This window comes from Pseudorasbora parva, chromosome 18 (genome assembly GCF_024679245.1).
Source record: "Pseudorasbora parva isolate DD20220531a chromosome 18, ASM2467924v1, whole genome shotgun sequence".
Taxonomy (NCBI): domain Eukaryota; kingdom Metazoa; phylum Chordata; class Actinopteri; order Cypriniformes; family Gobionidae; genus Pseudorasbora; species Pseudorasbora parva.
In genome coordinates, this window is record NC_090189.1 from 43,537,955 (window position 1) to 43,650,375 (window position 112,421).

The following is a 112,421-nucleotide window of genomic DNA, read 5'->3' on the forward strand; positions in this document are numbered from 1 at the left end:
AAGCATTTGCAACTTGTTGAAAGAAATGAGAAACTGCTTTTTTAATGTGCAAAAGTGACACAATGATGTGAGAATTGAACAGGTAGTTTTGAGAATTTCAATTCTGATCTGAGAAATGTACCAAAGCGACTGAGAAAAACTGTAATAAATACTGCATTTGGATCTCCTACCTTCTGTCTCAGAGCGGTTCTTTACAATTAGAGACTTTTTTTCTCTTGTGAAGTTGTTGTTTGTTATCTTTAGCAAGTTACTGTGAATAATATTCAAAGAGTCTAGACTGAATTTTACACCAAATGTAAGTGTGTATAATGCTAAACTAGCAATGAGAGTTAAAGTAGAACGGAGGACCCTTCCCTTCTACCCCCCCCCCTTCTACTTCAACTCTCATTGCTAGTTTAGCATTATACACACTTGAAATTTGGTGTAAAATTAAGTCTAGACTCTTTGAATGTTATTTGTATTAATATAAATGGTTTCTGAGTAACTGTAAACGTTTGTCAAAAGTAAATTATTGAATACTTTTTTGTTGTTGAGTGTTTTATTTATCATGGAGTTAATCAGACTTTTACATAATGCTCAAAGTTGCATGTGGGCCACATAAGGGCCATTAGATTTGAACAAAACTCAGCCATACTAAAATTCCATATAAGACCCACATAAGGGCCACATAAAACTGTATTGTTTGGCTCACGGTTGGTGGAGTTATGGCACTGCTTTGGCTGAGCTGTGGTAAAGAAGAAGGGGGCCAGATCTGGGCCGGCAAACACAATCTAATCTGGGCCACATCTAAGCTGTTTATCTGAGAAGGGTATTCCTGCACAACCGGAGGCTGCAGTTTCAGGACCCCAGTTCTAAGACCCCAGTTCTAGGACCCTCGTTTTTTGTGACAGCACCACCTACCGAATTGAATCACCAAAACACTAATTTAAGATGGACGATGGACACTGATCAGACTGTAAGTACCGATATTCAATCTAGTTTTATTTTATAACGTTTAAACGAAAAACAAAATGTACTAAAGTGAGCTGCTAACTATGAATTAAGAATAAATTCACACAAATTAAGAATTTGTGTGCTAGTTTTATTAGTTACTATGATGTTCTTGATCGTGGCGTGGCCATGATTTATTAAATCCTTTTTGATTTTTAATGACTATAATACATCTAGCCAGCACATTATTAAACTTAAAAAGATGACAAATGTTGGTGTAAGGGTGTGTGATTTACCTGTAGCTTACTGTATTAGTGGGGAAACTTCCTGAATAATCATTGTTTTACCATAGTTAAGAATAAAATATTCTTACATAACTGCTCTGACTGCCTGGTTGCACTACAATATCAGCCTGTCTAAATGATGCATAATGTTTGACAAGTTCAGCCATTTATACTTTGGCTACGTTCTTATAGTCTGTACTTTTGCTGCGAAGGATTAAAAAGATTAAAATGAATCCTTTAATTAAAAAAAATAAAAATAATTCTGTATGAATCTTGCACAATTTTTTTTTATTATTATCCTTGGAGCTGGACTGAAAAGACTGGGCATAATATTGCAGTGATTAATAAATGCATATTTAGCAACTTCAAACAAATATTATTATATTCCATTCTGCTTATCATGTAGATATCATAATGTAACCGAGATGGCAATGGCTTTTGACATGTAGCCTATGTTACCTTTTTTTTTTTGCTTTTAGGGATTGCCACGCCATCACTGTGGAAATGACTGCAGGATTGTCATGTTAATTTTAGAGTCTCAGTGTTTTTTTTATATATATTTTTTTTATATAAGTATATGCTTATATAGTATCTGTCAATGTCACACATCTTTCAGATGGACATGGCTTTCATTAGAAAGTGGTGGTGTCTTCTTTTGATGGAGCGCTTCCAAATAGAAGGGTATTATAACAATATATATTTGTATTTTCAACACTTGCTGGTTTTTATAAATTGTGCAGTATTTTATTGAATGTATGTTATCATCTACAGTTCATTTTGTGTCATGGCTCATTTATCAAAACTACCATGTTCACCAGATTAGTATAATGACTTTCAGTCGTCATCCATTTAGCTAAGTAAGAAATGTTTACAATAGTTGCCTCATGCTGTATGCAGCTTCAACTGTATAGTACCATGGTCTCAATTGGTGGGTATTGCTCTTATATACTTACAAATTTGGAGTTTGGAATGAGACATGAGTAACATTAATATTCTGTTTGGCTTTCTCTCTCTACAACTCCAACAGTGCACAAGTGTTAAATCATATATATATATATATATATACAGCCATTCCGTCTGTGAGGCAACTGATGAAAAAGGGGTCTTTTTGGTGCTGTTGTTATTGCAAAAATGACATAAATATATATTCTTCAAACATTCTTGAGTCTTGTCTTGCCTCTCTACAATCTTTAAAATATCTGACTGTAATTTAGTGACTGCATATACTGATTCCATCTTTATTTTACCTGATAATGAACTAATTAGTTAAAGTTAAGGAGGTTAATCAATATACAGTATAATTCAAGAAACTAAGATTTTTAAGGTACTCAACTTTTTTTTTAAAGATTGATATACATTTTAAAATTATAATTTGTGTAAATTAATGTGTTTAAATTTAAAATTGTGACTCAAAGCAGGTATTACACACTTTGTAATTAGCCTCTGATGCATTTTGAATAAAATAAAAATCACATAAAATATACTCCTGAGATTAAATATCTTTATACTATGTAGGCTACTAACTAAACCACATGGGTCATAGAACTGAGGTCCTGAAACTGCAGCACACCGCTATATCATCCAGTTCTGTTGGTGGCGCGGTCACAAAAAACGAGGGTCCTAGAATTGCGGTCCTGAAACTGGGGTCCTGAAACTGCAGCCTCCGGTTGTGCAGGAATATACTACTGGTTTATCTGGGCCAGTAGTGATGGGACATCTGAAGCGAGGCTCCGAAGTTTGTGTCGAGCAAAAAGGGGCGTTCCAGATGAAGCCCCGATTCGAGGCTTGTATCGTTTCCGTGAAAATCACGTGACGATGACAAACGAGGCCGCGTTTTCTGCTGAATACGTCATTGCTTCATTCTGAGTATCGCTTCCGGATAAAAGTGGTTCGAAACCTCGCGCCTCTTGTGGGGTTTGCAGTAGGCATTTGCATTGGTGTTGAGGTGTTGGTTGTATGTAGTAGCGATATCATTATATATCATAGCTGTATTATATATTACATTATACTTAGTTTAGTAGATTATTAGAGTAAATTATACATAGTAGATTATTAGAGTAAATTAGCCTATATCTAGTTGTAATACCTACACTACGTAATTATAATATATATTGTGTGTGTGTGAGAGCAGACTATATATATATGTATGTGAAAGGAGATTGTATGTGTGTGAGAGTACCAGAATTAATTATGGCTTGTACGGTCCCTCATATATATTAGTAGTAGTGTTATTATTATATATATATATATATATTATTGCTATTATTATTATTATTATTAATATTATAAGACTAGACTGTATTGGGGAAAGCTTGTTCCATCCCTGTTCCACAATTCCAGTCCCATAAGCACTGCACTCACAATAATTTCTTTACAATCATTCTGGGCATTCACTCATCACTAACCCAAAGAACTACTGAATAGTTGAACACAAAGCTGTGTGTTTGTGTGAGTTGTGTGTGCATAGGTTAATACAGGCAGAGTAAAATACTTTATTAATACACAGGCAATAGAAAAAGGGTGTGCCCACACTATGATAATTTGGTTGCTCAGGATGACTAGATTTGTGTGCGATGCATTGCTTTGCACAGCAGGTGTCACTAGGGAGCACACTGTTTCATGAGGCTTTAGGTAAAACCTTTTGGTGAAGCAATGGGCTGGAAAGCCTCAGTGGTTCAGGAAGCCTCATTTGGCCATCACTACGGGCCAGATCTGGGCCAAAGGAAATTTGCTGACTGGGTAAGCAATGACGCACATCCGAGTGAACGACACAGAGGGAAGTGCACGAGTGAAGGGCATAATAAAAATGAACTGGAACCCAGCACAGGTGTTCGTAATCTGTACTTTATCTGTGTTTTAGAAAACCCTTTTTAAAATCACTCTTAACTATTCTAGATTAATGCTTACTCTTGTCTTCCTTTAAACCCTGTCCGCAAACTGCCCCTACAGGTCCAGAGGAGAATCAAAGGTAATCAATTAAACTAAAAGGGGAGGAGCCACCTTCACTCAATGCTGTACAAAATGGCCAAGCCAAGCACTGGTGTGTGTTGTGGCATTTGTGTCAAAGTTTGCTATGATGGAGTTTCTGAAAGGTGTCTTAGTGGTGGTTGTGATTGTTGCATTTGATCTGCCTAATGCATGGGGAAGTTTGAGATACAGTCAAAGTCCAAGAAGCATGGGGCCAAAATCAGATCCAGCTTCCAGAAGTCCTGCCCTTTCTCCTCCAGGGCTCCAGAACACTTTGCAAGTGTCTTCTCAGTTTCAGAGTCCTTTGGGTTCTTCCTCCAGAGGCCTTGCACAGGAGCCTTTTGGCCTTCAGGAGAAGCAGCTGTTGCAGGGTCCAGTGAAGCCTTTGGATTGGAAGTATCCCATTGTTCCCGAGGTGCAGAGCGAGTTGGCGGTGAACTTCCAGTTGAGGCAACCCGTGACTCCCAGCAGCGTAGCGGTTCAATGCGGAGAGAACTGGGTTCTTGTAGAGGTTCAGCAGGACTTGTTTAGCAATGGTCATTTGATCCAGCCAACTGGCCTGTCTTTAGGCGGCTGTCCTGTTGTTGGTCAGGACTCTCAGTCTAAGGTGCTCATCTTTGAGTATGAGTTACAGGACTGCAACAGCGTGCAGATGGTAAGTACTCCTGAATCTGTTTATTCTAGTTGAGGATATCCAAAGTCCTCAAGGAGTGTCAGTTCACATGGCTGTTGTATTTGCAATGCCAGGGCAGCTGGTATAAATCCTTCTTAAAGGGGTGGTTCACCCAATCATCTTAGTGAGGAACAGTTGTTTTAACTACTTCAATCTCTTCCAGATGAATGAGGATGAGCTTGTCTACACCTTCTCTCTTACCTACACCCCTGAGGCTCTTGCAGGTACTCCGATTACCCGGGTCGAGGGTGCAGTTGTTGGTGTTCAATGCCACTATCAAAGGTAAGTGGTCTGTGACTTTCACTTCCTCTCGCGCAACGGGGAGCCCATTTAATGGGTCCTTTAATGAACCACAGGCTTCAGAATGTAAGCAGTGATGCCTTGAGGCCAACATGGGTCCCTTATGCCTCAACGGAGGTTGGTGAAGAAGCCTTGGTGTTCTCCCTGAAGCTTATGATGGGTTGGTACAGGTTTTTGATAAAAACAAATCCTTATTCTTGTTGTTTTTCTAAAGTGTTCCCCCTTTTTTCTGTAGATGATTGGTCCAGTCAGAGACCTTCATCCATCTATTTCCTGGGTGGCATTATTAACATTGAGGCATCTGTGAAGCAGTACAATCATGTGCCTCTGCGTGTGTTTGTGGACAGCTGTGTGGCCACTCAAGGGCCTGATGTGAACTCCCTTCCGAGATATTCCTTCATTGAGAATCATGGGTAAGGTCATGGCCCTTGATGCTATAGGACCGTTTTGGTTGCTTTTTAACCAGTCATGGCTAGGGTCTAGTTGCTCACTTTCTCTATAGTTGAGTTGCTCTTTGTCTTCAGGTGCTTTGTGGATGCCAAGGCTACAGCTTCCAGCTCCCGCTTCATGCCTCGGTCCCAGGTTGACAAGGTCCAGATCCAGCTGGAGGCGTTCGTGTTCCAGGAGAGCTCCAGTCCTTCTGTATGTACTACGCATATCATGAGTTAATTCGACTTCTCTTCCCATCTTCTTTGGTTTTCTGACGTGTCTGTCATCCCTTGCAGATCTACATAACATGTGTTGTGAAGGCAACTATTGCTTCTGCACCCAGTGACGCTCAGCACAAATCCTGTTCATTCGCCAATGGGTACGTTGCACTTTATCTTATTTTAAAGCTGACTTTGCTCATGTTGAAGGTGGTGTCTTTGTCTTGGTTCAGGTGGTTTGCTGCTGATGGAAATGACCAAGTTTGTGGTTGCTGTGACTCAACATGTGGTCCTGATGGTGGAATTGCTGCTTCTCCCTATGGAGGTTAGTAACTTTTGCTCTTAAGGTTGCGTTTGACGTTTTAACTGCTCTAACCTGGCTCTCCTCTCTCTAGGTGTTCAGTGGGAAGGCAAGGCTACACTTGGTCCTGTGGTGGTTCAAGGCCAAAAGAAAGTTCCTCAATAAAGCTGACATCAATTCTTGCTTGTATCTGACTTGTTATATTTCTTTGTTCTCCCTATCATATTTGTGCCCTCGAAAGGCTTGCTCAACTTCATGCAGCAACGCACAGACTGGTCAGTGGCTTACTTTAGCAGTGCATTCTGGGTAGAAATTGTCTGACGTGAGATCATGCCAATTCCAAAGTGCTGTAAGTGGCTCGAGCAGCTGACTGGTGCTTTCTGCGCAGCTTCTCCAGAGCGGCTGCTTGACACTGTTTCATGATTGGCTGACTTTACGGCATGACAAGCACTCATTTGGTCCCTTTAGTTCCACTACTGTTCACAAATCTCTTACTCTAAACTATTATCATTTAGTTGCAACATTATATTGTCCTTTATCAACTGAATACTCATTAGACTTTACTTCAGTGATGTTGAGCTTCATAGACCCTTTTCTCATTTCTGGGTTTCTCAGAGTGGAAGTCATCGTAGTTGAGTTAACTTTTATAGTGGTGACTGGAGGAGTACATTAAATATTGTCACCATTTGCTCAAATGGCAAAATAGAAATGCAGTAACAGTTTCACAACTTTCAAAGAGAGAGGGAAAATAGTGAGCTTGATAACTGCAGTGAAAAGAGCTGTTTTTTTACCATCAAGCCCATAGATGTTGTCTTTGAAACACCCTCACAGCAGTATTACAAATATGCAGCATTAAGCAGTACATCAAGTATTACATAACTATTAGGGGTGGGCATCACAGGAGAACTCATGATATGATACTATCATGATATTTTACCAACGATAACGATTAGTTTTTCATTTATTAACAGTTCATCTATTTTTTTTTTTTTTAAATAGCGACGGTCTAGTGAAGACCTTCAAGTGTCTGTATTCATGATATGATAGTTTTCTCCAATGAAACGGTAAAATCTAATTAAGTGACTATGATAGAGTGGGACACTCTGAAGGGGATAATACTGGTCTGGCAGTCTCCTTTGACAGGGCTCCGGTCAGAGAGAAGGGCACGGAGAAGTTATTTCAGCAAACTTTAATATTGTAGTTTGGGTACAATCATTGGTGTACAAATAGGTATATAGGTGGGGGTTCGATTAGGTTACGCACACGCGAGCCACCATCCCACAGAATGCCGGTGTCTGCAATGATGATGTGATGCGCTCGGAAAGGATATGACATCATTACAGTTTCAAAATAAAATGTCAGGAATAAAAGACTTCCTGACAGTGACAGTTTATGCATTCGTGTCCCCATATAGTGAGACGGCAGATTAAGCTTTTAAGGCTAATAAGACTGCGAGCGAGCACTGCATGAAAAGTGGGATTTTCGTCCCCGTAAACGGCCGGAAATCCCCCTGATTTTCGACAATTAACGTCAGTTTACAGCCTGTGAACGTCGCGTTCGTATGTGCCACATATTGACGGAAACGAACCATGACGTATGTGGAGCTTGCGGAGGCATGCTGGTGCCGGCGCTAATGGCTCTAATTAGCATATGAATAGCAGCTCTGGGCGGCGCCTTGCCGGAATGGCTTGAATTTCCTCACTCAGTATTGGTTGAAACTACTACATTGAAACAAGAAATATCACTCGTGATTGGTTGGCAGATCTGTTACTATTGGTCAACCTGGGTAATAAATTAATAAATTTAAACCCCCAAATTATAATAATTTTACACACATATATATAAAATTATGATTTGCATATTATTTTTTAATTGTATATATTCATATTCATGTGATATGCTATTATGTTTTATATCCATGTCATTGTTATTCTATGGACTACGCTATTATAACCATCAAGGACATTCATTTATTGAGGAAAGGAAAATATGCCAGGGATGTGCAGTTTATTCAAAGAAAGAGCTTTATTAGAACAAACACAAACACACAACCAAATGCAAAACGTTTGAAATCTGCCCACACAACAATAGGAAGCTCACGAGAAGCCCAAAATCCTACAGCACCATGAAGTCTCTGTTTTCCGCTTCAGAGCTGTAGGTAACTAGCGCCATTCTGTCTGTTTTAAGTCCATTTTTCAGACGTCTGTCGTGCGTTGCCCTGTTCTTTGGAATCGCCTCTAATCTTGATTGCAGCGTGGCACAGAGCTCGGCGAGCTCCTGGCTGGTCAAACAGTCCATCCAGACACCGCGCGAACGATGCCGTCTTCCTCATCAGACATCAGGTCTATAAAGCGCACTTCCAAAGGCCCACCTCATCCTCAGCTAACACACACTTTCTTGCTTGTAGCAGCTGTAAACAACCAATAAAGACAATCAGTATTGCGCGATGTACTGCGTAAAATGCACCTGAAAAATAGTCACACTGACCAAAAACGGATCTAATCTAATAAATCTTACCCTCTTTCTTCTCAATCGACTCCGAGCTGAACTCTTCACAGCTTCTGCATGCGATGCAAGAACTGGATGTTTGTACCTCCTGCGTACTGTCTCTATGTCTTACATGCAGCTGGAAAACAATTAAATGAGTGTTATGACGAAGTTGTGAAGACGGCGTACTGCTTCCTGTAAAATGACCAGAAAAAGAAAACACTTTTATAAAGCAACTTACATTTGTTCTTTTACAAGGCTAATTTCAGCTTGTGCTACTTAAAAAGCTTTGCTTTAGGTTACTTTAGCTTAGATAACAGTCTTACCGCAATCTTAGGACTGGTCTTCTCTTAGGCACTCGTCTTCTCTTCTTAAAGTTAGTATCTTCCACACAGTTTTTCGACTCCAAAGCAAGCAACCTATCATCTATGGACAGCAACCTGAAGATTACTAAAGTTAACAGCTCGTTAAAATCGGCAGCAAACTGAGCAAGCTGACGAGATAGCCCAATGATTGCATTCAGCTGTTACTTCCCGCCGGTGTTACGGATCAACTGGGGATCATGTTATCTGGGGACGGGCGCGTGCACGCAGCTAGTTTTACCTGGATTTACAGCAGATGTTAGACGAGGACAGATTCGTCACAGCGGATTTTCCACTGAACAGATTTAAAACGCTTTCCACATTATTGGTAAATGTTTGCATAATATCAGGCTCTGTGTTTTCCTCTGTCGCTGCTTTGCTGTATGTTTCAAACCCAGTTTAAGGGAATTTTTAATGTGGTTTCATTTCACACAGACCACGCCCACATTTTGTTACATTCTTTTCGATGAAAGTCGTATCCAATGACAATTACATTCAATAAATTACATTGTGTCGTATTAGTATCGGAATTTTTATTTTATTTTTAATAACTATTGTTTTTGTAATTTGCTTAGGGTATTTTTTAAATGATATATATATATATATATCCTAACTAAAATAACTCATAGCCTGTCATATTACCTTTCTCATATTAGCCTATTATATTCTATTATAATCTATTATATTGCCCACCCCTTGCCCACCTGCACATCCCAGCTGATATACAAGATTTGGGGGGTCATTCTGCATTTGAAAGTTTGAAAGGGTTTTAAATCTTCTAAATAAAGTAAAAGGATTCAAAATCAAGTAATTTATATATGCCAAAGTCAACTTTAAACATATACAATGTAATTTCCAAACAGCAAAATTGTGGCCAGTGAAAATGCTGAGTAACTTTGGAAAACCACTAGCCACGGTGGCCAGTGAGCAAACAAGTTAATGTCAACCCCTGTATATATATGTGTGTGTGTATATATATATATGTGTGTGTATATATATATGTGTGTGTGTGTGTGTGTGTGTGTGTGTGTGTGTGTGTGTGTGTGTGTGTGTATATATATATATATATATATATATATATATATGTAGTGCCGTTAAAATTAATTTGCGTTAACACATTAATTTTGACAGGCAATGATATATGATATATAAAGTTTGCTGATGTATGACGCCGCTTATTAGCAGGAGACCGCAATGATTGGTAAAAGTTGCAGTGATTGGTCAAAATTGCGAGCCACACTGAATTCACGGGGACTGATTGCAAATGACACACAATAAATAATCTAGAATACTTTCATCAAATATATAAATCCAAGCTTAAGTTTAAGATTTTACAATTAGGCTATACTGAGCCTGATCTATCTAAGAGATTTTCTTAGAAGGAAGTTAATACCTTTTAGAAAAATGTCACATGGGTTAAAACTCCTGCTACCCTGATTTGCATTTGTATAGCTCACAGCATTTTCATTTACATGTTAAAGCCTCCCCTGGAGTTAAGGGAAGGGGGGTCTTGGGGGGGACAACTGCCAAGCAAGGCCCACGTCAATTTCTGACAATTCACGGCAGTTTTCGGTGTCGCCTGCAAACTGCCGTGTACAGTCGTAAACCTGATCTTCCACGACAATCTACAGTGCCGCTTACTGACGAAAATCCCACTTTTCATGCAGTGGAGTGTCACGTGCTTGTGCTTGCGCGTGTGTGTGTGTGCTCGCGTGCATCAGCGCAATAGATAATAACAGATCAGTGCCCGTCGTTCAGAGACGCAGAACATGCAAGAGTTCAGTAATTATTAAATAGTATTTTGCAGTTTAATATTCACAGACACTAGTCGTCCCCTTGGAATTATAATGGTCTATCTGACATTTTTGTCGAAATTGAGTTATTCACATATTCTTATTCTGTGACAACTTATTTACATTATGTAATGTTTTTTTTTAAGTTGTGTACATTTTGGGACTTGTTATCGGAAAAAGAAAAAGGTTCTATAAAGGTTCTACAAAGTTGAACTCTGACTTGGCTCTATAAGGTTCTATCTGCGTGAGCCAATCAGCACTTCGAATGCACAGAAGAGGACCAATCAGGATCAACTTTATATATTGTGTCGCCGGCTTTTTCCTTGGCAGGAAAGACCGCAGACACACATTGGCTGCGTCGGAACACCTATAGACAGCTGACTTGTTGCCTCGATGCCTTATCAGACAATGGCTTGTAAGGCAGCGTTTTGTGCATGAAGGCACCTCACAAAACTGATTTCAGACAGACTTCTAAGGCAGTGTAATAGTTCAATGATCTACAGCAAAATAGAGCGAGCTTTGGTGAGAACTAAACAAATATTTAATTACTACATTAGTAATTTCTCACTAGAAAGGACATCAGAAGTGGAAAATATTGGTAAAATCGTACATTTACACACAAACTGACCAGAAAACGCAACTTTCAGACGCCATCTTTTTTCCCAGCACAACTGTCACAGAATACAAAGCACAGGATTGTGGGATATCAAAGGCAGCGACGGATACATGTATGCTGCCTTCAAAACTCGATCAGATGAAAGTCTTTCAGGAGACAGGAAGTGAAGCTAACATTAGATTCGGACGTGGCTTAATGCCTTCCTGCCTTGAAATGTGTCCTCCGAAGGCAGCATTTTCCAGGTTTCGGACGCAGCCAATATCTGTGAAGATTATGGCATGCAACGCAAATTTTTGGAGAAACCTCAGGATCGACCAATTTTATTTTCATTTTTTAAAGTCTTAAAATGTCTCAGTTTTTACACTATTAAGACTTAAAGGTCAAATAGTCAAGAGTTTAAATGATAGGATTTAATTACAACAATAAATGTTAGCATGTTATTTCAGCTGTAATGATGTCTAGAGAGAAAGCCATTTTACCTAGCCCACTGTAGGTGGAATAAAATCCTGCTCAGATGTATTACAGTTGTCTAAACAAAAGAAAGATTGACAATTTCTGCAATAATATCTGGACTATGCGCTGGACAAAATATTTTGACCTACCTTGCTTAATTTGAAATGTCCTAAATACATGGAAGTGCTAAAAATATGAAATAAATGTCATAGAAAGGATAAAACTGTACTTTCTAACATGTTGAGACATTGTTACAACATTAATTTTATATTTAATGTTAATTAAATCATGTTTTGGCAGATAGAACCTTATAATTCTTAGCGAAAAATGTGTTTTTAGAATTAGAAGGTTCTATCTGCATTTGACCCATTCCAAAAATCCCCATTTACAATTTTGAGAGGATTTTGATATTGTATATTTAGAATACATTTAGGGTCCCTCTTATTATCATGTTTGAAAGAAACTTGTTCCCCATATATATTTTCCTATATGTAATGCAAAAACTTTGAAGCTCAATATCTCAAAACTACTCAGAATGCAGATAGAACCTTATAATTCCAAGGGGACGAAGTGTATATTCGGCTACAGTCTGGAGCCCTGCGCTTAGATAAACACGGAAGCGACTGAACGCAGCTGTGGGTAGGCCTATGTAGCCTATACAAAACATATACTGATACTTGGTGCTAGAGTATCAATAACGTCTCGTCGGTATATCGATTTTTTTTGTCCCACCCCTAATAACTATGATCTCTTTGAAACATCTGTGTATTTGACAAATATTGCATTTATTTCACTCCATCTTTGATAAACTATTCAAACAGCACAAGCATCCCTATAGGAAGCAGAAAGTGTCGGACTTCATGTTTCGTTTTTTAGCTCCTTGCCGGAAAATTCATGTCGGGTGGCCATGATTATTTTCCTGTTTTGGATAAGTTAAAATCTGTCATGGATGTTTGCAGCTCAATCTGACAACGGATAGACCGGATAATAGCAGTAATTTTAATGTGAGCTTATACAGGCACATCTGCTTCATAATACGACATAAAAAGCTATCTTTGTGGCCAAATGTGTTACTCTGGCCTTGTGGTGGCTTGGACTGCCAATGGGAATAAGATATTCATATTTAGACGTTGGTCAGATGTCCAGATATCGGATATGTATCTGATTTAAAAACACATCTGGGAGTGGCTCAGAATGGATGCAAAAAAATATATATATTTTTGTGTTTATATGCATGCAACAAATTTTGTAAAAAAAAATCAGATTTTTTTGTGCCAGTGTAAACGCAGACATACAAAACGCAGAGCTGTGGGTGCCAGAGATGGATAAACTCTACAGGTCCAGAGGAGAATCAAAGGTAATCAATTAAACTAAAAGGGGAGGAGCCACCTTCACTCAATGCTGTACAAAATGGCCAAGCCAAGCACTGGTGTGTGTTGTGGCATTTGTGTCAAAGTTTGCTATGATGGAGTTTCTGAAAGGTGTCTTAGTGGTGGTTGTGATTGTTGCATTTGATCTGCCTAATGCATGGGGAAGTTTGAGATACAGTCAAAGTCCAAGAAGCATGGCGCCAAAATCAGATCCAGCTTCCAGAAGTCCTGCCCTTTCTCCTCCAGGGCTCCGGAACACTTTGCAAGTGTCTTCTCAGTTTCAGAGTCCTTTGGGTTCTTCCTCCAGAGGCCTTGCACAGGAGCCTTTTGGCCTTCAGGAGAAGCAGCTGTTGCAGGGTCCAGTGAAGCCTTTGGATTGGAAGTATCCTATTGTTCCTGAGGTGCAGAGCGAGTTGGCGGTGAACTTCCAGTTGAGGCAACCCATGACTCCCAGCAGCGTAGCGGTTCAATGTGGAGAGAACCGGGTTCTTGTAGAGGTCCAGCAGGACTTGTTTAGCAATGGTCATTTGATCCAGCCAACTGGCCTGTCTTTAGGCGGCTGTCCTGTTGTTGGTCAGGACTCTCAGTCTAAGGTGCTCATCTTTGAGTATGAGTTACAGGACTGCAACAGCGTGCAGATGGTAAGTACTCCTGAATCTGTTTATTCTAGTTGAGGATATCCAAAGTCCTCAAGGAGTGTCAGTTCACATGGCTGTTGTATTTGCAATGCCAGGGCAGCTGGTATAAACCTTTCTTAAAGGGGTGGTTCACCCAATCATCTTAGTGAGGAACAGTTGTTTTAACTACTTCAATCTCTTCCAGATGAATGAGGATGAGCTTGTCTACACCTTCTCTCTTACCTACACCCCTGAGGCTCTTGCAGGTACTCCGATTACCCGGGTCGAGGGTGCAGTTGTTGGTGTTCAATGCCACTATCAAAGGTAAGTGGTCTGTGACTTTCACTTCCTCTCTCGCAACGGGGAGCCCATTTAATGGGTCCTTTAATGAACCACAGGCTTCAGAATGTAAGCAGTGATGCCTTGAGGCCAACATGGGTCCCTTATGCCTCAACGGAGGTTGGTGAAGAAGCCTTGGTGTTCTCCCTGAAGCTTATGATGGGTTGGTACAGGTTTTTGATAAAAATAAATCCTTATTCTTGTTTTTTTTCTAAAGTGTTCCCTCTTTCTCTGTAGATGATTGGTCCAGTCAGAGACCTTCATCCATCTATTTCCTGGGTGGCATTATTAACATTGAGGCATCTGTGAAGCAGTACAATCATGTGCCTCTGCGTGTGTTTGTGGACAGCTGTGTGGCCACTCAAGGGCCTGATGTGAACTCCCTTCCGAGATATTCCTTCATTGAGAATCATGGGTAAGGTCATGGCCCTTGATGCTATAGGACCGTTTTGGTTGCTTTTTAACCAGTCATGGCTAGGGTCTAGTTGCTCACTTTCTCTATAGTTGAGTTGCTCTTTGTCTTCAGGTGCTTTGTGGATGCCAAGGCTACAGCTTCCAGCTCCCGCTTCATGCCTCGGTCCCAGGTTGACAAGGTCCAGATCCAGCTGGAGGCGTTCGTGTTCCAGGAGAGCTCCAGTCCTTCTGTATGTACTACGCATATCATGAGTTAATTCGACTTCTCTTCCCATCTTCTTTGGTTTTCTGACGTGTCTGTCATCCCTTGCAGATCTACATAACATGTGTTGTGAAGGCAACTATTGCTTCTGCACCCAGTGACGCTCAGCACAAATCCTGTTCATTCGCCAATGGGTACGTTGCACTTTATATTATTTTAAAGCTGACTTTGCTCATGTTGAAGGTTGTGTCTTTGTCTTGGTTCAGGTGGTTTGCTGCTGATGGAAATGACCAAGTTTGTGGTTGCTGTGACTCAACATGTGGTCCTGATGGTGGAATTGCTGCTTCTCCCTATGGAGGTTAGTAACTTTTGCTCTTAAGGTTGCGTTTGATGTTTTAACTGCTCTAACCTGGCTCTCCTCTCTCTAGGTGTTCAGTGGGAAGGCAAGGCTACACTTGGTCCTGTGGTGGTTCAAGGGCAAAAGAAAGTTCCTCAATAAAGCTGACATCAATTCTTGCTTGTATCTGACTTGTTATATTTCTTTGTTCTCCCTATCATATTTGTGCCCTCGAAAGGCTTGCTCAACTTCATGCAGCAACGCACAGACTGGTCAGTGGCTTACTTTAGCAGTGCATTCTGGGTAGAAATTGTCTGACGTGAGATCATGCCAATTCCAAAGTGCTGTAAGTGGCTCGAGCAGCTGACTGGTGCTTTCTGCGCAGCTTCTCCAGAGCGGCTGCTTGACACTGTTTCATGATTGGCTGGCTTGATGGCATGGCAAGCACTCATTTGGTCCCTTTAGTTCCCCTACTGTTCACAAATCTCTTACTCTAAACTATTATCATTTAGTTGCAACATTATATTGTCCTTTATCAACTGAATACTCATTTGACTTGACTTCAGTGATGTTGAGCTTCATAGACCATTTTCACATTTCTGGCTTTCTCAGTGGAAGTCATCGTAGTTGAGTTAACTTTTATAGTGGTGACTGGAGTACATTAAATATTTTGTCACCATTTGCTCAAATGGCAAAATAGAAATGCAGTAACAGTTTCACAACTTTCAAAAAGAGGGGGAAAATAGTGAGCTTAATAACTGAAGTGAAAAGAGCTGTTTTTTTTTACCATCAATCCCATAGATGTTGTCTTTGAAACACCCTCACAGCAGTATTACAAATATGCAGCATTAAGCAGTACGTCAAGTATAACATAACTATTGGGGGTGGGGATCACTCATGATATGATACTATCATGATATTTTACCAACGATAACGATTAGTTTTTCATTTATTAACAGTTCATCTATTTTTTTTTAAATCGCAACAATGCACAATAAGTATTATACAGCTACCAAACAGCCATATGCTTGAAAAATGCTTATTTCTAGAGAGAACAGATTTGTGACTAAATGATTTATAGTAAAAAAGGAAAAATCTCTACTATTACTACTACTATGAATGATCATATCAGCAACATCTCCAATTTATATTACTAGTGGTAGTAATTTAATACTAGTAGTAATTAGGGATGTCACAAAATTCCAGTAGTCGGTACCAATACCATACTTTTAAGAAAAAGTTATTTATAATTGCATTCAATGAGTTTATTCTTTATGATAAGTTATTTACAAGTAAAAGTGACAATCTAGGCATGATTATTATTAGTAGTACATATTACATAGACATGGCTAAATCTACTGTACAACAGTAGCCCAATATAGTAATATAGTAGCCTCCGGTCAGAGAGAAGGGCACGGAGAAGTTATTTCAGCAAACTTTAATATTGTAGTTTGGGTACAATCATTGGTGTACAAATAGGTATATAGGTGGGGTGTGTGTGGTTTTCGATTAGGTTACGCACACGCAAGCCACCATCCCACAGAATGCGGAGTCGGAAATGATGTGATGCGCTCGGAAAGGATATGACATCATTACAGTTTCAAAATAAAATGTCAGGAATAAAAGACTTCCTGACATAGCGCCCCCAAATTTAGCGATAAATTTGAATCCCAAAGGAAAGTCTACTTAGTTGGTGTCATCTTCATCCTCCCAGGCTGGCAGCCGCACAAGGCGCACGACTGGCCGTAGGTAGGTCTGTCCCTTGATCTTAACTTCAGCTGCCCTGACTCGTCCATCCGAACCGGAACAGGTCTTCACCACTCTCCCGATGGGCCACTGAGCTCTGGGTAGCTGTGAATCAACCACCATCACCACCTGGCCAGCAGCCAGATTGTCTGTGTCCTTGTGCCACTTCGACCGCTTCTGAAGGTCTGGGAGATGACGACGGATAAAGTTGGACCAGAAATGGTCCGCCAGGATCTGGCTGTGGCGCCATCTTCTTCTGCTGAGAAGGTCACTAGATGCATAGACAGCCTGTGGGAGTGATGCGTCACAGCGTCCCATCAACAGTAGATTTGGTGTGACGGGATCCGGATCTGCAGCATCGGAGGAGAGGTACCCAAGCGGTTTAGCATTGAGTATTCCTTCCACTTCAATCAGCACAGTTTGCAGCACAGGTTCAGCAATGGTGTGGTCCTGAAGGATAACTTGGAGAGCTGACTTAATCGACTTGATCTCTCGTTCCCATGTTCCCCCAAAGTGTGGAGAGCCAGGGGGGTTGAAACGGAACTCGATTTGCTGTCTGGCCAGCTGTTCTTGAAGAGGAACTTCTAAAGCGGCAAAACTGGCTTGCAGCTCCGCAGCTCCACCTTGGAAATTGGTTCCTCTGTCAGCCAGGATCTCAAATGGCTTTCCGCGGTGGGCGATGAGGCGGCGGAGAGACATCAGGAAAGCATCAGTGTCTATGCTCTCCAGTAGGCCAAGATGCACACAGCTCGTCATCATGCACTTGAAAATCAGACCCCACCGCTTTTCTGTGCACCACCTTGACATTGTAGGGACCAAATAGATTCGGTTGTACTCACATTCACTGAGGGGCTTGGAGGAACGGGAACTCTCAATTCCTTCTTCCTTCAGGAAAGACGGGATAAGAGCCGCTTGCGTCAATTCCATCTCTTTCTCTTTCTGTCGCCGTCGCAACATCTGATGCCTGGTGATAGCCTCTTTACTCTTGTATGCCATCTCTGCTTTCTTCTCCAGTCGACGTCTCTGACGTTCTTGTTCTCTGAGAAGTTCCTTCTTCTCATAAAGGGCATCTCTGGCTTCTTTGTCTAGAAGAGTACACTGCTCGTCCACTAGCGTCTGCTCCATGATCTGCCACTGCACTTCTGCTAATTCCATCCGCTTGACCTGTTCCTCCAACATGGCACTTTGTAGCTCGGATAGCCCGTCTGCAATGGACCTCTAGGTTGTTGAGGCAGCACTGGCTCGAGATCTCGGTCTGCTACGATGAGAAGATATCCAGGATCGACATGACTCTGCTCTCACAGATGGCAGTGAAAATGGATCAGGGATTGGGATGTCTTGAGCTGGGGCTGCTGCTCCGAGTTCCTCAGCTTCGGTGGAAGGGAGTACTGTGACTCTCAGTGTGTACCCAACTTCAAAGTTTGCAAGGGACGCTGGTTACTGTATCTTGCGCTGGGGTCGAGAACCCACTGCTGGATCTGCAGATGGTTGTCCTGGCTCCATATTGTCTCCAGAAAGCTGTCAGATCCGGCTCGAAGGACCATATGATAGAGTGGGACACTCTGAAGGGGATAATACTGGTCTGGCAGTTTCCTTTGACAGGGCTCAGGGCTCCGGTCAGAGAGAAGGGCACGGAGAAGTTATTCCAGCAAACTTTAATATTGTAGTTTGGGTACAATCATTGGTGTACAAATAGGTATATAGGTGGGGGGTTCGATTAGGTTACGCCCACGCGAGCCACCATCCCACAGAATGCGGAGTCGGCAATGATGATGTGATGCCCTCGGAAAGGATATGACATCGTTACAGTTTCAAAATAAAATGTCAGGAATAAAAGACTTCCTGACAGTGACAGTTTATGCATTCGTGTCCTCATATAGTGAGACGGCAGATTAAGCTTTTAAGGCTAATAAGACTGCGAGCAAGTGTCACGTGCTTGTGCTTGCGCTTGTGCTTGTGCTTGTGCTTGTGCTTGCGCTTGCGCTTGCGCTTGTGTGTGTGTGTGTGTGTGTGTGTGTGTGTGTGTGTGTGTGTGTGTGTGTGTGTGTGTGCGCGCTCTCGTGCATCAGCGCAATAGATAATAACAGATCAGTGCCCGTCGTTCAGAGACGCAGAACATGCAAGAGTTCAGTAATTATTAATGTCAATGTCAATTTTATTTATATAGCACTACTAAACACAACACTAGTTGACCAGTTTGCTTTACATCAATACAAAAGACAAAGTAAAACACAATATAAAAACAATACATTTCATCCTCAGCCATATGCCAAATCACAAAGATAGGTTTTTAGCCGAGATTTAAAAACAGCCAAGGAAGGGGCTAATCTAATATTTAAAGGTAACGCATTCCATAGTCTAGGCGCAGCTGATGAAAACGCCCGGTCCCCGGTACTTTTCAACTTTGTTTTTGGTACACAAAAGTACCTCTGATTCGACGACCGGAGAGACTTAACTGGACGATGTTCTGTCAGTAAATCCGAAAGGTAAGGAGGGGTCAAACCATGTAAGGATTTTAAAACCAGAAGAAGAATTTTAAAATCAACACGATATTGTACCGGTAGCCAGTGCAAATTACGTAGTACTGGAGTAATATGTTCCCGCTTTCTAGTGCCTGTTAGAAGCCTGGCCGCCGCATTTTGAATTACCTGTAACTGATAAAGCTGATTGGCTAATCCCGACATACAGTGAGTTACAGTAGTCCAGCCTCGTTGTTAAAAAAGCAAGAGGAGCCCGACGGCTTTAATTGCCCCACTATTTCTTGCAGATGGGAGAGAGAAATGGGTACGAATTGCTTAAGCTCTGCCAAATACACCATGGGAATAGTAGGATCAAAAGAAGGGTAAGGTATCGCCAATCTAATGTCACTGATCTTATTCACAAAAAACATTAAGAAAATCATCACACAGAGTACATGATGCAGCAGGATATTCATAAACAGGTGGGTTAATAACAGAATTAAAAACAGTACAAAGAGTTCTTGGTCTGTGATAGTTTTTAGTAATGAGTTTTGTGAAATAATCAGATCTTGCTGCTCTCAAGGCCTTTTGATATTTTAACAATGAATCACTTAGTATTTCAAAAGAAACATGAAGCTTATCCTTTTTCCATCTACGCTCTGCTTTTCTGCAGGATTGCCTCAAAGTGCGGATGTTATCATCAACCCATGGATCAAAACCTGGCTTAGGTTTTAAAATCTTTACGGGAGCTACTACATTTAAAACATTCACACATGTAGAATTAAACTCATACAAAAGATCTTCTGCACTTAATTCATGGTTTGTATCCATAACATGCATTTCATCACAAAAAGCTGATGAAAAAATTGTCGTAGTATCAGAACTTATTAATCAAGATTTACGGACTAGCTTTTTGGATTTCAAAGAGTTTGATGATGTAGGAATTGAGAATATAATACATTTATGATCGGAAAACCCATTATCTACTATCTCCAGATCAAACAAAGAAATACCATAAGATAGTACAAGATCAAGAGTATGTCCACCCCAATGGGTAGGAACATTTACATGCTGATCCAAATCAAAGGCATTTATCAAAGTAATAAACTCTTTACCTAAATAATCTGTTGCGCAACACACATGCACATTAAAATCTCCTAAAATTAACACTTTATCATACCTTGGTACTAATTCACCCAAAAAATCTGCAAACTCAATTAAAAAGTCTGTGTTGTGTTTTGGAGGACGATATATCAAAGCAATGGGCTATTTAGTTCAAATACAAAGCGTTGCAGCTCAAAACTTCTGTAGTCATTTTTTCCTATTTGGTGATAAGAATATTTGTCTTTAAACATAGAGAGTAATCCGCCACCTCTGCCAGTTAAGCGGGGCGAGTTTAAAAACAGTTTGAAGGCAAAAGTTCCAACAAAGGACTTAAATCACCAACGGTAAGCCAGGTTTCCGTTATAAATAAGCAGTCCAATTCGCGCGAGGTAAAAAAGGCGTTTATAATAAAAGTCTTATTTACCACCGATCTCGAATTAAGTAGACCCAGCCTGAACAGACGCGGACTGTCCGTCACTGTCAACTCCTCCGACCGCTGCATCCGAGGGAAAGTGCGCAGATGACCGGAACACACTCCTCGACGGCGGTAGATATGGGGAAAGCCACACACACCAGAGGTCACCGTAGCTGGTACCAGGGAAGCACTCTGCTCATTTAGCCGATCCAGGGGACGCCAGCGAACGAAATAATCACTGGCCTGACACCTGCCACGTACTATTAAATAGTATTTTGCAGTTTAATATTCACAGACACTAGTGTATATTCGGCTACAGTCTGGAGCCCTGCGCTTAGATAAACACGGAAGCGACTGAACGCAGCTGTGGGTAGGCCTATGTAGCCTATACAAAAAATATATTGATACTTGGTGCTAGAGTATCGATAACGTCTCGTGGGCATATCGATTTTTTTTGTCCCACCCCTAATAACTATGATGTCTTTGAAACATCTGTGTATTTGACAAACATTGCATTTATTTCACTCCATCTTTGATAAACTATTCAAACAGCACAAGCATCCCTATAGGAAGCAGAAAGTGTCGGACTTCATGTTTCGTTTTTTAGCTCCTTGCCGGAAAATTCATGTCGGGTGGCCATGATTATTTTCCTGTTTGGATAAGTTCAAATCTGTCATGGATGTTTGCAGCTCAATCTGACAACGGATAGACCGGATAATAGCAGTAATTTTAATGTGAGCTTATACAGGCACATCTGCTTCATAATACGACATAAAAAGCTATCTTTGTGGCCAAATGTGTTACTCTGGCCTTGTGGTGGCTTGGACTGCCAATGGGAATAAGATATTCATATGTAGACGTTGGTCAGATGTCCAGATATCGGATATGTATCTGATTTAAAAACACATCTGGGAGTGGCTCAGAATGGATGCAAAAAAATATATATATTTTTGTGTTTATATGCATGCAACAAATTTTGATACAAAACGCAGAGCTGTGGGTGCCAGAGATGGATAAACTCTACAGGTCCAGAGGAGAATCAAAGGTAATCAATTAAACTAAAAGGGGAGGAGCCACCTTCACTCAATGCTGTACAAAATGGCCAAGCCAAGCACTGGTGTGTGTTGTGGCATTTGTGTCAAAGTTTGCTATGATGGAGTTTCTGAAAGGTGTCTTAGTGGTGGTTGTGATTGTTGCATTTGATCTGCCTAATGCATGGGGAAGTTTGAGATACAGTCAAAGTCCAAGAAGCATGGGGCCAAAATCAGATCCAGCTTCCAGAAGTCCTGCCCTTTCTCCTCCAGGGCTCCAGAACACTTTGCAAGTGTCTTCTCAGTTTCAGAGTCCTTTGGGTTCTTCCTCCAGAGGCCTTGCACAGGAGCCTTTTGGCCTTCAGGAGAAGCAGCTGTTGCAGGGTCCAGTGAAGCCTTTGGATTGGAAGTATCCCATTGTTCCCGAGGTGCAGAGCGAGTTGGCGGTGAACTTCCAGTTGAGGCAACCCGTGACTCCCAGCAGCGTAGCGGTTCAATGTGGAGAGAACCGGGTTCTTGTAGAGGTCCAGCAGGACTTGTTTAGCAATGGTCATTTGATCCAGCCAACTGGCCTGTCTTTAGGCGGCTGTCCTGTTGTTGGTCAGGACTCTCAGTCTAAGGTGCTCATCTTTGAGTATGAGTTACAGGACTGCAACAGTGTGCAGATGGTAAGTACTCCTGAATCTGTTTATTCTAGTTGAGGATATCCAAAGTCCTCAAGGAGTGTCAGTTCACATGGCTGTTGTATTTGCAATGCCTGGGCAGCTGGTATAAACCTTTCTTAAAGGGGTGGTTCACCCAATCATCTTAGTGGGGAACAGTTGTTTTAACTACTTCAATCTCTTCCAGATGAATGAGGATGAGCTTGTCTACACCTTCTCTCTTACCTACACTCCTGAGGCTCTTGCAGGTACTCCGATTACCCGGGTCGAGGGTGCAGTTGTTGGTGTTCAATGCCACTATCAAAGGTAAGTGGTCTGTGACTTTCACTTCCTCTCGTGCAACGGGGAGCCCATTTAATGGGTCCTTTAATGAACCACAGGCTTCAGAATGTAAGCAGTGATGCCTTGAGGCCAACATGGGTCCCTTATGCCTCAACGGAGGTTGGTGAAGAAGCCTTGGTGTTCTCCCTGAAGCTTATGATGGGTTGGTACAGGTTTTTGATAAAAACAAATCCTTATTCTTGTTCTTTTTCTAAAATGTTCCCTCTTTCTCTGTAGATGATTGGTCCAGTCAGAGACCTTCATCCATCTATTTCCTGGGTGGCATTATTAACATTGAGGCATCTGTGAAGCAGTACAATCATGTGCCTCTGCGTGTGTTTGTGGACAGCTGTGTGGCCACTCAAGGGCCTGATGTGAACTCCCTTCCGAGATATTCCTTCATTGAGAATCATGGGTAAGGTCATGGCACTTGATGCTATAGGACCGTTTTGGTTGCTTTTTAACCAGTCATGGCTAGGGTCTAGTTGCTCACTTTCTCTATAGTTGAGTTGCTCTTTGTCTTCAGGTGCTTTGTGGATGCCAAGGCTACAGCTTCCAGCTCCCGCTTCATGCCTCGGTCCCAGGTTGACAAGGTCCAGATCCAGCTGGAGGCGATCGTGTTCCAGGAGAGCTCCAGTCCTTCTGTATGTACTACGCATATCATGAGTTAATTTGACTTCTCTTCCCATCTTCTTTGGTTTTCTGACGTGTCTGTCATCGCTTGCAGATCTACATAACATGTGTTGTGAAGGCAACTATTGCTTCTGCACCCAGTGACGCTCAGCACAAATCCTGTTCATTCGCCAATGGGTACGTTGCACTTTATCTTATTTTAAAGCTGACTTTGCTCATGTTGAAGGTGGTGTCTTTGTCTTGGTTCAGGTGGTTTGCTGCTGATGGAAATGACCAAGTTTGTGGTTGCTGTGACTCAACATGTGGTCCTGATGGTGGAATTGCTGCTTCTCCCTATGGAGGTTAGTAACTTTTGCTCTTAAGGTTGCGTTTGACGTTTTAACTGCTCTAACCTGGCTCTCCTCTCTCTAGGTGTTCAGTGGGAAGGCAAGGCTACACTTGGTCCTGTGGTGGTTCAAGGGCAAAAGAAAGTTCCTCAATAAAGCTGACATCAATTCTTGCTTGTTTCTGACTTGTTATATTTCTTTGTTCTCCCTATCATATTTCTTTGCTCTCAAAAGGCTTTTTGATCAGTAGCTTACTTTAGCAGTGCATTCTGGGTAGAAATTGTCTGACGTGAGATTATGCCAATTCCAAAGTGCTGTAAGTGGCTCGAGCAGCTGACTGGTGCTTTCTGCGCAACTTCTCCAGAGCGGCTGCTTGACACTATTTCATGATTGGCTTGCTTGATGGCATGGCAAGCACTCATTTGGTCCCTTTAGTTCCCCTACTGTTCACAAATCTCTTACTCTAAACTATTATCATTTAGTTGCAACATTATATTGTCCTTTATCAACTGAATACTCATTTGACTTGACTTCAGTGATGTTGAGCTTCATAGACCCTTTTCACATTTCTGGCTTTCTCAGTGGAAGTCATCGTAGTTGAGTTAACTTTTATAGTGGTGACTGGAGTACATTAAATATTTTGTCACCATTTGCTCAAATGGCAAAAATAGAAATGCAGTAACAGTTTCACAACTTTCAAAGAGGGGGAAAATAGTGAGCTTAATAACTGAAGTGAAAAGAGCTGTTTTTTTTTTACCATCAATCCCATAGATGTTGTCTTTGAAACACCGTCACAGCAGTATTACAAATTTGCAGCATTAAGCAGTACGTCAAGTATAACATAACTATTGGGGGTGGGGATCACTCATGATATGATACTATCATGATATTTTACCAACGATAACGATTAGTTTTTCATTTATTAACAGTTCATCTATTTTTAAATCGCAACAATGCACAATAAGTATTATACAGCTACCAAACAGCCATATGCTTGAAAAATGCTTATTTCTAGAGAGAACAGATTTGTGACTAAATGATTTATAGTAAAAAAAGGAAAAATCTCTACTATTACTACTACTATGAATGATCATATCAGCAACATCTCCAATTTATATTACTAGTGGTAGTAATTTAATACTAGGAGTAATTAGGGATGTCACAAAATTCCAGTAGTTGGTACCAATACCATACTTTTAAAAAAAAAGTTATTTATAATTGCATTCAATGAGTTTATTCTTTATGATAAGTTATTTACAAGTAAAAGTGACAATCTAGGCATGATTATTATTAGTAGTACATATTACATAGACATGGCTAAATCTACTGTACAACAGTAGCCCAATATAGTAATATAGTAGCCTCCGGTCAGAGAGAAGGGCACGGAGAAGTTATTTCAGCAAACTTTAATATTGTAGTTTGGGTACAATCATTGGTGTACAAATAGGTATATAGGTGGGGTGTGTGTGTGTGTGTGGTTTTCGATTAGGTTACGCACACGCGAGCCACCATCCCACAGAATGCGGAGTCGGAAATGATGTGATGCGCTCGGAAAGGATATGACATCATTACAGTTTCAAAATAAAATGTCAGGAATAAAAGACTTCCTGACATAGCGCCCCCAAATTTAGCGATAAATTTGAATCCCAAAGGAAAGTCTACTTAGTTGGTGTCATCTTCATCCTCCCAGGCTGGCAGCCGCACAAGGCGCACGACTGGCCGTAGGTAGGTCTGTCCCTTGATCTTAATTCAGCTGCCCTGACTCGTCCATCCGAACCGGAACAGGTCTTCACCACTCTCCCGATGGGCCACTGAGCTCTGGGTAGCTGTGAATCAACCACCATCACCACCTGGCCAGCAGCCAGATTGTCTGTGTCCTTGTGCCACTTCGACTGCTTCTGAAGGTCCGGGAGATGACGACGGATAAAGTTGGACCAGAAATGGTCCGCCAGGATCTGGCTGTGGCGCCATCTTCTTCTGCTGAGAAGGTCACTAGATGCATAGACAGCCTGTGGGAGTGATGCGTCACAGCGTCTCATCAACAGTAGATTTGGTGTGACGGGATCCGGATCTGCAGCATCGGAGGAGAGGTACCCAAGTGGTTTAGCATTGAGTATTCCTTCCACTTCAATCAGCACAGTTTGCAGCACAGGTTCAGCGATGGTGTGGTCCTGAAGAATAACTTGGAGAGCTGACTTAATCAACTTGATCTCTCGTTCCCATGTTCCCCCAAAGTGTGGAGAGCCAGGGGGGTTGAAACGGAACTCGATTTGCTGTCTGGCCAGCTGTTCTTGAAGAGGAACTTCTAAAGCGGCAAAACTGGCTTGCAGCTCCGCAGCTCCACCTTGGGAGTTGGTTCCTCTGTCAGCCAGGATCTCAAATGGCTTTCCGCGGTGGGCGATGAGGCGGCGGAGAGACATCAGGAAAGCATCAGTGTCTATGCTCTCCAGTAGGCCAAGATGCACACAGCTCGTCGTCATGCACTTGAAAATCAGACCCCACCGCTTTTCTGTGCACCACCTTGACATTGTAGGGACCAAATAGATTCGGTTGTACTCACATTCACTGAGGGGCTTGGAGGAACGGGAACTCTCAATTCCTTCTTCCTTCAGGAAAGACGTGATAAGAGCCGCTTGCGTCAATTCCATCTCTTTCTCTTTCTGTCGCCGTCGCAACATCTGATGCCTGTTGATAGCCTCTCTACTCTTATGTGCCATCTCTGCTTTCTCCTCCAGTCGACGTCTCTGACGTTCTTGTTCTTTGAGAAGTTCCTTCTTCTCATAAAGGGCATCTCTGGCTTCTTTGTCTAGAAGAGTACACTGCTCGTCCACTAGCGTCTGCTCCATGATCTGCCACTGCACTTCTGCTAATTCCACCCACTTGACCTGTTCCTCCAACATGGCACTTTGTAGCTCGGATAACCCGTCTGCAATGGACCTCTAGGTTGATGAGGCAGCACTGGCTCGAGATCTCGGTCTGCTACGATGAGAAGATATCCAGGATCGACATGACTCTGCTCTCACAGATGGCAGTGAAAATGGATCAGGGATTGGGATGTCTTGAGCTGGGGCTGCTGCTCCGAGTTCCTCAGCTTCGGTGGAAGGGAGTACTGTGACTCTCAGTGTGTACCCAACTTCAAAGTTTGCAAGGGACGCTGGTTACTGTATCTTGCGCTGGGGTCGAGAACGCACTGCTGGATCTGCAGATGGTTGTCCTGGCTCCATATTGTCTCCAGAAAGCTGTCAGATCCGGCTCGAAGGACCATATGATAGAGTGGGACACTCTGAAGGGGATAATACTGGTCTGGCAGTTTCCTTTGACAGGGCTCAGGGCTCCGGTCAGAGAGAAGGGCACGGAGAAGTTATTCCAGCAAACTTTAATATCGTAGTTTGGGTACAATCATTGGTGTACAAATAGGTATATAGGTGGGGGTTCGATTAGGTTACGCACACGCGAGCCACCATCCCACAGAATGCGGAGTCGGCAATGATGATGTGATGCGCTCAGAAAGGATATGACATCATTACAATTTCAAAATAAAATGTCAGGAATAAAAGACTTCCTGACAGTGACAGTTTATGCATTCGTGTCCTCATATAGTGAGACGGCAGATTAAGCTTTTAAGGCTAATAAGACTGCGAGCGAGTGTCACGTGCTTGTGCTTGTGCTTGTGCTTGCGCTTGCGCTTGTGTGTGTGTGTGTGTGTGTGTGTGTGTGTGTGTGTGTGTGTGTGTGTGTGCGCGCTCTCGTGCATCAGCGCAATAGATAATAACAGATCAGTGCCCGTCGTTCAGAGACGCAGAACATGCAAGAGTTCAGTAATTATTAATGTCAATGTCAATTTTATTTATATAGCACTACTAAACACAACACTAGTTGACCAGTGTGCTTTACATCAATACAAAAGACAAAGTAAAACACAATATAAAAACAATACATTTCATCCTCAGCCATATGCCAAATCACAAAGATAGGTTTTTAGCCGAGATTTAAAAACAGCCAAGGAAGGGGCTAATCTAATATTTAAAGGTAACGCATTCCATAGTCTAGGCGCAGCTGATGAAAACGCCCGGTCCCCGGTACTTTTCAACTTTGTTTTTGGTATACATAAGTACCTCTGATTCGACGACTGGAGAGACTTAACTGGACGATGTTCTGTCAGTAAATCCGAAAGGTAAGGAGGGGTCAAACCATGTAAGGATTTTAAAACCAGAAGAAGAATTTTAAAATCAACACGATATTGTACCGGTAGCCAGTGCAAATGACGTAGTACTGGAGTAATATGTTCCCGCTTTCTAGTGCCTGTTAGAAGTCTGGCCGCCGCATTTTGAATTACCTGTAACTGATAAAGCTGATTGGCTAATCCCGACATACAGTGAGTTACAGTAGTCCAGCCTCGTTGTTAAAAAAGCAAGAGGAGCCCGACGGCTTTAATTGCCCCACTATTTCTTGCAGATGGGAGAGAGAAATGGGTACGAATTGCTTAAGCTCTGCCAAATACACCATGGGAATAGTAGGATCAAAAGAAGGGTAAGGTATCGCCAATCTAATGTCACTGATCTTATTCACACAAAAAATTAAGAAAATCATCACACAGAGTACATGAGGCAGCAGGATATTCATAAACAGGTGGGTTAATAACAGAATTAAAAACAGTAAAAAGAGTTCTTGGTCTGTGATAGTTTTTAGTAATGAGTTTTGTGAAATAATCAGATCTTGCTGCTCTCAAGGCCTTTTGATATTTTAACAATGAATCACTTAGTATTTCAAAAGATACATGAAGCTTATCCTTTTTCCATCTACGCTCTGCTTTTCTGCAGGATTGCCTCAAAGTGCGGATGTTATCATCAACCCATGGATCAAAACCTGGCTTAGGTTTTAAAATCTTTACGGGAGCTACTACATTTAAAACATTCACACATGTAGAATTAAACTCATACAAAAGCTCTTCTGCACTTAATTCATGGTTTGTATCCATAACATGCATTTTATCACAAAAAGCTGATGAAAAATTTGTCGTAGTATCAGAACTTATTAATCAAGATTTACGGACTAGCTTTTTGGATTTCAAAGAGTTTGATGATGTAGGAATTGAGAATATAATACATTTATGATCGGAAAACCCATTATCTACTATCTCCAGATCAAACAAAGAAATACCATGAGATAGTACAAGATCAAGAGTATGTCCACCCCAATGGGTAGGAACATTTACATGCTGATCCAAATCAAAGGCATTTATCAAAGTAATAAACTCCTTACCTAAATAATCTGTTGCGCAACACACATGCACATTAAAATCTCCTAAAATTAACACTTTATCATACCTTGGTACTAATTCACCCAAAAAATCTGCAAACTCAATTAAAAAGTCTGTGTTGTGTTTTGGAGGACGATATATCAAAGCAATCAACAGTGAGCTATTTAGTTCAAATACAAAGCGTTGCAGCTCAAAACTTCTGTAGTCATTTTGTCCTATTTGGTGATAAGAATATTTGTCTTTAAACATAGAGAGTAATCCGCCACCCCTGCCAGTTAAGCGGGGCGAGTTTAAAAACAGTTTGAAGGCAAAAGTTCCAACAAAGGACTTAAATCACCAACGGTAAGCCAGGTTTCCGTTATAAATAAGCAGTCCAATTCGCGCGAGGTAAAAAAGGTGTTTATAATAAAAGTCTTATTTACCACCGATCTCGAATTAAGTAGACCCAGCCTGAACAGACGTGGACTGTCCGTCACCGTCAACTCCTCCGACCGCTGCATCCGAGGGAAAGTGCGCAGATGACCGGAACACACTCCTCGACGGCGGTAGATATGGGGAAAGCCACACACACCAGAGGTCACCGTAGCTGGTACCAGGGAAGCACTCTGCTCATTTAGCCTATCCAGGGGACGCCAGCGAACGAAATAATCACTGGCCTGACACCTGCCACGTACTATTAAATAGTATTTTGCAGTTTAATATTCACAGACACTAGTGTATTTTCGGCTACAGTCTGGAGCCCTGCGCTTAGATAAACACGGAAGCGACTGAACGCAGCTGTGGGTAGGCCTATGTAGCCTATACAAAAAATATATTGATACTTGGTGCTAGAGTATCGATAACGTCTCGTCGGCATATCGATTTTTTTTTTTTTGTCCCACCCCTAATAACTATGATCTCTTTGAAACATCTGTGTATTTGACAAATATTGCATTTATTTCACTCCATCTTTGATAAACTATTCAAACAGCACAAGCATCCCTATAGGAAGCAGAAAGTGTCTGACTTCATGTTTCGGTTTTTAGCTCCTTGCCGGAAAATTCATGTCGGGTGGCCATGATTATTTTCCTGTTTGGATAAGTTCAAATCTGTCATGGATGTTTGCAGCTCAATCTGACAACGGATAGACCGGATAATAGCAGAAATTTTAATGTGAGCTTATACAGGCACATCTGCTTCATAATACGACATAAAAAGCTATCTTTGTGGCCAAATGTGTTACTCTGGCCTTGTGGTGGCTTGGACTGCCAATGGGAATAAGATATTCATATTTAGACGTTGGTCAGATGTCCAGATATCGGATATGTATCTGATTTAAAAACACATCTGGGAGTGGCTCAGAATGTATGCAAAAAAATATATATTTTTGTGTTTATATGCATGCAACAAATTTTGATACAAAACGCAGAGCTGTGGGTGCCAGAGATAGATAAACTCTACAGGTCCAGAGGAGAATCAAAGGTAATCAATTAAACTAAAAGGGGAGGAGCCACCTTCACTCAATGCTGTACAAAATGGCCAAGCCAAGCAGTGGTGTGTGTTGTGGCATTTGTGTCAAAGTTTGCTATGATGGAGTTTCTGAAAGGTGTCTTAGTGGTGGTTATGATTGTTGCATTTGATCTGCCTAATGCATGGGGAAGTTTGAGATACAGTCAAAGTCCAAGAAGCATGGGTCCAAAATCAGATCCAGCTTCCAGAAGTCCTGCCCTTTCTCCTCCAGGGCTCCGGAACACTTTGCAAGTGTCTTCTCAGTTTCAGAGTCCTTTGGGTTCTTCCTCCAGAGGCCTTGCACAGGAGCCTTTTGGCCTTCAGGAGAAGCAGCTGTTGCAGGGTCCAGTGAAGCCTTTGGATTGGAAGTATCCCATTGTTCCCGAGGTGCAGAGCGAGTTGGCGGTGAACTTCCAGTTGAGGCAACCCGTGACTCCCAGCAGCGTAGCGGAGAGAACCGGGTTCTTGTAGAGGTTCAGCAGGACTTGTTTAGCAATGGTCATTTGATCCAGCCAACTGGCCTGTCTTTAGGCGGCTGTCCTGTTGTTGGTCAGGACTCTCAGTCTAAGGTGCTCATCTTTGAGTATGAGTTACAGGACTGCAACAGCGTGCAGATGGTAAGTACTCCTGAATCTGTTTATTCTAGTTGAGGATATCCAAAGTCCTCAAGGAGTGTCAGTTCACATGGCTGTTGTATTTGCAATGCCAGGGCAGCTGGTATAAACCTTTCTTAAAGGGGTGGTTCACCCAATCATCTTAGTGAGGAGCAGTTGTTTTAACTACTTCAATCTCTTCCAGATGAATGAGGATGAGCTTGTCTACACCTTCTCTCTTACCTACACCCCTGAGGCTCTTGCAGGTACTCCGATTACCCGGGTCGAGGGTGCAGTTGTTGGCGTTCAATGCCACTATCAAAGGTAAGTGGTCTGTGACTTTCACTTCCTCTCGTGCAACGGGGAGCCCATTTAATGGATCCTTTAATGAACCACAGGCTTCAGAATGTAAGCAGTGATGCCTTGAGGCCAACATGGGTCCCTTATGCCTCAATGGAGGTTGGTGAAGAAGTCTTGGTGTTCTCCCTGAAGCTTATGATGGGTTGGTACAGATTTTTATTAAAAACAAATCCTTATTCTTGTTCTTTTTCTAAAATGTTCCCTCTTTCTCTGTAGATGATTGGTCCAGTCAGAGACCTTCATCCATCTATTTCCTGGGTGGCATTATTAACATTGAGGCATCTGTGAAGCAGTACAATCATGTGCCTCTGCGTGTGTTTGTGGACAGCTGTGTGGCCACTCAAGGGCCTGATGTGAACTCCCTTCCGAGATATTCCTTCATTGAGAATCATGGGTAAGGTCATGGCACTTGATGCTATAGGGCCGTTTTGGTTGCTTTTTAACCAGTCATGGCTAGGGTCTAGTTGCTCACTTTCTCTATAGTTGAGTTGCTCTGTCTTCAGGTGCTTTGTGGATGCCAAGGCTACAGCTTCCAGCTCCCGCTTCATGCCTCGGTCCCAGGTTGACAAGGTCCAGATCCAGCTGGAGGCGTTCGTGTTCCAGGAGAGCTCCAGTCCTTCTGTATGTACTACGCATATCATGAGTTAATTTGACTTCTCTTCCCATCTTCTTTGGTTTTCTGATGTGTCTGTCATCCCTTGCAGATCTACATAACATGTGTTGTGAAGGCAACTATTGCTTCTGCACCCAGTGACGCTCAGCACAAATCCTGTTCATTCGCCAATGGGTACGTTGGGCTTTATCTTATTTTAAAGCTGACTTTGCTCATGTTGAAGGTGGTGTCTTTGTCTTGGTTCAGGTGGTTTGCTGCTGATGGAAATGACCAAGTTTGTGGTTGCTGTGACTCAACATGTGGTCCTGATGGTGGAATTGCTGCTTCTCCCTATGGAGGTTAGTAACTTTTGCTCTTAAGGTTGTTTGACGTTTTAACTGCTCTAACCTGGCTCTCCTCTCTCTAGGTGTTCAGTGGGAAGGCAAGGCTACACTTGGTCCTGTGGTGGTTCAAGGCCAAAAGAAAGTTCCTCAATAAAGCTGACATCAATTTTTGCTTGTATCTGACTTGTTATATTTCTTTGTTCTCCCTATCATATTTGTGCTCTCAAAAGGCTTGTTCAACTTCATGCAGCAACGCACAGACTGATCAGTGGCTTACTTTAGCAGTGCATTCTGGGTAGAAATTGTCTGACGTGAGATCATGCCAATTCCAAAGTGCTGTAAGTGGCTCGAGCAGCTGACTGGTGCTTTCTGCGCAGCTTCTCCAGAGCGGCTGCTTGACAGTTTCATGATTGGCTGGCTTTACGGCATGACAAGCACTAATTTGGTCCCTTTAGTTCCACTACTGTTCACAAATCTCTTACTCTATACTATCATTTAGTTGCAACATTATATTGTCCTTTATCAACTGAATACTCATTTCACTTCAGTGATAGTGTAGTTTTATGTTGAGCTTCATAGACCCTTTTCACATTTCTGGGTTTCTCAGTGGAAGTCATCGTAGTTGAGTTAACTTTTATAGTGGTGACTGGAGGAGTACATTAAATATTTTGTCACCATTTGCTCAAATGGCAAAATAGAAATGCAGTAACAGTTTCACAACTTTCAAAAAGAGGGGGGAAATAGTGAGCTTAATAACTGAAGTGAAAAGAGCTGTTTTTTTTTTTTACCATCAATCCCATAGATGTTGTATTCGAAACACCCTCACAGCAGTATTACAAATATGCAGCATTAAGCAGTACATCAAGTATTACATAACTATTAGGGGTGGGCATCACAGGATAACTCATGATATGATACTATCATGATATTTTACCAACCAGGGGTTGACATTAACACCCGCCAAATGCGGGTAGATTTCAGCTGTGGCGGTACGGCAGCCACTCCCACTCGCCACCTTGGCGGGTTGAATATAATTTACAGCTAAATGAAATGCCAAGACCGTATCTCAAAATTGGCTACCATTCAATGTTGAAATTTCATCGTCACTATAAAGTCCTGCTTTCCAACATAGTTTCTGTTAAACTGTTTTCACTGAAGTATTGATGTGTTCAACAGTAACACCAAACACCTTGAAATGGATACATAAACTCTACGTTTGCAAACACACACAGTCAGCTTGGAAGAAGCCAATTGGTCAAAGGAAGAGCAGGAAGAAGATTAATAAAGACATTTCACTGACGTAGGAAACATGCTTTATTACATAGCTGCAATTGTGCCAACCGTTCACATCAATTGTACACATGTCAAACTTTTACTTCACCCAAAAATTCTGTCATTAAAGGGTTAGTTCACCCAAAAGTGAAATTGAGGTCATTAATGACTCACCCCAATTTCATCCCACACCCGTAAGACCTCCGTTCCTCTTCAGAACACCGTTTAAGATATTTTATATTTTAGTCCCAGAGCATTGTGGCGATCCGAATCATTGACTCATAACCGTTTGAATCTTTATTTGAGGATTGAACACAAACGCGGAAGAGAAGCCAATGCTGAATAAAGTCGTAGTTTTTGTTATTTTTGGACCCAAATGTATTTTGGATGCTTCAAGAGACTCTAATTAACCCACTGATGTCTCATATGGACTACTGTGATGATGTTTTTATTCCCTTTCTGGACATGGACAGTATAGTGTGCATACACTTGCATACGCTCTCGGACTAAATATAAAATATCTTAAACTGTGTGTGAAGATGAGCGGAGGTCTTACGGGTGTGGAGCGACATTAGCGAGAGGAGTTAATGACAGACATTTCATTTCTGGGTGAACTAACCCTTTAAATGACTCGCCTTGTCGCTCCACACCCGTAAGACCTTCGTTCATCTTCGGAACACAGTTTAAGGTATTTTATATTTAGTCCGAGAGCTTTCTGTCCCTTCATTGAAAATGTATGTACGGTATTCTGTCCCTTTTTATGTTGTTGTTATTTTTGGACCAAAATGTATTTTCATTGCTTCACAAAATTCATAATTTAAAGCATAATACATTGAAAACCAATTATTTTAAATTGTAATAATATATCACAATATTACATTTCTTTCTGTATTTTTGATCAAATAAATGCAGGCTTGATGAGCAGAAGAAACTTCTGTCAGAAACATTACAAATATTAATGTGTCCAAACTTTTGGCCTGAACACACACACACACACACACACACACACACACACACACACACACACACACACACACACACACACACACACACACACACACACACACACACACACACACACACACACACACACACACACACACACACACACACACACACACACACACACACACACACACACACACACACACACACACACACACACACACACACACACACACTGTAGAGTCCTCCAACTAAATTTTTCAAAAAAATATGTAACAAAAAAGAGTTAAGGGTTAGTTACTTTCAGATTCAAATAGATGGTTGGGTTAGGTATGGGGACAACTTAACGCTAAAGGAGACTTTCAGGTCGTTTTTTCAAATCTCTGGAAAAAAGAAGAAAGAAGAATGTGACGTGCTAAAGATTTATAGATATTCTTATGCCTCTCCCTGATTGGGTAACGGTAGTACAAGACAAAAACATTCAAACTGATCTAATATCACACAGTGGAGCTTTAAGGAAAAAACGTGCCTGCGTTCGTCGGGCAGAGGGTTAAAGATAGCCTAGGCCTACATTTATAATGCAAAAGCTGTATATTAAAGATCAATAAAAATATAAAGCTTTTGCAGAATTATAAATGTGTATACTGTCACTTCAGACATTTAATGCGTCCTGGTTGAATATGTTTCCCAAAAATGGGAAGTGTTTTTTACTTTCTATTCATTATATAATCCTAAATAAAAATGTAGGCTACTCAACTGTTTTCACCATTAATGATAATAATAAATGTTTATTGAGCTCAAATCCTCATATCAAAGTGATTTGTGAAGGATATGTGACACTGAAGACTAAAATGATGATCAATTCAGCTTTGATCACAGGAATAAATTATACTTTACTAGGCCTATATATTCACAGAGAGAGAGAAAAAAGGTAATTTTAAATTGTAAATTATTTCCCAATATTGTTTTTGCTGTATTTTGGATCACATACATTTAAGACAGAAATATACAAAAGATGGATAAATTCGCGCCATTGGCCTCAGCTTCGCGCTCGACTGGCCATGATGTGTGACGTCACCGGCGCGGCAGTTCTGATCGTGACGTCACAGACGGACAGTGCTTATAACCCGATCGCGCTGAGCAAGTTGAGTTCGGCGAATATCAGAGTGAAAAATCTGCACGAAGTGTCACACACACCTGAAGTCTCCCGGTAAGCAGTTGTCTAAAATGTCGTCTACAGTAGCGAGACCTGAGGAGATGGAGAGTAGCGACGAAGAGTTCGTGGATGCGTTTGAGTATTTACCTGAGGAGAGCAATCCCAGCACCAGCGCATCAGATCCGGCGGAAAACAGCTCGCAGGACAGCCCAACAGGTGAGGGATGGATTAACACACATCAACACCGAGTAACGGGTACAGAAATAATACAGGGGACACCTGGGTGCGTCGAGAAAAAGTTGGCAAGAGCGCTCTTTTAGTAAAAATAGAGTTTGGTTCAAAATAGCAGCCGAGGGAGTATTTTGTTGCCATAACAACAGCCGCAACAAGAGAAACCATAATTTAAAAATACTACTTAATGTGGGACGAAATGTACTTTTAAGACTTTTTCAGTCGAGAATGTACTTTAAATCTCAAACCTGAGTTTATTTCTAAAGAGAGCGCATATTTGCATATTTGAATATTTGATTTGGCGTTTTCGGAGTTCTGCGATCCAGTCGATCAGCGGCGCTCATCGCTCGTTTACCCCGGGGAGAGCAGCCTTTCCTCGGCGTGACCTTCTGGCGTCTGCCGCTGACTCTGCTGTCTCTGTAGTGGTTAAACATGACATATAATTCGTCAAATCTTTGGTCTCATGGATCTATATTTTTTCCCCTGGCAAATCTTTAGGCTGAGGGCAAAGTGAAGTTTCATTACTTTATGTTTAGGCTATTTAACTTTACGTTACTCTTGTTGCCCACTAGCGCTGACTTTATGTTTGACTGAATTGTTTGCTTTATTTCTTTTTACTCGTACTTTTATAATGGCTATAATACATAAACTGACATTTAAAAAAAGAGAGAGTTGTGTTTTATTACAGTGATAATATGCACACTTGTCTGAAAGCACATATTAATGTGTTTAATGTTTTAAATATAAAGCAAAAGAGGCAGGGTTGTGTTTGATGCCCGTCTAGGGAGAGGGCCCTTTGAAATCCCATAAAAAGTTGTTGTTTTTTTTAGCCTAATTCGAATTAATTGGCTCCTCCAATTGATGTCATTATTGATTTAAAAATATATTGCTAACACCAACTGAGAGAATGCTTGTTGCTGTAAGTAAATTATGGGCCAGGCCAGCTAACGTCAGGTTGCCAACATTAACCAGTTTCAGAAACAGCCAGTGACGCAGCAGCAGTAGCAGCACTGGCCAGTCCTGGCTGCTGTCCTGGAGATGAGGCTGAGAGCAGAAATGAGGAAACACAAGGTGAGATCATTGCTCAAAGGGCCAGCTCCCCCCTTGCTTCCTAATTGTAAGCGGTTTACCTTAAATAAGTAAGCCTTTTGATTCAATGTGTGTGCTATTGCCTAGTGCTATTGGAGTGGTGGAGAGCGTGGCAGCACAGTGTAAAGCTACTAGCCCTACTATTGCTTATAATGTGTGATATAGTGTTGTCACGATACCAAAATTATGACTTCGATACGATATCAGACTAAAATATCGATATATTGATACTAAATCGATACCACAGTAAAAAAATAAAAAAATAAATAAATAAATAAGATAAGATGCTTAATATGACAACAGAACTTATTATTCATTGTTATTTTTTACTAAAGATTCATGTGGCCAGCATGTTCCTTAGGGTTGGGCATCGTTTTGATTTGAACAATTATTGATCAATTGATCAATTACTATTAAAATTATCTCACAAATTTTTGCTATCTCAATGTATTTTTTACAATGGGGTAATTGTGTTGCAATAGTTTACACACAGCACAAGAAAGCTTGATTTCGAATGGTAAATTGAATTTAAAAAGACGAGTAAACAGTAATAAAATAAGAACAAATAAACAGATTACAAACAATAGCACAAATAAATGCAATAGAATAGAAGATACAAATGAAATAGACTGCTTTATTTTTTTAGGTAAGTCTAACATTCAGATAAGAAACTGAATTAAAAAAATGCATAGTAATTACATTTAAAACAACATTGGATAATGTTCTTTGTAAAAAAATTAAATAGCGTACAGATGAAACTGTTAAAGTTACACAAGTTGATCAGTAAAGAGCATAGACCGTAAAAAAATAAGAGAGCAGATTGATCGTTTGTCTTTTTGTAGTTTGAATAGCAAATGACTGCGGTCCCTTTAAGACTAACGGACGCATGGATCCTAAACACTGCTCCTGTTACTCGTTCTTCCTGAAGTGTTTGCGACTGTGTTAACGTTAATACTCTTCCAGATGTGCACTGATCATTCTTTGAGTGTATTTGACCAATAATAAGCTGGAAAAGGAAGCAAATGTTTGCACTTGTATCATGTCAGAGGCGGCTTTATTACGGTAGGCTATGTGTGTGTGCGCTTCAGATGTGGAGCAGGAAATCTGCGGGGATTAGTAGAATTAATTTATGTGCAATCCCGCGCGAAATTCAGACCGATCACACACTAACACTAACACACTGTCATGAGGAAAAAGTCCAGCAGAACGCGCGTTCGCCGTGCTCAGAGGTTAACCGGGCTGAGGGAGAATATGCCGGTGTGTGTCAACTCGCTGTCGGTCAGAGAGGAGAACGCAGCTAATATCGATACTGTAAAAACTGAGAATCGTATCGTTTCAGATATTCCAGTATCGTTATATATATCGAAATATCGATATTTTTGACAACACTAGTGTGATATATTCTCAAACTCCTTAATAAATGATCTGCCTATATTTCTGCCCATGTAGATGTGCCTACTAATATAACTGTGTTCTCAAGCTCACACAGGTAATATTGATTAGAGCAATATCACAGCAGATCTCATCACTGATTTCACAAACAAAAAGACTCGTCAGTGGGCATTCTGGGATGTAGATTACATCTCATTTGACTTAATTTTATTTTTATAGTTGACATTTTTTTTAATTATGGCAGGCTTAGCTTATTTGATTGGTTTCTGAGGGTACAGTTGTCTCGTGTTCTCCTGTTCAAAAATAAATGTTTTTAATTTAAAACTTGCATTAGTATCATGGATCAAAATGACAAACCCGATGTAGCCTAAGGTTTAAAGGTATTTGAGCACAAAAATAGATTTAAACACTATTTATACTTGTTTATATTCAAAAAATTAAAATAAAAATCATTCAAAATTGAGTTTTCATTTTGCTAACCCGCACCGTACGATGGCATGTGTAGGGGCCGACTGACATTGAGAGTATACGGGGCCCAGAGTTTGGTGCTACGCCCCTGCTGCCATTTTAATGCTGTGTCTATCGCAGAATCTGAAGTTCCGAAGCGCGAAACTTAAATCACGTGAGCGAACTCAAGACACATAACGACACTCAGAACGCATTATTCATTACACTACAGCATCGCACACAATATAACTCACATTTATCATTTATTAAGGGCTGAAATGTTGCACGCATATGTAACAAGCAAAGTATTTATCATAATAATGTTTGAAAATATCAGCTCTACTGTTATATGGGGCAAGGTACTTTTGGTTTGTTAACTGTGCTTATAGAAACTGAAGAACAAAGAATGCGCATCAGGTGAGTTTTAATTCCAATAAAACCAAGCGGCTGGAGGCGTATCGTGTGGGCGGAGCTCAAAAGTCAGGTGCGCACATTCACTTCACAACAGACGTGAATTTGCATCATGAGAGGGGCTTCTGCCAGGCGGCTGAATGTCTATTCGCGTCTTTGCATTGACGTAAATCACTTGCGCGTAACGCTTCATTCGCGTCAGGTGTGAACGCACCTTGATGGTTTATCAGCGGTAAATATGTTCTAGTCATGTTTGTACATGATTAGTTCATGATTTATAATAACTCATGACTGAAGTGTTACATTAATCATCAAGCTGTAATCTGTGCTAATAAAACATGTTTCTAAACTTGCAGAAAAAACCACTAAATGGAGGAAAGTGAGGAAGGTGGTGAAACGAAGCATCCAAACCGTCTCTAACAGAGTGTGTGCTCTTGTGAAGCGTGAGTCTGCAGCAGCCACGGATCCACTCGAGACCGAGGCGACGCGTGATGATGCTCAGCCATCGCCGAGCGCTTCTGTGTGCTTTATCACCTTGGAAGAATATATTGAAATGAAAGGCTCTTCCATGAAGGAAAAAGATGCGAGAATCATCATGAGGCGACTCTTTGAGACTCTCAAAACCTCCTGGGATCTTGGGGTTTACCCGCCAATCTATGTGCATGAAATAACCATCGACCCCAACACACTCCAGATCAATATAATTGACCCTAATACTCGGGCACCAAGGCAGCCATTGAAGAATATGACAGAATTTCAGCAAGCTTTACTCGAAGCCTGGTTTAATCGGTGGGAAAAATTAAAGTACGCAGAATCATATTTCAACGTGATGTACGCGCTGGTCGACAACATCAAGCGCCCGTTTTGGAAAAGGCGCGTGTCCTTTGGTGAGATGAATAACAATAAAGATAATGAATGTTAGTCATAGTAACACATTACCGTACCTCATGACTAATCTGCTTTCCTCTAATCTCGTTCACAGAATGCTCCTTTCTTCTCTGGAAACTGGCAATACAGCGAAGGTCTGAACTGGAGACAACCTTGCAGGACGTTTTAAATGATCCCTGGTTCAGCCGATGATCAGTTAAGGAGAATTTTAAGAGCTCTTCCTTTACTCCACTGATCCACACACAATTACAAACAGATTCAACAACAGGCAATAAACATTTGTCAAAGGGGGAGTGGCGTCAGTTAAGGGGGAGTGGCGTCCGTTAAGGGGGAGTGGCATCAGTTAAGGGGGAGTGACGTCAGTTAAGGGGGAGTGGCGTCAGTTAAGGGGGAGTGGCATCAGTTAAGGGGGAGTGGCGTCAGTTAAGGGGGAGTGGCATCAGTTAAGGGGGAGTGACGTCAGTTAAGGGGGAGTGACGTCAGTTAAGGGGGAGTGGCGTCAGTTAAGGGGGAGTGGCATCAGTTAAGGGGGAGTGACGTCAGTTAAGGGGGAGTGGCGTCAGTTAAGGGGGAGTGGCATCAGTTAAGGGGGAGTGACGTCAGTTAAGGGGGAGTGGCATTTGTTAAGGGGGAGTGGTGTCAGTTAAGGGGGAGTGGTGTCAGTTAAGGGGGAGTGGTGTCAGTTAAGGGGGAGTGGCATCAATTAAGGGGGAGTGGTATCAGTTAAGGGGGAGTGGTATCAGTTAAGGGGGAGTGGTGTCAGTTAAGGGGGAGTGGCATCAATTAAGGGGGAGTGGTATCAGTTAAGGGGGAATGGTATTAATTAAAGGGGCAATGTAAAAAAAGCGCCAATGGGGCCCGGATGGCAGTGAATTTCCTTTTTTCTTTTCCTCTCTCTTCTCTCTCTTCTCTGTCACTCCTCGTGCTTCCGTCTCCTTTCTCTCGCCTCGTCTGTTCCGACTCACAGGTGTTGCAGATGCCGTGACTGGAGCGGTGTGGAGCTACTTCTCGTGAGTGCCCTTGACCTGTGGGAGGTGTGGGGGTTAGTCACATTCGTGGGCGTGGGTGGGTGGTGATCCGTTGCGGTGTAATTAGTAGTTTTTTTGGGTGGGGGGGTAGGGGGTTTAGGGGTTAGTCACGTACGTGGGGGGGGATACGTTGCGGTGTAATTAGTAGTTTTTTTGGGTGGGGGGGTAGGGGGTTTAGGGGTTAGTCACGTACGTGGGGGGGGATACGTTGCGGTGTAATTTGTTTAGATTGTTTGTTTGTTTTTGGGGGGGGAGTTCAGGGTTAGTCACGTTCGTGGGGGGGTTGGGATCCGTTGTGGCGTAATACGCCGTTTTTTGGGGGGGAGGGGGGGTGTTCGGGTTAGTCACGTTCATGGGGGGGGGTTTGGGATCCGTTGTGGTGTAATTCGTGTTTCTGGGGGAGGGGGGGGGGTGTTGCAGGTGTTAGTCAAGTTCGTGAGAGGGGGGGGGTTGGGATCCGTCGTGGTGTAATTCGTGTTTCCGGGGGGGGGGGGGGGGTGTTGCAGGTGTTAGTCAAGTTCGTGAGGGGGGGGGGTTGTAATGGGGCATTGTTGGGTGGTGTTTGTGTGTGGGGAGGGTGTTGGGTGGTGTTTGTGTGGGGGGAGGGTGCTGGGTGGTGTTTGTGGGTGGGGAACCCCCAACTCTCACACCCTCACCCGCTCACAGGCCGGAGGCGCTTATGGGACGGCGCTCTACACTCCCAGTCATGGCGTCCGCAGCATTCGGGGGTTTGGACAGGTGAGGTGAGGGAAGGAGACGGAAGCATGAGGAGCAACAGAGACGTGAGAGGGGAGAGAGGAAAAGAAGACATTGTCCCGTTCCCAAAATGCACTGCCATCCGGCCATAGCCAATGGGGTCAGACTCATTCCCCCACTCCCCCAGGGTTGACTCCCCCAGTTCACTCGCCCAGTTCACTCGCCCAGTTCACTCGCCCAGTTCACTCGCCCAGTTCACTCGCCCAGTTCACTCGCCCAGTTCACTCGCCCAGGGTTGACTCCCCCAGTTGACTCGCCCAGGGTTGACTCCCCCAGTTCACTCCCCCAGGGTTGACTCCCCCAGTTCACTCCCCCAGGGTTGACTCGCCCAGTTCACTCCCCCAGGGTTGACTCCCCCAGGGTTGACTCCCCCAGTTCACTCCCCCAGTTCACTCGCCCAGTTCACTCCCCCAGTTCACTCGCCCAGGGTTGACTCCCCCAGTTCACTCCCCCAGGGTTGACTCCCCCAGTTCACTCGCCCAGTTCACTCGCCCAGGGTTGACTCGCCCAGTTCACTCCCCCAGGGTTGACTCGCCCAGTTCACTCCCCCAGGGTTGACTCCCCCAGGGTTGACTCCCCCAGTTCACTCCCCCAGTTCACTCGCCCAGTTCACTCCCCCAGTTCACTCGCCCAGGGTTGACTCCCCCAGTTCACTCCCCCAGTTCACTCGCCCAGTTCACTCGCCCAGTTCACTCGCCCAGTTCACTCCCCCAGTTCACTCGCCCAGGGTTGACTCCCCCAGTTCACTCCCCCAGTTCACTCGCCCAGGGTTGACTCCCCCAGTTCACTCCCCCAGTTCACTCGCCCAGGGTTGACTCGCCCAGTTCACTCCCCCAGTTCACTCCCCCAGTTGACTCTGGATTAAAGCCGCATCTCTTTAGCCAAGCATTCACATAATGCATCTCATCACCTTGCACTCCAGTTATATCAGCGCACATGATTGCCTTTGGTTAATGCTTTGAACAGCAGCTATGCTAATTATTTTCCTGTTCTGTTTTATTTTATCTGGACGGCCATCCCGAGGGAACTAGAGAGTCTGTCAGCTCCAGTCTGGATCCAGCCTATCATGAAGACTTCATTTTAGTTCCTTGCCACCGTCGCTTTGGCTTACTCAGTTGGGGACACTAACTTCAGATGACCATCACCTGTGACCATCACCTGTGAAGAGGTGCCTCGACTCCTGGAGGACTTCAGATGACCATCACCTGTGACCATCACCTGTGACCATCACCTAATGATGTCCGACTTTGCCAGTCAGAGATAACTAATACTATAAAGATAGTTCACACAAAAATTACAATTATTTCATCATTTCCTCTCCCTCAGGTTGTCCTAACCTGTGTAGGTTTCTTTGTTCAGATATTTTGAGAAATGTAACAGCAACCATTGACTACCATAGTATTTTCTCCTACTAAGGCAATCAGTGGTTGCTCTCTGCTTGGTTTACGCCGAGGGAACTAGAGAGTCTGTCAGCTCCAGTCTTGATCCAGCCTCTTATGGTGCGTTCACACCAGACGTGAATGAAGCGATAAGTGTGAGTGATTTACATGTTAAGTCAATGCAAAGATGTGAATAGCCAATCTGCGGCACGAATTGAGCTAAACGCGTGATTCGCACAAGTTGAAAAGTTCCTCACCTGTTTATGACGCGTAGAATTAAGGCAGTTCTGAAGGCAAAAGGGCCTCAAACACAGTATTAGTGTGGTGTTTCTAATAATCCTTTAGGTGAGTGTATATACCCCCTGTGTTTGACCCCCTTTTGCCTACCCATCACACACACACACACACAGCCCCTAAACCTACCCATCACACACACACACACACACACACACAGCCCCTAAACCTACCCATCACACACACACACACACAGCCCCTAAACCTACCCATCACACACACACACACACAGCCCCTGAACCTACCCATCACACACACACACACACAGCCCCTAAACCTACCCATCACACACACACACAGCCCCTAAGCCTACCCATCACACACACACACACACACACACACACACACAGCCTCTAAACCTACCCATCACACACACACACACACAGCCTCTAAACCTACCCATCACACACACACACACAGCCCCTGAACCTACCCATCACACACACACACACACAGCCCCTAAACCTACCCATCACACACACACACACACAGCCCCTAAACCTACCCATCACACACACACGCACACACAGCCCCTAAACCTACCCATCACACACACACGCACACACAGCCCCTAAACCTACCCATCACACACACACACACACACACACACACACAGCCTCTAAACCTACCCATCACACACACACACAGCCCCTAAACCTACCCATCACACACACACACACAGCCCCTAAACCTACCCATCACACACACACACACACACACACACACACACACACACACAGCCCCTAAACCTACCAATCACACACACACACACACACAGCCCCTAAACCTACCCATCACACACACACACACAGCCCCTAAACCTACCCATCACACACACACACACACACACACACACACACACACACAGCCCCTAAACCTACCAATCACACACACACACACACACAGCCCCTAAACCTACCCATCACACACACACACACACACACACACACACACACACACACACACACACACACACACACACACAGCCCCTAAACCTACCAATCACACACACACACACACACACACACACACACACACACACACACACAGCCCCTAAACCTACCCATCACACACACACACACACCTACACACACACACACACACACACACACACACACACACACACACACACAGCCCCTATACCTACCCATCACACACACACACACACAGCCTCTAAACCTACCCATCACACACACACACACACAGCCCCTAAACCTACCCATCACACACACACACACACACACACACACACACACACACACACACACACACATACTGGTTTCCATGTTGGATGGGGACCACCTTTATGACCATTACTTGTGGGGACCACCGTTTCTAAAGGCTCTAGAGGTATGAAAAAAATTAGAGATACTTACCATAGCTGTGTTAACTTATACACGCCTTCAGATATCTGAAAAGACTAAGTAATATCTTGACCATGTGTTACGGGGACCTATGAAAAATCGAGTAAACATGTCTTACAAGGACCTAATTTGCATTTTATTTGCATAATTCACACACTTCCCAATTGATTTGTGGGGACCTATTTGCATAATTCACACAACTTCCCAATTGATTTGTGGGGACCTATTTGCATAATTCACACAACTTCCCAATTGATTTGTGGGGACCTATTTGCATAATTTACACAACTTCCCAATTGATTTGTGGGGACCTAGCAAGAAGAATAAATTTATTACTAAAACAATGAATAGGCATTTATTTGAAGTAAATCTTCAAATTGCATTTGCCCTTTAAAATGGGTTTAATCTAAAAAAAAAAAAAAGTAGAATTAAAATAAACAGTAGCAGTACAAATGTTTAAATGTAGAAAAGGTCTTAAATGTGGAGATGTGGTGAGGCCTGCAAATAGCGCTAGATGCGCAAAGCTTCACTCTTGACTAAATCAACCTATGGCCGGTTTCACAAACATGACTTAAGCTAGTCCCAGACAAAAATGTATGTTTGAGCTGTTTTAACTGGCATACATTAAGATATGCTTTGCGACCGTGTCAGTTTTGTCTCAGGATGCACACCAGTACTGTTTTTTGCTAAGGCATGTTTAAAAAAGCAACTTAAATGTCTTTAATGAACTAAGCTCTAACCCTGGCTTAATCTAAACTCTGTCTGTGAAACCGGGCCTGAGGGTTGTGCTTGTAATCATCTCCTCATGCTGAATTTTTGGTTGGATCGATTGAGTCTGTTTGATTGGGATATCAGTGTGATTGATGTTGCAGAGAAAAAAGTGCTCCATTACCATACAAAGGGTTATATGAGGGTAGTGAATTATTATCTGGATATTTCAACCCAAAAGTGAAACATTTAAACTTTTCCACTTCAAACTATTCTTTCTATAATTGTAATTTTCTTTACATAGTATTCAACCACAGCCAACCACTCAGCGTCATCTACTACTCATAACTATAATAAATCTACTACTAATTGTTGAGTTCAACTTTTATTGAGTCCATACTTTCCAAAAGAACTCAGATGAAGCTAAACCTCTCAACCATGTCCTGTTATTAAAAGAATACAAAAATAAAATCTTATATATAAAAAAAAAAAACTTTTAACTTTCACAGATGCTTCCTTTCACAGACATGTGAATTTAAACAAACTACAACTTTAGAACAACTTTGTTTAGACCAATGCTTTTCTGCTTGTGGCCTTTATCACAGTCATTATAAAACATACACTATTTAAATGTTGTTTGCAGTATGTTTTATGATGACAGCATTAAAAGACACAAGTAGATCTAACAATAAAGTATGTTCTATAGCCAACAAGTGTTGCTATATTTTTTAACATCTTTAAATGTTGTCATCTTTAAGAGTTGTTTCTTCACATTATTATCTGCACTGCAATTTCTTTTTTGAAGCTGTAATGCGATTATAAATGTAAAACTTTACGGTCTTCCAATCGCGGTTCTTCAGCGCTTCTGGTTCAGCTTTTAAACATTTGTCACAGTCACTCTTTGCTGGTACAGTGAGTGATGTGATGAAACGCTTCATGTGCCTTTCCACAGCCTGCACCTCAATCTGCTGCCAGGGTGTCTTCTTCTGGATAGTTTTACCTAAAAGTGGACAGAAAATAATCAAAATTATAAAAATAGTGTGCTGGAATTTCAATCCGAAGCTCTGAATCCTACTATCAGTTTTTAATAGGGCTGCCCCCTAATAGTGGTCTAACCCAGTGTTTCCCAACCGAGGTGCCGCACAAGAGCAGGGGTACAGCGTAAAAGTCCTTCAAATATTTTTTATTCTATGATAAAATTTGAATATATATATATATATATATATATATATCACACACACAGGTCCTTCTCAAAAAATTAACATTGTGATAAAGTTCATTATTTTCCATAATGTAATGATAAAAATTAAACTATTATATATTTTAGATTCATTGCACACCAACTGAAATATTTCAGGTCTTTTGTTTTAATACTGATGATTTTGGCAAGCAGTTCATGAAAAAAAATCTCAAAAAATTTGCATATCATGAAAAGGTTCTCTAAACGAGCTATTAACCTAATCATCTGAATCAACTAATTAACTCTAAACACCTGCAAAAGATTCCTGAGGCTTTTAATAACTCCCAGCCTGGTTCATTACTCAAAACCGCAATCATGGGTAAGACTGCCGACCTGACCGCTGTCCAGAAGGCCATCACTGACACCCTCAAGCGAGAGGGGAAGACACAGAAAGACATTTCTGAACGAATAGGCTGTTCCCAGAGTGCTGTATCAAGGCACCTCAGTGGGAAGTCTGTGGGAAGAAAAAAGTGTGGCAAAAAACGCTGCACAACGAGAAGAGGTGAGCGGACCCTGAGGAAGATTGTGGAGAAGGACCGATTCCAGACCTTGGGGGACCTGCGGAAGCAGTGGACTGAGTCTGGAGGAGAAACATCCAGAGCCGCCGTGCACAGGTGTGTGCAGGAAATGGGCTACAGGTGCCGCATTCAAGGTCTTCAGATTAACTTAAAGGGAGATGAGTGTTTTCTATTAAATACTGCAAGAGTGTGGACCTTCGGGATCAATGTTCCCCACACCTGGCTTAAATGAACGACTACTAGTTGACTAGATATATAGTTGAGGACATCCCTACTATTTATGTCAGCATCTACATTGCAAGTACAATTATGTGCACTACCTATAAATAGAATTACATTGAACGTAAAAATCACTGCTTGATTGACCTAAAATACCCTGGCCTAAAATTATCATTGACTAAAAACTGACAGTACATCTACAGAAAGCAGAAGACATGCAAAAGAGAAATGTGTGAAGAGTTCACCTTTGGAAGAAGGCCTCGCAGCACTGGCTCTTGAAGGCATCTCTTCATCTGATGGTGGTTTGCGCCTCTTGGGTGGTGGCGGCATATCATTCCTTTCAGGAGGAGGAAGTGCCACCTCTGCTGATGGTTCTATGGAAAACAAGTCAACATTATTTTATATAATAACATTTTCAGAAAGATATAAACAGGTACTCTAGAATGCTTACAATACACAACTGATGTGTTATTTGTCACACTAATGATTTTAAATGCAAAAGTGCTATACAAGTGCAATTGTGTTTATTTTTGCAAGTATAATTGAACTACATCTACTAGCGGAATAATACATCTTTCTAGCGGACATTTAATCAAACATAAGCTCAAATAAATAGTATTTAACCATTTTATTTCAATATTATTGAAATAATGTTTGAGCTATAACTTTCCTGTAGCTCAAACAATAGAGCGTGAAGCTAGCAACACCAAGGTCATGGGTCCGATGCAATGTGATTCACTTTGGATAAAAGCGTCTGACAAATGCATAAATTTAAATCTAACAAAATGCATGAATGTTATATCAACAATCATCTGACATGGTCCGTTCTGTGCCATGACCCAACCAACACGAGGAGAGTGGATCCGCTAGCATTTTATGACAAATGTACACGTTTTGCTTATAAAATAGAAATATTATGGTAGCACAACAAGAAAAATCACTACAGAATGAATGTTTAGTGAAAAACATGTTGACGAATAGCTTGGAGGCATTCAATACACAATAAACAGTTTCATCAAAAAAGTGTTTGCTCTGTAATGGAGCATCATCTTTAATGTTGGAACACATTGTTTGCCTGTCACATGACTGAAAAGTATGAATGCAAACTATGCAAAATGAAATTTTTTTTTTTTTTTGTAATTTGTGCAAAATGTATTTTAACAGGAATACAAACCGTCAACGGTAGATGAACAATGTTCCTCTTGTATGCTCCCATCTTCCTCATCACAGTCAAGAACTTTTTCTGTGGAAGTTGTAAGTGCAGCTTAACAATGGCATATAATGGATCATAAACACATGGTATTTGAAAACATGGTAAACAGAAAATCAAAAAGTCAAATAAAATAACAAACCATCAGGATCTATCCCAATTTCATCCAAGTTCTTGCCGTGGAACTCAGCTAATCTTCCTTGTTCAAGGGCCATTAGAACTTTGCTGATCTTGGCAAGTTGCAGGGTCTTCTCAGGGAGTCGATAAAACTCACGATGGATTCTTATGTCGTGCCCAAGAAAGTTTGCCAACTGGTCCATCTCAGTGTCAGTCATATTCAACACTGTTGAAAGGGTTGCAGCATGCTTTCGCAGTCTGGTAGATGTCAGTGACTTGGGACACTTTGCACCACACGCCTTTGCAAAGCCACGGAGGCAGTCTGACCCTCGGAAATGTGTCATGGCTTCTGGTCTCGCAAACATATAGGCATTGTCTTTTAAAACCGCACAAGCCTCTCTCTGCTTAACAAGGAGTTCTAAGGCACACAGCATTTTTGGAGTAAGAAGTATTGGAACTGGTCGACCACGCTTTCCTCTGGTGATAACCCTTGTGAAGTGTCTGCAGAGTTTTTTTTCTACTTCAGAGAGTGCCCAGTCCACATCTTCATGCGGATCAGAAGTGTCTCGTGATAGAAATGCAGACAAAGGCATGCTGGCCACCTCTCCTTCCCTGCGCCGGTTAAAGAGAATCATCTGGGCTAGACATACCTTTGCCAGCTCCATCCAGGCTTTAGTAGAGGGACTTTCGGAGAGTGATTTGAACCACTTGTCTTGCACTTCACCGAGATATGCATGCATTTTTGTGACATCTTCAGTAAAGGGCAAGACAGAGGGCAGATTCCACTTTGCTTCACTGATGTTCCTCAATGCTGTAGCAGAGATCATCTCGTTCCACTTGTTCTCATGGACTTCAAGAAACTCACTGGCATTCTTCACAAGCTGTTTGTCATTTGAGATTAAGCCCTGAGCTTTTAAGAGCTTGCTTACTTTGACCAGGGAATTACCAATCTTGTTTGCAAGCGATGGAATCATGAATTTGTCGGTTTCACCGTCATACCCACACGTATACTTGACAGCTTTGACAGTCTCCATATACTTCTTTGGATTTACACAATCTTGCATTGTTTTTAAGGAGGTGACTCTCCTCGCATTGTGAATCAACCTTCCCAATTCTCGCATCTTCTCTCGCACATGCTGTTTGTTTTTGTCTGAAAGCCCACCTTTATTTAACAAGCGCTGCCCTAATTCAGTAATTACCGTGTCATTTTTTATTATATCTGTGATTGGGTCAGGATTCATGGCACTAATTACTCCCCACAGTTGTTTGGTCATGTTTGAAGGCACAGGCCCTGTGTACGTACACATAGACTGAACACGATTTTTTCCTGGTTTGGGGAGGACTGACTGAGGTTTAAGTCTACAAGAACGCATGTGTCGCCACAGGACCTTTCTTGTAAAAAGTCCTTGACAGTATGCACAATGCATGAAATCATCTCCTTGCACTTTTTTTGGTGGTCGTTTAAATGGCACCAGTTCCCCCTTTCCCGATTCCATTACAGCAGCATTGTGGGCATAATTTCCTCTGTTGCGAATATAATCCAGCTGGAGTTTTCTCTCCTTTGAACCCTTTGGAAAGCTTAGAGCTCGTGCCACATCTGATTTATTTACATGTGAACTTTCTAGATGCCTCGCCATCTTAGCGTAAGGTTTAGAGCAATACAAGCAGTAATGTCTCTTGTTGTACACTCTACTGCCATCTCTTTTTTGGTATTCACAAACAACTATGCTGTCTATTGTGTTCTGACTTGAACTGGGTTCTTCTCCTGTTCCAGATGCTTCAGACATACAGCTGTTCACTTTGTCTGTGGTTGCTGTGTCACAGTCAGGGGAACTCACTGAGCCAGATTCATCAACATCCAGCTCATAAAGGAGCTGAGGCTTTGTTGGGTTTAGTGTAAGGCTAACATCACTGTCACTGTCGGAAGTGGTATCTGGAATGTAATTATCTGAACTCTCGGGTGTAGAATCAAAGAGCTCACCAGAATCCTCAAGATCTGTATCTTTTAGCTAAAAAATAAAAATAAATAATTTTGGAATTGGCTAGCCACAATTAATTGATCAGTAAATTAACATGCATAAATTAGCAACTATTGTGATTATCAGTAAACTGTTCAGGTATTCTATTTTCGATGCGTTTCTAATATTTTTTTGTCAATGTTTTCACAATAATATATTCTTAATACATTGTTACAAAATTCACCAAGTAATTGATTATGAGAATAAATGTTGATGGCAGCTCTAGGCAAAATCCCCAAATCACCATGATGCTTCAAAATTGATTGGAATCACTTCGAAATACAGGAGTAAAATAAAAATTTGCAACATGTGCAGCACAACTTTAACATAAGCTAAAAATTATGAGATCACTGTAAAAGAATGGGGTGTTTAAAGGCTTAGTTCACCCAAAAACGTAAACTGTGTGATTAATTCCTCATGTGGTTGGACACCCATAAGACCTCCGTTCATCTTCAGACACAAATGAAGATATTAGTGTTGAAATCCGATGGCTCAGAAAGGCCTTCATTGACACCAATGTCATTTCCTCTCTCAAGACCCATAAAGGCACTAAAGACGTCGCTACAAAGCCCATCTCACTACAGCGGCTCTACAATCAATTTATGAAGACACAAGAAGAGTTTTTTTTTGTGCAGAAACAATAAATAACGACTTGTATAGTGATGGCCGATTTCAAAACACGGCTTCACGAAGCTTGGAAGCATTATGAATCAGTGTGTCGATTCATGATTCGACTGATGATTCGATACAATGCTTGAATCTTCAGGAAGCTGTGTTTTGAAATGGGCCATCACTATACAAGTTGTTTTTTTTTTAAAATTGCGCACAAACTAATCTCATCTCTTCATAAAATGATTGTAGAGCCACTGTAGAGAGATTGGCTTTGTAATGACGCATCTCTGTCTGAAGATGAACGGAAGTCTTACGGGTGTCCAACAACATGAGGAATTAATTAGAGAATTTTCTTTTTTGGGTAAACTAACCCTTTCCAAATAAATTTTCAATCCAAATAAAATTTCAATCAGATTGGATTCTTTTTCTAATCTGATCGATGCACATTACCTAATGTTAACCCACAAATTTGGATCTGAAAATGATTAGATACATGAACTAAGATGATTAAATCCTGTAGAAGTACTGGTCATTCATTGTTGGTTAACCAATGATAAATTAAATGTTACTGTAATTTGTTTCCATTTTTTTCAAATAAAGTACGTTGGCCATAGGTGTGCAAATGAATTTGAAAAAGTAAGCAATCTTACACTGGGTCATAGGATACTGTACTGTATACGTTTGATTTATGTTGTGTTTGGGACATGGCTTTTCAAGGCTTGTTTTTGTAATCAGGCTCTCAAAGTTTATCAAAAATATATATTGAGATTTATCGGCCCATATATCAGCTGTCGGCTTTTAAAATATAAAGAAATATCGTATCAGCCAAAATTTTCATATCAGTGCATCGCTACCATTAGTAATTTGATTGATGGCTCGATCAGACTGAAAAGCCTTTATGTAAATACCTTAATTGCTCCAATTGAGCTAGATCCAAATAAAATTTCAATCAGATTGACATCTAAACACTTGATCGCATTGAAAACGCTCAGTGAACATTTAACTTTCACTTATTAGCAATTTATAAGCTAGGTGCAAAAGATGGAAAAACTCCAAACCTTTTCAAAAACGAGTGAACTGAGAAGCGCAGACGCAATGCACGTGCATGATCTTAAAATAATAATAATAATAATTTCAGGATATTCTAGGGACAATCACTCAAACCTACCATGACACTTTTAGTCCTTCTCAGTCTGGGTACAAAAATCTCATTTGGGAGCGGTGTCACAATCTGTAAACAAAAAGTACAATCAACATCAAATACTATATTATAATAATTCAAGTTCAAAAATAAGACTGCAAGTGTGTATAGTACTTTTGAACACCTAATGGGACAATTATAGCGTTGCAAAAAAAGCCAATTTTACAGAGGTTTTTTTGTTTCAATACTTTGCATTTTTTTAAAAATTCAAATGTCTGCTCCATCGCTATATAACTAACAGAAGACAATTTTAAAATTGGGGCACTTCTAATTAAGTGACAAAAAGCAGTTGACAATGTAAAAAATACACATACTTGCCATATTTGCACCGATAAAATATGCAACACTTCAGTGATGAACATGAACGTACCTGTTGAGGAGAGCTGATTTGAGCCGATTCATCCTCCATTTGAGTCTCTAACGGGACAGAAGGATCAGTGTCACCTGATGCGCTGGTATTAACAGCAATGCCGCTCATCTGTCAGAGACAACAGTCATATGAAGAGATATTAGGACATGGAAACACAAGAGAGCAATCTGAAGACGACACCACATGACTTCAGAGATAGATAGAGCGAGCAACTTCAACTTTAACATCTACTACTGTCCAGTCAACCTCTGTCTGCACGCTCACACACACACACATCTGGAATAAAACAGGCTTTATGAGGACCTCACACACACACACTGTGAAAGTTCCTTATGGGGACCGGTTTCATCCACTTCAACACACAAGTTTGAACTCAAAAACTGACTGAAAGTGTGTTGTGGGGACGTCGTGAGTGTCCATTTTAAAGCAACTATTAACCCAGAAAAAAATCCCAGTGAAGGACAAAACTGGCCCAAGATTCTCCTCTAGCACTGAGCTACTGGAGATATGTGATTAAACTGTTCTGTGTGGTGATTTACACCAGATAGGCATCAAAATATGCTTTAAAAACACTAAAACAGAGCAATGAGAGACAGTAGAGTTAAATCTTCAGTGATGAACATGAACGTACCTGTTGAGGAGAGCTGATTTGAGCCGATTCATCCTCCATTTGAGTCTCTAACGGGACAGAAGGATCAGTGTCACCTGATGCGCTGGTATTAACAGCAATGCCGCTCATCTGTCAGAGACAACAGTCATATGAAGAGATATTAGAACATGGAAACACAAGAGAGCAATCTGAAGACGACACCACATGACTTCAGAGATAGATAGAGCGAGCAACTTCAACTTTAAACATCTACTACTGTCCAGTCAACCTCTGTCTGCACGCTCACACACACATCTGGAATAAAACAGGCTTTATGAGGACCTCACACACACACACTGTGAAAGTTCCTTATGGGGACCGGTTTCATCCACTTCAACACACAAGTTTGAACTCAAACACACACACACACATCTGGAATAAAACAGGCTTTATGAGGACCTCACACACACACACACTGTGAAAGTTCCTTATGGGGACCGGTTTCATCCACTTCAACACACAAGTTTGAACTCAAAAACTGACTGAAAGTGTGTTGTGGGGACGTCGTGAGTGTCCATTTTAAAGCAACTATTAACCCAGAAAAAAATCCCAGTGAAGGACAAAACTGGCCCAAGATTCTCCTCTAGCACTGAGCTACTGGAGATATGTGATTAAACTGTTCTGTGTGGTGATTTACACCAGATAGGCATCAAAATATGCTTTAAAAACACTAAAACAGAGCAATGAGAGACAGTAGAGTTAAATCTTCAGTGATGAACATGAACGTACCTGTTGAGGAGAGCTGATTTGAGCCGATTCATCCTCCATTTGAGTCTCTAACGGGACAGAAGGATCAGTGTCACCTGATGCGCTGGTATTAACAGCAATGCCGCTCATCTGTCAGAGACAACAGTCATATGAAGAGATATTAGGACATGGAAACACAAGAGAGCAATCTGAAGACGACACCACATGACTTCAGAGATAGATAGAGCGAGCAACTTCAACTTTAACATCTACTACTGTCCAGTCAACCTCTGTCTGCACGCTCACACACACACACATCTGGAATAAAACAGGCTTTATGAGGACCTCACACACACACACTGTGAAAGTTCCTTATGGGGACCGGTTTCATCCACTTCAACACACAAGTTTGAACTCAAAAACTGACTGAAAGTGTGTTGTGGGGACGTCGTGAGTGTCCATTTTAAAGCAACTATTAACCCAGAAAAAAATCCCAGTGAAGGACAAAACTGGCCCAAGATTCTCCTCTAGCACTGAGCTACTGGAGATATGTGATTAAACTGTTCTGTGTGGTGATTTACACCAGATAGGCATCAAAATATGCTTTAAAAACACTAAAACAGAGCAATGAGAGACAGTAGAGTTAAATCTTCAGTGATGAACATGAACGTACCTGTTGAGGAGAGCTGATTTGAGCCGATTCATCCTCCATTTGAGTCTCTAACGGGACAGAAGGATCAGTGTCACCTGATGCGCTGGTATTAACAGCAATGCCGCTCATCTGTAAGAGACAACAGTCATATGAAGAGATATTAGAACATGGAAACACAAGAGAGCAATCTGAAGACGACACCACATGACTTCAGAGATAGATAGAGCGAGCAACTTCAACTTTAAACATCTACTACTGTCCAGTCAACCTCTGTCTGCACGCTCACACACACACACATCTGGAATAAAACAGGCTTTATGAGGACCTCACACACACACACTGTGAAAGTTCCTTATGGGGACCGGTTTCATCCACTTCAACACACAAGTTTGAACTCAAACACACACACACACATCTGGAATAAAACAGGCTTTATGAGGACCTCACACACACACACTGTGAAAGTTCCTTATGGGGACCGGTTTCATCCACTTCAACACACAAGTTTGAACTCAAAAACTGACTGAAAGTGTGTTGTGGGGACGTCGTGAGTGTCCATTTTAAAGCAACTATTAACCCAGAAAAAAATCCCAGTGAAGGACAAAACTGGCCCAAGATTCTCCTCTAGCACTGAGCTACTGGAGATATGTGATTAAACTGTTCTGTGTGGTGATTTACACCAGATAGGCATCAAAATATGCTTTAAAAACACTAAAACAGAGCAATGAGAGACAGTAGAGTTAAATCTTCAGTGATGAACATGAACGTACCTGTTGAGGAGAGCTGATTTGAGCCGATTCATCCTCCATTTGAGTCTCTAACGGGACAGAAGGATCAGTGTCACCTGATGCGCTGGTATTAACAGCAATGCCGCTCATCTGTAAGAGACAACAGTCATATGAAGAGATATTAGGACATGGAAACACAAGAGAGCAATCTGAAGACGACACCACATGACTTCAGAGATAGATAGAGCGAGCAACTTCAACTTTAAACATCTACTACTGTCCAGTCAACCTCTGTCTGCACGCTCACACACACACACATCTGGAATAAAACAGGCTTTATGAGGACCTCACACACACACACTGTGAAAGTTCCTTATGGGGACCGGTTTCATCTCAAAAACTGACTGAAAGTATGGATGTTTTTTCTTAGCACTTATAATGATAAAGGCGTTAAACATTACTCAGTCAGCCTGTACGTGACGTCAGCCGCAAGCGGCAGCAGCAGCGCAAAGAAAACAAAACACAGCGCGGACAGGATTTGTCATGACAGCGGATGACAGAGCAGAAGCCAACGAGCGAGAAACTATCAGGCCACTATTGCGGTCCAGTTTGTGGAAACGTATTTTTTTATGGTCTATGTTGGAAACACTTTGGCCCTTTTGTAAAGACGGAGATGTTCTAAAGGAGTCTCTCGCTGTTTGCAGTAGTAGCAGGTTCAGCCACTGCTCATTCAACCTGAAGAGATGTTGGTTGCACTTTATTTTTGATATTAATATAATGATATTAATATAAAGGGTAAATTTTAAGTCACTGAATCGTTTTGGATCGTATCGTTCTAAATTAACCAATATCGTCCTTGAATCGTATCGAAAACCTCAAATCGTGATACGAATCGAAGTTAAAACGAATCGTTACACCCCTAGTGTATACCTATTACAATTTGTATTAAAATAGTAATACGGGTAAATTAGATTAATTTATTTCTAATAGCTATCATATATATATATAATCTAATCAACAACCAACTTGCTTGACACGTTGCAACAATGAGCTTTTATGTACACAGTGCATTGTAACATACTTGTGTTCTCCATGGGTAGTCTTCTCCTCCATAATCATAGGTGATTTCTTCTCCTTCTTTAATGTCATGAAGGGCAAACAGACAAAGGTGGGGCTTTCCATTTACATCAATTTTCTTCATCTTACATTTTGGATGTTTGTGGTCATCATTAACTATCCGCCCAAAAGATCCATCTTCTCTTGAGGCATCAATACTTAAAAATATATGAAACATAAGAAAATGAGAGATACAAGTATTACAATATACCACCAACAATTACTTTTTTTACACTATAGTATAGCATAAGGTATATAGTTTTTGTGCATCTTACCACCATGTTTTCCCTCGCCACTTGAAATCAAACATAAATGCAGCACAGGATGCGTGGTAACGCTTTCTTCTCCTCTGCAGTTCTGCATCATTTATCATATCTCCCCTGTACTCAACAACAAAATCACCTTTGCAAAAGACACCCTTTGCAAATAGACCACGTCCTGCATAAAACAGAAAAGAAAAAGAGAGGAAAAAAAAAAATTCACAAAAAAGAAAATTTTGCAGATAAAGGATGCCAATTACACAAAATACATCAAAAGTTAGCTGATTTAAAATAAGCTGCAACAGGTACCCAAGTAATGCACCCAGATGCTCATAAGATAAAGGTTAGGACATGCATATGATAGTAATTATTGTCTGATAAATCACAACATACACCACCTTACCTTTCTCTGCATTTATATACTTCACATCTAATTTGAATGTCTTGTCAGTCTTCGAAACCACATGATGCATGGCATCCTTAAGGGGGCTGATTCGTGGTGGCATTTCAAACTTGGAAAAAGATGTGTGAAGAATTAGTGTGAAAATGGGGAGACATTAAAACAATTAAACTAATATGTTTAATAAGCAGATACGAATGTTATTTTAATGTAACACTGAACTGTAATGTTATCACAATGTACCAATGCATGACAATCGAACAAGGACAATTAATGTCTGGCACAACAATAACCTTAAGGGCATCAACTCAAAATGTTCACTTAGACTATAATCTCTCACAAATCAAAACATGACTATATATATTGTAAGGTAGCCGATCTTTAATTCTTCATAATTACAGTCAAACACTATAAACACGAGCCTGACATCGAGTGCAAACCCCCCTCCCATCCCCCACACAAAATTATATTTCAACATGTGCCCTGACAAAAATATGATTTCAACATGTGCCCTGACAAAAATATGATTTCAACATGTGCCCTGACAAAAATATGATTTCAACATGTGTCCTGACAAAAATATGATTTCAACATGTGCCCTGACAAAAATATGATTTCAACATGTGCCCTGACAAAAATATAACTTTTCTTTAATATAAAGCATAAAATAATCCACCCCTCTTGCACTAATATAACGTGAACTAGACAGAAACTAATTTAATATTAACCAAATCGTTCCAATAGCAGTAAGGCTAAACATTTGACGACACTTTTCAGTTAAAATTAAGCCTTTTACATTAAATTGAATGATTATGTGATCGCTAAAATCGTCAGGCCTCACTTAGCCTCAACAGTTAATTAGCACTTACTAGCTAGCTAAACTAATTACCCTAACTTAATACATATGATATGTGCTTACCTTGTATTTCACCTTTTTCCTCTTCGTACCTTGGCATTTCCTGCAAGTAATCCTCTTAGTGTGGAGTATTCTTCTTCTTGTTGTTGTTTAATGGAGTTTGTGAAGTCAAGTGTCAATTTAATATGTATTTCGTTGCTGAAGAACTCGTTCCTAACGAGGACTAGGAAGTGGGCGGAGCCCAACCATAATTGGAAAATGTGTGTGTGAAGACGTGAGTGCATTACCACCCAGAAAGGTTTGGGGGCGCAACTGAGCACTCCCTACACACACTCACACTACCTCAAAAGCGTGTGTTTTGGGCCAAAGCTAAAACTCCGCCCACCACCTTCAGAACAGCTTCTCTAATCATTTTAATGGGTTTCCCTTATGGGGACCTGATTTTTGGTCCCCACAACGCAAGAGGTCCCCATGACGTGACTGTGTAAACAGATTCATGTCCCCACAACGTGATGATTACCAGAACACACACACACACACACACACACACACACACAAACAGCCCCTAAACCTACCCATCACACACACACACACACAGCCCCTAAACCTACCCATCACACACACACACAGCCTCTAAACCTACCCATCACACACACACACAGCCCCTAAACCTACCCATCACACACACACACACACACACACACACACACACACACACACACACAGCCTCTAAACCTACCCATCACACACACACACACACACACATATTCAGACACATTTTGAACGCGTAACTCAAACTCTTCTCTAAACCTGCCCATCTGTGTATTATAAAAAACAGGATAACAGGCAGATACGACTGCAGGAACAATTTATTCAGAAACTACAAATACTCCAAGTGTCCCGAGGCCAAACGATTGATTTGTGTGAAGAAAATCCCCAAAAGATGAATTGAATCAGACATATTAACGAGTGCGTGTGTGTTCTGTTCACGAAGGGGCGCGATCATCATTTCAGCGACTAAAACATTAAGATCAACTCTGTTCTTCACATGAAGATATCGTCTGACTTCAGAAGGCTTGGAATGAAACATGAGTTAATACTTTATACAGTTTTTGGTCTGTTTTTGCAATAAATACCTGTGACTGTACATTTATTTGCCCGTTACGTGTTTTATATTGCTGAGAGTGTGTAGGTTTAGGGTAGGAGTGGAGTTCGTTGCTCCAAAATATAAAATTAATTCTGTCAGATCAGGTTGGCGGAATCACACAGCGAAATACACCTGGAGATGATGGTTCGTTTAGGCGTAGACACACACACGGAATCACACGGCGAAATACACCTGGAGATGATGGTTCGTTTAGGCGTAGACACACACGCGGAATCACACGGCGAAATACACCTGGAGATGATGGGTCGTTTAGGCGTAGACACACACGCGGAATCACACAGCGAAATACACCTGGAGATGATGGTTCGTTTAGGCGTAGACACACACGCGGAATCACACGGCGAAATACACCTGGAGATGATGGGTCGTTTAGGCGTAGACACACACGCGGAATCACACAGCGAAATACACCTGGAGATGATGGTTCGTTTAGGCGTAGACACACACACGGAATCACACGGCGAAATACACCTGGAGATGATGGTTCGTTTAGGCGTAGACACACACACGGAATCACACGGCGAAATACACCTGGAGATGATGGTTCGTTTAGGCGTAGACACACACGCGGAATCACACAGCGAAATACACCTGGAGATGATGGTTCGTTTAGGCGTAGACACACACGCGGAATCACACGGCGAAATACACCTGGAGATGATGGTTCGTTTAGGCGTAGACACACACGCGGAATCACACAGCGAAATACACCTGGAGATGATGGTTCGTTTAGGCGTAGACACACACGCGGAATCACACGGCGAAATACACCTGGAGATGATGGTTCGTTTAGGCGTAGACACACACACGCGGAATCACACAGCGAAATACACCTGGAGATGATGGTTCGTTTAGGCGTAGACACACACGCGGAATCACACAGCGAAATACACCTGGAGATGATGGGTCGTTTAGGTGTAGACACACACGCGGAATCACACAGCGAAATACACCTGGAGATGATGGTTCATTTAGGCGTAGACACACACACGGAATCACACGGCGAAATACACCTGGAGATGATGGTTCGTTTAGGCGTAGACACACACGCGGAATCACACAGCGAAATACACCTGGAGATGATGGTTCGTTTAGGCGTAGACACACACGCGGAATCACACGGCGAAATACACCTGGAGATGATGGTTCGTTTAGGTGTAGACACACACGCGGAATCACACAGCGAAATACACCTGGAGATGATGGTTCGTTTAGGCGTAGACACACACGCGGAATCACACGGCGAAATACACCTGGAGATGATGGTTCGTTTAGGCGTAGACACACACGCGGAATCACACGGCGAAATACACCTGGAGATGATGGTTCGTTTAGGCGTAGACACACACGCGGAATCACACAGCGAAATACACCTGGAGATGATGGTTCGTTTAGGCGTAGACACACACGCGGAATCACACGGCGAAATACACCTGGAGATGATGGTTCGTTTAGGCGTAGACACACACGCGGAATCACACAGCGAAATACACCTGGAGATGATGGTTCGTTTAGGCGTAGACACACACACGGAATCACACAGCGAAATACACCTGGAGATGATGGTTCGTTTAGGCGTAGACACACACACGCGGAATCACACAGCGAAATACACCTGGAGATGATGGTTCGTTTAGGCGTAGACACACACGCGGAATCACACAGCGAAATACACCTGGAGATGATGGTTCGTTTAGGCGTAGACACACACGCGGAATCACACAGCGAAATACACCTGGAGATGATGGTTCGTTTAGGCGTAGACACACACACGGAATCACACAGCGAAATACACCTGGAGATGATGGTTCGTTTAGGCGTAGACACACACGCGGAATCACACGGCGAAATACACCTGGAGATGATGGTTCGTTTAGGCGTAGACACACACGCGGAATCACACGGCGAAATACACCTGGAGATGATGGTTCGTTTAGGCGTAGACACGCGGAATCACACGGCGAAATACACCTGGAGATGATGGTTCGTTTAGGCGTAGACACACGCGGAATCACACAGCGAAATACACCTGGAGATGATGGTTCGTTTAGGCGTAGACACACACGCGGAATCACACAGCGAAATACACCTGGAGATGATGGTTCGTTTAGGCGTAGACACACACGCGGAATCACACAGCGAAATACACCTGGAGATGATGGTTCGTTTAGGCGTAGACACACACACGGAATCACACAGCGAAATACACCTGGAGATGATGGTTCGTTTAGGCGTAGACACACACGCGCGGAATCACACGGCGAAATACACCTGGAGATGATGGTTCGTTTAGGCGTAGACACACACGCGGAATCACACAGCGGAATACACCTGGAGATGATGGGTCGTTTAGGCGTAGACACACACGCGGAATCACACAGCGAAATACACCTGGAGATGATGGGTCGTTTAGGCGTAGACACACACGCGGAATCACACGGCGAAATACACCTGGAGATGATGGGTCGTTTAGGCGTAGACACACACGCGGAATCACACAGCGAAATACACCTGGAGATGATGGGTCGTTTAGGCGTAGACACACACGCGGAATCACACAGCGAAATACACCTGGAGATGATGGTTCGTTTAGGCGTAGACACACACGCGGAATCACACAGCGAAATACACCTGGAGATGATGGTTCGTTTAGGCGTAGACACACACGCGGAATCACACGGCGAAATACACCTGGAGATGATGGTTCGTTTAGGCGTAGACACACACGCGGAATCACACGGCGAAATACACCTGGAGATTATGGTTCGTTTAGGCGTAGACACACACGCGGAATCACACAGCGAAATACACCTGGAGATGATGGTTCGTTTAGGCGTAGACACACACACGCGGAATCACACGGCGAAATACACCTGGAGATGATGGTTCGTTTAGGTGTAGACACACACGCGGAATCACACGGCGAAATACACCTGGAGATGACGGTTCGTTTAGGTGTAGACACACACGCGGAATCACACGGCGAAATACACCTGGAGATGATGGTTCGTTTAGGTGTAGACACACACACGGAATCACACAGCGAAATACACCTGGAGATGATGGTTCGTTTAGGCGTAGACACACACACGCGGAATCACACGGCGAAATACACCTGGAGATGATGGTTCGTTTAGGCGTAGACACACACGCGGAATCACACGGCGAAATACACCTGGAGATGATGGTTCGTTTAGGCGTAGACACACACGCGGAATCACACAGCGAAATACACCTGGAGATGATGGTTCGTTTAGGCGTAGACACACACGCGGAATCACACAGCGAAATACACCTGGAGATGATGGTTCGTTTAGGCGTAGACACACACACGCGGAATCACACGGCGAAATACACCTGGAGATGATGGGTCGTTTAGGCGTAGACACACACGCGGAATCACACGGCGAAATACACCTGGAGATGATGGGTCGTTTAGGCGTAGACACACACGCGGAATCACACGGCGAAATACACCTGGAGATGATGGTTCGTTTAGGCGTAGACACACACTCGGAATCACACAGCGAAATACACCTGGAGATGATGGTTCGTTTAGGCGTAGACACACACGTGGAATCACACGGCGAAATACACCTGGAGATGATGGTTCGTTTAGGCGTAGACACACACGCGGAATCACACGGCGAAATACACCTGGAGATGATGGTTCGTTTAGGCGTAGACACACACGCGGAATCACACGGCGAAATACACCTGGAGATGATGGTTCGTTTAGGCGTAGACACACACGCGGAATCACACAGCGAAATACACCTGGAGATGATGGGTCGTTTAGGCGTAGACACACACGCGGAATCACACAGCGAAATACACCTGGAGATGATGGGTCGTTTAGGCGTAGACACACACACGCGGAATCACACAGCGAAATACACCTGGAGATGATGGTTCGTTTAGGCGTAGACACACACGCGGAATCACACGGCGAAATACACCTGGAGATGACGGTTCGTTTAGGCGTAGACACACACGCGGAATCACACGGCGAAATACACCTGGAGATGATGGTTCGTTTAGGCGTAGACACACACGCGGAATCACACGGCGAAATACACCTGGAGATGATGGTTCGTTTAGGCGTAGACACACACGCGGAATCACACGGCGAAATACACCTGGAGATGATGGTTCGTTTAGGCGTAGACACACACGCGGAATCACACAGCGAAATACACCTGGAGATGATGGGTCGTTTAGGCGTAGACACACACACGCGGAATCACACAGCGAAATACACCTGGAGATGATGGTTCGTTTAGGCGTAGACACACACACGGAATCACACAGCGAAATACACCTGGAGATGATGGTTCGTTTAGGCGTAGACACACACGCGGAATCACACGGCGAAATACACCTGGAGATGATGGTTCGTTTAGGCGTAGACACACACGCGGAATCACACAGCGAAATACACCTGGAGATGATGGTTCGTTTAGGTGTAGACACACACATGCGGAATCACACGGCGAAATACACCTGGAGATGATGGTTCGTTTAGGCGTAGACACACACACGCGGAATCACACAGCGAAATACACCTGGAGATGATGGTTCGTTTAGGCGTAGACACACACACGCGGAATCACACAGCGAAATACACCTGGAGATGATGGTTCGTTTAGGCGTAGACACACACACGCGGAATCACACGGCGAAATACACCTGGAGATGATGGTTCGTTTAGGCGTAGACACACACACGCGGAATCACACGGCGAAATACACCTGGAGATGATGGGTCGTTTAGGCGTAGACACACACACGCGGAATCACACGGCGAAATACACCTGGAGATGATGGTTCGTTTAGGCGTAGACACACACGCGGAATCACACGGCGAAATACACCTGGAGATGATGGTTCGTTTAGGCGTAGACACACACGCGGAATCACACAGCGAAATACACCTGGAGATGATGGTTCGTTTAGGCGTAGACACACACGCGGAATCACACGGCGAAATACACCTGGAGATGATGGTTCGTTTAGGCGTAGACACACACACGCGGAATCACACGGCGAAATACACCTGGAGATGATGGGTCGTTTAGGCGTAGACACACACGCGGAATCACACGGCGAAATACACCTGGAGATGATGGTTCGTTTAGGCGTAGACACACACGCGGAATCACACGGCGAAATACACCTGGAGATGATGGTTCGTTTAGACGTAGACACACACGCGGAATCACACGGCGAAATACACCTGGAGATGATGGGTCGTTTAGGCGTAGACACACACATGCGGAATCACACAGCGAAATACACCTGGAGATGATGGTTCGTTTAGGCGTAGACACACACACGCGGAATCACACAGCGAAATACACCTGGAGATGATGGTTCGTTTAGGTGTAGACACACACATGCGGAATCACACAGCGAAATACACCTGGAGATGATGGTTCGTTTAGGTGTAGACACACACGCGGAATCACACAGCGAAATACACCTGGAGATGATGGTTCGTTTAGGCGTAGACACACACACGCGGAATCACACAGCGAAATACACCTGGAGATGATGGTTCGTTTAGGCGTAGACACACACGCGGAATCACACAGCGAAATACACCTGGAGATGATGGTTCGTTTAGGCGTAGACACACACGCGGAATCACACGGCGAAATACACCTGGAGATGATGGTTCGTTTAGGCGTCGACACACACGCGGAATCACACAGCGAAATACACCTGGAGATGATGGTTCGTTTAGGCGTAGACACACACGCGGAATCACACAGCGAAATACACCTGGAGATGATGGTTCGTTTAGGCGTAGACACACACGCGGAATCACACGGCGAAATACACCTGGAGATGATGGGTCGTTTAGGCGTAGACACACACACGGAATCACACAGCGAAATACACCTGGAGATGATGGTTCGTTTAGGCGTAGACACACACGCGGAATCACACAGCGAAATACACCTGGAGATGATGGTTCGTTTAAGCGTAGACACACACGCGGAATCACACGGCGAAATACACCTGGAGATGATGGGTCGTTTAGGCGTAGACACACACACGCGGAATCACACGGCGAAATACACCTGGAGATGACGGTTCGTTTAGGCGTAGACACACACGCGGAATCACACGGCGAAATACACCTGGAGATGATGGTTCGTTTAGGCGTAGACACACACGCGGAATCACACAGCGAAATACACCTGGAGATGATGGTTCGTTTAAGCGTAGACACACACGCGGAATCACACAGCGAAATACACCTGGAGATGATGGTTCGTTTAGGCGTAGACACACACGCGGAATCACACGGCGAAATACACCTGGAGATGATGGTTCGTTTAGGCGTAGACACACACGCGGAATCACACAGCGAAATACACCTGGAGATGATGGTTCGTTTAGGCGTAGACACACACGCGGAATCACACGGCGAAATACACCTGGAGATGATGGTTCGTTTAGGTGTAGACACACATGCGGAATCACACAGCGAAATACACCTGAAGATGATGGTTCGTTTAGGCGTAGACACACACACGCGGAATCACACAGCGAAATACACCTGGAGATGATGGTTCGTTTAGGCGTAGACACACACGCGGAATCACACGGCGAAATACACCTGGAGATGATGGTTCGTTTAGGCGTAGACACACACGCGGAATCACACAGCGAAATACACCTGGAGATGATGGGTCGTTTAGGTGTAGACACACACACGGAATCACACGGCGAAATACACCTGGAGATGATGGTTCGTTTAGGCGTAGACACACACGCGGAATCACACGGCGAAATACACCTGGAGATGATGGTTCGTTTAGGCGTAGACACACACGCGGAATCACACAGCGAAATACACCTGGAGATGATGGTTCGTTTAGGTGTAGACACACACACGGAATCACACAGCGAAATACACCTGGAGATTATGGGTCGTTTAGGCGTAGACACACACGCGGAATCACACAGCGAAATACACCTGGAGATGATGGGTCGTTTAGGTGTAGACACACACACGGAATCACACAGCGAAATACACCTGGAGATGATGGTTCGTTTAGGCGTAGACACACACACGGAATCACACAGCGAAATACACCTGGAGATGATGGGTCGTTTAGGCGTAGACACACACACGCGGAATCACACAGCGAAATACACCTGGAGATGATGGTTCGTTTAGGCGTAGACACACACGCGGAATCACACGGCGAAATACACCTGGAGATGATGGGTCGTTTAGGCGTAGACACACACACGCGGAATCACACAGCGAAATACACCTGGAGATGATGGTTCGTTTAGGCGTAGACACACACGCGGAATCACACGGCGAAATACACCTGGAGATGATGGTTCGTTTAGGCGTAGACACACACGCGGAATCACACAGCGAAATACACCTGGAGATGATGGTTCGTTTAGGTGTAGACACACACGCGGAATCACACAGCGAAATACACCTGGAGATGATGGTTCGTTTAGGCGTAGACACACACGCGGAATCACACGGCGAAATACACCTGGAGATGATGGTTCGTTTAGGCGTAGACACACACGCGGAATCACACGGCGAAATACACCTGGAGATGATGGTTCGTTTAGGCGTAGACACACACACGCGGAATCACACAGCGAAATTCACCTGGAGATGATGGGTCGTTTAGGCGTAGACACACACGCGGAATCACACAGCGAAATACACCTGGAGATGATGGTTCGTTTAGGCGTAGACACACACGCGGAATCACACGGCGAAATACACCTGGAGATGATGGTTCGTTTAGGCGTAGACACACACGCGGAATCACACGGCGAAATACACCTGGAGATGATGGTTCGTTTAGGCGTAGACACACACACGCGGAATCACACAGCGAAATACACCTGGAGATGATGGTTCGTTTAGGCGTAGACACACACGCGGAATCACACGGCGAAATACACCTGGAGATGATGGTTCGTTTAGGCGTAGACACACACACGCGGAATCACACGGCGAAATACACCTGGAGATGATGGTTCGTTTAGGCGTAGACACACACACGCGGAATCACACAGCGAAATACACCTGGAGATGATGGTTCGTTTAGGCGTAGACACACACGCGGAATCACACAGCGAAATACACCTGGAGATGATGGTTCGTTTAGGTGTAGACACACACGCGGAATCACACAGCGAAATACACCTGGAGATGATGGTTCGTTTAGGCGTAGACACACACGCGGAATCACACGGCGAAATACACCTGGAGATGACGGTTCGTTTAGGTGTAGACACACACGCGGAATCACACGGCGAAATACACCTGGAGATGACGGTTCGTTTAGGCGTAGACACACACGCGGAATCACACGGCGAAATACACCTGGAGATGATGGTTCGTTTAGGCGTAGACACACACGCGGAATCACACGGCGAAATACACCTGGAGATGATGGTTCGTTTAGGCGTAGACACACGCGGAATCACACGGCGAAATACACCTGGAGATGATGGGTCGTTTAGGCGTAGACACACACATGCGGAATCACACAGCGAAATACACCTGGAGATGATGGTTCGTTTAAGCGTCGACACACACGCGGAATCACACAGCGAAATACACCTGGAGATTATGGTTCGTTTAGGCGTAGACACACACGCGGAATCACACAGCGAAATACACCTGGAGATGATGGTTCGTTTAGGTGTAGACACACACGCGGAATCACACAGCGAAATACACCTGGAGATGATGGTTCGTTTAGGTGTAGACACACACGCGGAATCACACAGCGAAATACACCTGGAGATGATGGTTCGTTTAAGCGTAGACACACACGCGGAATCACACAGCGAAATACACCTGGAGATGATGGTTCGTTTAGGCGTAGACACACACGCGGAATCACACAGCGAAATACACCTGGAGATGATGGTTCGTTTAGGCGTAGACACACACGCGGAATCACACGGCGAAATACACCTGGAGATGATGGTTCGTTTAGGCGTAGACACACACGCGGAATCACACAGCGAAATACACCTGGAGATGATGGTTCGTTTAGGCGTAGACACACACACGCGGAATCACACAGCGAAATACACCTGGAGATGATGGTTCGTTTAGGCGTAGACACACACGCGGAATCACACAGCGAAATACACCTGGAGATGATGGGTCGTTTAGGCGTAGACACACACACGCGGAATCACACAGCGAAATACACCTGGAGATGATGGTTCGTTTAGGCGTAGACACACACACGGAATCACACAGCGAAATACACCTGGAGATGATGGTTCGTTTAAGCGTAGACACACACGCGGAATCACACAGCGAAATACACCTGGAGATGATGGTTCGTTTAAGCGTAGACACACACGCGGAATCACACAGCGAAATACACCTGGAGATGATGGTTCGTTTAGGCGTAGACACACGCGGAATCACACAGCGAAATACACCTGGAGATGATGGTTCGTTTAAGCGTAGACACACACGCGGAATCACACAGCGAAATACACCTGGAGATGATGGTTCGTTTAGGCGTAGACACACACGCGGAATCACACGGCGAAATACACCTGGAGATGATGGTTCGTTTAGGCGTAGACACACACGCGGAATCACACAGCGAAATACACCTGGAGATGATGGGTCGTTTAGGTGTAGACACACATGCGGAATCACACAGCGAAATACACCTGAAGATGATGGTTCGTTTAGGCGTAGACACACACACGCGGAATCACACGGCGAAATACACCTGGAGATGACGGTTCGTTTAGGCGTAGACACACACGCGGAATCACACAGCGAAATACACCTGGAGATGATGGGTCGTTTAGGCGTAGACACACACACGCGGAATCACACGGCGAAATACACCTGGAGATGACGGTTCGTTTAGGCGTAGACACACACGCGGAATCACACGGCGAAATACACCTGGAGATGATGGTTCGTTTAGGCGTAGACACACACGCGGAATCACACAGCGAAATACACCTGGAGATGATGGGTCGTTTAGGCGTAGACACACACACGCGGAATCACACAGCGAAATACACCTGGAGATGATGGTTCGTTTAGGCGTAGACACACACGCGGAATCACACAGCGAAATACACCTGGAGATGATGGTTCGTTTAGGTGTAGACACACACACGGAATCACACGGCGAAATACACCTGGAGATGATGGTTCGTTTAGGCGTCGACACACACGCGGAATCACACAGCGAAATACACCTGGAGATGATGGTTCGTTTAGGCGTAGACACACACACGGAATCACACAGCGAAATACACCTGGAGATGATGGGTCGTTTAGGCGTAGACACACACGCGGAATCACACAGCGAAATACACCTGGAGATGATGGGTCGTTTAGGTGTAGACACACACACGGAATCACACAGCGAAATACACCTGGAGATGATGGGTCGTTTAGGCGTAGACACACACGCGGAATCACACGGCGAAATACACCTGGAGATGATGGTTCGTTTAGGCGTAGACACACACGCGGAAACACACGGCGAAATACACCTGGAGATGATGGTTCGTTTAGGTGTAGACACACACGCGGAATCACACAGCGAAATACACCTGGAGATGATGGTTCGTTTAGGCGTAGACACACACGCGGAATCACACAGCGAAATACACCTGGAGATGATGGTTCGTTTAGGCGTAGACACACACGCGGAATCACACAGCGAAATACACCTGGAGATGATGGTTCGTTTAGGCGTAGACACACACACGCGGAATCACACGGCGAAATACACCTGGAGATGATGGTTCGTTTAGGCGTAGACACACACGCGGAATCACACGGCGAAATACACCTGGAGATGATGGTTCGTTTAGGCGTAGACACACACGCGGAATCACACAGCGAAATACACCTGGAGATGATGGTTCGTTTAGGCGTAGACACACACACGCGGAATCACACAGCGAAATACACCTGGAGATGATGGTTCGTTTAGGCGTAGACACACACGCGGAATCACACAGCGAAATACACCTGGAGATGATGGGTCGTTTAGGCGTAGACACACACACGCGGAATCACACAGCGAAATACACCTGGAGATGATGGTTCGTTTAGGCGTAGACACACACACGGAATCACACAGCGAAATACACCTGGAGATGATGGTTCGTTTAAGCGTAGACACACACACGGAATCACACAGCGAAATACACCTGGAGATGATGGTTCGTTTAAGCGTAGACACACACGCGGAATCACACAGCGAAATACACCTGGAGATGATGGTTCGTTTAGGCGTAGACACACACGCGGAATCACACAGCGAAATACACCTGGAGATGATGGTTCGTTTAAGCGTAGACACACACGCGGAATCACACAGCGAAATACACCTGGAGATGATGGTTCGTTTAGGCGTAGACACACACGCGGAATCACACAGCGAAATACACCTGGAGATGATGGTTCGTTTAGGCGTAGACACACACGCGGAATCACACGGCGAAATACACCTGGAGATGATGGTTCGTTTAGGCGTAGACACACACGCGGAATCACACAGCGAAATACACCTGGAGATGATGGGTCGTTTAGGTGTAGACACACATGCGGAATCACACAGCGAAATACACCTGAAGATGATGGTTCGTTTAGGCGTAGACACACACGCGGAATCACACAGCGAAATACACCTGGAGATGATGGGTCGTTTAGGCGTAGACACACACACGCGGAATCACACAGCGAAATACACCTGGAGATGATGGTTCGTTTAGGCGTAGACACACACGCGGAATCACACAGCGAAATACACCTGGAGATGATGGTTCGTTTAGGTGTAGACACACACACGGAATCACACGGCGAAATACACCTGGAGATGATGGGTCGTTTAGGCGTAGACACACACGCGGAATCACACAGCGAAATACACCTGGAGATGATGGGTCGTTTAGGTGTAGACACACACACGGAATCACACAGCGAAATACACCTGGAGATGATGGGTCGTTTAGGCGTAGACACACACGCGGAATCACACGGCGAAATACACCTGGAGATGATGGTTCGTTTAGGCGTAGACACACACGCGGAATCACACGGCGAAATACACCTGGAGATGATGGTTCGTTTAGGTGTAGACACACACGCGGAATCACACAGCGAAATACACCTGGAGATGATGGTTCGTTTAGGCGTAGACACACACGCGGAATCACACAGCGAAATACACCTGGAGATGATGGTTCGTTTAGGCGTAGACACACACGCGGAATCACACAGCGAAATACACCTGGAGATGATGGTTCGTTTAGGCAAAGACACACACACGCGGAATCACACGGCGAAATACACCTGGAGATGATGGTTCGTTTAGGCGTAGACACACACGCGGAATCACACGGCGAAATACACCTGGAGATGATGGTTCGTTTAGGCGTAGACACACACGCGGAATCACACGGCGTAGACATGTACGCGGATAGCTCAAAATGCGTATAGATAACACTTGCCTTTAGAAAGTGGCGTGTATGTTTACGCAAAGTCATGATTTCATGTTGCTACGTGGCATTGATTCAACAAGCTGCTGACAGCGTTCTTTAGAAATGTTGGCCCATATTGATAGGAGAGCATCTTACAGATGATGGAGATTTGTGGGATGCACATCCAGGGCACGAAGCTCCCGTTCCACCACATCCCAAAGATGCTCTATTGGGTTGAGATCTGGGGACTGTGGCGGCCATTTTAGTTCAGTCAACTCATTGCCATGTTCAAGAAACCAATTTGAAATGATTGGAGCTTTGTGACATGGTGCATTATCCTGCTGGAAGTAGCCATCAGAGGATGGGGACATGGTGGTCATAAAGGGATGGACATGGTCAGAAACAATGCTCAGGTCGGCCGTGGCATTTAAACGATGCCCAATTGGCACTAAGGTGCCTAAAGTGTGCCAAGAAAACATCCCCCACACCATTACACCACCACCACCAGCCTGCACAGTGGGAACAAGGCATGATGGATCCATGTTCTCATTCTGTTTACGCCAAATTCTGACTCTACCATCTGAATGTCTCAACAGAAATCGACACTCATCAGACCAGACAACATTTTTCAACAGTCTTCTGCTGTTATAGCCCATCCGCCTCAAGGTTGTGATTATCTGAATGTGGTGTGTGAGTGAGTCGGTTCTTCGGGTTGTGTGTGTGTGTGTGTGTCCTTCGGTTGTGTGCGTGTGTGTGTGTTCTTCGGTTGTGTGTGAGTCAGTTCTTTTTGAAACATTGAAACCTCTTCATGCACGGATGAACCTAACTAAAACATCTCTGGTTAACTAGAAGAGCATCATTTCATTGGTGTGTTATAAGAGGCGATCTGGCGCTCTTGCCGCTGTTATCAGTGGCGCGTGCTTGTGCAGTCGACACACAGACGAGCGCTTCAATCGCTTAACGCCGCTGCAGAGACTTTCTATTTGTTCCGGTCAGATCACGAAACAAAATGCATAAAAACTGTCCAACCACTGATGATATTTGGTATAGATGCAAGAATTAAACATGAGCTTTATATTAATAAATGAACTATTGAACTGATTTCTGGTTTTTAACGGACTATCGTTATAAAATATTAATACATTTATTTTGTAAGCATGAATTACCAGTCATAGTGTGTGTGTGTGTGTGTGTGTGTGTGTGTGTGTGTGTGTGTGTGTGTGTGTGTGTGTGTGTGTGTGTCACCTTGTCTCTTGATTGTCATAATTTAAACCTTTCATATCATAATATGATCAAAACCGAGCACATATGGAGGTCAATACAATTCATTCTCAAACGAAATCCTGCCTTACAGCATATTCTGATGCGTTATTAATGAAATATGATCCCAGCAGCGCCACGCTCAGGTGACTGTATGTATAGCGACATGTTATAGGCCCAACTGGACGTGTCATTACTGAACACTCGTTCTCTCAGGAAATCGTGAAATACAGCACATTCTGAGGGTGGTGATGTTCTGGGGATTATATTTCCATAATAACACATCAGAATATGAACGTTATCACCTCATCCGTTCTGTTTCAGTGCCAAAGCTTGCATTTAAAATCCCCTCAAGAGCGCGTTTGCTCAGAGATATTAATGCCTCTCAGGTAATAAGACAATAATTCCATCATTATCAGCTAAAAATACAGTTAAAATATTTATTATAATGTGTTCACGACACAACTCGTGTCGGGACGCGGCAGATCAATGACTTCATAACTCGCAATTGTGAGATAAAATGTCGCAATTATTATTATTTTTTTATTATTTAGTGGCGGAAACGGGCTTCCATATAAAAGAGTTCAGTAATTATTAAATAGTATTTTGCAGTTTAATATTCTCAGACGCTAGTGTATATTCGGCTACAGTCTGGAGTATATATCCAGTATATAAGTATATATCCAGTCTGGAGCCCTGCGCTTAGATAAACACGGAAGCGACTGAACGCAGCTGTGGGTAGGCCTATGTAGCCTATACAAAACATATATTGATACTTGGTGCTAGAGTATCGATAACGTCTCGTCGGCATATCGATTTTTTTTGTCCCACCCCTAATAACTATGATCTCTTTGAAACATCTGTGTATTTGACAAATATTGCATTTATTTCACTCCATCTTTGATAAACTATTCAAACAGCACAAGCATCCCTATAGGAGGCAGAAAGTGTCGGACTTCATGTTTCGGTTTTTGGCTCCTTGCCGGAAAATTCATGTCGGGTGGCCATGATTATTTTCCTGTTTGGATAAGTTCAAATCTGTCATGGATGTTTGCAGCTCAATCTGACAACGGATAGACCGGATAATAGCAGAAATTTTAATGTGAGCTTATACAGGCACATCTGCTTCATAATACGACATAAAAAGCTATCTTTGTGGCCAAATGTGTTACTCTGGGCTGGTGGTGGCTTGGACTGCCAATGGGAATAAGATATTCATATTTAGGCGTTGGTCAGATGTCCAGATATCGGATATGTATCTGATTTAAAAACACATCTGGGAGTGGCTCAAAATGGATGCAAAAAATATATATATTTTTGCGTTTATATGCATGCAACAAATTTTGATCTGGGTTAGATGTGAGTAAAAAAATCAGATTTTTTTGTGCCAGTGTAAACGCAGACATACAAACCGCAGAGCTGTGGGTGCCAGAGATGGATAAACTCTACAGGTCCAGAGGAGAATCAAAGGTAATCAATTAAACTAAAAGGGGAGGAGCCACCTTCACTCAATGCTGTACAAAATGGCCAAGCCAAGCACTGGTGTGTGTTGTGGCATTTGTGTCAAAGTTTGCTATGATGGAGTTTCTGAAAGGTGTCTTAGTGGTGGTTATGATTGTTGCATTTGATCTGCCTAATGCATGGGGAAGTTTGAGATACAGTCAAAGTCCAAGAAGCATGGGGCCAAAATCCGATCCAGCTTCCAGAAGTCCTGCCCTTTCTCCTCCAGGGCTCCAGAACGCTTTGCAAGTGTCTTCTCAGTTTCAGAGTCCTTTGGGTTCTTCCTCCAGAGGCCTTGCACAGGAGCCTTTTGGCCTTCAGGAGAAGCAGCTGTTGCAGGGTCCAGTGAAGCCTTTGGATTGGAAGTATCCCATTGTTCCCGAGGTGCAGAGCGAGTTGGCGGTGAACTTCCAGTTGAGGCAACCCGTGACTCCCAGCAGCGTAGCGGTTCAATGCGGAGAGAACCGGGTTCTTGTAGAGGTCCAGCAGGACTTGTTTAGCAATGGTCATTTGATCCAGCCAACTGGCCTGTCTTTAGGCGGCTGTCCTGTTGTTGGTCAGGACTCTCAGTCTAAGGTGCTCATCTTTGAGTATGAGTTACAGGACTGCAACAGCGTGCAGATGGTAAGTACTCCTGAATCTGTTTATTCTAGTTGAGGATATCCAAAGTCCTCAAGGAGTGTCAGTTCACATGGCTGTAGTATTTGCAATGCCAGGGCAGCTGGTATAAACCTTTCTTAAAAGGGTGGTTCACCCAATCATCTTAGTGAGGAACAGTTGTTTTAACTACTTCAATCTCTTCCAGATGAATGAGGATGAGCTTGTCTACACCTTCTCTCTTACCTACACCCCTGAGGCTCTTGCAGGTACTCCGATTACCCGGGTCGAGGGTGCAGTTGTTGGTGTTCAATGCCACTATCAAAGGTAAGTGGTCTGTGACTTTCACTTCCCCTCGTGCAACGGGGAGCCCATTTAATGGATCCTTTAATGAACCACAGGCTTCAGAATGTAAGCAGTGATGCCTTGAGGCCAACATGGGTCCCTTATGCCTCAACGGAGGTTGGTGAAGAAGTCTTGGTGTTTTCCCTGAAGCTTATGATGGGTTGGTACAGGTTTTTAATAAACAAGAATAAGGATTTACATTTTATTTTTCTAAAATGTTCCCTCTTTCTCTGTAGATGATTGGTCCAGTCAGAGACCTTCATCCATCTATTTCCTGGGTGGCATTATTAACATTGAGGCATCTGTGAAGCAGTACAATCATGTGCCTCTGCGTGTGTTTGTGGACAGCTGTGTGGCCACTCAAGGGCCTGATGTGAACTCCCTTCCGAGATATTCCTTCATTGAGAATCATGGGTAAGGTCATGGCCCTTGATGCTATAGGACCGTTTTGGTTGCTTTTTAACCAGTCATGGCTAGGGTCTAGTTGCTCACTTTCTCTATAGTTGAGTTGCTCTTTGTCTTCAGGTGCTTTGTGGATGCCAAGGCTACAGCTTCCAGCTCCCGCTTCATGCCTCGGTCCCAGGTTGACAAGGTCCAGATCCAGCTGGAGGCATTCGTGTTCCAGGAGAGCTCCAGTCCTTCTGTATGTACTACGCATATCATGAGTTAATTCGACTTCTCTTCCCATCTTCTTTGGTTTTCTGACGTGTTTGTCATCCCTTGCAGATCTACATAACATGTGTTGTGAAGGCAACTATTGCTTCTGCACCCAGTGACGCTCAGCACAAGTCCTGTTCATTTGCCAATGGGTACGTTGCTTTTTATCTTATTTTAAAGCTGCCTTTGCTCATGTTGAAGGTGGTGTCTTTGTCTTGGTTCAGGTGGTTTGCTGCTGATGGAAATGACCAAGTTTGTGGTTGCTGTGACTCAACATGTGGTCCTGATGGTGGAATTGCTGCTTCTCCCTATGGAGGTTAGTAACTTTTGCTCTTAAGGTTGCGTTTGACGTTTTAACGGCTCTAACCTGGCTCTCCTCTCTCTAGGTGTTCAGTGGGAAGGCAAGGCTACACTTGGTCCTGTGGTGGTTCAAGGGCAAAAGAAAGTTCCTCAATAAAGCTGACATCAATTCTTGCTTGTATCTGACTTGTTATATTTCTTTGTTCTCCCTATCATATTTCTGTGCTCTCAAAAGGCTTGTTCAACTTCATGCAGCAACGCACAGACTGGTCAGTGGCTTACTTTAGCAGTGCATTCTGGGTAGAAATTGTCTGACGTGAGATCATGCCAATTCCAAAGTGCTGTAAGTGGCTCGAGCAGCTGACTGGTGCTTTCTGCGCAGCTTCTCCAGAGCGGCTGCTTGACACTGTTTCATGATTGGCTGGCTTTACGGCATGACAAGCACTCATTTGGTCCCTACATTTAGTTGCAACATTATATTGTCCTTTATCAACTGAATACTCATTAGCCTTCACTTCAGTGATAGTGTAGTTTTTTTTGTTGAGCTTCATAGACCCTTTTCACATTTCTGGCTTTCTCAGAGTGGAAGTCATTGTAGTTGAGTTTAACTTTTCTAGTGGTGACTGGAGGAGTACATTAAATATTGTCACCATTTGCTCAAATCGCAAAATAGAAATGCAGTAACAGTTTCATAACTTTCAGAGAGAGAGGGATAATAGTGAGCTTGCTAGCTGCAGTAAAAAGTTTTTTTTTTTTTTTTTTTTTTTTTTACCATCAATCCCATAGATGTTGTGTTTGAAACACCCTCACAGCAGTTTTACAAATATGCAGCATTAAGCAGTACATCAAGTATTATATAACTATTAGGGGTGAGAATCACAGGATAAATCGATATGACACTATCATGATATTTTACCAACCAGGGCTTGACATTAACACCCGCAAACCCGCCAAATGCGGGTAGATTTCAGCTGTGGCGGTACGGCAGCCACTCCTACTAGCCACCTTGGCGGGTTGAATATTATTTACAGCTAAATGAAATGCCAAGACCGTATCACAAAATTGGCTACCATTCAACTACAATTATTCATACTTAGCGACGGCAAGATAGGCGGAATCGCGCTGAATGACACACAACAAAATCTCTCTCTCTCTCTCTCTCTCTCTCTCTCTCTCTCTCTCTCTGTCTCTCTCTGTCTCTCTCTCTCTCTCTCTCTCTCTCTCTGTCTCTCTCTCTCTCTCTCTCTCTCTCTCTCTCTCTCTCTCTCTCTCTCTCTCTCTCTCTCTCTCTCACAAATACACCCGCAGTTGCGCACACTGATGTCAAAATGTCCATCGCATGAACACAGTCAGTTATGGTTTAAGTGTTCGTGAACAGGTGGGTAATAACTGGAAATGTGTCACAAATATTACATCCATGCATTCAGCAGCCCAATTAAATACCTGTCTGTCATTAATGTTAATCAAACAACTACAGATGTTAAATAAATGTAATAGGGCTTGGGCGTCATGACGTCATTACTTGGCGTGGCGGCCATGTTGATGGCATCCTTTACTGCTACTCGGACTACTGCGCACTGTTTATAGACGTACTCCCTCTCAGTCGTGTGTCTTAATTTGATTATTTTGGCGTTATTTCAACTATGGTAAACCGTTGCTGCATTTTGGGGTGTAGGCTAACAGCGGAACACATAATCACCATGGGAAATGTCGAAAATGGATTAACTTTCCACCGCTTTCATGCTTGGAGGCGCAACCACGGACAAGAAGTAATAACAGTACGATGTGCAAAAAGCAAGATTTGTCACACAATCAGATGTTTTTTAGTGTTTATTTGCAAGTAGTGCAACCTGAGAACACAGAAATGTGGAATGCTTCAAGGTAAAAGGTTACAAATAAAAAATGAACACATAAAATTAACGGAGTGCACTTTATATAACAATAATAAATACACTTTTTTAAAAAATAAATTCTTTCAATACTATATAAGCAAATAAATGTATTATATTTGAATATATATGTAAATATATAAGGTATCTATAAAATAATAACAAAAGACACAGAAAATGGAGGAAGTGCAAATTATAAATATAGTAAACAATAACATTGCAATAACAAATAAAAACGGAGGCAGTGCAATTTCTTATATAATAATAATAATAATATATACGTTTTGGTTAGACTTTATTTCGATAGTCCACTTTAAACATTCTACTAACTATGTTTTCAGCATGTCAACTAACACTAATTAGAGTATTAACTGTACTGTTAGTAGACTGGTAGGTTATGGTTATATGTGTTGGGGTTCGGGTTAGTAGAATAAGTTGAATTGTAGTTGCAAAGTTACTTATAGTCAGTAGAATGTCTGTTGGGGACCAACAAAATAAAGTTTTCGTCGTCGTCGGTGCTCCGCTCTTTCTTTGGAAATGCATGTGGATCCAAAACTTTAATAGTTCCGATTTTGTCTCTATAGCGGTCCCTGCCTTCCCTATTTAACGTATCCCGGTAAATTCCACATCCCTTTCAGGATTTTAACATGTTTTTTCTTTCTCCCAACTCTGCTTTTCCTCATTCGACTTGCTGTATGTTTACTTTCGCGAGGCCATCAACATGGCCGCAACGTCCCAGAATGCAACGCGGCGCCCAAGCCCTATACATAAATATGTATTAGTATCTGAATTTTTATTTTTATTAACTATTGTTTTTGTAATTTGCTTATGGTATTTTTTAAAATTATATATATATATATATATATATAGCCTAAGTAAAATAACTCATAGCCTATCATATTACATTTCTAATATTAGCCTATTATAGTGTATTCTATTATAATCTATTATATTGCCCAGCCCTTGCCCGCCTGCACATCCCAGCTGATATACAATGTAGTCTTGATTTGGGGGGTCAGTCTGCATGTGAAAGTTTGAAAGGGTTTTAAATCTTCTAAATCAAGTAAAATGATTCAAAATCAAGTAATTTAAGCATGCCAAAGTCAACTTTAATCATATAAAATGTAATTTCCAAACAGGAAAATTGTGGCCAGTGAAAATGCTGAGTGGCTAACTTTGGAAAACCACTAGCCACGGTGGCCGGTGAGCAAAAGAGTTAATGTCAACCCGTTACCAACGATAACTCTCACAACACCAGCGACTCTCTGACACACGATATGTTTCAAGAAAATCATGATATATCACTATCATTCTGGAAATAAAATGTGCCAAAGATTAGTTTTTCATTTATTAACAGTTCATCTATTTTTTTTAAATAGCAACAATGTACAATAAGTATTATACAGCTACCAAACAGCCATATGCTTGAAAAATGCTTATTTCTAGAGAGAACAGATTTGTGAGTAAATGATTTATAGTAAAAGGAAAAATCTCTACTATTACTACTACTATGAATGATCATATCAGCAACATCTCCAATTCATATTACTAGTGGTAGTAATTTAATTCTAGTAGTAATTAGGGATGTCACAACACTAAAAAATCCAATTAATAAAATGTTGGAAGAGCAAAAAAATATATGTTGAACTAATTTTCTTACATGTGCTAAGTTAAGAAGACTAATTATATTAATGCAGAAATATATTTGAAAATCATTAAATGAATTGATATTTTCAAATCCAGTCCACATTTCCCAGCTGGCATTTTAACATTGAGCCGCTGTTGAATCAACGGCAGGTGCCAGTGTTGGATAACCGTTGAATTTAGTTTAGATTTTGCAAATCTAATCAACGTTGAAATAGCAACGTCACTATAAAGTCCTGCTTTCCAACATAGTTTCTGTTCAACTGTTTTCACTGAAGTATTGATGTGTTCAACAGTAACACCAAACACCTTGAAATGGATACATAAACTCTACGTTTGCAAACACACACAGTCAGCTTGGAAGAAGCCAATTGGTCAAAGGAAGAGCAGGAAGAAGATTAATAAAGACATTTCACTGACGTAGGAAACATGCTTTATTACATAGCTGCAATTGTGCCAACCTTTCACATCAATTGTACACATGTCAAACTTTTACTTCAGCCAAAAATTCTGTCATTAAAGGGTTAGTTCACCCAAAAGTGAAATTGAGGTCATTAATGACTAACCCTAATGTCATCCCACACCCCTAAGACCTCCATTCCTCTTCAGAACACAGTTTAAGGTATTTTATATTTTAGTCCCAGAGCATTGTGGCGATCCGAATCACTGACTCATAACCGTTTGAATCTTTATTTGAGGTTTGAACACAAACGCGGAAGAGAAGGCAATGCTGAATAAAGTCGTAGTTTTTGTTATTTTTGGACCCAAATGTATTTTGGATGCTTCAAGAGACTCTAATTAACCCACTGATGTCTCATATGGACTACTGTGATGATGTTTTTATTACCTTTCTGGACATGGACAGTATAGTGTGCATACACTTGCATACGCTCTCGGACTAAATATAAAATATCTTAAACTGTGTGTGAAGATGAACGGAGGTCTTACGGGTGTGGAGCGACATTAGGGAGAGGAGTTAATGACAGACATTTCATTTTTGGGTGAACTAACCCTTTAAATGACTCGCATTGCCAATGATCAGAGTATATAAATGAGTATTGATCAACATGCAGTCATTGATAATCATGTGCTTGAGCGAGCAACAAAAGGCAGTTGGTGTAACCCTTGCTGCAGGTCGAGGCGTTAGTCTAGAGCCCAGAATGGAGTATTTTATTTATATATATATAAAAGTTTGGACACATTACTATGTGTAATGTTTCTGAAAGAAGTTTCTTCTGCTCATCAAGCCTGCATTTATTTGATCAAAAATACAGAAAACAAATTTAATATTGTGGTATATTATTACAATTTAAATATTTGGTTTTCAATTTATTATATGTTAAATTAGTATTTATTTCTGTGAAAAGCTGAATTTTCAGGATCATTCCTTCAGCGTCACATGATCCTTCAGCGTCACATGATCCTTCAGCGTCACATGATCCTTCAGCAATCGTTCTCATATTCTGATTTATTATGAGTGTTGGAGACAGTTCTGCTGATTAATATATCTGAGGAATAAAAGGTTTAAAAGAACGGCATTTATTCAAAATAAAAACATATTTTCAAATAATATAAATCTCCTTTACTATCAATTTAACTTAACACATCCGTGCTATATAAAATTATTGATTTATTTAAAAAAAAGAAAAAGAAAGAAAGAAAGAAAACAAATGACTGACCAGTAGTGTATATTGCGGTTACAAAAGATTTCTGTTTTTAAAACATTAGCTTCTTTTTTTATTATTTATTTTTTTACTTTTTATTCATCAAAGTATTATAAAAAGTATCACAGGTTATGAACAAATATTAATCAGCAGAACTGTTTCCAACTTTGAGAATGAATCCTCATCTGAGAATGATTTCTGAAGGATCATGATCACTGAAGACTGGAGGAATGATCCTGAACATTCAGCTTTGATCACAGAAACAAAATGATAATTTAAAGCATAATACATTGAAAACCAATTATTTTAAATTGTAATAATATATCACAATATTACATTTCTAGAGGGTTAAAGATAGCCTAGACCTACATTTATAATGCAAAAGCTTTATATTAAAGATCAATAAAAATATACAGCTTTTGCAGAATTATAAATGTGTATACTGTCACTTCAGACATTTAATGCGTCCTGGTTGAATATGTTTCCCAAAAATGGGAAGTGTTTTTAACTTTCTATTCATTATATAATCCTAAATAAAAATGTAGGCTACTCAACTGTTTTCACCATTAATGATAATAATAAATGTTTATTGAGCTCAAATCCTCATATCAAAGTGATTTGTGAAGGATATGTGACACTGAAGACTAAAATGATGATAAATTCCGCTTTGATCACAGGAATAAATTATACTTTACTAGGCCTATATATTCACAGAGAGAGAGAGAGAAAAAAGGTAATTTTAAATTGTAAAATATTTCCCAATATTGTTTTTGCTGTATTTTGGATCACATACATTTAAGACAGAAATATACAAAAGATGGATAAATTCGCGTCATTGGCCTCAGCTTCGCGCTCGACTGGCCATGATGTGTGACGTCACCGGCGCGGCAGTTCTGATCGTGACGTCACAGACGGACAGTGCTTATAACCCGATCGCGCTGAGCAAGTTGAGTTCGGCGAATATCAGAGAGAAAAATCTGCACGAAGTGTCACACACACCTGAAGTCTCCCGGTAAGCAGTTGTCTAAAATGTCGTCTACAGTAGCGAGACCTGAGGAGATGGAGAGCAGCGACGACGAGTTCGTGGATGCGTTTGAGTATTTACCTGAGGAGAGCAATCCCAACACCAGCGCATCAGATCCGGCGGAAAACAGCTCGCAGGACAGCCCAACAGGTGAGGGATGGATTAACACACATCAACACCGAGTAACGGGTACAGAAATAACACAGGGGACACCTGGGTGCGTCTAGAAAAGTTGGCAAGAGCGCTCTTTTAGTAAAAATAGAGTTTGGTTCAAAATAGCAGCCGAGGGAGTATTTTGTTGCCATAACAACAGCCGCAACAAGAGAAACCATAATTTAAAAATACTACTTAATGTGGGACGAAATGTACTTTTAAGACTTTTTCAGTCGAGAATATACTTTAAATCTCAAACCTGAGTTTATTTCTAAAGAGAGCGCATATCTGAATATTTGATTTGGCGTTTTCGGAGTTCTGCGATCCAGTCGATCAGCGGCGCTCATCGCTCGTTTACCCCGGGGAGAGCAGCCTTTCCTCGGCGTGACCTTCTGACGTCTGCCGCTGACTCTGCTGTCTCTGTAGTGGTTAAACATGACTTATAATTCGTCAAATCTTTGGTCTCATGGATCTATAATTTGTTCCCTGGCAAATCTTTAGGCTGAGGGCAAAGTGAAGTTTCATTACTTTATGTTTAAGCTATTTAACTTTACGTTACTCTTGTTGCCCACTAGCGCTGACTTTATGTTTGACTGAATTGTTTGCTTTATTTCTTCTTATACCTTTTACTCGTACTTTTATAATGGCTATAATACATAAACTGACATTTTAAAAAAGAGAGAGTTGTGTTTTATTACAGTGATAATATGCACACTTGTCTGAAAGCACATATTAATGTGTTTAATGTTTTAAATATAAACGAAAAGAGCCAGGGTTGTGTTTGATGCCCGTCTAGGGAGAGGGCCCTTTGAAATCCCATAAAAAGTTGTTGTTTTTTTTAGCCTAATTCGAATTAATTGGCTCCTCCAATTGATGTCATTATTGATTTAAAAATATATTGCTAACACCAACTGAGAGAATGCTTGTTGCTGTAAGTAAATTATGGGCCAGGCCAGCTAACGTCAGGTTGCCAACATTAACCAGTTTCAGAAACAGCCAGTGACGCAGCAGCAGTAGCAGCACTGGCCAGTCCTGGCTGCTGTCCTGGAGATGAGGCTGAGAGCAGAAATGAGGAAACACAAGGTGAGATCATTGCTCAAAGGGCCAGCTCCCCCCTTGCTTCCTAATTGTAAGCTGTTTACCTTAAATAAGTAAGCCTTTTGATTCAATGTGTGTGCTATTGCCTAGTGCTATTGGAGTGGTGGAGAGCGTGGCAGCACAGTGTAAAGCTACTAGCCCTACTATTGCTTATAATGTGTGATATAGTGTTGTCACGATACCAAAATTATGACTTCGATACGATATCAGACTAAAATATCGATATATTGATACTAAATCGATACCACAGTAAAAAATAAATAAATAAATAAATAAATAAGATAAGATGCTTAATATGACAACAGAACTTATTATTCATTGTTATTTTTTACTAAAGATTCATGTGGCCAGCATGTTCCTTAGGGTTGGGCATCGTTTTGATTTGAACAATTATTGATCAATTGATCAATTACTATTAAAATTATCTCACAAATTTTTGCTATCTCAATGTATTTTTTACAATGGGGTAATTGTGTTGCAATAGTTTACACACAGCACAAGAAAGCTTGATTTCGAATGGTAAATTGAATTTAAAAAGACGAGTAAACAGTAATAAAATAAGAACAAATAAACAGATTACAAACAATAGCACAAATAAATGCAGTAGAATAGAAGATACAAATGAAATAGACTGCTTTATTTTTTTAGGTAAGTCTAACATTCAGATAAGAAACTGAATTTAAAAAATGCATAGTAATTACATTTAAAACAACATTGGATAATGTTCTTTGTAAAAAAAAAAAATAGCGTACAGATGAAACTGTTAAAGTTACACAAGTTGATCAGTCAAGAGCATAGACTGTAAAAAAATAAGAGAGCAGATTGATCGTTTGTCTTTTTGTAGTTTGAATAGCAAATGACTGCGGTCCCTTTAAGACTAACGGACGCATGGATCCTAAACACTGCTCCTGTTACTCGTTCTTCCTGAAGTGTTTGCGACTGTGTTAACGTTAATACTCTTCCAGATGTGCACTGATCATTCTTTGAGTGTATTTGACCAATAATAAGCTGGAAAAGGAAGCAAATGTTTGCACTTGTATCATGTCAGAGGCGGCTTTATTACGGTAGGCTATGTGTGTGTGCGCTTCAGATGTGGAGCAGGAAATCTGCGGGGATTAGTAGAATTAATTTATGTGCAATCCCGCGCGAAATTCAGACCGATCACACACTAACACTAACACACTGTCATGAGGAAAAAGTCCAGCAGAACGCGCGTTCGCCGTGCTCAGAGGTTAACCGGGCTAAGGGAGAATATGCCGGTGTGTGTCAACTCGCTGTCGGTCAGAGAGGAGAACGCAGCTGATATCGATACTGTAAAAACTGAGAATCGTATCGTTTCAGATATTCCAGTATCGATATATATCGAAATATCGATATTTTTGACAACACTAGTGTGATATATTCTCAAACTCCTTAATAAATGATCTGCCTATATTTCTGCACATGTAGATGTGCCTACTAATATAACTGTGTTCTCAAGCTCACACAGGTAATATTGATTTGAGCAATATCACAGCAGATCTCATCACTGATTTCACAAACAAAAAGACTCGTCAGTGGGCATTCTGGGATGTAGATTACATCTCATTTGACTTTATTTTATTTTTATAGTTGACATTTTTTTTTAATTATGGCAGGCTTAGCTTATTTGATTGGTTTCTGAGGGTACAGTTGTCTCGTGTTCGCCTGTTCAAAAATAAATGTTTTTAATTTAAAACTTGCATTAGTATCATGGATCAAAATGACAAACCCGATGTAGCCTAAGGTTTAAAGGTATTTGAGCACAAAAATAGATTTAAACACTATTTATACTTGTTTATATTCAAAAAATTAAAATAAAAATCATTCAAAATTGAGTTTTCATTTTGCTAACCCGCACCGTACGATGGCATGTGTAGGGGCCGACTGACATTGAGAGTATACGGGGCCCAGAGTTTGGTGCTACGCCCCTGCTGCCATTTTAATGCTGTCTCTATCGCAGAATCTGACGTTCCGAAGCGCGAAACTTAAATCACGTGAGCGAACTCAAGACACATAACGACACTCAGAACGCATTATTCATTACACTACAGCATCGCACACAATATAACTCACATTTATCATTTATTAAGGGCTGAAATGTTGCACGCATATGTAACAAGCAAAGTATTTATCATAATAATGTTTGAAAATATCAGCTCTACTGTTATATGGGGCAAGGTACTTTTGGTTTGTTAACTGTGCTTATAGAAACTGAAGATCAAAGAATGCGCATCAGGTGAGTTTTAATCGTTTACGTTTTTATGAAGCCACTGTAAACGGTATCGTCGTTACATATTACAATGCTAGCTTACTTTGTTGTTAATGACAAAGCCTGACAGTGTCACTGCTAAATACCTGTTATATTCAACTACAGACCAACATCTGTATCCATCTATCCATTCATCCATCAATGTATTCATCTATTCATCCATCAATGTATTCATCCATTGTTTCCGCCATGTTTCTCACGGACACGCCCCTAACTCGTACAGATCTTCCCACTGGTATTTACGACTTTGTGGTGATGTTCTTGTGCGTTTAACTCGTAAAAACTATCTTCACGATCCTTAACTTTATGACTTGAATGCAGCAATAAATAGAGCCTTCTCGCAACTTCCATATTTGTGACCGGAAATACGTAATCGTCGTGGTAATCTTCTTCCTCACCAGTCAGGGCAACAGGTAAACAAATGGCGCACGCAACGAGCAAGAGTTATTGTAGCTTACCGGGCTGCTCTTGTTATTCCCAAACGCAGCCATATCTGTCGTTTTATTCCTTCCCTGTTGATGGTGAAGTTTAACGGAAATGGGTTCAGCCTATCCAGGCGGGATGACGGAACAAACTTTCCTGCTTGTGTACTACATCCCTTTTAGCGCTAAGCGGCGTATGACGCACCTCTGTGGGTAAATATAAAACCAATATATTTTTAACTCGTATTAGTTAGAAAAGTCTTTAATTTTATCATATTTTTAAAAGAAAAATACGCTGTAGCGAGTTTGTCCGAATAAAACCAAGCGGCTGGAGGCGTACGGTGTGGGCGGAGCTACAAAGTCAGGTGCACACGCAGCTATTGCGTTGAGAGCGTTTGAAAGCTGTGACATCCTAATGGGCCGTTCACACAAGACACGAATGAAGGTAATAAAGCGCCCTATTCGAGCGCGAACATTTTGAGTTTCCTTGCTTCATTTGCGCTTGACATTCACTTCACAACAGACGTGAATTTGCATCATGAGAGGGGCTTCTGCCAGGCGGCTGAATGTCTATTCGCGTCTTTGCATTGACGTAAATCACTTGCGCGTAACGCTTCATTCGCGTCAGGTGTGAACGCACCTTGATGGTTTATCAGTGGTAAATATGTTCTAGTCATGTTTGTATAGGGCTGGACAATAATTCAATATCAATATATATCGCGATATAATTTTTTTCAATAACGGTGATATGATTTTTAAACACATTTCCGATATTTCGATATGACTGACGTTCAGGGCGCATGCCATCAGAAAGAGCAGAACACGATTGGCTTCTTGCGTGATGACGTAGGCCTACACCACGGACACGCAGCCAGTGCTCAGCAGCAGTAGGCTGATAGATCCAACGCTACAAAGAGAGTTTCCCTGACCGCAACACAAATGTGACTGAACGAGCTTCCACAAGTAAGGAGAAATAAATAGTTGATAAGAGAAGAAAGACTAACTTTCTTTAGTGGCGTGGAAGTGGTTCGTCTATCTAAAGCACTATTCGCACGGGATTAGTATTATCTAGGGACCTCTGTGATTTAGAAATTACTCCCCCACATCTGAGTTTTGCGTGGCGCATTCGCACGGGATAAGCAAAGGCTGTGATTTTACTCGAATTTACTGACTTCTCCCGGATATGATGTTCGTTATAGATAGCTGTATGAAATCATAAACAGGCATCGATATCGTTTTGATTATTTTACAGTAGCCTAATAAATAAATATAATTTCGTTCAGTTAGCGAACAGACGCCATGAACTGATCTCAGACCAGCGGCAGGAATCAGATTTCATTTATCACGAGTAGGAAGCTGACAATATAGCCTACGGCGGAAGATTCAGTTTCAAAACTAAATGTAAAAGCGCCTATTTAAACAAGATTGTCATTGTACTATACTGTTCTGTTATGTTTTTCATTCAGAACAGTATTGATGTTAATATTAAACACACCATTCAATCAGATTACTCTCAAATTGATACTCATTCTAAAGTGAAAGTATAATCCGTGTGGGCGCGGCTGCACGGGAATGACTGAACGGTGCGCATTATGAATGCAGAATTTGTTCTTCGTGAAAGATAAAGATAGAAATGCTCACAGGAAGAAAAAAAGCTTGCAAAAAGTATATACAATCCGCCTAATCCTGACCAAATCACAGAGATGTCGATTCGCACGGGACTAATATTATCACAGGACCTCGGTGTTCGGCGAAATGGCAGGTAATTTGCGCACGGGATTAAGATCACAGAAATTCTCTGCAATTATTACAAATCACCAGAGGTCCCCAGATAACACGAATCCCGTGCGAATGGGCTGATATTAAACTTCAGGTTTCAGTGTGCTGCAAAATGTGCCGGAGAGGTGCCGACTAGGGGACAATACATCGACATAGACGCATCAATCTAATGTCTAACAATACGATGCCAAGCGTTAAAAATAATCCATGTAGACTATTTGTGTAAGAGGCAAGTGGCACATTTGTTTTAATACTTTCCACATTTGCACACAATGTCATTAACACCAATGCGTTCATTCTCGTTTAAATTACCTTTCAAAGTGAAAGACGGTCAGACATGGCTTCACGATAATGTATCATTTGCTCGTGTTTAAAGCCTTGCCAAAAGCAGCGTGCACTCATCTCAAACAGAGCACAAATAGGCCACTGAATTGAGTCTTCTTTTATTTATTTTTTGTGCATCAGTAGATAAAGGTATAGTTTTGCATAAAAGGAGAATATAGCGCTATGAATCGTTCTTCACTGAAATTTAAAACTGAAAAGAAAATGCTCAATAAACTGCGTCTGCGAAGTGAGAGTCTTGTTTATTTGATGGTGATTTCACATTTCTTGTTCGTATAAAGGCTAAATACAAATAAAAGGTGAACATTAATTTATTTGTACCGTTTTTATTTCTAAAATATTATATAGTTTTATAGGAGGAGGTTTCATAGACTTGGCAAATTAATTTTTCAGAAGTTTGTAGGTACAGAAATCCTACAAATGGTAGTTTTTCTAAAGCTTTTATATAGTTCATATCGATATCGAAATTTTATCGTATCGACCAAAATTAAGAAATATATCGTGATATAAATTTTGGCCATATCGTCCAGCCCTATGTTTGTACATGATTAGTTCATGATTTATAATAACTCATGACTGAAGTGTTACATTAATCATCAAGCTGTAATCTGTGCTAATGAAACATGTTTCTAAACTTGCAGAAAAAAACACTAAATGGAGGAAAGGCCTACGGACCGTGAGGAAGGTGGTGAAACGAAGCATCCAAACCGTCTCTAACAGAGTGTGTGCTCTTGTGAAGCGTGAGTCTGCAGCAGCCACGGATCCACTCGAGACCGAGGCGACGCGTGATGATGCTCAGCCATCGCCGAGCGCTTCTGTGTGCTTTATCACCTTGGAAGAATATATTGAAATGAAAGGCTCTTGCATGAAGGAAAAAGATGCGAGAATCATCATGAGGCGACTCTTTGAGACTCTCAAAACCTCCTGGGATCTTGGGGTTTACCCGCCAATCTATGTGCATGAAATAACCATCGACCCCAACACACTCCAGATCAATATAATTGACCCTAGTACTCGGCCACTAAGGACGCCGATGAAGAATGCGACAGAATTTCAGCAAGCTTTAGTCGATGGCTGGTTTAATCGGTGGGAAAAATTAAAGTACGCAGAATCATATTTCAACGTGATGTACGCGCTGGTCGACAACATCAAGCGCCCGTTTTGGAAAAGGCGCGTGTCCTATGGTGAGATGAATAACAATAAAGATAATGAATGTTAGTCATAGTAACACATTACCGTACCTCATGACTAATCTGCTTTCCTCTAATCTCGTTCACAGAATGCTCCTTTCTTCTCTGGAAACTGGCAATACAGCGAAGGTCTGAACTGGAGACAACCTTGCAGGACGTTTTAAATGATCCCTGGTTCAGCCGATGATCAGTTAAGGAGAATTTTAAGAGCTCTTCCTTTACTCCACTGATCCACACACAATTACAAACAGATTCAACAACAGGCAATAATCATTTGTCAAAGGGGGAGTGGCGTCAGTTAAGGGGGAGTGGCGTCAGTTAAGGGGGAGTGGCATCAGTTAAGGGGGAGTGGCGTCAGTTAAGGGGGCGTGGCGTCAGTTAAGGGGGAGTGGCGTCAGTTAAGGGGGAGTGGCGTCAGATAAGGGGGAGTGGCATCAGTTAAGGGGGCGTGGCGTCAGTTAAGGGGAAGTGGCGTCAGTTAAGGGGGAGTGGCGTCAGATAAGGGGGAGTGGCATCAGTTAAGCATCAGTTAAGGGGGAGTGGCATCCGTTAAGGGGGAGTGGCGTCAGTTAAGGGGGAGTGGCATCAGTTAAGGGGGAGTGGCATACGTTAAGGGGGAGTGGTGTCAGTTAAGGGGGAGTGGCGTCAGTTAAGGGGGAGTGGTGTCAGTTAAGGGGGAGTGGCGTCAGTTAAGGGGGAGTGGCGTCAGTTAAGGGGGAATGGTATTAATTAAAGGGGCAATGTAAAAAAAACGCCACTGGGACCCGGATGGCAGTGCATTTGCTTTTTTCTTTTCCTCTCTCTTCTCTCTCTTCTCTGTCACTCCTCGTGCTTCCGTCTCCTTTCTCTCGCCTCGTCTGTTCCGACTCACAGGTGTTGCAGATGCCGTGACTGGAGCGGTGTGGAGCTACTTCTCGTGAGTGCCCTTGACCTGTGGGAGGTGTGGGGGTTAGTCACATTCGTGGGCGTGGGTGGGTGGTGATCCGTTGCTGTGTAATTAGTAGTTTTTTGGGGGGGTAGGGGGTTTAGGGGTTAGTCACGTTCGTGGGGGGGTTGGGATCCGTTGTGGTGTAATTCGGGGGGGGGGGGGGGGTGTTCGGGTTAGTCACGTTCATGGGACGTTTGTCCCATGTTAGTCACGTTTGGGCTCCGTCGTGGTGTAATTCGTTTTTTTTTGGGGGGGGGGGCGTTTTCGGGTTAGTCACGTTCATGGGGGGGGGTTTGGGATCCGTCGTGGTGTAATTCGTGTTTCCGGGGGAGGGGGAGGGGGGGTGTTGCAGGTGTTAGTCAAGTTCGTGAGAGGGGGGGTTTTGTAATGGGGCATTGTTGGGTGGTGTTTGTGTGTGGAGAGGGTGCTGGGTGGTGTTTGTGTGTGGAGAGGGTGCTGGGTGGTGTTTGTGTGTGGAGAGGGTGCTGGGTGGTGTTTGTGTGTGGAGAGGGTGCTGGGTGGTGTTTGTGTGTGGAGAGGGTGCTGGGTGGTGTTTGTGTGTGGAGAGGGTGCTGGGTGGTGTTTGTGTGTGGAGAGGGTGCTGGGTGGTGTTTGTGTGTGGAGAGGGTGCTGGGTGGTGTTTGTGTGTGGAGAGGGTGTTGGGTGGTGTTTGTGTGTGGAGAGGGTGCTGGGTGGTGTTTGTGTGTGGTGTTTGAGGGGAACCCCCAACTCTCACACCCTCACCCGCTCACAGGCCGGAGGTGCTTATGGGACGGCGCTCTACACTCCCAGTCATGGCGTCCGCAGCATTCGGGGGTTTGGACAGGTGAGGTGAGAGAAGGAGACGGAAGCATGAGGAGCAACAGAGACGTGAGAGGGGAGAGAGGAAAAGAAGACATTGTCCCGTTCCCAAAATGCACTGCCATCCGGCCATAGCCAATGGGGTCAGACTCATTCCCCCACTCCCCCAGGGTTGACTCCCCCAGTTCACTCCCCCAGTTCACTCCCCCAGTTCACTTGCCCAGGGTTGACTCCCCCAGTTCACTCCCCCAGTTCACTCGCCCAGGGTTGACTCCCCCAGTTCACTCCCCCAGTTCACTCCCCCAGTTCACTCCCCCAGTTCAGTCACCCAGTTTACTCGCCCAGGGTTGACTCCCCCAGTTCACTCCCCCAGTTCAGTCGCCCAGTTCACTCGCCCAGGGTTGACTCCCCCAGTTCACTCGCCCAGGGTTGACTCCCCCAGTTCAGTCGCCCAGTTCACTCGCCCAGGGTTGACTCCCCCAGTTCACTCCCCCAGTTCACTCCCCCAGTTCAGTCGCCCAGTTCACTCGCCCAGAGTTGACTCCCCCAGTTCAGTCGCCCAGTTCACTCCCCCAGTTCAGTTGCCCAGGTTTGACTCCCCCAGTTCACTCGCCCAGGGTTGACTCCCCCAGTTCACTCCCCCAGTTCACTCCCCCAGTTCACTCGCCCAGGGTTGACTCCCCCAGTCCAGTCGCCCAGTTCACTCCCCCAGTTCACTCGCCCAGGGTTGACTCCCCCAGTTCACTCGCCCAGGGTTGACTCCCCCAGTTCACTCCCCCAGTCCAGTCGCCCAGTTGACTCCCCCAGTTGACTCCCCCAGTTGACTCCCCCAGTTCACTCCCCCAGTTCACTCCCCCAGTTGACTCTAGATTAAAGCCGCATCTCTTTAGCCAAGCATTCACATTATGCATCCCATCACCTTGCACTCCAGTTATATCAGCGCACATGATTGCCTTTGCTTAATGCTTTGAACAGCAGCTATGCTAATTATTTTCCTGTTCTGTTTTATTTTATCTGGACGGCCATCCCGAGGGAACTAGAGAGTCTGTCAGCTCCAGTCTGGATCCAGCCTATCATGAAGACTTCATTTTAGTTCCTTGCCACCGTCGCTTTGGCTTACTCAGTTGGGGACACTAACTTCAGATGACCATCATCTGTGAAGAGGTGCCTCGACTCCTGGAGGACTTCAGATGACCATCACTATGACCATCACCTGTGACCATCACCTGTGACCATCACCTGTGACCATCACCTGTGACTATCACCTAATGATGTCCGACTTTGCCAGTCGGAGATAACTAATACTATAAAGATAGTTCACACAAAAATTACAATTATTTCCTCATTTCCTCTCCCTCAGGTTGTCCTAACCTGTTTAGGTTTCTTTGTTCAGATATTTTGAGAAATGTAACAGCAACCATTGACTACCATAGTATTTTCTCCTACTAAGGCAATCAGTGGTTGCTCTCTGCTTGGTTTACGCCGAGGGAACTAGAGAGTCTGTCAGCTCCAGTCTTGATCCAGCCTCTTATGGTGCGTTCACACCAGACGTGAATGAAGCGATAAGTGTGAGTGATTTACATGTTAAGTCAATGCAAAGATGTGAATAGCCAATCTGCGGCACGAATTGAGCTAAACGCGTGATTCGCACAAGTTGAAAAGTTCCTCACCTGTTTATGACGCGTAGAATTAAGGCAGTTCTGAAGGCAAAAGGGCCTCAAACACAGTATTAGTGTGGTGTTTCTAATAATCCTTTAGGTGAGTGTATATACCCCCTGTGTTTGACCTCCTTTTGCCTACCTATCACACACACACACACACACACAGCCCCTAAACCTACCCATCACACACACACAGCCCCTTAACCTGCCCATCACACACACACAGCCCCTAAACCTACCCATTACACACACACACACAGCCCCTAAACCTGCCCATCACACACACACAGCCCCTAAACCTGCCCATCACACACACACACACAGCCCCTAAACCTACCCATCACACATACCAAACAGCCCCTAAACCTGCCCATCACACACACACAGCCCCTAAACCTACCCATCACACATACACACACAGCCCCTAAACCTACCCATCACACATACACACACAGCCCCTAAACCTACCCATCACACACACACACACAGCCCCTAAACCTACCCATCACACACACACAGCCCCTAAACCTACCCATCACACACACACACAGCCCCTAAACCTGCCCATCACACACACACAGCCCCTAAACCTACCCATCACACATACACACACACAGCCCCTAAACCTGCCCATCACACACACACAGCCCCTAAACCTACCCATCACACATACACACACAGCCCCTAAACCTACCCATCACACACACACAGCCCCTAAACCTACCCATCACACACACACAGCCCCTAAACCTACCCATCACACACACACAGCCCCTAAACCTACCCATCACACATACACACACAGCCCCTAAACCTGCCCATCACATACACACCGCCCCTAAACCTGCCCATCACACACACAGCCCCTAAACCTACCCATCGCACACACACAGCCCCTAAACCTACCCATCACACATACACACACAGCCTCTAAACCTACCCATCACACACACACAGCCCCTAAACCTACCCATCACACACACACAGCCCCTAAACCTACCCATCACACATACACACACAGCCCCTAAACCTGCCCATCACATACACACCGCCCCTAAACCTACCCATCACACACACACAGCCCCTAAACCTGCCCATCACACACACACAGCCCCTAAACCTACCCATCGCACACACACAGCCCCTAAACCTGCCCATCACACATACACACACAGCCTCTAAACCTACCCATCACACACACACAGCCTCTAAACCTACCCATCACACACACACAGCCCCTAAACCTACCCATCACACACACACACACACAGCCCCTAAACCTGCCCATCACACACACACAGCCCCTAAACCTGCCCATCACACACACACAGCCCCTAAACCTACCCATCACACACACACAGCCCCTAAACCTGCCCATCACACACACACAGCCCCTAAACCTGCCCATCGCACACACACAGCCACTAAACCTGCCCATCGCACACACACAGCCCCTAAACCTGCCCATCACACACACACACACACAGCCCCTAAACCTACCCATCGCACACACACACACAGCCCCTAAACCTACCCATCACACACACACAGCCCCTAAACCTACCCATCACACACACACAGCCCCTAAACCTACCCATCACACACACACAGCCCCTAAACCTACCCATCACACACACACACACACACAGCCCCTAAACCTACCCATCACACATACACACACAGCCCCTAAACCTACCCATCACACACACACAGCCCCTAAACCTACCCATCACACACACACAGCCCCTAAACCTACCCATCACACACACACTGCCCCTAAACCTACCCATCACACACACACGCACACACAGCCCCTAAACCTGCCCATCACACACACACTGCCCCTAAACCTACCCATCACACACACACGCACACACAGCCCCTAAACCTGCCCATCACACACACACACACAGCCCCTAAACCTACCCATCACACACACACAGCCCCTAAACCTGCCCATCACACACACACAGCCCCTAAACCTGCCCATCACACACACACTGCCCCTAAACCTACCCATCACACACACACGCACACACAGCCCCTAAACCTACCCATCACACACACACGCACACACAGCCCCTAAACCTACCCATCACACACACGCACACACAGCCCCTAAACCTACCCATCACACACACACAGTCTCTAAACCTACCCATCACACACACACAGTCTCTAAACCTACCCATCACACACACAGCCCCTAAACCTACCCATCACACACACACTGCCCCTAAACCTACCCATCACACACACACTGCCCCTAAACCTACCCATCACACACACTGCCCCTAAACCTGCCCATCACACACACAAGCACACACAGCCCCTAAACCTGCCCATCACACACACACAGCCCCTAAACCTACCCATCACACACACACAGCCCCTAAACCTGCCCATCACACACACACACACACACACACAGCCCCTAAACATGCCCATCACACACACACTGCCCCTAAACCTACCCATCACACACACACGCACACACAGCCCCTAAACCTACCCATCACACACACGCACACACAGCCCCTAAATCTACCCATCACACACACACACACACACACACACACAGCCCCTAAACCTACCCATCACACACACGCACACACAGCCCCTAAACCTACCCATCACACACACACAGTCTCTAAACCTACCCATCACACACACACGCACACACAGCCCCTAAACCTACCCATCACACACACACAGTCTCTAAACCTACCCATCACACACACACGCACACACAGCCCCTAAACCTACCCATCACACACACGCAGACACAGTCTCTAAACCTACCCAACACGCACACACAGCCCCTAAACCTACCCATCACACACACACACAGCCCCTAAACCTTCCCATCGCACACACACAGCCCCTAAACCTACCCATCACACATACACACACAGCCTCTAAACCTACCCATCACACACACACACAGCCCCTAAACCTACCCATCACACATACACACACAGCCCCTAAACCTGCCCATCACACACACACACACACACACACTACCGCTAAACCTACCCATCACACACACACACACTACCCCTAAACCTACCCATCACACACACACACACACAGCCCCTAAACCTACCCATCACACACACACACACAGCCCCTAAACCTACCCATCACGCACACACGCACACACAGCCTCTAAACCTACCCATCACACACACACACACACTGCCCCTAAACCTACCCATCACACACACACACACACAGCCCCTAAACCTACCCATCACACACACACGCACACACAGCCCCTAAACCTACCCATCACACACACACGCACACACAGCCTCTAAACCTACCCATCACACACACACACACACTGCCCCTAAACCTACCCATCACACACACACACACACACACACACACAGCCCCTAAACCTACCCATCACACACACACAGTCTCTAAACCTACCCATCACACACACAGCCCCTAAACCTACCCATCACACACACACAGCCCCTAAACCTACCCATCACACATACACGCACACACAGCCTCTAAACCTACCCATCACACACACAGCCCCTAAACCTACCCATCACACACACACGAACACACAGCCTCTAAACCTACCCATCACACACACACACTGCCCCTAAACCTACCCATCACACATACACGCACACACAGCCTCTAAACCTACCCATCACACACACACGCACACACAGCCTCTAAACCTACCCATCACACACACACACACACTGCCCCTAAACCTACCCATCACACACACACACACACACACACACACAGCCCCTAAACCTACCCATCACACACACACAGCCCCTAAACCTACCCATCACACACACACAGCCCCTAAACCTACCCATCACGCACACACAGCCCCTAAACCTACCCATCACACATACACACACACACACAGCCTCTAAACCTACCCATCACACATACACACACACACAGCCCCTAAACCTACCCATCACACACACACGCACACACAGCCCCTAAACCTACCCATCACACACACACGCACACACAGCCTCTAAACCTACCCATCACACACACACACACACTGCCCCTAAACCTACCCATCACACACACACACACACACACACACACACACACACACACACAGCCCCTAAACCTACCCATCACACACACACAGTCTCTAAACCTACCCATCACACACACAGCCCCTAAACCTACCCATCACACACACACGCACACACAGCCCCTAAACCTACCCATCACACACACACAGCCCCTAAACCTACCCATCACGCACACACAGCCCCTAAACCTACCCATCACACATACACACACAAAGCCCCTAAACCTACCCATCACACACACACAGCCCCTAAACCTACCCATCACACACACAGCCCCTAAACCTGCCCATCACACACACACTGCCCCTAAACCTACCCATCACACACACACGCACACACAGCCCCTAAACCTGCCCATCACACACACACAGAGCCCCTAAACCTGCCCATCACACACACACAGCCCCTAAACCTGCCCATCACACACACACTGCCCCTAAACCTACCCATCACACACACACACAGCCCCTAAACCTGCCCATCACACACACACTGCCCCTAAACCTACCCATCACACACACGCACACACAGTCTCTAAACCTACCCATCACACACACACGCACACACAGCCCCTAAACCTACCCATCACACACACACAGCCCCTAAACCTACCCATCACACACACACACACAGCCCCTAAACCTACCCATCACACACACACACACACACAGCCCCTAAACCTGACCATCACACACACACACACACAGCCCCTAAACCTACCCATCACACACACGCACACACAGCCCCTAAACCTACCCATCACACACACGCACACACAGCCCCTAAACCTACCCATCACACACACACACACTACCCCAAACCTACCCATCACACACACACAGTCTCTAAACCTACCCATCACACACACACGCACACACAGCCCCTAAACCTACCCATCACACACACACAGTCTAAACCTACCCATCACACACACACACACAGCCCCTAAACCTACCCATCACACACACACGCACACACAGCCCCTAAACCTACCCATCACACACACACGCACACACAGCCCCTAAACCTACCCATCACACACACACACACACACAGCCCCTAAACCTGCCCATCACACACACACACACAGCCCCTAAACCTACCCATCACACACACACAGTCTAAACCTACCCATCACACACACACGCACACACAGCCCCTAAACCTACCCATCACACACACACGCACACACAGCCCCTAAACCTACCCATCACGCACACACAGCCCCTAAACCTACCCATCACACACACACAGCCCCTAAACCTACCCATCACACACACACACACAGCCCCTAAACCTACCCATCACACACACACACACACAGCCCCTAAACCTACCCATCACACACACACAGTCTCTAAACCTACCCATCACACACACACGCACACACAGCCCCTAAACCTACCCATCACGCACACACAGCCCCTAAACCTACCCATCACACACACACAGTCTCTAAACCTACCCATCACACACACACGCACACACAGCCCCTAAACCTACCCATCACGCACACACAGCCCCTAAACCTACCCATCACACACACACAGCCCCTAAACCTACCCATCACACACACACACACAGCCCCTAAACCTACCCATCACACACACACACACAGCCCCTAAACCTACCCATCACACACACACAGCCCCTAAACCTACCCATCACACACACACAGCCCCTAAACCTACCCATCACACACACACAGCCCCTAAACCTACCCATCACACACACACTGCCCCTAAACCTACCCATCACACACACACACACACACACACACACACAGCCCCTAAACCTACCCATCACACACACACACAGCCCCTAAACCTACCCATCACGCACACACAGCCCCTAAACCTACCCATCACACACACACAGCCCCTAAACCTACCCATCACACACACACACACAGCCCCTAAACCTACCCATCACACACACACAGCCCCTAAACCTACCCATCACACACACACAGCCCCTAAACCTACCCATCACACACACACTGCCCCTAAACCTACCCATCACACACACACACACACACACAGCCCCTAAACCTACCCATCACACACACTGCCCCTAAACCTACCCATCACACACACACGCACACGCAGCCCCTAAACCTACCCATCACACACACACAGCCCCTAAACCTACCCATCACACACACACACACAGCCCCTAAACCTGCCCATCACACACACACTGCCCCTAAACCTACCCATCACACACACACACACACAGCCCCTAAACCTACCCATCACACACACACACAGCCTCTAAACCAACCCATCACACACACACAGCCCCTAAACCTACCCATCACACACACACACAGCCTCTAAACCAACCCATCACACACACACTGCCCCTAAACCTACCCATCACACACACACTGCCCCTAAACCTACCCATCACACACACACACACAGCCCCTAAACCTACCCATCACACACACACAGCCCCTAAACCTACCCATCACACACACACACACACACATATTCAGACACATTTTGAACGCGTAACTCAAACTCTTCTCTAAACCTGCCCATCTGTGTATTATAAAAAACAGGATAACAGGCAGATACGACTGCAGGAACAATTTATTCAGAAAGTACAAATACTCCAAGTGTCCCGAGGCCAAACGATTGATTTGTGTGAAGAAAATCCCCAAAAGATGATTTGAATCAGACATATTAACGAGTGCGTGTGTGTTCTGCTCACGAAGGGGCGCGATCATCATTTCAGCGACTAAAACATTAAGATCAACTCTGTTCTTCACATGAAGATATCGTCTGACTTCAGAAGGCTTGGAATGAAACATGAGTTAATACTTTATACAGTTTTTGGTCTGTTTTTGCAATAAATACCTGTGACTGTACATTTATTTGCCCGTTACGTGTTTTATATTGCTGAGAGTGTGTAGGTTTAGGGTAGGAGTGGAGTTCGTTGCTCCAAAATATAAAATTAATTCTGTCAGATCAGGTTGGCGGAATCACACAGCGAAATACACCTGGAGATGATGGTTCGTTTAGGCGTAGACACACACACGGAATCACACGGCGAAATACACCTGGAGATGATGGTTCGTTTAGGCGTAGACACACACGCGGAATCACACGGCGAAATACACCTGGAGATGATGGGTCGTTTAGGCGTAGACACACACGCGGAATCACACGGCGAAATACACCTGGAGATGATGGTTCGTTTAGGCGTAGACACACACGCGGAATCACACGGCGAAATACACCTGGAGATGACGGTTCGTTTAGGCGTAGACACACACGCGGAATCACACAGCGAAATACACCTGGAGATGATGGTTCGTTTAGGCGTAGACACACACGCGGAATCACACGGCGAAATACACCTGGAGATGATGGTTCGTTTAGGCGTAGACACACGCGGAATCACACAGCGAAATACACCTGGAGATGATGGTTCGTTTAGGCGTAGACACACGCGGAATCACACAGCGAAATACACCTGGAGATGACGGTTCGTTTAAGCGTAGACACACACGCGGAATCACACAGCGAAATACACCTGGAGATGACTGTTCGTTTAGGCGTAGACACACACGCGGAATCACACAGCGAAATACACCTGGAGATGATGGTTCGTTTAGGCGTAGACACACACGCGGAATCACACGGCGAAATACACCTGGAGATGATGGTTCGTTTAGGCGTAGACACACGCGGAATCACACAGCGAAATACACCTGGAGATGATGGTTCGTTTAGGCGTAGACACACGCGGAATCACACAGCGAAATACACCTGGAGATGACGGTTCGTTTAAGCGTAGACACACACGCGGAATCACACAGCGAAATACACCTGGAGATGACGGTTCGTTTAAGCGTAGACACACACGCGGAATCACACAGCGAAATACACCTGGAGATGATGGTTCGTTTAGGCGTAGACACACACGCGGAATCACACGGCGAAATACACCTGGAGATGATGGTTCGTTTAGGCGTAGACACACACGCGGAATCACACGGTGAAATACACCTGGAGATGATGGTTCGTTTAGGCGTAGACACACACACGGAATCACACAGCGGAATACACCTGGAGATGATGGTTCGTTTAGGCGTAGACACACACGCGGAATCACACGGCGAAATACACCTGGAGATGACGGTTCGTTTAGGTGTAGACACACACGCGGAATCACACGGCGAAATACACCTGGAGATGATGGTTCGTTTAGGCGTAGACACACACGCGGAATCACACAGCGAAATACACCTGGAGATGATGGTTCGTTTAGGCGTAGACACACACGCGGAATCACACGGCGAAATACACCTGGAGATGATGGGTCGTTTAGGCGTAGACACACACGCGGAATCACACGGCGAAATACACCTGGAGATGATGGTTCGTTTAGGCGTAGACACACACGCGGAATCACACGGCGAAATACACCTGGAGATGATGGGTCGTTTAGGCGTAGACACACACACGCGGAATCACACAGCGAAATACACCTGGAGATGACGGTTCGTTTAGGCGTAGACACACACGCGGAATCACACAGCGGAATACACCTGGAGATGATGGGTCGTTTAGGCGTAGACACACACGCGGAATCACACAGCGGAATACACCTGGAGATGATGGTTCGTTTAGGCGTAGACACACACGCGGAATCACACAGCGGAATACACCTGGAGATGATGGTTCGTTTAGGCGTAGACACACACGCGGAATCACACGGCGAAATACACCTGGAGATGATGGTTCGTTTAGGCGTAGACACACACGCGGAATCACACGGCGAAATACACCTGGAGATGACGGTTCGTTTAGGCGTAGACACACACGCGGAATCACACAGCGGAATACACCTGGAGATGATGGTTCGTTTAGGCGTAGACACACACGCGGAATCACACAGCGAAATACACCTGGAGATGATGGTTCGTTTAGGCGTAGACACACACGCGGAATCACACGGCGAAATACACCTGGAGATGATGGTTCGTTTAGGCGTAGACACACACGCGGAATCACACGGCGAAATACACCTGGAGATGACGGTTCGTTTAGGCGTAGACACACACGCGGAATCACACGGCGGAATACACCTGGAGATGATGGTTCGTTTAGGCGTAGACACACACGCGGAATCACACAGCGAAATACACCTGGAGATGATGGTTCGTTTAGGCGTAGACACACACGCGGAATCACACAGCGAAATACACCTGGAGATGATGGTTCGTTTAGGCGTAGACACACACACGGAATCACACAGCGAAATACACCTGGAGATGATGGTTCGTTTAAGCGTAGACACACACGCGGAATCACACAGCGAAATACACCTGGAGATGATGGTTCGTTTAGGCGTAGACACACAAGCGGAATCACACAGCGGAATACACCTGGAGATGATGGTTCGTTTAGGCGTAGACACACACGCGGAATCACACGGCGAAATACACCTGGAGATGACGGTTCGTTTAGGCGTAGACACACACGCGGAATCACACGGCGAAATACACCTGGAGATGATGGTTCGTTTAGGCGTAGACACACACGCGGAATCACACAGCGAAATACACCTGGAGATGACGGTTCGTTTAGGCGTAGACACACAAGCGGAATCACACAGCGGAATACACCTGGAGATGATGGTTCGTTTAGGCGTAGACACACACGCGGAATCACACGGCGAAATACACCTGGAGATGACGGTTCGTTTAGGCGTAGACACACACGCGGAATCACACGGCGAAATACACCTGGAGATGATGATTCGTTTAGGCGTAGACACACACGCGGAATCACACGGCGAAATACACCTGGAGATGACGGTTCGTTTAGGCGTAGACACACACGCGGAATCACACAGCGAAATACACCTGGAGATGACGGTTCGTTTAGGCGTAGACACACACGCGGAATCACACAGCGAAATACACCTGGAGATGACGGTTCGTTTAGGCGTAGACACACACGCGGAATCACACAGCGAAATACACCTGGAGATGACGGTTCGTTTAGGCGTAGACACACACGCGGAATCACACGGCGAAATACACCTGGAGATGATGGGTCGTTTAGGCGTAGACACACACGCGGAATCACACAGCGAAATACACCTGGAGATGACGGTTCGTTTAGGCGTAGACACACACGCGGAATCACACAGCGAAATACACCTGGAGATGACGGTTCGTTTAGGCGTAGACACACACGCGGAATCACACAGCGGAATACACCTGGAGATGATGGGTCGTTTAGGCGTAGACACACACGCGGAATCACACAGCGAAATACACCTGGAGATGATGGTTCGTTTAGGTGTAGACACACACACGGAATCACACAGCGGAATACACCTGGAGATGATGGGTCGTTTAGGCGTAGACACACACGCGGAATCACACAGCGAAATACACCTGGAGATGATGGGTCGTTTAGGCGTAGACACACACGCGGAATCACACGGCGAAATACACCTGGAGATGATGGGTCGTTTAGGCGTAGACACACACGCGGAATCACACAGCGGAATACACCTGGAGATGATGGTTCGTTTAGGCGTAGACACACACATGCGGAATCACACAGCGAAATACACCTGGAGATGATGGTTCGTTTAGGCGTAGACACACACGCGGAATCACACAGCGAAATACACCTGGAGATGATGGTTCGTTTAGGCGTAGACACACACGCGGAATCACACAGCGGAATACACCTGGAGATGATGGTTCGTTTAGGCGTAGACACACACGCGGAATCACACAGCGAAATACACCTGGAGATGATGGTTCGTTTAGGCGTAGACACACACGCGGAATCACACAGCGAAATACACCTGGAGATGATGGGTCGTTTAGGCGTAGACACACACGCGGAATCACACAGCGGAATACACCTGGAGATGATGGTTCGTTTAGGCGTAGACACACACGCGGAATCACACAGCGAAATACACCTGGAGATGATGGTTCGTTTAGGCGTAGACACACACGCGGAATCACACAGCGAAATACACCTGGAGATGATGGTTCGTTTAGGCGTAGACACACACGCGGAATCACACAGCGAAATACACCTGGAGATGATGGTTCGTTTAGGCGTAGACACACACACGCGGAATCACACGGCGAAATACACCTGGAGATGATGGGTCGTTTAGGTGTAGACACACACGCGGAATCACACGGCGAAATACACCTGGAGATGATGGTTCGTTTAGGCGTAGACACACACACGCGGAATCACACGGCGAAATACACCTGGAGATGATGGTTCGTTTAGGCGTAGACACACACGCGGAATCACACGGCGAAATACACCTGGAGATGACGGTTCGTTTAGGCGTAGACACACACGCGGAATCACACAGCGAAATACACCTGGAGATGACTGTTCGTTTAGGCGTAGACACACACGCGGAATCACACAGCGAAATACACCTGGAGATGATGGGTCGTTTAGGCGTAGACACACACGCGGAATCACACGGCGAAATACACCTGGAGATGATGGGTCGTTTAGGTGTAGACACACACGCGGAATCACACGGCGAAATACACCTGGAGATGATGGGTCGTTTAGGCGTCGACACACACATGCGGAATCACACGGCGAAATACACCTGGAGATGATGGGTCGTTTAGGCGTAGACACACACGCGGAATCACACAGCGAAATACACCTGGAGATGATGGTTCGTTTAGGTGTAGACACACACGCGGAATCACACGGCGAAATACACCTGGAGATGATGGTTCGTTTAGGCGTCGACACACACATGCGGAATCACACGGCGAAATACACCTGGAGATGATGGGTCGTTTAGGTGTAGACACACACGCGGAATCACACGGCGAAATACACCTGGAGATGATGGTTCGTTTAGGCGTAGACACACACACGCGGAATCACACAGCGAAATACACCTGGAGATGATGGGTCGTTTAGGTGTAGACACACACGCCGAATCACACAGCGAAATACACCTGGAGATGATGGTTCGTTTAGGCGTAGACACACACGCGGAATCACACAGCGAAATACACCTGGAGATGATGGTTCGTTTAGGCGTAGACACACACGCGGAATCACACGGCGAAATACACCTGGAGATGATGGGTCGTTTAGGCGTAGACACACACGCGGAATCACACGGCGAAATACACCTGGAGATGATGGTTCGTTTAGGCGTAGACACACACGCGGAATCACACAGCGAAATACACCTGGAGATGATGGTTCGTTTAGGCGTCGACACACACATGCGGAATCACACGGCGAAATACACCTGGAGATGATGGGTCGTTTAGGCGTAGACACACACGCGGAATCACACGGCGAAATACACCTGGAGATGATGGTTCGTTTAGGCGTAGACACACACACGCGGAATCACACAGCGAAATACACCTGGAGATGATGGGTCGTTTAGGTGTAGACACACACGCCGAATCACACGGCGAAATACACCTGGAGATGATGGGTCGTTTAGGCGTAGACACACACACGCGGAATCACACAGCGAAATACACCTGGAGATGATGGTTCGTTTAGGCGTAGACACACACGCGGAATCACACAGCGAAATACACCTGGAGATGATGGGTCGTTTAGGCGTAGACACACACGCGGAATCACACAGCGAAATACACCTGGAGATGATGGTTCGTTTAGGCGTAGACACACACGCGGAATCACACAGCGAAATACACCTGGAGATGATGGTTCGTTTAGGCGTAGACACACACGCGGAATCACACAGCGAAATACACCTGGAGATGATGGTTCGTTTAGGCGTAGACACACACGCGGAATCACACAGCGAAATACACCTGGAGATGATGGTTCGTTTAGGCGTAGACACACACGCGGAATCACACAGCGAAATACACCTGGAGATGATGGGTCGTTTAGGCGTAGACACACACGTGGAATCACACGGCGTAGACATGTACGCGGATAGCTCAAAATGCGTATAGATAACACTTGCCTTTAGAGCGTGGCGTGTATGTTTACGCAAAGTCATGATTTCATGTTGCTACGTGGCATTGATTCAACAAGCTGCTGAAAGCATTCTTTAGAAATGTTGGCCCATACTGATAGGAGAGCATCTTGCAGTTGATGGAGATTTGTGGGATGCACATCCAGGGCACGAAGCTCCCGTTCCACCACATCCCAATGTGTAATACTATTAAATAGTATTTTGCAGTTTAATATTCACAGACACTAGTTTATATTCGGCTACAGTCTGGAGCCCTGCGCTTAGATAAACACGGAAGCGACTGAACGCAGCTGTGGGTAGGCCTATGTAGCCTATACAAATAATATATTGATACTTGGTGCTAGAGTATCGATAACGTCTCGTCGGCATATCGATTTTTTTTTTGTCCCACCCCTAATAACTATGATCTCTTTGAAACATCTGTGTATTTGACAAATATTGCATTTATTTCACTCCATCTTTGATAAACTATTCAAACAGCACAAGCATCCCTATAGGAGGCAGAAAGTGTCGGACTTCATGTTTCGGTTTTTAGCTCCTTGCCGGAAAATTCATGTCGGGTGGCCATGATTATTTTCCTGTTTGGATAAGTTCAAATCTGTCATGGATGTTTGCAGCTCAATCTGACAACGGATAGACCGGATAATAGCAGTAATTTTAATGTGAGCTTATACAGGCACATCTGCTTCATAATACGACATAAAAAGCTATCTTTGTGGCCAAATGTGTTACTCTGGCCTTGTGGTGGCTTGGACTGCCAATGGGAATAAGATATTCATATTTAGACGTTGGTCAGATGTCCAGATATCGGATATGTATCTGATTTAAAAACACATCTGGGAGTGGCTCAGAATGGATGCAAAAAAATATATATTTTTGTGTTTATATGCATGCAACCAATTTTGATACAAAACACAGAGCTGTGGGTGCCAGAGATGGATAAACTCTACAGGTCCAGAGGAGAATCAAAGGTAATCAATTAAACTAAAAGGGGAGGAGCCACCTTCACTCAATGCTGTACAAAATGGCCAAGCCAAGCACTGGTGTGTGTTGTGGCATTTGTGTCAAAGTTTGCTATGATGGAGTTTCTGAAAGGTGTCTTAGTGGTGGTTGTGATTGTTGCAGTTGATCTGCCTAATGCATGGGGAAGTTTGAGATACAGTCAAAGTCCAAGAAGCATGGGGCCAAAATCAGATCCAGCTTCCAGAAGTCCTGCCCTTTCTCCTCCAGGGCTCTGGAACACTTTGCAAGTGTCTTCTCAGTTTCAGAGTCCTTTGGGTTCTTCCTCCAGAGGCCTTGCACAGGAGCCTTTTGGCCTTCAGGAGAAGCAGCTGTTGCAGGGTCCAGTGAAGCCTTTGGATTGGAAGTATCCCATTGTTCCCGAGGTGCAGAGTGAGTTGGCGGTGAACTTCCAGTTGAGGCAACCCGTGACTCCCAGCAGCGTAGCGGTTCAATGCGGAGAGAACCGGGTTCTTGTAGAGGTCCAGCAGGACTTGTTTAGCAATGGTCATTTGATCCAGCCAACTGGCCTGTCTTTAGGCGGCTGTCCTGTTGTTGGTCAGGACTCTCAGTCTAAGGTGCTCATCTTTGAGTATGAGTTACAGGACTGCAACAGTGTGCAGATGGTAAGTACTCCTGAATCTGTTTATTCTAGTTGAGGATATCCAAAGTCCTCAAGGAGTGTCAGTTCACATGGCTGTTGTATTTGCAATGCCAGGGCAGCTGGTATAAACCCTTCTTAAAGGGGTGGTTCACCCAATCATCTTAGTGAGGAACAGTTGTTTTAACTACTTCAATCTCTTCCAGATGAATGAGGATGAGCTTGTCTACACCTTCTCTCTTACCTACACCCCTGAGGCTCTTGCAGGTACTCCGATTACCCGGGTCGAGGGTGCAGTTGTTGGGGTTCAATGCCACTATCAAAGGTAAGTGGTCTGTGACTTTCACTTCCTCTCGTGCAACGGGGAGCCCATTTAATGGGTCCTTTAATGAACCACAGGCTTCAGAATGTAAGCAGTGATGCCTTGAGGCCAACATGGGTCCCTTATGCCTCAACGGCGGTTGGTGAAGAAGCCTTGGTGTTCTCCCTGAAGCTTATGATGGGTTGGTACATGTTTTTGATAAAAATAAATCCTTATTCTTGTTCTTTTTCTAAAATGTTCCCTCTTTCTCTGTAGATGATTGGTCCAGTCAGAGACCTTCATCCATCTATTTCCTGGGTGGCATTATTAACATTGAGGCATCTGTGAAGCAGTACAATCATGTGCCTCTGCGTGTGTTTGTGGACAGCTGTGTGGCCACTCAAGGGCCTGATGTGAACTCCCTTCCGAGATATTCCTTCATTGAGAATCATGGGTAAGGTCATGGCCCTTGATGCTATAGGACCGTTTTGGTTGCTTTTTAACCAGTCATGGCTAGGGTCTAGTTGCTCACTTTCTCTATAGTTGAGTTGCTCTTTGTCTTCAGGTGCTTTGTGGATGCCAAGGCTACAGCTTCCAGCTCCCGCTTCATGCCTCGGTCCCAGGTTGACAAGGTCCAGATCCAGCTGGAGGCGTTCGTGTTCCAGGAGAGCTCCAGTCCTTCTGTATGTACTACGCATATCATGAGTTAATTCGACTTCTCTTCCCATCTTCTTTGGTTTTCTGACGTGTCTGTCATCCCTTGCAGATCTACATAACATGTGTTGTGAAGGCAACTATTGCTTCTGCACCCAGTGACGCTCAGCACAAATCCTGTTCATTCGCCAATGGGTACGTTGCACTTTATCTTATTTTAAATCTGACTTTGCTCATGTTGAAGGTGGTGTCTTTGTCTTGGTTCAGGTGGTTTGCTGCAGATGGAAATGACCAGGTTTGTGGTTGCTGTGACTCAACATGTGGTCCTGATGGTGGAATTGCTGCTTCTCCCTATGGAGGTTAGTATCTCTTGCTATTTCTATGGTTGCTTATGATAAGTGCTCTAACTTGTTTCTTCTCTCTAGGTGTTCAGTGGGAAGGCAAGGCCACACTTGGTCCTGTGGTGGTTCAAGGGCAAAAGAAAGTTCCTCAATAAAGCTGACATCAATTCTTGCTTGAATCTGACTGGTTTTCCTTTGTCTGGTTTAACTGCTTGGACAGTGCCTCATTCTGCCACTGACCCTGACAGTCCTTCTGTACCTTTGCAAGTCTGATAGCATAAAACCATAGGGTTCCAGAAGGGTTACTTCAGCAATTAGCATATGGCTCTGTACCAGTAGAACCCCTGGAGCATATTCAAATGTTTGTTCCCCCCCTAAAGTTTCATAATTTCATTTAAATTTACATGCAATGAAGATAATCCAGGTGGTATGTTGGCTAAAACACATGTGTCTGTTAATCCTTAATACATATTTTTAAATGAAGAGTCAGAGTAGTGTTTTAGGACCCGTTTCACCTGGAGCACCTTTAACGTGCATCGCTTTCACTTCAAATGCTCAATTTTTAAGCATGTCCAATTTGCTGCGGACATGCAACTGGATTCAATGTTCACGCGTCAAACTACATGTGGTAGACACGATTCTTGACAATTTTGGTGAGAGCGCAGCATCAGCTCAGCTTGCAGCTGCAGGCGTTCATTTAAACCGACCAATGCTGAGCAATGTAAATGTTTTAGAAGTTTATTTGTCATTACAAATGTACAAGTACACTGCAATGAAATGTGTCTTTTGGAGTAAGCCTCCGGGCTGCAGCCATTTACCAGCACTGCCACACGCTCTCTGAAGAAAAAAATGCTGATTTTGCAAAGCATAGCATACGTACATATGAGAAACTCAACATAACACAGCACACGTGGTCACGTGATGGGATTTTTTGTTTGGATTGGGTAAGGGTGGGAAGGAGGCAGACGGATGGAGGGGGGGTGGGTGTGTATGGTGCGAGTAAGAGTCTGAGTTTGTGTTGTGAGAATGTCAGCCATAACTTAAGATGTTTACAGTTCAGTTCTGTGGCTTGCCCTTGAAGGGAGATAAGGCAGTGCACGGGGAACGATAGCAGACCCAGCTGTCAAGCTGACCTCCCAACCGAGAGAAAGGGAGAAGGTGGGGGTTGCAGGGTGTAATGAAGCAATTTTTAATCCATTTAGTTGATCTTCGGTAATTTGTCCGGATCATAATCAATCAATCAGTCACTGATCCTCAGCGTTCCTGGTGCACGTCCGGTTCGTGGAGTGACTTGGACATTTCGTCCAATTTCATACCCAGACCGGTCAAAATCCGTAGAAGTTCACCAGTCTGTCCTTCCGATAGTGTCCACTCTTTCTGTGTCTCCACAGTCCGAGCTGAGATGTAACGGTTCAGTTCATCGATCTGTGTCACTTTCTGATCTAATACCTTCTGTCGGTCACGCACAACCCCGAAAGCACCCTATAATTTCCACAGACAGCGGCTGGGTGAATTTGCTGGCAGCTGTCTTACAAATCTTCCGATATGTCAGGGCAATCCCAAGGCCGAGAAATAGGAACCCCGCTATCAAAAATACAAATATGAATATATCCTCTGCATCCTCCACGGACGGGGCTTCCAGGCACAGGACTTGCCAGTTGTTCCAGGCGTCCCGCATGTAGCCCGCAGTGAAGGTCCCGTCCGGGCAGATGGGTTCTCCCGGAGCACCCTTCCTTTGTGGGAAAATCTTATCAATTGCGCTGAGTGACCAGTTAATCAATTCCATTTTCAGTATTTTCAGGAGTCCAGCAAGCAGGGGGTCAGAGAAAAGAAAAACAAGAGCAAACGCTAGAGCGGAGCAGGAGCAGTGGGAAAACACGTCTGCTCTGTATGAAATCAGGAAGTAGAGGAGATCAGGAAGTTTAACTTCTCCAATTTCTATGAAAGTTAAGCTTCTAAAGGCATGAACTGAAAACGCACCAGACTGAGAACTTGTTTTGACGATAACCTCAGCTCTCATCACGAGAGCTCATCAGCTCCTTTATGATAAATGTAATCTGACTCCTGCAGTTAGTGCTGTGAGACTCACATGGTGACTTGATCATTATATTGAACAGACACGTTCTGTATTTAATTGTAGTGTCTGTTCTCCAGCTCATGCTGTGTTCCACTCCACTTTCAGACATGCACTTGCAAACTTCCCTAAGTACTTCCCCTTGGGGGAATCACTGCTGCCATTTTTGTAAACACACACAAATGTTTACAGGCCACTAAATACAGTACATACCACAGAGACGGACATCCTGCTGTTGCTGTTTCTCCGGTTCAATTTATTTCAGGATCTGATTCTGTTTTTATTTCGTAAGTCCTGCATAGAACAAAAGGTAGATAAGTGTACTACTTCGGTCGATCAGATTGATAAGCGTGTGTACGAATTGGATTCGTGATACGAATTCATACTAACCCTGGTATGAAGCCGTATCTGTTTGGGTTGAATCTACTCGGTGTAAACATCGACTCTTAAGTCTGTCTGTATTGTGTAAATAATACACTTGTTCACAGTATCGTTTTTTTATATATATATTG

The 112,421-nt window shown here is 43.8% G+C and overlaps 7 protein-coding genes, 2 long non-coding RNA genes and 1 pseudogene across 46 annotated transcripts; 8 read left to right on the forward strand and 2 right to left on the reverse strand.

Annotated features, from left to right (window-relative positions):
• Positions 1-4,275: 4,275 nt before the first annotated feature.
• Positions 4,276-6,267, forward strand: LOC137046067 (zona pellucida sperm-binding protein 3-like). Its single transcript, XM_067423122.1, has 8 exons — positions 4,276-4,836; positions 5,018-5,136; positions 5,211-5,314; positions 5,390-5,567; positions 5,679-5,796; positions 5,880-5,962; positions 6,035-6,126; positions 6,197-6,267. The coding sequence occupies exons 1-8, from the start codon at positions 4,288-4,290 to the stop codon at positions 6,265-6,267; spliced, it is 1,314 nt and encodes a 437-aa protein (XP_067279223.1). The 5' UTR covers positions 4,276-4,287.
• Positions 6,268-13,278: 7,011 nt separating this feature from the next.
• LOC137046068 (zona pellucida sperm-binding protein 3-like) lies at positions 13,279-15,254 on the forward strand. The gene is made up of 8 exons (XM_067423123.1): positions 13,279-13,824; positions 14,006-14,124; positions 14,199-14,302; positions 14,377-14,554; positions 14,666-14,783; positions 14,867-14,949; positions 15,022-15,113; positions 15,184-15,254. Exons 1-8 carry the CDS (start codon positions 13,279-13,281, stop codon positions 15,252-15,254), a joined length of 1,311 nt encoding a protein of 436 aa, XP_067279224.1.
• Positions 15,255-21,954: 6,700 nt separating this feature from the next.
• LOC137046070 (zona pellucida sperm-binding protein 3-like) lies at positions 21,955-23,945 on the forward strand. Its single transcript, XM_067423124.1, has 8 exons — positions 21,955-22,515; positions 22,697-22,815; positions 22,890-22,993; positions 23,068-23,245; positions 23,357-23,474; positions 23,558-23,640; positions 23,713-23,804; positions 23,875-23,945. Exons 1-8 carry the CDS (start codon positions 21,967-21,969, stop codon positions 23,943-23,945), a joined length of 1,314 nt encoding a protein of 437 aa, XP_067279225.1. The 5' UTR covers positions 21,955-21,966.
• A 6,673-nt stretch (positions 23,946-30,618) lies between these two features.
• Positions 30,619-32,580, forward strand: LOC137046071 (zona pellucida sperm-binding protein 3-like; annotated as a pseudogene).
• A 3,153-nt stretch (positions 32,581-35,733) lies between these two features.
• LOC137046072 (uncharacterized) lies at positions 35,734-40,449 on the forward strand. The gene is made up of 4 exons (XM_067423125.1): positions 35,734-36,015; positions 37,003-37,101; positions 39,726-40,256; positions 40,352-40,449. The coding sequence occupies exons 1-4, from the start codon at positions 35,871-35,873 to the stop codon at positions 40,447-40,449; spliced, it is 873 nt and encodes a 290-aa protein (XP_067279226.1). The 5' UTR covers positions 35,734-35,870.
• Positions 40,450-43,834: 3,385 nt separating this feature from the next.
• Positions 43,835-101,366, reverse strand: LOC137046779 (uncharacterized). Of its 38 annotated transcripts, none has more exons than XR_010899057.1 (8): positions 98,882-100,320; positions 98,405-98,847; positions 98,281-98,372; positions 98,059-98,212; positions 97,623-97,992; positions 96,427-96,598; positions 95,961-96,020; positions 43,835-44,215 (listed from the first exon to the last, which is right to left on the reverse strand). It is a non-coding gene; the product is annotated as an uncharacterized lncRNA (long non-coding RNA). The 38 variants fall into 38 exon arrangements; XR_010899070.1 differs by lacking the exon at positions 43,835-44,215 and having other exon boundaries at positions 95,889-96,020; positions 97,623-97,712; positions 97,963-97,992; XR_010899065.1 differs by lacking the exon at positions 43,835-44,215 and having other exon boundaries at positions 95,889-96,020; positions 97,623-97,712; positions 97,753-97,992.
• Positions 44,975-59,159, reverse strand: LOC137046753 (uncharacterized). Its single transcript, XM_067424138.1, has 14 exons — positions 58,703-59,159; positions 57,787-57,895; positions 57,399-57,561; positions 57,089-57,281; positions 56,050-56,157; positions 55,301-55,408; positions 54,670-54,777; positions 53,923-54,030; positions 53,292-53,399; positions 52,889-52,951; positions 49,116-51,099; positions 48,938-49,006; positions 48,009-48,137; positions 44,975-46,786 (listed from the first exon to the last, which is right to left on the reverse strand). Exons 2-14 carry the CDS (start codon positions 57,887-57,889, stop codon positions 46,563-46,565), a joined length of 3,468 nt encoding a protein of 1,155 aa, XP_067280239.1. The 5' UTR covers positions 57,890-57,895; positions 58,703-59,159; the 3' UTR covers positions 44,975-46,562.
• LOC137046767 (zona pellucida sperm-binding protein 3-like) lies at positions 75,131-84,147 on the forward strand. Its single transcript, XM_067424164.1, has 9 exons — positions 75,131-75,676; positions 75,858-75,976; positions 76,051-76,154; positions 76,231-76,408; positions 76,520-76,637; positions 76,721-76,803; positions 76,876-76,967; positions 77,038-77,067; positions 84,128-84,147. The coding sequence occupies exons 1-9, from the start codon at positions 75,131-75,133 to the stop codon at positions 84,145-84,147; spliced, it is 1,290 nt and encodes a 429-aa protein (XP_067280265.1).
• Positions 101,367-108,002: 6,636 nt separating the features above from the next.
• Positions 108,003-109,550, forward strand: LOC137046073 (zona pellucida sperm-binding protein 3-like). The gene is made up of 5 exons (XM_067423127.1): positions 108,003-108,564; positions 108,746-108,864; positions 108,939-109,042; positions 109,117-109,294; positions 109,406-109,550. Exons 1-5 carry the CDS (start codon positions 108,016-108,018, stop codon positions 109,548-109,550), a joined length of 1,095 nt encoding a protein of 364 aa, XP_067279228.1. The 5' UTR covers positions 108,003-108,015.
• Positions 109,551-109,606: 56 nt separating this feature from the next.
• LOC137046784 (uncharacterized) lies at positions 109,607-110,030 on the forward strand. Its single transcript, XR_010899075.1, has 3 exons — positions 109,607-109,689; positions 109,762-109,853; positions 109,920-110,030. It is a non-coding gene; the product is annotated as an uncharacterized lncRNA (long non-coding RNA).
• Positions 110,031-112,421: the final 2,391 nt, after the last annotated feature.

What these genes read in the sequence shown, in the direction of transcription:
- LOC137046753 (XM_067424138.1), bottom strand. Translation starts at nt 57,889, where the DNA reads ATGCCACCACGAATCAGCCCCCTTAAGGATGCCATGCATCATGTGGTT. An exon ending in TGGCGAGGGAAAACATGGTG is followed by an intron (nt 57,282 to 57,398) that starts GTAAGATGCACA and finishes TATATTTTTAAG; the next exon opens with TATTGATGCCTCAAGAGAAG. An exon ending in AAATCAGCTCTCCTCAACAG is followed by an intron (nt 54,778 to 55,300) that starts GTACGTTCATGT and finishes TGTCTCTGACAG; the next exon opens with ATGAGCGGCATTGCTGTTAA.
- LOC137046068 (XM_067423123.1), top strand. Translation starts at nt 13,279, where the DNA reads ATGGAGTTTCTGAAAGGTGTCTTAGTGGTGGTTGTGATTGTTGCATTT. An exon ending in AGGAGAGCTCCAGTCCTTCT is followed by an intron (nt 14,784 to 14,866) that starts GTATGTACTACG and finishes CATCCCTTGCAG; the next exon opens with ATCTACATAACATGTGTTGT. An exon ending in TCCTGTTCATTCGCCAATGG is followed by an intron (nt 14,950 to 15,021) that starts GTACGTTGCACT and finishes GTCTTGGTTCAG; the next exon opens with GTGGTTTGCTGCTGATGGAA.
- LOC137046073 (XM_067423127.1), top strand. Translation starts at nt 108,016, where the DNA reads ATGATGGAGTTTCTGAAAGGTGTCTTAGTGGTGGTTGTGATTGTTGCA. An exon ending in GTTCAATGCCACTATCAAAG is followed by an intron (nt 108,865 to 108,938) that starts GTAAGTGGTCTG and finishes AATGAACCACAG; the next exon opens with GCTTCAGAATGTAAGCAGTG. An exon ending in CTCCCTGAAGCTTATGATGG is followed by an intron (nt 109,043 to 109,116) that starts GTTGGTACATGT and finishes CTTTCTCTGTAG; the next exon opens with ATGATTGGTCCAGTCAGAGA.
- LOC137046767 (XM_067424164.1), top strand. Translation starts at nt 75,131, where the DNA reads ATGGAGTTTCTGAAAGGTGTCTTAGTGGTGGTTATGATTGTTGCATTT. An exon ending in ACTGCAACAGCGTGCAGATG is followed by an intron (nt 75,677 to 75,857) that starts GTAAGTACTCCT and finishes AATCTCTTCCAG; the next exon opens with ATGAATGAGGATGAGCTTGT. An exon ending in TTCCCTGAAGCTTATGATGG is followed by an intron (nt 76,155 to 76,230) that starts GTTGGTACAGGT and finishes CTTTCTCTGTAG; the next exon opens with ATGATTGGTCCAGTCAGAGA.
- LOC137046067 (XM_067423122.1), top strand. Translation starts at nt 4,288, where the DNA reads ATGATGGAGTTTCTGAAAGGTGTCTTAGTGGTGGTTGTGATTGTTGCA. An exon ending in ACTGCAACAGCGTGCAGATG is followed by an intron (nt 4,837 to 5,017) that starts GTAAGTACTCCT and finishes AATCTCTTCCAG; the next exon opens with ATGAATGAGGATGAGCTTGT. An exon ending in GTTCAATGCCACTATCAAAG is followed by an intron (nt 5,137 to 5,210) that starts GTAAGTGGTCTG and finishes AATGAACCACAG; the next exon opens with GCTTCAGAATGTAAGCAGTG.
- LOC137046070 (XM_067423124.1), top strand. Translation starts at nt 21,967, where the DNA reads ATGATGGAGTTTCTGAAAGGTGTCTTAGTGGTGGTTGTGATTGTTGCA. An exon ending in AGGAGAGCTCCAGTCCTTCT is followed by an intron (nt 23,475 to 23,557) that starts GTATGTACTACG and finishes CATCGCTTGCAG; the next exon opens with ATCTACATAACATGTGTTGT. An exon ending in TCCTGTTCATTCGCCAATGG is followed by an intron (nt 23,641 to 23,712) that starts GTACGTTGCACT and finishes GTCTTGGTTCAG; the next exon opens with GTGGTTTGCTGCTGATGGAA.
- LOC137046072 (XM_067423125.1), top strand. Translation starts at nt 35,871, where the DNA reads ATGTCGTCTACAGTAGCGAGACCTGAGGAGATGGAGAGTAGCGACGAA. An exon ending in CTCGCAGGACAGCCCAACAG is followed by an intron (nt 36,016 to 37,002) that starts GTGAGGGATGGA and finishes AACATTAACCAG; the next exon opens with TTTCAGAAACAGCCAGTGAC. An exon ending in GAAAAGGCGCGTGTCCTTTG is followed by an intron (nt 40,257 to 40,351) that starts GTGAGATGAATA and finishes TCTCGTTCACAG; the next exon opens with AATGCTCCTTTCTTCTCTGG.